Source organism: Oncorhynchus nerka, linkage group LG3 (genome assembly GCF_034236695.1).
Source record: "Oncorhynchus nerka isolate Pitt River linkage group LG3, Oner_Uvic_2.0, whole genome shotgun sequence".
In the NCBI taxonomy this organism is placed as follows: domain Eukaryota; kingdom Metazoa; phylum Chordata; class Actinopteri; order Salmoniformes; family Salmonidae; genus Oncorhynchus; species Oncorhynchus nerka.
This window is the reverse complement of record NC_088398.1, coordinates 50266245-50400648: the sequence shown is the minus strand read 5'-3', so window position 1 is coordinate 50400648 and position 134404 is coordinate 50266245. Positions and strand designations below refer to the sequence as shown.

The following is a 134404-nucleotide window of genomic DNA, read 5'->3' as shown; positions in this document are numbered from 1 at the left end:
GAAACTCTTCTATTCAAGGGCAGTTTAAATTAATTTGGGATGTGAAGCGAGGCTTCCTCTGCTGTCCTCGTTCTGCAGTGCTAAAGTGGCGGATGAGCTATCCTTGGTGCTGAAACTTCGTTCGAAGGACTGACCCGAAAGTTGGCATGGGCGCTATAAATGCAGGAAATAATCTCTGTCTTTAGCCGAGTGGAGAAAAAATGTCCGATGTCATACCAGGACAAAATCATTTAAACACTAAATAGGCCTACTCTGCCAATATATTTGAAATCACATTCATATGTGACCAAGACAGGTTGTACTTTGCAAGCTGTGGAGTTCAACAATAACATGACCGCTTCCATTGATATTACTCACCATACCACTGTTAATGGAGGCACGAACAACCGCTGGAAATAATACAAGCAGACTGTAATCAGAAGCTACGCACGTGTGTGTGTGCATCACACTAAACCATCCTTTCCTTATAGAAGATAGAAGCAGCATGTGCTCAACTAGTATTGGCATGGTGCCTTCCGAGCATCCAATTATCAATGCTAATTAAAATATAACACTTGATGTCGTCCTCTCTACTAGTTCCTCCAGATACACAGGTCACATCCCGAATGTAACCATATTCCCTCTATAGTGCACTACTTTTGACTAGAGCCTTACGGGCCCTGGTAAAGTGCACTATAAAGGGAATAGTGTGTCATTTTAGACATTGCCAATGTACAGAGCAGGAAGTCGGCAACTTATCTATGAACTGGGTATGAAGCAGGATCAAAAAAGTGAAACATCAATAATTGCACAATAAAACTCACAGACTCTGTCGATGCTGCCACCAAAGTGTGTGAGAGAGGGTGTTCTATTTGATTTTGTTCCCTTCCATCTGATGGTAAAATAACAGAATAAACTTGGCCTGAACTCCACATATGTTGTCTCCAAGATGTGTATCAGCCTAGCATGTGAATGAATCCACAAACATCCGTTCCCCCGAAGCATCAGTTCCCCTACAGCTCTAATCATCAATTATCTCAACTCAATTAACTCCCAATGCAACTACAGTGTGGAATAACTTTTGAGTGGTGCATCACTTCATGTCATATTCTGGACAATATACGTAAATACAATTGTAATCCCAATATTGTAATATTTCATTATTTCTGTCCTGGGCCGATTGAATTGAATTGCTCACTCTGAGGCTTGTCGGATCAGAAACCCCCGTTGGATTGAATTGAGCTCACCTCAACACATTTGTAGGGTACTAGGGGGTAACTAGCCCCCCCTAATAACAATGTTTAATTGCTGACACAAAAAAAGCAATGTTTGGAGAAAAACAATTGGTATGTAGACGAAGGTCATGCTTAGGCAAATAAACTCTAAAGGGGAAAAAATTGTTATTGTTTACATTTTTCAGTTTACATTTCATGAAATGTTGGTTTTAGAGAAGGGGCGCTTTTTTAAAGTACCAGGGTTAAAGTATCCCCCATTTAATCAGTTTTATTTAGAAATGATTTAGTAAGTAATACTTAAAAGCTAAGTTTAGTTGTCTTATTTTAAATATTTAAATAAAATATGGGGGGAAATGGTGTTCAACATGTCACAATTAATATCCGCACTATGAGGAGATTGTCACGACTTCCGCCGAAGTCGGCTCCTCTCCTTGTTCGGCGATCGACGTCACCGGCTTTCTAGCCATCGCCGCTCCATTTCTCATTTATCCATTTGTTTTGTCTGTTTCATACACACCTAGTTTTCATTCCATAATCACACTACATGTATTTAGTCCTCCGTTCCCCTCCATGTCTTTGTGTGTGATTGTTTATTGTTAATGGTGTATGTTCACACGCTATACTTTTGTTTATTGGTCCGTATAATTTGGGCACTTAGATGTCATTTTGTGCCTATTTGTTGATCGGAATAAAAGTGTGCCTGTTTACTCTACTCTGCTCTCCTACACCTGACTTCGCCTCCCTTACACAGCCTTAATAACAGATATTTGATCTAAAGTCCCTCTTTTTAACTCACCTGCACATTCATCTTCTTTGTTATTTCATTGTTGTTCCTTTTCCTTACAATCCATTATGTACAATTGCACTACATTTTATTGGAATAATGCAAGATTTTACAATCCCACCAGTCTTTAAAATGACATTCAAGAGCAAAAGGTTTTCAATAGCTGTTTTTAATTCATAAAAATGCATTGGTATATAATATTGGAATGGAATATAATTAATAACATTGAGAAATAACTTAATAACAATACATTATTACTGAACTAATTGTGTTGCAACAACCTTATTTGAGACAACCTTTTTTGGAAGAACCTGCTTCGTTTTCTTACTCTCTCTTTTCTTCTTGTTGATGTTTCTGTCTAGCATTTTCCTCCAGCATCCTTTTGTAAGGTGAGGCTTTCGGTACAGCCGCAGACTCTGTATTCCTCTTCCTTGGTCCTACCTCCTGGATCCTCGGCTTTGGGGACAACTCCAATAGAACTGCCGCAGCTGCATCTGTTGGTTGTTGGTTTAAACAAAAACAAGAACACATGAGTATTGGTACAATAAACACTTCTAATCACTATATGCAAATATAGATGGTACGGTCTAACGGCTGCAGCGTGTGGCTGCAGTGGGGTGGCAGAGTGATGTGAATCACTCCATGGTGTCACACCCTGACCATAGTTTGCTTTGTATGTTTCTATGTTTTGTTTGGTCATGGTGTGATCTGAGTGGGCATTCTATGTTGTGTGTCTAGTTTGTCTGTTTCTGTGTTTGGCCTGATATGGTTCTCAATCAGAGGCAGGTGTTAGTCATTGTCTCTGATTGGGAACCATATTTAGGTAGCCTGTTTGGTGTTGGGTGTTGTGGGTGATTGTTCCTGTCTCAGTATTTGTTCCACACGGGACTGTTTCGGGTTTACACGGTTGTTGTTGTTTTTGTAGTTTATTCATGTATAGTTTTCTTATTAAAAACAAACATGAATTTCAACCACGCTGCATTTTGGTCCTCCTCTCCTTCGACGGAAGAATCCCGTTACACATGGCCTCTTGCTGTCAGAACAGCCTCCAGGGTCTTATGGGTGTGGTGCCCATCGAGGATGAGGATGTGGGGTTCCTCAGGGGTACAACCAACACTGTGGGCGAAGTGGTGGAGCCAGCAGACAAATATGGTACTTTCCACCTAGCCTGAGTCACTCACCCTTCCAATGGACCCTGGAGGTGCTCCAACCAGCAGGTGTTTGTTCATCGCCTTCTTGACAAGGTAACTTTCCTACATGGAAGAGAAGACTGGCACTCTGCGCATTTGGCTGATTCCTGGGGTTTTCACCTCCTTTCCACTGTAGACCGTAGGGTTCTTGGTGGAATGTTGAACACCCTGGTAGCCCCCTTTAAGTTCTGCGCATTTTGTACTGCCTTCAGGGCATGCTGTATCATCTCAGAGACATAGCTTCCACAGTCTGTTTTCTTCTTGTATATTCTCATCTGAAAATAAAAACATGAAATTATATTAGGAACTGTAAGGAACTGACCATTAACCTAAACCCTGACCCCTAATCTAACAGATGGCCCCTAACCCTTACCCAAAACCCTCCCTAACCCTAACCGCTAATCTAATAGATGGCCCCTAACCCTATTAACCTGCAGGGGGAAAAGGTGCCAATTTAAAAGCTCTCTTTTAAAAATGTAGCTAGCTGTCCTCCCGAGTGGTGCAGCCTGTCTAAGGCACTGCAATGCAGATCCGGGTTTGATCCCAGGCTGTGTTGCAGCTGGGTATGACCGGGAGACCTATGTGGTGATGCACATTTGGTTAGGGGAGGGTTTGGCTGGCATGCCCTTGTCCCATTGCACTCTAGCAACTCCTGTGGCGGGCCGGGCACATGCACGCTGACATGGTCACAAGATGGACAGTGTTTCTTCTGACACATTGGTGCGGCTGGCTTCCAGGATAAGCGAGCAGTGTGTCAAGAAGAATTGCGGCTTGTCAGGGTCGTGTTTTGGAAGATGCATGGCTCTTGACCTTCGCCTCTCCTGAGTCTGTACGGGAGTTGCAGCGATGGGACAAGACTGTAACTACCAATTGGGGAGAAAAAGGGGGTACATTTTTTTAAAAATGAAAATAACCAACAAAACAATAATAAAAATACAATTAAAATAAACACATAGCTAGCTATAAAGCTATATGTAATAAACTGCTGTGTAAAATAGCTAAAAGGCTATAAAGTAAGATTAACTGTAAAGCTATCAGTCACTAGTGGAAACATTTTCAACTGCAATTAAGTTGTGTTATGTTATCTTTTTTAATACATTTTACCACAGACGATCGCTAGCACTGCTAGCATCTTATGTTAACTAGCATTTACTGCTAGTGTGGTTGCTGAGTGGTGCAGTGGTATATGACACTGCATCTCAATACAAGAGGGATCACTGCAGTATCTGGTTCAAATCCAGGCTGCATCACATCCAGCTGTGATTGGGAGTCCCATAGGGCGGCGCACAATTGGCCCCGTGTAGTCTGGGTTGGGCTGGGGTAGGCTGTCATTGTAAATAAGAATTTGGTCTTAACTGACTTGTCTAGTTAAATAAAGGTTAAATATAAAAAATAAAAATGCTACCTAGAAGCTTAACATAAACTAGCACACACTAAATGTCTAAATGACAGGTAGAAATACATTCATAACCATAAAGGGGTAACAAGCCCCCAGGGGTCAGTTACCCCTAGCAGGGGGGACGACTTACCTCCAATACACTCATCCAACATATTACTACTTTACAAAAAAATTATCTACATTTTTCTCTCTAAACAAGTGGATTATTTATCTTATTTATCTCCTTCTATATATATATATATATATATATATCTAACTTCATTGGAATATAGCTACAACTTTTTCACTATTACATTTAAAACATTTTGGACATTTTTGGTTGAGCAACAGCAGTGTCAACCAGGGAAAGTGTTGGGGAAATAATTTGGTGACATCTTGTGGTCCTTTAATGTGAATTCCAGGGGGGGGGGGGGTCAGTTACCCCCTAATACCCTACCATGTGTTCTACCTTTCTCCTGTTGCTCACTGTACAATACAGTTGTGGCAGGCAGCTATAATTAAACTTAAAGTATCTTAGAGACTGTTTGCCTTATTGTCCACCTATGGTCAATTAAGCTTACAAGAGATTACTACTGTAGGATACACAGTATATATGCAGTATTATAATTATGTCCTGTGTTCCTTGTGAGTATGCTTGCTATATACAGCGCATACGGAAAGTATTCAGACTCATTGACTTTTCAACATTTCGTTACTTTACAGCCCTGTTCTAAAATTGATTAAATTGTTTTTTTTCTTCGTCAATCTACACAAAATACCCCATAATGACAAAGCAAAAAGTTATTTTTTTGCTAATTTATTACAAATAAAAACTTCAATATCACATTTACATAAGTATTCAGACCCTTTACTCTGTACTTTGTTGAAGCACCTTTGACAGCGATTACAGTCTTAAGTCTTCTTGGGTATGAGGCTACAAGCTCGGCACACCTGTATTTTGGGAGTTTCTCCCATTCTCCTCTGCAAATCCTCTCAAGCTATGTCAGTTTGGATGGGGAGTGTCTCTGCATTCAGAGACTTGTCCCGAAACCACTCCTGTGTTGTCTTGGCTGTGTGCTTAGGGTTATTGGCCTATTCAAAGGTGAACCGTTGCCCCAGTCTGAGGTCCTGAGAGCTCTGGAGCATGTTTTCATCAAGGATCTCTCTGTACTTTGCTCTGTCCATCTTTCCCTTGACCCTGACTAGTCTCCCAGTCCCTGCCGCTGAAAACCATCCCTACAGCATGATGCTGCCACCTCCATGCTTCACCGTAGGGATGGTGCAAGGTTTCCTCCAGACTTGGCGCTTGGCATTCAGGCCAAAGAGTTCAATCTTGGTTTCAGCAGACCAGAGAATCTTGTTTCTCATGGTCTGAGAGTCCTTTAGGTGCATTTTGCCAAACTCCAAGTGGGCTGTCATGTGCCTTTTACTGAGGAATAGCTTCCGTCTGGCCACTCTATCATAAAGGTCTGATTGGTGGAGTGCTGCAGAGATGGTTGTCCTTCTGGAGCTCTGGAGCTCTGTCAGAGTGCCCATCGGGTTCTTGGTCATCTCCCTGGCCCTTCTCCCACGATTGCTCTGTTTGGCCGGAAAGCCAACTCTCAGAAGAGTCTTGTTGGTTCCAAACTTCTTCCATTGAAGAATGAGGGAGGCCACTGTGTTCTTGGGGACCTTCAATGCTGCAGAAATTGTTGGTACCCTTCCTTAGATCTGTGCCTCGACACAATCCTGTCTCTGAGCGCCACAGACAATTCCTTCGATCTCATGGATTGGTTTTTGCTCTGACATGTACTGTTAACTGTGGGACATTATATAGGCAGATGTGTGCCTTTCCAAATCATGTCCAATCAAATGAATTTACCACAGGTGGTATCCAATCAAGTTGTAGAAACATGTCAAGGAGGATAAATGGAAACAGGATGCACCTGAGCTTAATTTTAAGTTTCATAGCAAAGGGTCTGAATACTTAAGTAAATAAGGTAGTTCTGTTTTTTATTTTCAATAAATGTGCCAAAATTTTAAAAATCCTGTTTTCGCTTTGTCATTATATGGTATTGTGTGTAGATTGATGAAGAAGAAAAAATAATTGCATCCATTTTAGAATAAGGCTGTAATGTAACAAAATGTGGAAAAGGGAAAGGGGTCTGAATACTTTAGCTCTAATACCAGATTGTTACTGTAAGGCTACAGTATATGCATTTCAGTATGTCCAACTTTCCTGTCCAATGTTCCTGGGTTAGATCAAAGTCTAAAAAGGGAAGCTATAGGGTACTAGAAGAAAATGATCTGGCATTGTCACATCCATATGGTACACTGTGTAAGACACATCAACTGAGTTACGTACATAACTTCACAATACCCAGTAGAGTCACCGGAACATCTTCTTCGGGATAGGGTCTATTTTTCTCCACTTCCTGTCTGACTGACATGCCCAAAGTAAACGGCCTGTTACTCAGGCCCAGAAGCCAGGATATGCATATAATTGGTAGCATTGGATAGAAAACACTTTGAAGTTTGGAGAAATGTTGCATGAGACTATAAAACAATTGATGTGGTAAGAGAAAATCCAAAGATTTCTTTTGAGATCCCATGCTCTTACATTACAACGTATAGGGACAATGTTAACTCCGGCTCCCAGATTGCAATTCCTATGGCTTCCAAGAGATGTCAACAGTCTTTGTTCAAGTTTTCAGGCTTGTTTCTTCCCAAACAAGGAAGAGTTTTGAGGTTTGGCACCGGGAGTCACAGTTGGAAATCAGTCTGCGGGCGCGAGATGAGGAGGATGCACACTTGCTAATTTTACTTTTCTTTTGAACATACCAAATACCACCAAGTACTGGAAAATATCCATTGTTACCACATAGTTGGTACCATGTAACAACATGAAGCATTATCATCTTCCTCAAACAACCAGTACACAAATAGGTGATGACGTAATGGCAACCTGTTTTGCCAGCTGGGCACAATTTCCTCACTTCTGTTTGCATTCTTGGGTAAACAGTTGTGCACTCAAGTCCACAATCCACATACTGTGGCTTTGTGTGAGTACGCATAGTAGTATCCTTGAAATGTAGGTGAATGACTGACAACAGCCTTCAACATTGGTTATTACTAGTATGGTAATTATAATTCATTGTTTCATAACAGAGAGCCCTATAATCCTAAGAATCTCTTCTGATTGGTTTACTACTCATTGTGTTCCAACAATACCAGTACTCAAATAACATAAAAAAACAAAAAAGACTTGAATCTTTTTTAAGAGCTTTCTGCTCACCAGTTAGCAACAGCTTTGACTCTTCCTTGCCTAAAACTGCTCATGGTATTTTAGTCCTCAAAGACGCAATTAAACAAACAGAAGTCTCAAAATGGCTATCAATAATATACAAAAAAGTAGCACCACTGAACATTTGCATACCTCAAGAGAGATCTTGTCATACCCAGATTGGTTTCACCTGTCCATGTGCTTGTCTCCACCCCCTCCAGGCGCTCATCATCCCGGTGTATTTATTCCTGTGTTTTCTGTCTTTCTGTGCCAGTTCATATTGTTTGCCAAGTCAAACAGCGTTTATCTCCTAGCTCCTATTTTTCCCAGTCTCTGTTTTTCCTAGTCCTCCTAGTTTTGACCCTTGCCTGTCCTGACACCGATCCCACCTGCCTGGCCATTCATCCTGCCCTGACCTTGAGCCTGCCTAACACCTTGTACTGTTTGGACTTGGACCTGGTTACTGAACCCCTGCCTGTCCTGACCTCTAGACTGTCTAATGCCCTGGACTGTTTGGACTCTGACCTGGTTTATGAACTCTCGTCTGTACCCGACCTGCCTTTTGCCTACCCCGTGTTTTATAATAAATATTGGAGCTCAACCATCTGCCTCCTGTGTCTGCATATGGGTTTCGCCTTATAGCTCTAGCATATGGAGCTGAGAAACTGAAATATGTGACAATTTGCCAAATTGAAAGGTAAGCTCCTTATATCCAATGATACATTTTTTTTGTCTAGACACAACAAGTGACAAGTCTATGAATAAATTACCCACTTTTAATTCTTTAGATTTCAATGAAATGTTTTTATTTTTTTTACACAGCAGTGTTTTTGTGGCTTGCATATAATTACACAGCATGTTCATTTGTGGAATAGTCTCTAGTAGTTTCTACTCTGTATTTAGGCTCATTGTAAACATATCCTACCGATGCCCTTATCCCACCCCCTGAGCTAAATGCAAATATGCTGTGGAGGTAGAGTACAGGACCCCAAGCAGAAACCATTTGGGCTGTTTCCAACACTGACATGTTCTTGTTGGTTCTTTTGTCAAAAGTAGACGTAAACAGATTTGAAACACAAACTGAAGTACACACACACTCCCTAAAGCACTCTCTCGCTCAACCGCACAGAATGCATGCACGCATGCACACACACGGATGCACGCACGTTGAGAAAAGGCCAACTCAATTCTTATTGGACCAAGATAAGCTTTGGTATTTGGTGTTTGCTTTCTGGTTTCCCTGTGGTATGCTGCATGATGAGATGGTGTGAACCTGGGTATGACCCTCTAGTCTAGTCAGTGTTACTACTTTCGTCTTCCCACCCAGTAGGTGATGTAGTGCACTCCATATCCTCCGCAGCCCAAACCCACAGGATAATTGCCGTCTAAGGGCTCTATTCAATCTGTAGATCTGCTTTATAGCGCGATTGACCAGTAAAGGCAACGTTCCCGTGTCACAGAGACTGCCTTCACAGTAAACGCTACATAAGTCGGACCAATCAAAAATTACCTTTACATTTTAATGCGCATCTTCCTCCATCAATTCGGCTTGAATCCAACCCTTAAGAAAAGATCAGCCAGTCCCGCCTACACCCGCCTGGGCAAACTGCTCTGCCAGAGTTCTGTAATAAGGGCTCCCACATAGAATATGTTGTTCTTCATCAAGTTGGGGCTGCTTTGCTTTCACTAGTTTAATTTTGCTATCCACCAAATCTAGTATAATTTAACTATCCACTAAATCTATGCTCAAGCTTATTAGCTTTCTAAATGGATTTTCCTTTCACAGCGTGTACAAATGTTTATTTCTTATGTTTATTTCTGTGTCCAGTAGTCTAGTCAGCTGCCAGTACAGCCTTGTGATGCTGTCACAGCCTTATTCCCAGTATACACAAATATATTTATAGTCACTTGAGAAAAGCAAATGTACTGTGAAGTTTCACACCACAACAGTGAAAAAACAGAACCGTTACACCGTAGGTTGGCAATACTTGTATTGTAACAGTCAGTGTGGTAACTGGCAAGGCATGCTTCTTTAATCATTTGATTGATGTTCCACTTTCAAAGACTAATTAATCCTCGCTTTCATTCATTTGTGCAGTACACCTGGCAAAAATGACCTCATTATTACTTTTCAAACTGTATCTGTGACACACTGTAATCGTGGTAAGAGAGAAAGCGAGAGAGAATGAAAGCAAGTGTGTGTGAGAGAGAGAGCGAGTTTGAGGGAGAGCAAAGAGTATGCTATGGTGCTCAAATATTAACTCCATGTGGCCTATCTTTGAAGGGGTCATGAAAACATAGTTGATTCCTTTCACCTGTAGCTAGTGGGTCAGGAGCCATGATCCCACCATGATACCATGACATTAAAGACAGTGACGGATCATAGATACGGCCACTACAAAATAAATACAACTGCTTGTAACGCTCGTCTGAAGAAGATGAACCAAAGCGCAGCGTGGTATGTGTTCATGATTATTTATTCAAACTGAACACCGAAACAAAATAACATAGTGGAACAAAACGAAACAGTTCTGCCTGGTGCAAACAAAACAGAAAAAACTACCCACAAAACACAGGTGGGAAAAAGCTGCCTAAGTATGATTTTCAATCAGAGACAATGATAGACAGCTGCCTCTGATTGAGAACCACACCAGGCCAAACAAAGAAATAGAAAACATAGAAATAAAGAAACTAGAATGCCCACCCTAGTCACACCCTGGCCTAACCAAAATAGAGAATAAAACCCACTCTATGGCCAGGGCTTGACAGTACACCCCCCCCCCCCCCCCAAAGGTGTGGACTCCGGCCGCAAAACCTGACTCTAAAGGGGAAGGTCCGGGTGGGCCTCCTTTACGGCAGCGGCTCTGTTGCGTGACGTGGACGCCCCTCCGCCTCTGGCTCCCCCCACTTTGGTGGCACCTCTGGTGCGGGAACCCTCGCCTCTGACCCCGGACTGGGCACCCTCGTTGCTGGAAGCTCCGGACTGGGCACCCTCGTTGCTGGAGGCTCCGGACTGGGCACCCTCGTTGCTGGAGGCTCCGGACTGGGCACCCTCGTTGCTGGAGGCTCCGGACTGGGCACCCTCGTTGCTGGAGGCTCCGGACTGGAGGCCGTTGTTGGAGGCTTCGTGCCATGACTCCTCGTTGGAGGCTTCGTGCCATGACTCCTCGTTGGAGGCTTCGTGCCATGACTCCTCGTTGGAGGCTTCGTGCCATGACTCCTCGTTGGAGGCTTCGTGCCATGACTCCTCGTTGGAGGCTTCGTGCCATGACTCCTCGTTGGAGGCTTCGTGCCATGACTCCTCGTTGGAGGCTTCGTGCCATGACTCCTCGTTGGAGGCTTCGTGCCATGGATCGTCGGAGGCTTCGTGCCATGGATCGTCACCGGAGGCTTCGTGCCATGGATCGTCACCGGAGGCTTCGTGCCATGGATCGTCACCGGAGGCTTCGTGCCATGGATCGTCACCGGAGGCTTCGTGCCATGGATCGTCACCGGAGGCTTCGTGCCATGGATCGTCACCGGAGGCTTCGTGCCATGGATCGTCACCGGAGGCTTCGTGCCATGGATCGTCACCGGAGGCTTCGTGCCATGGATCATCACTGGAGGGAGGAGACGCATGGGCAGTCTGGTACATGGAGCTGCCACAGGGTTCACCAGGCTGGGGAGACATACAGGAGGCCCTGTCCTTGGCAGAGGCACCGGATACACTGGGCCGTGGAGGCGCACTGGAGGTCTCGAGCTAAGAGTCTGCACAACCCATCCTGGCTGGATGGGGACTTTGGCCCGGCACGTGCGGGGTGCAGGCACAGGACGCACTGGGCTTTGCAGATGCACTGGAGACAAAGTGCGCAGAGCCTGCGCAGGATATCCTGGGCTGTAGAGACGTACTGGAGGTCTGGAGAGCAGGGCTGGCACAATCCGTCCTGGCTAGATGCTCACCCTAGCCCGGCAGATGCGGGGAGCTGGGATGTAGCGCACCGGGCTAAGAACGCGTACTGGAGACACCGTGCGCTCCACCGCATAACACGGTGCCTGACCAGTACGACGCCCACCACGGTAAGCACGGGGAGTTGGCTCAGGTCTCCAACCTGGCTCAGCCAATCTCCCCGTGTGCCCTCCAAACATTTTTTGGGGGAGTGGCCTCCTGGTCTTTAGTGCCAGCCTTGTCCCTGTGTAATCCTTGGCCCTTTTCCTAGCTGCCTCCGCCTTCCTTGCTGCTTCGACCTGCTCCCATGGAAGGCGATCTTTTCCGGCCAGGATCTCCTCCCACGTGTAGGATCCTTTGCCGTCCAGGATGTCCTCCCATGTCCAGTCCTCCTTACCACGCTGCTTGGTCCTTTGGTTATGGGTAGTTCTGTAACGCTCATCTGAAGAAGAGGACCAAAGCGCAGAGTGGTACATGTTCATGATTATTTATTCAAACTGAACACTGAAACAAAATAGTACAAAACGAGACAGTTCTGTCTGGTGCAAACACAAAACAGAAAACAACTACCCACAAAACACAGGTGGGAAAAAGCTGCCTAAGTATGATTCTCAATCAGAGACAACGATAGACAGCTGCCTCTGATTGAGAACCACACCCGGCTAAAGACAAAGAAATAGAAAACATAGAAATAAAGAAACTAGAATGCCCACCCTAGTCACACCCTGGCCTAACCAAAATAGAGAATAAAACCCTCTTTGGCCAGGGCGTGACACTGCTGACATTCTTCTGATGTCGGATCTTAATTTGAGACCGTTTGCTACAGTCGGAAAATAATCCTGCAGCAACAGGAAATTAGAATTATTATGTGGATTATAATTCATGTACATTTTTGTAAGGTTTGATACATTTTTCGAAAAGGGAAAATGGAAATTACAAAACTTCAGAAGCCTTTTTAAACCTCAAATACACTGCACGTTTTACAACTAAGATCCTACATCTGTACGTCAAGAAAGCCGTTGCAGGATGATCATATCTTCATCCAAAGAGAATTATAATATCTTTGTCTTAGGGGAATTGTTTCATCTTTGTCCAATAATATTCTTATAATGCAATAGGATTTCACCAACCTCTCAGGGGAATGTTTTTTTCCAACAGGTGTCTTAAAAATAACCAACATTTTGAAACCTTGAGGGACACGTGTGTGCTGTTTTATCATGTGGCTTTGTGCACCAGAGATCAATGAAGAGTAAGAAAGAGCAACAAATGCCATTAAAGGAAAAGAACCATAGGGGCTTCATTGAATGGCTTTGAATTCTATTATTTGTGATTGACAGTTATGTCAAAGGTTGTTCGGTAGGAGCTAATTTCCCAATCATGCTATTTTAAAACCCCTAGACTAGCAATTTGCGTTCTCTGCACCCTGCTACAGACTTTGCCTTCCCTACATTATGTATATGAGCTGGTTCAAACATACGAGTCGTTGAACATTGACTTTCTGATCCTGATTTTTCCCAATGGGAAGGGGACACTGTCACTATCACGCTTTCCATCAAAGAAGCATGAATTAAGGAGTAATCTGAAGTGAAGAGGAACAAAAATCTGATGAAGGTTAAGGGCCAAAACGTGTTGGTTTTACTTTTAACTATAAAGAAGCACTGTCCAAGTGTGGATTCATTTCCTCTTCTCTCCTGATTTTCCCAATTGCATGGAGGGAGAGTCACGCCCTGACCTTAGTTATCTTAGTTTTCTTTATTATTTTGGTTAGGTCAGGGTATGACAAGGGTAGTTGGCTTAGTTCTTGTATTGTCTAGGTGATTTTGTCCTGTCTAGGGTTTTGTATATCTATGGGGTTTTAGTATGTCTAGGTATATGTAGGTCTATGGTGAACTGAATTGGTTCCCAATCAGAGACAGCTGTTTATCGTTGTCTCTGATTGGGGATCCTATTTAGGTTGCCATTTCCCGTTTTGGTTTTGTGAGTTATTGTCTGTGTAGTTGCATGTCAGCACTCGTATTAGCGTCACGGTCGTTTTTGTTAGTTTGTTTAGTGGTCTTTGTTAATTAAAGAAGAGGTATTCATATCATGCTGCGTCTTGGTCTCCTCACTATGACGAACGTGACAGAGAGGACAACCGTTTAATGCAAGGATGGTACTATATCCTTATTGCAATATGAAAAGTTTGGTTACTCTAACTTTGTCACTCAAGTCCAGTAAATTTAGTTTTTTTGTTCTAATAAGAGCTCAATAACTGAATAGAGTTGAGTCACCACTGAGTGGCATCGATTCAAACAATTATGATTTGTTTATACAATGGATGGGTCTAATCCTGAATGCTGATTGGTTAAAACTGCATTCCAGCCGGTGTCTATTCCACAAGTTACCACCAGCTAAATCTGATGTTAAAATGCCTATTTACTCCATTCCATATGGCAGTTTTTTTGTTATGATAAGAGATCAATTACTGTGATTGGAGCTGATTCACCACTGAGTGGCATTGATTCAAACAATTATAATTTGAATAAACACAATCCATTGGCTGCCACAGTCCAGCAAGTGTAATCTCTAATCACTCAAATAGGAAAATTACAGTTGTCTTACTTCAACACAGGGATTTCAGCAACCCAAAACATGTAGCCTCCGATTCCACAAAGTGACACGCTTTAAGAATTCCAAGTTTCACCCAATCAATTGAAGGGTATCTGAAGGGAAAAAAGTACACATGGAATGTTTCAGGGAATCTGAACATCCATAGGTACTCTTGGAATAGGGGAATCTAAGTAGGAAAAAGGGGAAATTACATCTACAGTATGCATCCACGAAAGGTATTCAAGTACAAAAGATGGCACCGAAGAACATGGCTGACATGTTCCATTCTCCCAACTAATTGTGCTATTTTGTTATATTTTTTGCATTTTGTGTAACTTATTTTTGTACATATGTACATTCTGTTATGGCCGAAAATAACTTATGGACATCAGAACAGCGAATACTCTGGAAGAAACCTTTTCCTTTAATAACGATTCCGACGAGAAGGATATGCTGCTTCACTGGAACAGGCCCAGATCCCCGTCATTTGCTTGAAGAAAATATACAGGAAAAGGGGCCGCAGATCGGGCTGCCTTCTGGGAATCCATAGGAGAGCGAATAAACTACCACTGCCATCCGTTCTTCTTGCTAACGTGCAAACATTGGAAAATGTAATTGTTGACCTACGATTAAGATTATCCTACCAACGGGACATTAGAAACTATTATCTTATGTTTCACTGAGACGTGGCTGAACGACGATTCGGATAATATAGAGCTGGTGGGATTTTCCATGCACCGACAGAACAGAGAAGCTACGTCTCGTAAGACGAAGGGTGGGGGTGTCTATTTGTCAATATCTGGTGCGCAATGTCTAATATTAAAGAAGTCTCAAGGTATTGCTCGACTGAGGTAGAGTACCTTATGATAAGCTGTAAACCACACTATCTACCAAGAGAGTTCTCATCTATGTTATTGATAGCCACCTATTTACCACCACATAATGAATATGGCACTAAGACAGCTCTAAACCAACTCTATAGGCCATAAGCAAAGAAGAAAATGCTCACCCAGAAGCGGCACTCCTAGTGGCTGGGGACTTTAATGCAGAAACACTTAAATCAGTTTTACAACATTTTTACCAGCATGTCACATCTGCAACCAGAGGAAAAATAATCCTAGACCACATTTACTCCACACACAGAGATGCAGACAAAGCTCTCCCCCGCCCTCCATTTGGCAAATCTGACCATAATCTACCCTCCTGAATCCTGCTTACAAGCAAAAACTAAAGCAGGAAGTACCAGTGACTCGCTCAATACGGAAGTGGCCAGACGACACAGATGCTACACTACAGGACTGTTTTGCTAGCACAGACTGGGATATGTTAGGGATTCATCCAATGGCATTGAGGAGTACACCACCTTGATCATTGGCTTCATCAATAAGTGCATCGACAACGTCATCCCCACAGTGACCGTACATACATATCCCAAACAGAAGCCATGGATTATAGGCAAAATCCGCATCGCGCTAAAGGCTAGAGCTGCCGCTTTCAAGGAGCGGGAGACTAATCCGGACACTTATAGGAAATCCCACTATGCCCTCAGACGAACCATAAAACAAGCAAGGTGTCAATGCAGGATTAAGATTGAATCCTACTACACCGGCTCTGACGATCGTCGGATGTGGCAGGGCTTGAAAACTATTACGGACTACAAAGGGAAACCCAGACGCGAACTTCCCAGACCAGCTAAATGCCTTTTATGCTCGCTTCGAGGCAATCAACAATGAAGCATGCACGAGAGCAACAGCTGTTCTGGATGACTGTGTGATAAAGCTCTCGGTAGCCGATGTGAACAAAACCTTTAAACAGGTCAACATTCACAAAGCCGCTGGGCCAGATGGATTACCAGGACATGTACTCAAAGCATGCACGGACCAACTTTCAAGTGACTTCACTGACTTTTTCAACCTCTCCCTGACCGAGTCTGTAATACCTACATGTTTCATATACCGCCCCAACAGATCCACAGATGACTCCATCTCAGTCACACTCCACACTGCCCTTTACCACCTGGACAAAGGCAACACCTATGTGAGAATGCTATTCCTTGACTGCAGCTCAGCATTCAACACCATAGTGCCCACGAAAGACTCTGGGACTAAACACATCCCTCTGCAATTGGATCCTGGACTTCCTGACGGGCCGCGACCAGCTGCTAAGAGTTGGCAACATGTCTGCCATGCTAATCCTTAACACTGGGGCCCCTCAGGGGTGTGTACTTAGTCCCCTCCTGTACTCCCTGTTCACCCACGACTGTGTGGCAAAACATGACTTCAACACCATCATTAAGTTTGCTGATCACCGACAACGATGAGATGGCATATAGGGAGGAGGACTGAGAACTGGCAGTGTGGTGCCAGGACAACAACCTCTCCCTCAAAGTGAGCAAGACAAAGGAGCTGATCGTGGACTACAGGAAAAGGCAGACCGAACAGGCCCCCATTCTCATCGACTGGGCTGTGGTGGAGCGGGTCGAGAGTTAAGTACCTTGGTGTCCACATCACCAACGAACTATCATGGTCCAAACATACCAAGACAGTCGTGAAGAGGGCATGACAAAACCTCAAGAGACTGAAACGATGAGTCTGCAGATCCTCAAAAGATTCTACAGCTGCACCATCGAGAGCATCATGACCGGTTGCATCACCGCCTGGTATGGCAACTGCTCGGCATCTGACCGTAAGGCGCTACAGAGGGTAGTGCGTACGGCCCAGTACATCACTGGGGCCAAGCTTCCTGCCATCCATGACCTATTATATAGGTCATGGATGTCAGAGGAAAGTCCATAAAATTGTCAGAGACTCCAGTTACCCAAGTCATAGGCTGTTTCCTCTGCTACGGCACTGCAAGCGGTACCGGAGCGTGAATTCTAGGACCAAAAGGCACCTTAACAGCTTCTACCCCAAGCCATAAGACAGCTGAACAATTAATAAAATTGCCACAGGACTATTTACATTGACCCCCCCGCCCCCCTCTCTCGCCCCCCTCCCCCTCTTTTGTACACTGCTGCTACTCACTGTTTATTTTCTATGCACAGTCACTTCACCCCTACCTACAAATGACAAATGACCTCAACTAACCGGTACCCCCTATATATAGCCTTGTTATTGTGGTACTTACTTTTCATTATTATTATTATTGTTATTATTATTGGGGTGGCAGGGTAGCCTAGTGGTTAGAGCGTTGGCCTAGTAACCGGAAGGTTGCAAGTTCAAACCCCCGAGCTGACAAGGTACACATCTGTCGTTCTGAACAGGCAGTTATCCCACTGTTCCTAGGCCGTCATTGAAAATAAGAATTTGGTCTTAACTGACTTGCCTAGTTAAATAAAGGTAAAAATGAAATACAATTATTTTTTACTTTAGTGTATTTGGTTAAAATAATCTTAACTCTTCTTGAACTGCACTGTTGGTTAAGGGCTTGTCGGTAAGCATTTCACGGTCAGCTCTACACTTGTTGTTTGCGGCGCATGTGACAAATAAAGTTTGATTGTAATATATAATATATACGAATCTGTGTTCAGAAAGTCGACACTGAGTAATGACAAACCAAAGACTCCTAGATAAGTCATTTCATCACAGTTCCAACAGCTCAAACAACTTCACCACATTCCTCGCCAATTTGTTCACTGTGTGGAGAGCGCTGCTTTCCAATGATATATTGGTTGGTACCATCTTTAACCCATAACTGAGGTGTGATCAGTGGATTTGACAGGCTCCTATTAAAATGCACATGCCGTGGGGAAACATCATGATAATCACATGGGCAATTAGATAAGCGGCAGGCGATTGTAGTGTACTTGGTCCAATGGACAATTGAAGCACAGTACATTTGGCAAAATGCACGTATGGGTTACTAAATCTCCAGCCTTCTCTGGGTGATGTAACCACGTGAAAAAATACAACAGTTTACTATAGAATACTACAGTACTTACTATATAATTCTATAATAAACTGAAGTATACTGTAGATGTCACGACTTCCGCCAAAGTCGGCTCCTCTCCTTGTTCAGGTGGCGATCGACATCACCGGCTTTCTAGCCATCGCTGCTCCACAACCGGGGTTGTCTCCACCCATTCCATCCGGAGAGAATTCCGGAGGAATGTGTCTCTCCCTTCCCAGGGAGAATGATGGAACGGCAGCACAGTGCCAGGGATTCTTGCTACAACTGGACCTCTACCTGGCCACTGTGCACCCAGCACCCTCGGGAGGGGAGAGAGTGGCCGCTCTCGTCTCCTGCCTCACAGGAAGAGCGCTGGAGTAGTCAAACGCCAGTTGGAGAGAAGGAGACACGGCTTCAGACCACTTCGAGGATTTAACCCGTCGTTTCAGGGCCGTCTTCGACCATCCACCTGAGGGCAGAGCGGCGGGGAGAGGCTTTTCCATTTGAGGCAGGGGACGAGGAGCGCCCAGGACTTCGCCCTTGAATTCCGAACCTTGGCCCCTGGAGCAGGCTGGAATGACAGAGCTCTCATCGACCACTATAGATGCAGCCTAGGAGAGGATGTCCAATGTGAGCTGGTCTATCTTCCGGTAGTCCAACGCTCTAACCAATAGGCTACCCTGCCGCCCATATGCATACAGTCAAATCAGGATTTGCTCAACAAAAAACATTTTTTTACAGTATCAATACATTGACATGCATGATAAGTGCAGCTTTGACTGAATTGCAGCTGTCCGTAGTGTCAGTTTATATTTATATGTCATTATAAAATGTGATGGGAACTCAGTCTTGATAAACTGCAAGCTGCAAAGATTTGTTTGTTAATCATCTCCTACATGTCAGTCAGAGAGGTACTGGCTCTACGTTCACATCCCTTAGCCTCCCTCCCCTGTCTACAGATGTAGGATCTTAGTTTGAGCCAGTTTGCTACAGCAGGAAAATAATCCTGCAGCAACAGGAAATGTGAATTATTATGTGGATTGTAATTCATGTAAATTTTTGTAGGGGTCTGAAATTCAAAGTGGAAATTACAAACTTCAGAAGCCTTTTTTAAACCTCAAAACACTACAAATGTTAAATTGGGTGATCAAATTAAGATACTACATATATAAACCCTTGGATCTATCTTTAGAGAGCAATGATTCAGGCCATGATAACTAAATACACAGGTCTGAACATAGTGATCCAGCTCAGTGCACCACAGAAGTTGTGCGTCCAAAATGCCCCCATATTTCCTATATAGTACACTACTTTTGACCAGAGCTCTGGTAGTGCACTATATAGGGAATAGGGTGCCATTTGGGATGCACAGCAGTCTTCAGCTATCAGCTTCAACCAAACACATATTGTACAGCTAAGCTTCTTATCAGCAAGAGCTGACGGAAAGACACAATAGAGATCTATAAGTCCCATCTGGAGGACAGCTCACACCTGGATAATGGGAAACAAAATCTTCACACTTGTAAAGAATTGTTCTACACTGTCATCTTGGAATCCCTTTGTGCTGCATAATCGTCTTGTCCCTTAATTAAAGAAGTGGTTTCCAACCTTGTTCTGTTACTGTACCACCAACTGAATTTTGCTCTGCTCTGAGTACCCCTAAAGTACCCCCTGCATTTTAACAGCAGGTCTGTTGTCTCATGAGTCATCTCAAGTAAAGCCTGTTGATAGGCCAAGTACCCCCAGGGGTCCTAGTTCAACCCCTAGTTGGGAAGCACTGCCTTAAAGGACAAACTGTAACGTTAATGTTTCAATACCCCGTTTGTCTCGCCTTCAATGAACATAAAGAATAAGTGATTGTCAGTTTGTTATTTTCTTGAGCACCGGCTTCGATGCTGAGGGAACTAGCGATCAGCCGTGCTGCAATTTGTCTGCCATATATACAGTGCATATTTTCTCTTTGTTCCCGAAGTTCATACTGAAGCAAGTCAAGAAGATGCAGAAAAATTGCTGACAAAAAAAAGGGATGGGAGTCTTCAAAGGAAGTTTGTGTGGAGGAAAGTTGAGCTGCTTTGTGAGAAACAGACCTGTCAGGAAAAGCGGAAGCTGAACAAGACAACAGGGTTTAACATTCTGCCTCAAGATAAATAAGGTTTTCCCACACACAAACATGAAAATACACAGTGTCCGTAAAACGTATATGGGTTAAGAACTTGTGAAAGAGCACAGTTTGAAAGATATAGCAAATATAAATCAAACCGGATGGACATCAGAAAAACGGGGGGTAGGGGAAGGACAGGAGTAAAAGGAGTAAAAAACAAAATAGAACTATTGTGAAATAGACTGTGTCCATAAAATGTATATAGTAGAATCCTATGTGTTTTTGTTCACTAGTTTAATCCAATTAGGAGAGGGGTGGTAGGGTTAGAAAGTAAAATGAAGGAAAAATGATATGTATGTATGTATGTATGTGTGTATGTGTGTATGTGTGTCTGTGTGTCTGTGTGTGTGTGTGTGTGTGTGTGTGTGTGTGTGTGTGTGTGTGTGTGTGTGTGTGTGTGTGTGTGTGTGTACAGTGGGGCAAAAAGTATTTAGTCAGCCACCAATTGTGCAAGTTCTCCCATTTTTGAAAATAAATTCATTAAAAATCCTACAATGTGATTTTCTGGATTTTTTTCTCATTTTGTCTGTCATAGTTGAAGTGTACCTATGATGAAAATTACAGGCCTGTCTCATCTTTTTAACTTGCACAATTGGTGGCTGACTAAATACTTTTTTCCCCCATTGTATATATATATATAAACATTTGCAAAAAATATATATGGGGGATTGGAAGTGATGCAGACAATTACATTGATGGAAGCTACAATCTAGTTGCACTATTAAAGATGATCTACCCCACCACCCCACCAGTAAATTTTAAGCCATTAATATCAAGCAAAACCTCTGAAGTCGAGGACAAAGTTCATAGTATTGCAAACAAAAAAAAAGATAATTGAAGCAAAACAAACCCAAAAGTATTGATAGCAAAACAAAAAAAGGTGAGAACAAATGAATTGTAAATGGATGCAAAACATTTTTATTCAGCATTTTATTTTATCATAGCATGGTTAAATAAAACTCCTTCCTCTTTCCTGCAATTTTCCGCAGCTTTTTTTCCAGTTGCAAGTTGTGGTACTGTAACGCTCGTCTGTGGTGGAAGAATAGGAGGACCAATGCGCAGCGTGGTAAGTGTTCATATCTTTTAATAAAGTAATCGAACACTAAACAAAACAATAAATGACAAACAAACAGTCCCATAAGGTGAATGACAAGCACTAATCAGGAAATATAATCACCCACCACTCAAGGGTGAAAACAGGCTGCCTAAGTATGATTCTCAGTCAGGGACAATGATTGACAGCTGCCTCTGATTGAGAACCATACCAGGCCAAACACAGAAATACCAAATCATAGAAAAAATAACATAGACCTCCCACCCAACCCTGACCATACTAAAACAAAGACATCACAAAGGAACTAAGGTCAGAACGTGACCGGTACAAATAAATTCCAGCGATATAACACCCTGCATACCACTGCTGGTTTGCCTATAAAGCTAAGCATGGTCGGTACTTGTCAGTTCCTGGAAGGGAGACCAGATGTAACTGGAAGTGGTGAAAAATAAAACCTGTGGGAAAACAAATTTGCATGTGAAACTTCACACGTCTGAATGTGAAGATTTTTTACATGATTTGTTTACACGTTCCCGAAAACTGTTTTCTTCAAATATATATATATTTTTATATATGATTGTTTTGAAAGAGCACACACACATGCATACATGCACCAGCACACATACTCACACGTATATGCGCACACACCCATCTTGCCGAACCCGCTCAAAACCTCCAATTTGTGAAACATCATCCTGGAGTCCTTGAATTCGTGCTAAGGTAAAAGCCTTCACCAAAGCATGTCTTAGATCTAATCTTTTCTCTCCAGGTGCAATCTCCAGGTGCTCTCTCCCACTTTGATGGAATTGCATTGACGTAAGTGGAATGCATCCCTCAACAACAGAGCTATCCTTATTTTGGAGTCATCCTGGGTCTGTGGCGTAAAAGCTCTCACCAACCATAACTTTAATGGGATTGCACTGATGTAAGGCACAGCCCTCGAAGTCAACAGAGTCCATTCAATTCAGAGTCTCTCATCACATGGTTTTACCACCTAAGGAGACCCAGCCTCTGTCGAGTGGCTCTTAACCCACTAAAGTCGATGTCCAGGACCCCACGGAAATCCAATTAGCATAATAATAAAAAATCCCCTTAAAAATTGGATGAACCAGACTTGTGGAGGTCTACAATTTTTTTCTGAGGTCTTGGCTGATTTCTTTTGATTTTCTCATGATGTCAAGCACTGAGTTTGAAGGAAGGCCTTGAAATACATCCACAGGTACACCGCCAATTGACTCAAATGATGTCAATTAAGCTTCTAAAGTCATGACATCAGTTTCTGGGATTTTCCAAGCTGTTTAAAGGCACAGTCAAATTAGTGTATGTAAACTTCTTACCCACTGGAATTGTGATACAGTGAATTATAAGGGAAATAATCTGTCTGTAAACAATTGTTGGGAAAATGACTTGTGTCATGCACAAAGTAGATGTCCTAACCGACTTGCCAAAACTATAGTTTGTTAACAAGACATTTGTGGACTGGTTGAAAAACCAGTTTTAATGACTCCAACCTAAGTGTATGTAAACTTCTGACTTCAACTGTACATATAGAGGGCTATGTGTCTCACCACTTGGTTATTGCAAGGCTAACCCTCAGGGAAATCATGACTTGGCAGCAACAGATAAACACAGCCATTTTCACTGGACTATGTGGTGTAAATCTGAAAATTAGCAGCTGACATCTTAAGGTTTTTTAATTGAATGCATGAGAGACAGGTTCCATGTACAACAAGACAGGCAGATATGGAGAAATAGAACAAAGAACAGTTTAATTACCTCTGGTTATGGACACTTTTGCCAACAATAAAGCTTCCACGACCTGTTCCTCAGACAATAAATGTCTGGCAATATCTACATTTTCGACCCCTTGGTCAGCTCGCTCTGAGAGTAAAGAACAGCTTATTTTTTATAGATACGAAAACAATAACTGTCCTGTCCCCTTTTCAGAAAAGCAACCCCAAAGAGTGATGTTTCCACCTCCATGCTTCACGGTTGGGATGGTGTTCTTGGGGTTGTACTCATCCTTCTTCTTCCTCCAAACACGGTGAGCAGAGTTTGAACCAAAAAGTTGTTTTTTTTGCCACGGTGTTCAATCTAAAGCAGCAGATGTCATTTTTAGGATACGTCAATACAGCCCAGTGCTGCTTACCTGAGATGCCGTCTTCGTAGGTGTCAGATTTGACTTCCTTTGTCGGAAAAAAAGTTGCTTTCAGAACAATTATTTTTGATTGAAAATAAAAAGGTTTTGCTCTCGACAAAAAGACACAAATGTACCTCTATAGCATATAACAATTTGCCTGTGAATAACCACACCTTCATACAAACGTGCTACTGTATGCAGAATTGTTGACGCACAACCGAAGATGCTGCCATATCCTGCCAGCACGCCCACAAGCGAGCCACTCAGGAGCAGAATGACGCATGGAAGGGGGAAATCAATGAGAAGGGAAAAGCAATTTATTGCAAGTTGGGGAGGAGGGCTAATAGCTGAATAGACTATTCAACCTTTACTAAAGAATAGTCTAATAGCTGAGCTAGGTGTGAACCCCTGCCCCCCTCCTATCACAGACCAGATTTGCCCTAACTACCAAGGGGTAGCTTGCAACTCAATGTAAGAACTTTTCTAATAAGTTAACTTATACGTTATGTTGGCTGACAATTTGTTAACTACGCTGTCCTTACGAACCACATAGCATATCAATACAGCAGTATGTACCGGTATGTTAGCTAGCTACCTAGCGTTAGTAGTTATACATCAAACTTTCCAATATGTTAACTATAGGTTAACTACCCAACGTTTATTGACTTGATTATTCTCATCATTCTTAGCTTGGCTAAATGGTATAGTTGCTGTGCTTTCTCAATGGACATTTGGGTGCTTTCGTAAATTACCTCTGGCTATCTATAGGCTGGACAATAGAACTAGTCAAAATTCACCCAAGGCTGAAAAACTACTTAAGAACATTGGCTAAACTGGAATACTAGCGTGAGCCCTTAGAAAATTAATGGAGCCTATTTTGACTGGAGTGATGCTTAGAATTCCATTAAAAATGTATCCCTTTTTATTTTACCACTACAATCTGTCGGACAAAACTGGAAGAAAACTTGTGTAGGAAGTGAACATCCGCAACTCGATGCTGTCAACTGTGCTTATGTCTGCGTAATGAAAAAGTAGGGAAAAAATAAAAACGGACTATTTCTGGTCTAGTAATTGATGACAAACGAGCTCGCTGCCCAAACTTACATAATTACAAAGAGGAGATTCTCCTGATTAAAATGGTGCCCTTGTAACAGTTTTTCCTCCATCCCTCTCCTCACCCCTACCTGGGCTTGAACCAGGGACCCTCTGCACACAGACAACAGCCACCCTCGAAGTATTATTACCCATCACTCCACAAAAGCCACGGCCATTGCAAAGCAAGGGGAACAACTACTTCAAGGTCTAAGAGCGAGTGACGCCCCCAACTGAATCGCTATTACTGTGCACCCTACTAACTAGCTAGCCATTTCACACCGGTTACACCCGATTTAAAAAAAAAAAATCTAAATATACAAATTGCGAGATATTTGGCGAAATAGACTGCCTATATTTCCCCCATAGGAAACAATGGAAAGACCGCAGTCCAATATTATTTTAGTTTTTTGCATTTTGTTTTTTACCTTTTAACTATAACAACTATGTGAGCAGGTCTCATTGCCAACAATAGCAAAGCAGGCATTGTGACATTGAACAATACGCTGGGAATAGAACGGTCGGAAGGCGTGTTGGTGCCACGGTGCTCAATAGAACTAATAGGAGCTGGCAGGGTGAAAAATGCACTAAAATAAGGCCTGTTTTTACATGATTACTTCAAAACGACAGCAAGAAGCTGGGAAATATGGTCATATTATGAAACTGGGCTCCACGGCGCATGCAATGAACTAGTTTTTAATCAGAAAAGAACGTTGTTAAAATTTTTATGTGTCCAGCCTATGATCTACACGGATTTCAGAGCACTCTCGTCTGAGTGTACCAGAGTACAGAATAATTACTTTACGAGCGCCCAACACCGGTTGAATATGGCTGGTGTCAGTAAATGTCAGAAAAAAAAGCGTACTTAAATTGTTTCCAGGAGCACATTTGCAGTCACCAACGCTCTGGTTAACACGAAAACTGTCAGTTCTGCTAGGATGAGTAAAATGGTCAGAGTGGTCTCATTTTGTCTGGAAGTAGCTAGCCAACGTTAGCTTGGGTGCTTGACTGCCATTGAAAGGCCAGGACGCTCAAATCAAACCTACTCCTCGGACCGAACATCCAGTGTGCGCTCCAAGAGTGAAACGGTCTATAAAATGCTTCTCAAAGATGCCCTCTGGTGGTCAACTTGCAGTAACAGAAGAAATGGCTGAGAATTAAATGACTTGCCACAGAATGCTGCAGCAGCACGCAGGGTGTGCCGCAGTATGACGTAACTTTTAAAGGAGGAACTACTGTACATTCTTCCATATGTTTGGGGAGTCTCCCACATGCTTTTGGCGAACTCCGAACACCAAAATGTTTTTCTTTAAGCAATGGCATTTTTTTCTGGCCACTCCTCCGTAAAGCCCAGCTCTGTGGAGTGTACAGCTTAAAGTGATTCTATGGACAGATACTCCAATCTCCGCTGTGGAGCTTTGCAGCTCCTTTAGGGATGATCAGTGAGATACACCTGCTGGAGCGCGTGCTACGGATGGGTGTTGCCATCGTGACCAGTGAACTGAGATAAGGCGGAGCTTTACCTAGCATGGACTTGTAGATGACCTGGAGCCAGTGGGTCTGGCGACGAATATGTAGCGAGGGCCAGCCGACTAGAGCGTACAAGTCGCAGTGGTGGGTGGTATAAGGTGCTTTAGTGACAAAACGGATGGCACTGTGATAAACTGCATCCAGTTTGCTGAGTAGAGTGTTGGAAGCAATTTTGTAGATGACATCGCCGAAGTCGAGGATCGGTAGGATAGTCAGTTTTACTAGGGTGAGTTTGGCGGCGTGAGTGAAGGAGGCTTTGTTGCGGAATAGAAAGCCGGTTCTTGATTTGATTTTCGATTGGAGATGTTTGATATGAGTCTGGAAGGAGAGTTTACAGTCTAGCCAGACACCTAGGTACTTATAGATGTCCACATATTCAAGGTTGGAACCATCCAGGGTGGTGATGCTGGTCAGGCGTGCGGGTGCAGGCAGCGAACGGTTGAAAAGCATGCATTTGGTTTTACTAGCGTTTAAGAGCAGTTGGAGGCCACGGAAGGAGTGTTGTATGGCATTGAAGCTCATTTGGAGGTTAGATAGCACAGTGTCCAAGGACGGGCCGGAAGTATATAGAATGGTGTCGTCTGCGTAGAGGTGGATCAGGGAATCGCCCGCAGCAAGAGCAACATCATTGATATATACAGAAAAAAGAGTCGGCCCGAGAATTGAACCCTGTGGCACCCCCATAGAGACGTCCAGAGGACCGGACAGCATGCCCTCCGATTTGACACACTGAACTCTGTCTGCAAAGTAATTGGTGAACCAGGCAAGGCAGTCATCGGAAAAACCGAGGCTGCTGAGTCTGCCGATAAGAATATGGTGATTGACCGAGTCGAAAGCCTTGGCAAGGTCGATGAAGACGGCTGCACAGTACTGTCTTTTATCGATGGCAGTTATGATATCGTTTAGTACCTTGAGCGTGGCTGAGGTGCACCCGTGACCGGCTCGGAAACCAGATTGCACAGCGGAGAAGGTACGGTGGGATTCGAGATGGTCAGTGACCTGTTTGTTGACTTGGCTTTCGAAGACCTTAGATAGGCAGGGCAGGATGGATATAGGTCTGTAACAGTTTGGGTCCAGGGTGTCTCCCCCTTTGAAGAGGGGAATGACTGCGGCAGCTTTCCAGTCCTTGGGGATCTCAGACGATATGAAAGAGAGGTTGAACAGGCTGGTAATAGGGGTTGCGACAATGGCGGCGGATAGTTTCAGAAATAAAGGGTCCAGATTGTCAAGCCCAGCTGATTTGTACGGGTCCAGGTTTTGCAGCTCTTTCAGAACATCTGCTATCTGGATTTGGGTAAAGGAGAACCTGGAGAGGCTTGGGCGAGTAGCTGCGGGGGGGGCGGAGCTGTTGGCCGAGGTTGGAGTAGCCAGGCGGAAGGCATGGCCAGCCGTTGAGAAATGCTTGTTGAAGTTTTCGATAATCATGGATTTATCGGTGGTGACCGTGTTACCTAGCCTCAGTGCAGTGCGCAGCTGGGAGGAGGTGCTCTTGTTCTCCATGGACTTCACAGTGTCCCAGAACTTTTTGGAGTTGGAGCTACAGGATGCAAACTTCTGCCTGAAGAAGCTGGCCTTTGCTTTCCTGACTGACTGCGTGTATTGGTTCCTGACTTCCCTGAACAGTTGCATATCGCGGGGACTGTTCGATGCTATTGCAGTCCGCCACAGGATGTTTTTGTGCTGGTCGAGGGCAGTCAGGTCTGGAGTGAACCAAGGGCTATATCTGTTCTTGGTTCTGCATTTTTGAACGGAGCATGCTTATCTAAAATGGTGAGGAAGTTACTTTTAAAGAATGACCAGGCATGTTCAACTGATGGGATGAGTATGAGGATTCTATTGGGGGGATTTAGGTAGCACACATGAGAACATTTTTCTCTGTTGAGATAATTTCCTTATTCATTTCTAGCCAGATGTAAAATGTTCCTGTTTTGGCATACCCCCCTGAGTCTCTTCCCTGTTTCACACCTGGTAGTTTGGTGGATGGGACTACCAGCCCTCTGTAACCTAGAGGGCAACCAGTGGGTCCATCTCCTTTATATAATGTTCTTGTAGAATGACAATGTCTGTATTTCCAATTTCTTTGATGAAATCTGGGTTCCTGCTCTATAGGCCAAAGTCAGGTGACCTCAGATCTTGTATATTCCAGGATGAGATAGTAAAAGCTTTTTGTTCCATAGTGTCTAGTGTTCTCTCTCTCTATCTCTCTCTCTCTCTCTCTCCATCTTACAGTGCCTTCAAAAAGTATTCACAGATTTTCCAGTGCCTCGCATTAAAAAAAACTCAAGGGGTGTGAGTACTTTATGAAGGCACTGTACATCTCTCTTGGTTCCAACTCAATTTTTTAACCAATTAACATTTTGTGGCTTTGTCAAGTATACAGTAGGTATGGCAGACCACCAGTTTCGGTAATTAAGTGATTTGCACACAGTATGTTTTAAATGATTGTTGTTCGATATCAAAATGTTTTCCTTTGGGTAATAACTTGAATGAGTCAGAGATTCCAGGTGATTTATTCAAGCGTTTAGGAAGGTAAGTAAGACCATAGACTTCGACATAAAAAAAAAGGATATGGAATGGCCAGATTTGCGTGGTCAAAAGTAACACACTCACTCTTAAAGTACTGTGCACTGTATCCAACTTTAATCATTAAGTGGTATCTGCTAAACTTTAAACAAAGTTTTAATGGCTTTACTGGTTTTGAACTGTATGGCAAGAATCATTGGTTTCCATGAGAACACTGTGTCAACATTGTGTGATGATGTGTTGGTTGTGAAGCCGAGTCACACCATCGTATCTGCGGGTTTGGATTTGAATGTAATGCAGAACAGCAATTAAGGTAGAGCAATGAGGCTGTTCACAATATGAATGTATTCTGGCTTTGTGTGAATAATTGGGTCTGGGGAGATACACTGCTCATCATAAGTATTCACCCCCCATTGGATTCTTTCACATTTTGTTGTGTTACAAAGTGGTATTGAAATGGATTTAATTGTGATTTTTTTGTGTGTGTCACTGATCTATACAAAATACTCCATAATGTCAATGTAAAAAATAATGTAAAAAGTATTTTTACAAATGAATAACAAATAAGTAACTAAAATATATTGGTTGCATAAGTATTGACCCCTTTGTTATGGCAAGTTCAGGAGTAAATGTTTACTTAACAAATCACATAATAAGTTGCATGGATTCACTCTGTGTGCAATAAAGGTTGTCCTAACAGCAAACATTTCGGTAATGAGACAACTATCTTTGTAATGGTAAGTAAGTTAATACCACAATATTTTAACATTTCAATATTATCACTTTATTACACGTCATATTAATGGTTTTATAATCAAATAAAGAAGGCCGATATGGGAACTATATGCCGAGCAAAATTTGGTGAAGATTTTGTGCCTTCATGGGTGCAGTTCTCATCAGTATATCGAAAGCTAACAGCTAAAACCTCACTGTAGTAGTTATACTATCCTTTCTGATATTCCAAAGAAATTAGGATTCAAGGTATTCATTCTGTGACTTCTGACTGTCCAGCTTTTTTTTGCATACAACTCGATTACATAAATACCATCTCTGATTCAGCGGGGTTGGGTTAAATGCGGAAGACACATTTCAGTTGAATACATTCAGTTGGACAGCTGATTATATATCTCCTTTCCCTTTCCCTTTCCAATGAACTGTGTGTCTTAGGCAGTGGCCAACCTGTTTCAAGCTAACGTGTGCTGGCCTATGCTCCCACCTAGTGGTTAGAAGTTGGAGACACAAAAACATATTTGCATTAACCACCCTAACTCGGTCCTCCTTGAGTTTTTGCCCTAGCACTACACAACCTTCTCCCAGTCAATCATGATCCAGTTACGCATCAATCATGGAGTCCATCCTCAATCATAGAGTCCATCCTCACCTCTCCCATTACCGTCTGGTTCGAAATGCGTCTGCCGGCTCCAAGGGAAATTTGCAACGCATTGTCTGGTGTGCGGAGAGGGTCATCGGCTGTCACCTGCCCTCCATCAAGGACCTGTATGATTCCAGGGCAAGGAAGTGTGCAGGGAAAATACCCCCTCTCCCTAAAACTCTCCTCTGGCAAACGGTTCAGGTCAATGAAGACCAAAATCACCTGCCACTAGAACAGTTTCTTTCCCCCGTGCTGTGAGCATCACCAACCAGCCACCTGGACCAGAGACATTAAGAGACTATGCAGGCTATGCTGCACACAGATTGAAGCCATCTTTGAACTGTACGCACACTGCTATATACACAACATTAAGAGACTATGCAGGCTATGCTGCACACTGATTGAAGCCATCTTTGAACTGTACGCACACTGATATACACAACATTAAGAGCACCTGCTCTTTCCATGATACAGACTGACCAGATGGATCCAGGTCAAAACTATGATCCCTTATTGATGTCACTTGTTAAATCCACTTCAAATAGAGTAGATAAAGGGGAGGAGAGGTTAATGAAGGATTTTTAAGCCTTGAGACAATTGAGACAAATTGCGTACAGTATGTGTGCCTTTCAGAGGGTGAATGGACAAGACAACATATTGAAATGCCTTTGAACGGGGTATGCTAGTAGGGGCCAGTCGCACCGGTTTGTGTCAAGAACTGCAACGCTGCTGGGTTTTTCACGATCAACATTTTCCTGTGTGTATCAAGAATGGTCCGCCACCCAAAGGACATCCAGCAGACTTAGCACAACTGTGAACAGGCGGGCCACAAACAGACAAATAACACCACAGTACAACAGTAGTGGGCAGAACGGCATCTCGGAACGGACAACTTGTCGATCCTTGTCACGGATGGGCTATTGCAATAGATCAGGCAAGAAGATTAGTGGGCACGCAGTCACCAACAATGGACAATTGAGGAGTGGAAAAACATTGCCTGGAACATGGCACAGAGAGCTCAGTATACTTGAGTGGCCTGAGCAGGGCCCAGACATCAACCCAAAAGAGCATCTTTGGGATGAGATGGAACGGCTGTTCACAAAATGAATGTACCACTGTCCTGTCTGCAGCAACATGTGTGATGTCATCGCATCAGCATGGACCAACATCCCTGTGGAACATTTCCAACACCTTGTAGAATGCTCCGGAAATTCAGGCTGTTCTGGAGGCAAAGGGTGTCCGACCCGGTACTAGGTGGGTGTACCTAAAAACTGTCCAGTGAGTGTAGATATTACTATATTTATACTGTACATTTGTATATCCACTGTAAATTTGCTCATTCTCTTACTGCTCTATGTTCACTATATCTATTTTGTATATAATCTACCCTAAGCCTAACCATAACCCTAACACGAACCTAGCTTTGTGTCAGAGGAGGCTGGTGGGGGGAGCTGTAGGAGGGGCTCATTGTTAAGACTGGAATGGAATAAATATAATGGTATCAAACACATCAGACATATGGAAACCAAACGTTTGACTCTGTTCCATTTATTCCATTCCAGCCATTACAATACGCCTTTCCTCATATACCTCCTCCCACCAGCCTTCTCTGCTACATGTCCACAACCCGGTTCAACCCTAACCCTCAACCACAGCCCTAGACCTAACTTCATGTCCACACCCTGGTTCAACCGTAACCCGAGCCTCAACCCTAACATTAGCTTTATGTCCACACCCAGGCTAAACCCTAACTCCAGCCATAACTCAAATTTGATCCATAACCCCAACCCTAACTTCAAGAAAAAAAGCTAATCTACAAAAGCTGCTTTTAGAAGACTTGCAGCCCAATAATTGTATCAGCTTGTCTCTGCTGCCCCCTGTGTGGTTTACAATGGAAGTACAGGCAGCACAAACTCAACTGCATTTAAAAAAATATATATATATTTCACCTTTATTTAACCAGGTAGGCTAGTTGAGAACAAGTTCTCATTTGCAACTGCGACCTGGCCAAGATAAAGCATAGCAGTGTGAACAGACAACACAGAGTTACACATGTTACACATGGAGTAAACAATTAACAAGTCAATAACACAGTAGGAAAAAAATGGGCAGTCTATATACAATGTGTGCAAAAGGCATGAGGAGGTAGGCGAATAATACAATTTTGCAGATTAACACTGGAGTGATAAATGATCAGATGGTCATGTACAGGTAGAGATATTGGTGTGCAAAAGAGCAGAAAAGTAAATAAATAAAAAATAAAAAAAACAGTATAAAAACAGTATGGGAATGAGGTAGGTGAAAATGGGTGGGCTATTTACCAATAGACTATGTACAGCTGCAGCGATCGGTTAGCTGCTCGGATAGCTGATGTTTGAAGTTGGTGAGGGAGATAAGTCTCCAACTTCAGCGATTTTTGCAGTTCGTTCCAGTCACAGGCAGCAGAGTACTGGAACGAAAGGCGGCCAAATGAGGTGTTGGCTTTAGGGATGATCAGTGAGATACACCTGCTGGAGCGCGTGCTACGGATGGGTGTTGCCATCGTGACCAGTGAACTGAGATAAGGCGGAGCTTTACCTAGCATGGACTTGTAGATGACCTGGAGCCAGTGGGTCTGGCGACGAATCCACGAATCCATGACCTCATTGCCCGGAGTCTTCTCACTTGTCCATGGGGAGAAGAATTTGTATTATTATTATTATTATACTCCAGGTAATGCTTTAGCTTTTCTAACACCGGAGAGAATTTCCATATTTGTTTTGTATTATTTAATTATTTGTATATGTATTTATCATTTCATTTGTTTTATTGTATTATTTAATTAAAATGTAAAGTATGCAAAGGTAGGAAGAAAGGAGTGACTCAACATTTTTAATGAATGAGCAGGATAAAACTTTATTTTTCAATAAAACGTTTCCTCTGTGACAGAGGTCCACATTGTCATATATATAATGTATGTGTCCTACATAAATATACATAGTGTTTACATCATATGTAATACCATTGAAATATTTACAATCAGACACATAATTCTACCCTCAAACTCTTCACAGGCGTATTTTGCATTAAGATGTGTCAAGAAGAGAGAGAGAGAGTGAGAGAGAGAGAGAGAGAGAGCGAGAGTGTGTGAGTGTGTGTGTGTGTGTGTATGTGTGTGTGTGTGTGTGTGTGTGTGTGTGTGTGTGCATCTTAGAAAAGCTGAAAAGCATGTTACTTTTAAAGATGAGGTTTGTGTCAGTCCAAGCAAAGCTAAGCAGTGGCTTGTATTGCTATAGTATAATATAACTTCATTAAATGATTAGTAGAAGGCATCACTATGATTGCACACTGTCTGTGAGACTGTGCTTTTGTGTTTGTGTCTGCTTCCCCACCTTCCCAGTGTGTTTATTTGTATACCTGTGTCTGTCTTATTATGAAGTCAAACGCATGGGCCAATTCATTCAAAGAGAATTGCTGCCATTTACATCCTTAAACACATATCTAGAAATGATTTCACAGCTTTGAATCGGGACTTACTGTAACAGAGATGATTAGCAAGAATTCAGCTTTACGAGACATCATCTGGCAACATTTAGGAGAATACACATCCATACAGTGAAGTCAATACAAAATCAATATTGCTCCTATAGCATCAGTCAATCTATCACATCTACAGTATGTTCACCTTACAATATACACAGCACAACTCAGTTGTATGACATCATACACTGGAATTAATACACTGACTGGCATGAGAGTATACGTACCATTTTGATTTTCCAATCCTTTTCACCATCTATAAATTCAGCTGATGAGACAGTTTGTCAGTGTTATTGTGAGTGTTATACTACACTTCTAAGCAGTAAACACGGACAAAATGTAACAATGTAAGACCAGGAATGATACTAGTAGTATTATTATACATTATCAGAGCACAATCTAGTAAGTACACAATTTCTTTGTCTATTACAAATAATACGAAACACCTATTTATGTGCTTATTTGGATGGTCTGTGCTTTTGTCATTTTGAGTCATTAAAGACTTATGAGACTGTCATCTTGTGGGGGAAGGGACCATACAAATGCCTGTGCTGTTGGTGAGTTGAAAAGATGAGCTGTGAACAGATCACTCTCAATCCTTGATATACAGTACCAGTCAAAAGTTTGGACACACCTACTCAATCAAGGGTTTTTCTTAATTTTTACTATTTTCTACATTGTAGAATAATTGTGAAGACATCAAAACTATGAAATAGCACATATGGAATCATGTAGTAACCAAAAAAAGTGTTAAACAAATCAAAAATATATTTTATATTTGAGATTCTTCAAACTAGCCACCCTTTGCGTTGATAACAGCTTTGGCATTCTCTCAAACAGCTTCACGAGGTAGTCATTTCAATTAACAGGTGCGCCTTGTTCAAAGTTAATTTGTGGAATTTCTTTCCATCTTAATGGGTTTGACCCAATCAGTTATGTTGTGACAGGTTAGGGGTGGTATTCAGAAGATGGCCCTACTTAGTAAAATACCATATTATGGCAAGAACAGCTCAAATAAGCAAAGAGAAAAGAATTGTCCATCATTACTTTAAGACACGAAGGTCAGTCAAGCCGCAAAATTTGAAGAACTTTGAACATTTCTTCAAGTGCAGTCGCAAAAATCATCAAGCGCTATGGTGAAACTGGCTCTAAAGAGGACCACCACAGGAAAGGAAGACCCAGAGGTAAAAAAAAAGGCAAGTCAGTTAAGACCAAATTCCTATTTACAATGACGGCCTACCCCGGCCAAACCCTGGCGATGCTGGGTCAATTGTGCGCCGCCCTATGGGATTCCCAATCATGGCCCGATGTGTCTTTGTGAGACGTAGAGTAGGTGAACGGATGATCCCCGCATTTGTGTTTCCCACCGAGAAGCATGGAGGAGGAGGTGGGATGGTGTGGGGGTGCTTTGCTGGTGACACTGTCAGTGATTTATTTAGAATTCAAGGCACACTTAACCAGCATGGCTACCACAGCATTTTGCTGCGATACGCCATCCCATCTGGTTTGCGCTTAGTGGGACTACCATTTGTTTTTCAACAAGACAATGACCCAACACACCTCCAGGCTGTGTAAGAGCTATTTTACCAAGAAGGAGAGTGATAGAGGGCTGCATCAGATGACCTGGCCTCCACAATCACCCGACCTCAAACCAATAGAGATGGTTTGGGATGTGTTGGACCACAGAGTGAAGGAAAAGCAGCCAACAAGTGCTCAGCATATGTGGGAACCTTTTTGATTACAACATGATTCCATGTGTTATTTCATAGTTTTGATGTCTTCACTATTATTCCACAATGTAGAAAATAGTTTAAATAAATAAATAAAATGGAATTAGTAGGTGTGTCCAAATTTTTGAATGGTACTGTAGACATAAAGAAAATTATCACCTTACAAGTTTACAGTGTATCAACTCAAAGCGGAGCAGAATTACAGTGTAAATATAATCTAATAATAATATACCATTTAGAAAAGAACAAATAGCACTAGAACCATTCATCTGTCAAGTCTGGCTATTCCTATTGGTTTGCTACAGCTAGAAGCCTCTATCTAAATAGTGTATTAAACATTTGTACACATTTCATGTTTTGTATTTACAATCATTTACGTACAGTATACACGAAACGTGCTGGCATTACTGCTATGAGGTTTAAGCGAAGGTAAACAGTAAGAGAAAAGACATTGCCTTTAATGATGATCCAATATGCTGTGAAGCAGATCACTGGTGTGTATAAAGATCTATGGCGTCACATAATATTGAATCTCTATGTTGGTAATTGTCCATACTGTCAGGACAGGCAGATGAAGTGGGGATGTTTACATTTTTGCAAAAGAACTCGAATGTATCCCCATAGAATTAAGTGTAATTGTAAAACATGGCACATAATCACATCTATTGGCTACCACATGACATTAACGTTAATAATTCTAATTTTGCTTAAAAAATTATGAGTACAATTTTGCAATTCAGTATTCACTACATACGTACACTACACTACCTGAACCAGTTACTTCTGTCTCACAAATAAGAGAAAACACCTTGCCCTCAGTCTTTCTCTCAACTTCTACCGACAGATAAATCTATAATTGTAAACACAAATATGGCATGCCAAGCAAATAAGCTGGCTAATAATGTTGTCTTAGTTTAGGAATCTGAGCATGTATGGCACTGAAACATATGACTATCAATTATATCGTCATGGTCATCCCAGACAAGGTAGTGGGGGGGATATAGTCATTATTATGACAAGATTGAACACTGTTAGAACAAAACAGTGTGGTAAGCCTATCTGGGACAAGCGTTATCACTGTAGCTTCCTAACCATTCTCTAGTTTAGATCACAGTGGAACAATAATTAGTGCTCCCATCTGGATAGTGATTGAAAAACATGTGCGCTTTGTTTTCAGCTTTTCAGTGTGACACTGTAATGTCATATATTTTTTTTTTACTGACACTGTACCAACAGTTTGCTTTTTGCACTCAACCCTGAAGTCAGCCTTGATTGTGAACTAGTCACTCCCTTGCATGACAGTCAAGGTCTGGTCTGCTCTGGTGTGCTTTGCTTTGTGCATGTACAATACAGTACTCTCTATCTTACCACTGCTCTATGGGCAGCCACACTTCTCCAGATACTGGCCTGGCCCTGCTGTTTGGGCCTCTCTCTCCTTTGTTTCTCTGTCAAGCCAGAGAGTGGATGACTGCAGGGGACTGACTAGACATAGTCCTCTACCATAGGGATAGATACATGTGTGATTTATCTCTGTGCCCTCTACTCCCACTTGGGTCGTGTCAGTGGAGAAGCAAGGAGAAGCACTGCAGAGGGCACATTCATTTACAATATATGACTCCAGCTGTGTGACCTGCTCACAGACCTACCTAGACTTCCACTCTGTATATCTTGCTTATGTACTATAGCTACATACAGTTGAAGTCTGAAGTTTACATACACCTTAGCAAATACATTTAAACTCAGTTTTTCACAATTCCTGACATTTAATTCTAGTAAAAATTCCCTGTTTTATGTCAGATAGGATCACCACTTTATTTTAAGAAAGTGAAATGTCGGAGAATTATTTATTACAGCTTTTATTTCTTTCATCACATTCCCAGTGGGTCAGAAGTTTACATACACTCAAATAGTATTTGGTAGCATTGCCTTCAAATGTTTTACTTGGGTCAAACATTTCGGGTAGCCTTCCAGAAGCTTCCCACAATAAGTTGGGTGAATTTTGGCCCATTCCTCCTGACAGAGCTGGTGTAACTGAGTCAGGTTTGTAAGCCTCCTTGCTCGCACCTGCTTTTCAGTTCTACCCACACATTTTTAATGGGATTGAGGATCAGGGCTTTGTGATGGCCACTCCAATACCTTGACTTTGTTGTCCTTAAGCCATTTTGCCACAAATTTGGAATTATACTTGTTGTCATTGTCCATTTGGAAGACCCATTTGCGACCTAGCATGAACTTCCTTACTGATGTCTTGAGATGTTGCTTCAATATATCCACATAATTGTCCCCACAACATGATGCTGCCACCCTCTTGCTTCACGGTCGGGATGGTGTTCTTCAGCCTGCAAGCTTCCCCCTTTTTCCAAACATAACGACGGTCATTATGGCCAAACGGTTCTATTTTTGTTTCATCAGACCAGAGGACATTTCTCCAAAAAGTATGATCTTTGTCCTCATGTGCAGTTGCAAACCGTAGTCTGGCTTTTTTATGGAGGTTTTGGAGCAGTGGCTTCTTTCTTGCTGAGCGGCCTTTCAGGTTATGTCGATATAGGACTCGTTTTTCTGTGGATATAGATACTTTTGTACCTGTTTCCTCCAGCATCTTCACAAGGTTCTTTGCTGTAGTTCTGGGATTGATTTGCACTTTTCACACCAAAGTACGTTCATCTCTAAAAGACAGACCATGTCTCCTTCCTGAGCGGTATGACGGCTGCGTGGTCCCATGGTGTTTTTACTTGCACACTATTGTTTGTACAGATGAATGTGGTACCTTCATGCTTTTGGAAATTGCTCCCAAGGATGAACCAGACTTGTGGAGGTGTACAGTTTTTTTTTCTGAGGTCTTGGCTGATTTATTTTGATTTTCCCATGATGTCAAGCAAAGAGGCACTGGGTTTGAAGGTAGGCCTTGAAATACATCCACAGGTACACCTCCAATTGACTCAAATGATGTCAATTAGCCTATCAGAAGCATCTAAAGTCATGACATTATTTTCTGGAATTTTCCAAGCTGTTTAAAGGCACAATCAACTTAGTGTATGTACATTTCTGACCCACTGGAATTGTGATACAGTGAATTATAAGTGAAAAAATCTGTCTGTAAACAATTGTTTGAAAAATTACTTGTGTCATGCACAAAGTAGATGTCCTAACCGATTTGCCAAAACTATAGTTTGTTAGCAAGAAATTTGTGGAGTGGTTGAAAAACGAGTTTTAATGACTCCAACCTAAGTGTATGTAAATTTAGGACTTCAACTGTAGCTTCTAATCTCAAAGAGCAATGGAGACTCACACACAGAACCATAGAGATCTGTGAAAACAGACAAGGGCAGAAAGTAGTGGCATGATTCCACCATTATAAATTATTCAGATTCTAACAATGCATAGGGATTTTGAAAGTCACAGAAGTTTATACTAATCAGGGTTGGAACATAAAAAAGGTTTGGGCAATATGAAAAGGATCTTGTGCCTCTCAAAATGCCAGGGGTTCTAGGTCGCTTAGCAACAGCAGTGGGTTCAGATACACATGGCAAACAAATGCTGATCTCTCTGGACCAGCCGTTAATGCCAGCCTCTTCGTAATCCTTTTTCTCACCTCTTCATTCCCTCTTTCTGGATAGTAATAATGATGGACAGGAGGTAAAGACAAATAGTTAGAAGGGGGTGGCTAGGTGGGAAAACCTTGATTGAGAGGTTGGCCAACACGCCAACAACATCATAATGTCTTTTACTATTTTGCCCTCAGAGTCTCTCCAGGCTAGGGCCTGTGTGTGTGTGTGTGTGTGTGTGTGTGTGTGTGTGTGTGTGTGTGTGTGTGTGTGTGTGTGTGTGTGTGTGTGTGTGTGTGTGTGTGTGTGTGTGTGCGTGCTTATGTGTGCGTGTGTGTGTGTGTGTGCGTGCTTATGTGTGCGTGCTTATGTGTGTGTGTGTGTGTGTGCTTATGTGTGTGTGTGTGTGTGTGTGTGTGTGTGTGTGTGTGTGTGTGTGTGTGTGTGTGTGTGAGATAGAAAGAGAGGAGGGGCGGGGAGGGGAAGGGGGTGCATCAGGTGTAACCCTGGTCCTAGGAGCGTTCACTCAAAGCGTTCGTAGTTCCTGGTTTGTCTCACCCGGGGTACCATGTCCAGGAGCAGTCTGAAGGGAGAGAAGACAGATATATTGTGGGATACAAGAGCAGACAAGATGTGTCATAAGACATTAGATGATTGACTGTGTATAATGTAAGATAAGATAAATACTTTATTTTCCCCATGGGGGAATGTGTGTGCATATGTGCACGTGTCAATATGTGTTCCTATTTATGGCTAATCAAATCAAATGTTATTGGTCATGTACACGTGTTTAGCAGATGTTATTGCGGGTGTCGCAAAATGCTTGTGTTTCTAGCTCCGACAGTGCAGTAATATCTAACAATTTCACAACAATACACACAATACACACACATTTAAGTAAAGGAATGGAATTAAGAATATATACAAATATGGATGAGCAATGTCAGTGTGGCATAGACTAAGATACAGTAGAATAGAATAGAATACAGTTTAAAATGAATAGAATAGAATACAGTATATAACGGGTATATAATAGAATAGAATAGAATACAGTTTATAATGGGTATATAACAGAATATAATAAAATACAGTATATAATGGATATATAATATAATAGAATACAGTATATAATGGGTATATAATAGAATAGAATACAGTATATAATGGGTATATAATAGAATATAATAGAATACAGTATATAATGGGTATATAATAGAATATAATAGAATACAGTATATAATAGAATATAATAGAATACAGTATATAATGGGTATATAATAGAATAGAATAGAATACAGTATATGATGGGTATATAATAGAATATAATAGAATACAGTTTTTAATGGGTATATAATAGAATAGAATAGAATACAGTATATAATGGGTATATAATGTAATAGAATAGAATACAGTATATAATGGGTATATAATGTAATATAATAGAATACAGTATATGATGGGTATATAATAGAATATAATAGAATACAGTTTTTAATGGGTATATAATAGAATAGAATAGAATAGAGTATATAATGGATATACAATAGAATATAATAGAATACAGTATATAATGGGTATGTGGGTGTCTGTGCATAATATGAGTGTGTGTACAGGTATGTCATGTGACTGTCTGACATGTGATTGTCTGTTTACATTTGTGAGCGTGTCTGTGCGTCTGTTTGCATTTGTATGTGTGTGTGTTTGTAGGCTACATGTCTCTTACTTGACACCGTAAGCGAGGATGATGAGTCCGATGATGACGCCGATGGATCCATCCAGGTACCAGACGTCAGGGTGGTGTCTGAACACCTCAGCACTGATGAGGATGGAGAAACCCATGATGCCCCCCACCATGGAGTTAAAAGCTACAGCCACAGAGAAGAACCACACCAATAACCACAAGAGGGAAAATGGAACATGTTGATTAGGCAAAGTAAAGGAGATGGGCTATAATAAATAACAACATCTACCTTTTCACATCTGATAAAACAAACCAGGTGTGTTCTCATTCAGCAGTCTGAGTTTATGTGCATGTGCATTTACCTGGCTATCATACAAATCTGTACAATGACGTTCCCTTTTCTTTCACTCTTTTAGAACTAAAATATATGAAGCTACTCTATTCTGAATATCTGACATGCAAAGCCAGTCAGTCAGAGTCAAAACTCTTTGATTATTCCAATGCCTGTGGTAACAGTGCAGGTGAGCTCCCCTGCACCCCCGAAACAGAGTGAAAGACAGGGACCCTTTCCTAACCAGTCAGTCATGTGCTTCGATCTAGCACCTGCCTCCATATTTGTCTAGTGGGAGATAAGTGGACGGTCTGAAAGCAGAACAGCAACATCAGGTTTATTGGATTGTTGCTGTGTGTGTTGTGAAGCCTGCCGGAGAGACAGGGTGGAGAGCATGAGACAGAGACAGAGACAAAAAACAATAAAGAGAGATAAAGAGAGGAAGGAGTCTAGAAGGGGAGGGGGAGGGAGGGAAGGGGCGGAGCGTCTACAGCTGAACCACGTACACCAGTCGCCTCCAGCTCTTATTTATTACCATCATTTGTTTTTCCGCCTCTCTTCCATTTCTCTCACCTCTCTGGCACCAGGCCTTATATCTCTACTTTAATTGGCTTCAGTTCAACAAGGCATGCTGTGCAAGCCCTCAGTATTTGTGAGTGCAAGTGTGTGTGTGTGTGTGTGTGTGTGTGTGTGTGTGTGTGTGTGTGTGTGTGTGTGTGTGTGTGTGTGCGCGCGCGCGCATGTGTGTTTGGAATTTGGACATGTGAGTCAGTCTTTCCCAGCCTACCGTCAGTGATGAGGGCTCTACTGGTCAGCACTCTCCCCAGCAGGAACTTGAACACAGCCAGGATGATACATACAATCCCACTGACAATAGACACACTGAAGAGGAAGTCATCCTGAGAGAGAGAAAGTGAGAGAGGGGAGAGAGAGGGGAGAGAATAAAAAGGGGAAAAAGTAGTAAATATAGAGTGATGAGTCAAAGGGTGCTCTTGTCCTCAGCAGTATCATTAATATTGCACAGCCAGGATCAGAGGCCTGATCAGGTGCCTCTCCTCTCCACAAGATCATTACATTTGTGAGGAGCCTGGTAGTAACACACTGCTTTACAAACACATGATACAGTATTAGAGTATTAGTAAAACAAAGAGATGACAATCAGCTTAGTGTAGACATGTTGTCTTGATGCAATATGCCACATATCTTGTTACTGTTAATAGGATGGTCAATTTCAGTGCCTTGTACATGGAGTAGGATTTCTTTTTTATTAGATATAAATGTTTATTCTCTGTAAAACTCAATAGTGTCAATCTTGTTTTTTAGATCCTTGTTTTGTCAATGCGTCATTCTTTACATCACAAGCCTTTACAGTATTGTTCAGTCTGGCATCAAAACTGAACAACACGTATTTTTGTTCCTCCCTCTAATGTGTAGATATCTTGTCTTCCCTTGACGTGTTCAGACTTAAACACCTACTGGCTGCGAGACTGTTGGGTGTGTGTGTGTGTGAGAGAGAGGGGGGGAGGGGGAAAGAGAGAGGGAGGGAAAGAGAGAGGGAGGGAAAGAGAAAGAGAGACAGAGAGGGAGATAGAGAAAGAAAGAGGGCAGGACAGAGAGAGAGAGGGAGAGATTGAGAGAGAAATGGAGAGCGAGACAGTGAGAGAGAAAGGGAGAAAGAGAGAAAGAGAGAGAGAGGGAGAGAGAGAGAGAGAGAGAGAGAGAGAGAGAAAGGGATAGAGAGAGAGAGAGAGAGAGGAAATACAGAAGGTGTCTTTCGTTCTCTTTCTTTCTGTTGTTTTCCCCTGGTTCAAATTAAAGGTCCTCTCCCACACAGCAGCTGGGAAACCAATATCCCTCCTCCATTTTTAATGAGGCTTCAAACTCACTGGGCACTCTGAGGGAGCAGTAGGGTGGACATGATAGGAATCACATCCATACACTGCTACACTGCAACACACACACACACACACACACACACACACACACACACACACACACACACACACACACACACACACATATATATATATATACACACCAAATGAGGCCATCTGCCTGATCACTCTCTACCCCCCAGTCCTCCCCAGTCTGAATTGGGAGCAATGGCCACCATACTTGGTGTCTAACTAGGACCCAGGCCAGTTAATCCTGTCCGGTTGATGGATAACCTCTCATTTCTTACAAAATTCAGGCGTACGTGGAGATTGTAGGATTTGCATGTGCCAAATTATTAGGATTTATCAAACTGTCAACATATATGCATGTTTTCATTGATAAACAAGAGCCATGTTACAACCCCGCCTGGGATTTTAACCTCGCCTGGGATTAAATAGTCTATAATGTCGCGCTCCGATCACCCAGCAATACTGTAGACTACACATACTGTCATAGGCTACCGGTCTATTTACTTTCAGGCATGGTTGGCTATTGAATGAACAATGGATAAATGGTAGCCTAATATTTATTATGTAGCAGAGGAGAGACATGACCTGCAATATGATCATGATTTAGGCCCATATAATAAAAGTAAAATAAATATATTAGTCAACATGCTGCTATGTGATCTTCTTACCAAAGGCAAATGCATCTGTTTTATCATTAGGCCTACATTTTAATGTTTTTATTAGCCTACCATCATTATATAATTCCTGTGCATCAAACATATCTATTTCCCCCAAAATAACTATATTTGCTTGATCAACCACTGGAAGTTGTATGTACGCATGGTCTGAGATTTGCGTGGAGATGCACACACTTTCTCTTCAAGTTCAAGATGTATAAATACCAACCTTTAGAGTTTAGGTTTAGAGTCTTTTTTGTGCACATGCCCCTTTGATAAATGAGGCGCCAAGGCAGATGTGTGTGTGTGGCTTAATGGAGACCCCAGGTGTAGGTTTGATTTGGCAACAGGCCCTGGTATAGTATAGTATAGTATAGTACAGTATTGATGAGCCTACTGAGGAGAGACATTGAAGACATTGAATGAATCGAAGCTTGTTAAACTCGCTCCCATCACACTCATCCATGTTTAGAGTCAATTGAAGGAGGATGGAGAGGGATATCAACACATAGACATAGACAGAGAGAGAGAGAGAGAGAGAGAGAGAGAGAGAGAGAGGGAGAGAGAGAGAGAGAGAGAGAGGGAGATGGAGAGAGATCTTTAAAAAGAGTTGGTGTGAGGGTGGATGTCTGTGTAAAGACAGATCTTTTGGATCAGTTCAGTCACTAAATTGTATTATACAGCACCAAATTAACTCACATTATTTCTTCTACTTCTCTTAAACTCTGCCGGAAGCTATGCCCTGAGTAACACATCTAACCAGACAGCTGAGGCTTACAAAGCTTAGACCACACAGGCCCTCTTCTACTGAAACAACCAGCCTACCAGCAGCTACCTAAACAGGAAGCAAGAGTATTCTGGGACCTTTATGGTTGTGAGGTCTGGGGTCCACTCCCAAACCAAGACTTCACAAAACGTGAAAAACACCTAATTGAGACTGCACGCAGAATTCGGCAAAAGTATCTTCAGTTTACAACCCAAAACCCCAAATAATGCATGCAGAGCAGTTAGGCTGATACCCGCTAATTAACCAAATCCAGAAAAGAGACGTTAAATTCTTCAACCACCTAAAAAGAAGCGATTCCCAAACCTTCCAAAACCAAGCAATCACCTACAGATAGATAAACCTGCAGAAGAGTCCCCTAAGCAAGCTGGTCCTGGGGCTCTGTTCACAAACACAAAATGACCCTGCAGAGCCCCAGGACAGCAACACAATTAGACCCAACCAAATCATGAGAAAACACATAAATAATTACTTGACACATTGCAAAGCATTAACAAAAAAACAGAGCACACTAGAATGCGATTTGGCCCTAAACATAGAGTACACAGTGGCAGAACACCTGACCACTGTGACGGACCCAAAATTAAGGAAATCTTTGACTATGTACAGACTCAGTGTGTCACGTCCTGACCATATTTATTCTCTATGTTGGTTAGGTCAGGGTGTGACTAGGGTGGGTAATCTAGGTTGTTTTATGTCTATGTTGGCCTGGTATGGTTCCCAATCAGAGGCAGCTGTTTATCGTTGTCTCTGATTGGGGATTATTTTTAGGCAGCCATTTCTCTACTGTTTTCTTGTTTTTGAGTCAGTGCATGTTGCACCTCAGTATGGTCGTTGTTTGCTTCTTGTTTTGAGTTTCACATAATAAAGATTTGGAACTCCATTCACGCTGCGCCTTGGTCCGAGTATGCTTCAAAAAATCGTGACACAGTGAGCATAGCCTTGCTATTGAGAGAGGACGCCGTAGGCAAACCTGGCCCTCAAGAGAAGACAGGCTATCTGCACACTGCCCACAAAATTAGGTGGAAACTGAGTTGCACTTCCTAACATCCTGACAATTTGTATAAATTCCCATGTCTATTTGGTGAAATACCACAGTGTGCCATCACAGCAGCAAGATTTGTGACCTGTTGCCACAAGAAAATGGCAACCAGTGAAGAAGAAACACCATTGTAAATACAACCCATATTTATGTTTAATTATTTTCCTTTTTGTACTTTAACTATTTGCACATTGTTACAACACTGTATATAGCCATAATATGACATTTGAAATGTCTCTATTCCTTTGGAACTTAGTGAGTGTAATGTTTACTCTTCATTCTTTATTGTTTGTTTCAATTTTGTGTATCTATTTAAAAATATATTTATATTTAATTTTATTTCGCCTTTATTTAACCAGGTAGGTCAGTTGAGAACAAGTTCTCATTTATAACTGCGACCTGGCCAAGATAAAGCAAAGCAGCGCGACAAAAACAACACAGCGTTACACATGGGATAAACAAACAGTCAATAACACAATAGAACAATCTGTATACAGTGTGTGCAAATGAAGTAAGGAGGTAAGGCAATAAATCAGCCAATAGTGGCAAAGTAATTACAATTTAACAATTGGCACTGGAGTGATATATGTGCAGATGAGGATGTGCAAGTAGAAATACTGGTGTGCAAAAAAAATATATATATATGGGGATGAGGTAGGTAGTTGGTTGGATGGGCTTTTTACAGATGTGCTGTGAACAGCTGCAGCGATCGGTAAGCTGCTCTGACAGCTGACACTTAAAGTTAGTGAGGGAGATATAAGTCTCCAACTTCAGTGATTTTTGCAATTCGTTCCAGTCATTGACAGCAGGGAACTGGAAGGAAAAGCGGCCAAAGGAGGTGTTGGCTTTGGGGATGACCAGTGAAATATACCTGCTGGAGCGTGTACTATGGGTGGGTGTTGCTATGGTGACCAGCGAGCTGAGATAAGGCGGAGCTTTACTTAGCAAAGACGTAAGGATGACCTGGAGCCAGTGGGTTTGGCGACGAATATGTAGCGAGGACCAGCCAACGGGAGCATATAGGTCACAGTGGTGGGTAGAATATTGGGCTTTGGTGACTAAACGGATGGCACTGTGATAGACTGCATCCAATTTGCTGAGTAGAATGTTGGAGGCTATTTTGTAAATGACATCGCCAAAGTCAAGGATCGGTAAGATAGTCAGTTTTATGAGGGTATGTTTGGCAGCATGAGTGAAGGAGGCTTTGTTGCGAAATAGGAAGGCAATTCTAGATTTAACTTTGGAGATGCTTAATGTGAGTCTGGAGGGAGAGTGAGTCTGGAGGGAGAGTTTACAGTCTAACCAGACATCGGTGTTCGCCTTAGCAATCTCACTAGGATAAAGACCTCCTCCATTCCTGCCATTATTGAAAGAGATCGTGATACCTCACATCTCAAAATAGGGCTACTTAATGCTAGATCCCTTACTTCAAAGGCAGTTATAGTCAATGAACTAATCACTGATCATAATCTTGATGTAATTGGCCTGACTGAAACATGGCTTAAGCCTGATGAATTTACTGTGTTAAATGAGGCCTCATCTCCTGGTTACACTAGTGACCATATCCCCCGTGCATCCCGCAAAGGCAGCGGTGTTGCTAACATTTACAATAGCAAATTTCAATTTACAAAAAAAGAGATGTTTTCGTCTTTTGAGCTTCTAGTCATGAAATCTATGCAGCCTACTCAATCACTTTTTATAGCTACTGTTTAAAGGCCTCCTGGGCCATATACAGCGTTCCTCATTGAGTTCCCTAAATTCCTATCGGACCTTGTAGTCATAGCAGATAATATTCACATTTTTGGTGACTTTAATATTCACATGGAAAAGTCCACAGACAAACTCCAAAAGGCTTTCGGAGCCATCATCGACTCAGTGGGTTTGGTCCAACATGTCTCCGGACCTACTCACTGTCACAGTCATACTCTGGACCTAGTTTTGTCCCATGCAATAAATGTTGTGGATCTTAATTCTACTTCCGGGTTGGAGCGAGCCGGTCGCATCCGCGCTTCGGTCTGCAGGTTGTATAACTTTTTCATTACATTTCATTATAGTACAACGGTCTGATTTGTCTAATCTTAGCAATTTCTTCTTAGCTAGCTACATAGTCGTCGTTGTATCAAAGATAATTGCGTAATTATCGTATTTCGTCGTCTCCTATCTGCCCAACACGTTCACCGTCTACCGTAGCACTGTAGTAACTATCACACTCAACTGAACGACTTGATTAGTGTAGTGTTAGCTAGCTACATAGTTGTCTTTGCTGTTTTCGTATCCAAGATAATTGTGTAGTTTAGAGTGTGGAGTCTTAGAGTGATAATTGCGTTATTATCGTATTTCGTCGTCCTCCTATCTGCCTAGCAGCTAGCCAGCTAGCATACGTTCACCGGCTACCGTAGCACTGTAGTAACTATCACACTCAACTGAACGACTTGATTAGTGTAGTATTAGCTAGCTACATAGTTGTCTTTGCTGTCTTCGTATCCAAGATAATTGTGTAGTCTTAGAGTGATTATCTTAATTCACCGAGGTTAGCTAGCCAGCTATTTTGTCGTCCTTAACGTAGGAGACACTCCTAGCTAGCCAATAGCCAGCCAACGTCTACTGAATAGAACTTTCGCATTCCGGTCGCATTCCGCTTCGCTCCACAGGTAGTATCACATTTTCATTTCATTTCATTACAGTCCCAACGGTGTGATTTGTTTGATCGTAGCTAGCTACATAGCTAGCTACATAGCCGTCTTTGTTTCAAAGATAATTGTGTAGTCTAGAGCGATTTTCTAGGTTAGCTAGCCAGCTATTGTCGTTCTCCTAACGCAACGTAACGTAACCAACACTGCTAGCTAGCCAGCTAGCTCCCGAAAAGCAGCATTGTAGAAACTTCACACTCAACGGTACGACTTGATTAGGGTAGTGTCAACAACGCAGCTAGCCTACCCCAGCAGTACTGTATCATTTTAATCATTTTAGTCAATTAGATTCTTGCTACGTAAGCTTAACTTTCTGAACATTCGAGACGTGTAGTCCACTTGTCATTCCAATCTCCTCTGCATTAGCGTAGCCTCTTCTCTAGCCTGTCAACTATGTGTCTGTCTATCCCTGTTCTCTCCTCTCTGCACAGACCATACAAACGCTCCACACCGCATGGCCGCGGCCACCCTAATCTGGTGGTCCCAGCGCGCACGACCCACGTGGAGTTCCAGGTCTCCGGTAGCCTCTGGAACTGCCGATCTGCGGCCAACAAGGCAGAGTTCATCTCAGCCTATGCCTCCCTCCAGTCCCTCGACTTCTTGGCTCTGACGGAAACATGGATCACCACAGACAACACCGCTACTCCTACTGCTCTCTCTTCGTCCGCCCACGTGCTCTCGCACACCCCGAGAGCTTCTGGTCAGCGGGGTGGTGGCACCGGGATCCTCATCTCTCCCAAGTGGTCATTCTCTCTTTCTCCCCTTACCCATCTGTCTATCGCCTCCTTTGAATTCCATGCTGTCACAGTTACCAGCCCTTTCAAGCTTAACATCCTTATCATTTATCGCCCTCCAGGTTCCCTCGGAGAGTTCATCAATGAGCTTGATGCCTTGATAAGCTCCTTTCCTGAGGACGGCTCACCTCTCACAGTTCTGGGCGACTTTAACCTCCCCACGTCTACCTTTGACTCATTCCTCTCTGCCTCCTTCTTTCCACTCCTCTCCTCTTTTGACCTCACCCTCTCACCTTCCCCCCCTACTCACAAGGCAGGCAATACGCTCGACCTCATCTTTACTAGATGCTGTTCCTCCACTAACCTCATTGCAACTGAGACTGCTCTTCTCTGTATCACAGAGGCGCTCCGCACTGCTAAAGCTAACTCTCTCTCCTCTGCTCTCATCCTTCTAGACCTATCGGCTGCCTTCGATACTGTGAACCATCAGATCCTCCTCTCCACCCTCTCCGAGTTGGGCATCTCCGGCGCGGCCCACGCTTGGATTGCGTCCTACCTGACAGGTCGCTCCTACCAGGTGGCGTGGCGAGAATCCGTCTCCTCACCACGTGCTCTCACCACTGGTGTCCCCCAGGGCTCTGTTCTAGGCCCTCTCCTATTCTCGCTATACACCAAGTCACTTGGCTCTGTCATAACCTCACATGGTCTCTCCTATCATTGCTATGCAGACGACACACAATTAATCTTCTCCTTTCCCCCTTCTGACGACCAGGTGGCGAATCGCATCTCTGCATGTCTGGCAGACATATCAGTGTGGATGACGGATCATCACCTCAAGCTGAACCTCGGCAAGACGGAGCTGCTCTTCCTCCCGGGAAGGACTGCCTGTTCCATGATCTCGCCATCACAGTTGACAACTCCATTGTGTCCTCGTCCCAGAGCGCTAAGAACCTTGGCGTGATCCTGGACAACACCCTGTCGTTCTCAAATAACATCAAGGCGGTGGCCCGTTCCTGTAGGTTCATGCTCTACAACATCCGCAGAGTACGACCCTGCCTCACACAGGAAGCGGCGCAGGTCCTAATCCAGGCACTTGTCATCTCCCGTCTGGATTACTGCAACTCGCTGTTGGCTGGGCTCCCTGCCTGTGCCATTAAACCCCTACAACTCATCCAGAACGCCGCAGCCCGTCTGGTGTTCAACCTTCCCAAGTTCTCTCACGTCACCCCGCTCCTCCGCTCTCTCCACTGGCTTCCAGTTGAAGCTCGCATCCGCTACAAGACCATGGTGCTTGCCTACGGAGCTGTGAGGGAACGGCACCTCAGTACCTCCAGGCTCTGATCAGGCCCTACACCCAAACAAGGGCACTGCGTTCATCCACCTCTGCCCTGCTCGCCTCCCTACCACTGAGGAAGTACAGTTCCCGCTCAGCCCAGTCAAAACTGTTCGCTGCGCTGGCCCCCCAATGGTGGAACAAACTCCCTCACGACGCCAGGACAGCGGAGTCAATCACCACCTTCCGGAGACACCTGAAACCCCACCTCTTTAAGGAATACCTAGGATAGGATAAAGTAATCCTTCTCCCCCCCCTTAAAAGACCTAGATGCACTATTGTAAAGTGGCTGTTCCACTGGATGTCATAAGGTGAAAGCACCAATTTGTAAGTCGCTCTGGATAAGAGCGTCTGCTAAATGACTTAAATGTAAATGTAAATGTTAATGTTTTTCCTCATAATCCTGGACTATCGGACCACCATTTTATTACATTTGCAATTGCTACAAATAATCTGCTCAGGCCCCAACCAAGGAGCATCAAAAGTTGTGCTATAAATTCCTAGACAACACAAAGATTCCTTGATGCCCTTCCAGACTCCCTCTGCCTACCCAAGGACGTCAGAAGACAAAAATCAGTTAACCTCTTGGTGTTAGGGGGCAGTATTGTCATTTTGGAAAAAAAACGTTCCCGTTTTAAACAGGATATTTTGTCAGGAAAAGATGCTAGAATATGCATATAATTGACAGCTTTGGATAGAAAACACTAACGTTTCCAAAACTGTAAAGATATTGTCTGTGAGTATAACAGAACTGATGTTGCAGGCGAAAGCCTGAGAAAAATCCAATCCGGAAGTGCCCCAGGTTTTGAAAGTGCTGCGTTCCAATGACTCCCTATTCAGCTGTGAATGTACCATCAACGAGCTTACACTTTCTACGTATTCCCCAAGATGTCTACAGCATTGTGACGTAGTTTTACGCATTTCTGTTGAAGAATAGCCGTAGGCAGCCACATTGCGTAAGTGGTCACATGGTAGCTCCGAGAGAGATTCTCGCGTAAAATACAGAGGTAGCCATTACTCCAATCGTTCCTAGTGAAAAACTAATTGTCCCGACGGATATATTATCGAATAGATATTAGAAAAACACCTTGAGGATGGATTCTAAACAACGTTTGCCATGTTTCTGTCGATACTATGAAGATAATTTGGAATATATTTCGGCGTTGTGGTGACCGCAATTTCCGGGCGATTTCTCAGCCAAACGTGAAGAACAAATGGAGCTATTTCGCCTACAAAAATAATCTTTTGGGAAAAAATGAACTTTGGCTGTCTACCTAGGAGTCTCGTGAGTGAAAACATCTGAAGTTCATCAAAGGTAAACGATTTAATTTGATTGCTTTTCTGATTTCCGTGACAAGGTTGCCTGCTGCTAGCAAGGCATAATGCTATGCTAGGCTATGATAAACTTACACAAATGCTTGTCTAGCGTTGGCTGTAAAGCATATTTTGAAAATCTGAGATGACAGGGTGATTAACAAAAGGCTAAGCTGTGTTCCAATATATTTCACTTGTGATTTTCATGAATAGGAAGATTTTCTAGGAAGATTTATGTCCGTTGCGTTATGCTAATTAGTGTCAGATGATGACAATGGTCCCGTTCACGGGATGGGGTGTCACTACAGGTTAAAAACTAAAAACATTTCTCATAAGAAACTAGCTCCCTGGTATACAGAAAATACCCGAGCCCTGAAGCAAGCTTCCAGAAAATTGAAACGGAAATGGCGCCACACCAAACTGGAAGTTTTCCGACTAGCTTGGAAAGACAGTACGTGCAGTATCGAAGAGCCCTCACTGCTGCTTGATCATCCTATTTTTCCAATTTAATTGAGGAAAATAAGAACAATCTGACATTTATTTTTGATACTGTCGCAAAGCTAACTAAAAAGCAGCATTCCCCAAGTGAGGATGGCTTTTACTTCAGCAGTAATAAATTCATGAACTTCTTTGAGTAAAAGATCATGATTATTAGAAAGCAAATTACGGACTCCTCTTTCAATCTGCGTATTCCATCAAAGCTCAGTTGTCCTGAGTCTGCACAACTCTGCCAGGACCTAGGATCAAGAGAGACCGTCAAGTGTTTTAGTACTATATCTCTTGACACAGATGAAAATAATCATGGCTTCTAAACCTTCAAGCTGGAAACTGGATCCTATTCCAACTAAACTACTGAAAGAGCTGCTTCCTGTGCTTGGCCCTCCTATGTTGAACATAATAAACGCCTCTCTTTCCACCGGATGTGTACCAAACTCACTAAAAGTGGCAGTAATAAAGCCTCTCTTGAAAAAGCCAAACCTTGACCCAGAAAACATAAAAAACTATCGGCCTATATTGAATCTTCCATTCCTCTCAAAATTTTTACAAAAAGCTGTTGCGCAGCAACTCACTGCCTTCTTGAAGACAAACAATGTATACAAAATGCTTCTGTCTGGTTTTAGACCCCATCATAGCATTGAGACTGCACTTGTAAAGGTGGTCAATTACCTTTTAATGGCATCAGACCGAGGCTCTGCATCTGTCCTCGTGTTCCTAGACCTTAGTGCTGCTTTTGATACCATCAATCACCACATTCTTTTGGAGAGATTGGAAACCCAAATTGGTCTACACGGACAGGTTCTGGCCTGGTTTAGATCTTATCTGTCGGAAAGACATCAGTTTGTCTCTGTGAATGGTTTGTCCTCTGACAAATCAACTGTCAATTTCGGTGTTCCCCAAGGTTCCGTTTTAGGACCACTATTGTTTTCACTATATATTTTACCTCTTGGGGATGTCATTCGAAAACATAATGTTAACTTTCACTGCTATGCGGATGACACACAGCTGTAAATTTCAATGAAACATGGTGAAGCCCCAAAATTGCCCTCGCTAGAAGCCTGTGTTTCAGACATAAGGAAGTGGATAGCTGCAAACATTCTACTTTTAAACTCGGACAAAACAGAGATGCTTGTTCTAGGTCCCAAGAAACAAAGAGATATTCTGTTGAATCTGACAATTAATCTTAATGGTTGTACAGTCGTCTCAAATAAAACTGTGAAGGACCTCGGCGTTACTCTGGACCGTGATCTCTCTTTTGACGAACATATCAAGACTGTTTCAAGGACAGCTTTTTCCCATCTACGTAACATTGCAAAAATCTGAAACTTTCTGTCCAAAAATGATGCAGAAAAATTAATCCATGCTTTTGTTACTTCTAGGTTAGACTACTGCAATGCTCTACTTTCCGGCTACCCGGATAAAGCACTAAATAAACTTCAGTTAGTGCTAAATATGGCTGCTAGAATCCTGACTAGAACCAAAAAAAATTATCATATTACTCCAGTGCTAGCCTCCCTACACTGGCTTCCTGTTAAGGCAAGGACTGATTTCAAGGTTTTACTGCTAACCTACAAAGCATTACATGGGATTGCTCCTAACTATTTCTCTGATTTGGTCCTGCCGTACATACCTACACGTACGTTAGGGTCACAAGACGCAGGCCTCCTAATTGTCCCTAGAATTTCTAAGCAAACAGCTGGAGGCAGGGCTTTCTCCTATAGAGCTCAATTTTTATGGTATGGTCTGCCTACCCATGTGAGAGACACAGATTCGGTCTCAACCTTTAAGTCTTTACTGAAGACTCATCTCTTCAGTAGGTCATATGATTGAGTGTATTCTGGCCCAGGAGTGTGAAGGTGAACGGAAAGGCTCTGGAGCAACGAACCGCCCTTGCTGTCTCTGCCTGGCCGGTTCCCCTCTTTCCACTGGGTTTCTCTGCCTCTAACCCTATTACAGGGGCTGAGTCACTGGCTTACTGGTGCTCTTTCATGCCGTCCCTAGGAGGGGTGCATCACTTGAGTGGGTTGAGTTACTGATGTGATCTTCCAGTCTTGGTTGGCGCCCCCCCCCCCCCCCCCTTGGGTTGTGCCGTGGCGGAGATGTTTGTGGGCTATACTCGGCCTTGTCTCAGGATGGTAAGTTGGTGGTTGAAAATATCCCTCTAGTGGTGTGGGGGCTGTGCTTTGGCAAAGTGGGTGGGGTTATATCCTTCCTGCTTGGCCCTGTCCGGGGATATCATCGGATGGGGCCACAGTGTCTCCTGACCCCTCCTTTCTCAGCCTCCAGTATTTATGCTGCAGTAGTTTATGTGTTGGGTGGCTAGGGTCAGTTTGTTATATGTGGAGTACTTCTCCTGTCTTATCCGGTGTCCTGTGTGAATTTAAGTATGCTCTCTCTAATTCTCTCTTTCTCTCTTTCTTTCTCTCTCTCGGAGGACCTGAGCCCTAGGACCATGCCTCAGGACTACCTGGCATGATGACTCCTTGTTGTCCCCAGTCCACCTGGCCGTGCTGCTGCTCCAGTTTCAACTGTTCTGCCTGCGGCTATGGAATCCTGACCTGTTCACGGGACATGCTACCTGTCCCAGACCTGCTGTTTTCAAATCTCTAGAGACAGCAGGAGTGGTAGAGATACTCTTAATGATCGGCTATGAAAAGCCAACCGACATTTACTCCTGAGGTGCTGACTTGCTGCACCCTCGACAACTACTGTGATTATTATTATTTGACCATGCTGGTCATTTATGAACATTTGAACATCTTGGCCATGTTCTGTTATAATCTCCACCTGGCACAGCCAGAAGAGGACTGGCCACCCCTCATAGCCTGGTTCCTCTCTAGGTTTCTTCCTAGGTTTTGGCCTTTCTAGGGAGTTTTTCCTAGCCACCGTGCTTCTACAACTGCATTGCTTGCTGTTTGTGGTTTTAGGCTGGGTTTCTGTACAGCACTTTGAGATATCAGCTGATGTACGAAGGGCTATATAAATACATTTGATTTGATTTGATCTAAGTATTTATAGTTGTCAACATATTTTAAGAACCGTCCAGAGTAGAGATGCTAGTCGGGCAGGCGGGTGCGGGCAGTGATCGGTTGAAGAGCATGCATTTCATTTTACTATTATTTAAGAGCAGTTGGAGGCCACGGAAGGAATGTTGTATGGCGTTGAAGCTTGTTTGGAGGTTTGTTAACGCATTGTCCAAAGAAGGGCCAGAATGAACAGGATAGGTGTGCAGTTGATATTTCACTTGCTTTGGCAATGTCAAAACGTATGTGTTTCCCTTGCCAATAAAGCCAATTGAATTTAATTGAATTGAATTAGAGAGAGAGAGAGAGAGAGAGAGAGAGAGAGAGAGAGAGAGAGACAGAGAGACAGAGAGACAGAGAGAGAGAGAGAGAGAGAGAGAGAGAGAGATGAAATACTGCAGATATTTTTAGATTGTGCTTGCATGCGCCAGAAGAAGAGCCAGTGATGGGCCCTCCCCGGACTTGCATATCCTCCTGAGCACAAGACTCACTGGCTTGATTAACATAGCAGAGCTGCTGGTTCAAACAGATATCCCCTCACAGGCACTCATCTCAAACTATCACTCCTCCCCTCGCTCTGATTCTGTCTCTCTCTACCTCTCATTTTCTCGCTCCTTCTCACTGCTTCCCTACCCCCCCTTCGCACACGATTTCCTCTATTCCCCAATTCACTCTCCCTCCCTCTATTCCCATCCACCCACTCTCTCTCGACCCATTTCCCTCTCTCCATCTCTGTCCTTACAACAGAGATCAAGGCTAGGCTGGGCTGTAGGTCTGTACTACCTGACGTGGTAATGTGCAGCTAATTGGTCATTTTCAGACCAGTGGGTACATCGCACAGCAGCTGTTGGCACTTTGTTGCCATGGAGCAGACTTAAAAGACTTATCAGTCCTTCTGCTCCACTGATTACAGGTGTCGGCTCCAAATCAGAGAGAGAAACCACTAATTTACAAACCAATACAGCAAATAAGGAAAAGAGAGAGAGAGTGGAAGTATATTTGCATTCATTCAAACATTGCAGTAACACATAGGATATGTGCAAATTGTGGACTTAATATATAAAGAAAGAAATTGTAAGAGCTAAATCTGAAAAAGTGCTAATTCTGCTCTCATATCTGCTAGTGCATAGTGTATCTAGTTGTCTACCTAGAATGGAAATCTCTGAACAGTTGTTTTGATTCGGTAACTTTAGTCCTGTTGATGTTTTTTATGTTTACTGCAGCATCAATCTACGGAGGTGTAGGAAAGGTTGCATTGCCTGGCAACAGCGAAATGAGACTATTCCGGGATTAGTGTCATAAACTAGTCACTATTTTCACTGCTTCCTTTTCCTCGCCTTAACTTCAGCAGCTCTTGCACTCCATTACATGGGCAGGAGAAACAGAGAGAGACAGAGGAACCGGCGGCATTCGTTGACGTCACAGGCACAAACTGGGGCTATAAAAAGCCACCTGCCAGTACATACAGTCTAAAACACGGGGAAGACTTTGAGAAAAGCTTCTGAAAATACAGGTTATGTATCGCCCTATGATTGTGTGTGTGTGTGTGTGTGTGTGTGTGTGTGTGTGTGTGTGTGTGTGTGTGTGTGTGTGTGTGTGTGTGTGTGTGTGTGTGTGTGTGTGTGTGTGTGTGTGTGTGTGTGTGTGTGTGTGTGTGTGTGTGCTTGCTTGCTTGCGTGCACATCTGTGTATGTGAGGGGGAGTCTCTCACCACTTCTGGAAGCAGCTTGGTGGCCAGGTCATGGATTGCTTTTCCTAGAATACACAGGGAGGACAAGATGAAGACCACCCCAAGGACCACGCACGCTCTGCGGACAGACAGAAATCAAGTCTTAGGGCTTCTTCCATTGTCATCCTCCAGTAAAATTGGAAGCAAAAATATTCACAAAAACATATTTTTAAGGTCTTTTTTTTTTTTTTGCTGCACCTCACCGTGGTACACTTAAATCCTGTAGATTATTGGTTCTCCAGGGAGCCATAACTGATTGTGAATGCTACTTTAACACAGGTGTAATCAGGCATAGAGAGGCAGAGGAGATCTGTTCCAATTAAATAAAAGTGAAACGCGTCTGTTCTCTGGGTTCCTGGCTACGGTTACAGCAGCAGCTTCACAGCTCAGTACTTTGGCGCCAGAGAAAGATGTTTGCTTCCTCTGCCATTTCTTCCCCATTTATCTCTCATTTTGACACTTCCACAAAGGAGGAATGAGAATGTCTCCATCCATCCCTCCCTCCCTCCACCTCCATCCCCCCTTACAGCAGGCGGGCATAAGATGGATGGTAGATGGGCGGCATTGTCCTTTATCATTGTAGCGCCTGCAGTGCTGAGGAAGTAGCTGTGACATGCCAGAACAAGGCCGTCAACCAGGAACAGGATGTAAACTGGGACGAACCCCTGTATTACTGTGGAAGATGTCCTGTATCATTGTACACTGGGAGAGATATACTGTGCCTGGATGTGGCTGCCTGGACTAGAAATACATTTAATGTCTCAACAGCTCAATAATGTAACGTATGAGACACACTGATATAGAGCCGAGCCAAAGGCAAAGTACAAGGCAGGTTTCTGAAGATAATAACCCAGTAGGCTACTAGAGGAGGGAGAACTGTTGCTACGGTGGTGTACATGGAATGTTCTAATAGGGAACACCATGCAACCTGTATGTTCAATGAGATGAATATGAATGTTGCGCCCGTTTCACTCACATGTACTCCCTATGGGCGGAGTGGACAGCTGCGGCATTGCTATAGCGCCACAGCACGATAATTGAAGATAGCACGTCCAACGTGGCGTCAAACTGCAAAGACAGACAACCTGCGATTAGGCCTCCAGTGAGGATACATCAAATAACAAAATATATAGTACATTCAGGAAAACACTCAACTAGCCTAGTCCCACCTCCCATTCCCCCCTATTTAAACTCCATATGCTCTACTAATAGACTAGGCTGGTTACTGGACAGTAGGATACAAATCCCCATTAAAATCTGTCAATTTAAAATAGAGATATCTGCCTCAAATAAACCCATCCGCCGATGTCGCACTTCCACACCTGTGGTGAAAAGTGACAGAGCTAGAGTGGTGTATGTCAGACCATGAGACAAGCAGAAAATCGGTCTTCTCACAAAATTGTCCGGAGTGTCCGAACGGTTTGGCCTACAAACTATTATGACCCCTCTATAGACATGGCCTTAACAGCTCCTCATTATCCTCCATCATCCAGCTCCTCATTATCATCCATTATCATCCATGTCTAATATGCAGACTCTCTCTAGTAACCTGTTCTCGTTTACCTGACATGACATGATAGCTTCTTTTATAGCATCCTAGAGCTTCCCACAGTATCTGTGGGGATATTTCTGTTATCACACAGTGTTCTGATGTGCTGTTACCAAGGAAACAATGGCAGACAACTTGCATCTGATCTCCACCAGAGTTAATAAATTAACACCATGACTTTATGACTAATTAATAAGTATAAATGGAACTCACTGCAAATCCAAATGCTGATGCGCTGTGTCTCATGAACGAAACAGCTAGAGAGAAGAGAGAGAGAGAGAGAGAGAGAGAGAGAGAGAGAGAGAGAGAGAGAGAGAGAGAGAGAGAGAATAAATGAATGCCTGAGGAACAAAATACAAAGGATTCTAACAGCAAAAGTAATGATAACAGCAACATCCGTGTAAATATTGCTATTTCAAACACAGACAAACACACACACACACACACACACACACACACACGCACACAGACACACACAGACACACATAAATCATTTTTGTTATGTAATAGTTTAGGATTTTTCAGGTTCAAAGATCAAAACACTGATAACCTATTCTGTTTGTCCATAATTCATTTTATCAGCACACCTTTTAAAGTGTAGCTTGAATTTGAGGAGAATTATTCCGAGATTAGCACTATACTGTAATAATCTCTGAGCAAAAATGGTATGGATTTAAACATGTCACGCCCTGGTCTAAGTATTTTGTGTTTTTCTTCATGTATTGGGTCAGGCCAGGGTGTGGCATGGAGTTTTTGTATTGTGGTGTGTTTTGTCTTGGGGTTTTGGTGTGTAGGTTAGTGGGATTGTAGCTTAGTGGGGTGTTCTAGGAAAGTCTATGGCTGTCTGAAGTGGTTCTCAATCAGAGGCAGGTGTTTATCGTTGTCTCTGATTGGGAACCATATTTAGGCAGCCATATTCTTTGGTTGGATTGTGGGTGATTGTCCTTAGAGTCTTGATGTCCTTGGTCCTGTCTAGGTTAGGTTACACCAGTATAGGCTGTTTCGGTTTTCATTTACGTTTATTGTTTTTTTGTAGATATTGTATTTAGATTCGTGTTACGTTTGTTTATTAAAACATGGATCGTAATATACACGCTGCATTTTGGTCCGACTCTCCTTCACCATTAGAAAACCGTTACAAAACAGCTATAATCCTACACAGGGAAGGTTTGAAAGGCATAGAGGATAAAGATCTGTTAACACGTTCCATTTGATTTCTCCTCAATACTGGATTGTTAGAGTTGAGAATGTAACAGAAGATTATCCATCAAAGCATCTTATACATTTGTAGCATTTGACTCATCAGGCACTTAATGGTTATAATAACAAGCTTGATTCATCTGATTCTGGCCCAAATTCTCCATATTCTCTCCATCCGTTTCTGTTCATTCCGTCCTTGTGAAGCTGGGGGCTTTTAAGTTTCCTGTGTGATGCGTTCCTTTTCAGGGCGGTAACAGTCCCACGGGGCGCCCTGTCGCTAGGCAGATCACCATGGAGACGAGCAATCTGAGTGCGAGCTGAGCTGGAGGAGAGTTTCAACAGGGCTTTTATCTCAGTTTCTCTATCTTTGATCCACCAATCAATGGCTGCCATGGAGGCTATGGTGTGACCTCTCTGGTCTAGGTCTTAAAAGGCTTAAAAAGGGTCTGTGGCGTAGGGGACCATGGTGACAGACAGACCCATGACGCGTGATGCTAAGATGCTCTGGCAGACTGGCACCATATTAGAACTACCAACTTCCTCTTATCCCCTCAGTCAACACCGTAGGCCGGGTCGATGCAAATAACACAAACAAAAAAGGGATCTGCAGGACAGTATGACAGTCCAACAGTCAAGTGAGAGAGAGGAACAAACAGGCTCACTCCTGGTGACAGCTGGTCTGCTAGCTGCGGCAGCAGTACAGCGTGAAGCAGGATGAGTGGATCTGCTGGCCGTACTGTCAGCATCCAGTCCTGTACAGGGAGCCCTTAGGTTCTTCCCAAGCCGTCTAGAGGCTGGATCAAGGCACCAGGACGACAGCCAACACAGCCTGCCAAGGGCTGCCAAAGCTCCGCATTCTCTTCTCCCAGACCAGGGATGCATCCCAAATGGCACCCTATTCCCTACATAGTGCCCAGAATGTTAGTCTGCCCTGCAAGCACAGCACCCACACTAACAGACAGACTCACTACTATTGGCACTGAACCATGCAGCCACATACATAAATGCACTCATTCAGAGTGAGTGCAGATACAGAACCCAGAACAAGACAAGCAATACAGCAGGTCACTACAGTGATGCTTATCATTAGCCTGGGCACTGACCAGCACAGTAGTTAGCCTATAACAAAAGCAAGAGTATATTTGTTTCAGCACAAAGTGGGATCATTAATCCATGCATTCATTTCCACAGAGAACACACTGTGTGGGGTAATGAGGAGGGGCAACAGGGATACAGAGACAAGAGTCGCTTCCATGCTGGTGAAATGGGTCAGGGACCAGGGTAAGCCTGGAAATGTGACTGTCTAGATTCCATTGCAATGACCACGGGTGAGGGAGGGATGGGGCTAGTGTGTTGGGTGATGGGGCGAAAAAGTATTGAATCACGCTAATAAGTGTAGCCTTTTATCCAGCCAAGGAGTCAAAGAAAAATACCTCAGTATTTATTGCGAAGTATAAGCAAAAACTTGAGCTGGATAAAAGGCAAAAAAAGTCTCACTTGACAGACTCATGAAAACACAAGGTAGATAGATCTCTGTTGTTGGTATTAATGCTAGTGATTAGTTTACCCAGCTTTGCTTTCAGAGGCGATTGGTGTGTCTGAAAATGTACCCGTTCCGTGTCAAAACAAAGAGAGACGGCAGTGCTACAAAGCTTTGGTGAAGAAGATCTCTTTGTGATTTATGAAAGGAGGCGCATGGAGGAGCACTCAGCACTCAGCTGATACCACACATTTATCAGGGAGCCAAACATGCCTGACAAGCAGCACTTTAGCTGGGGAGAACATAGATAGTATACAGACACAGATTAAGATGTTGTTATTGAAGATATAGGATGCTTCCGTTGTTGGCTTGACAACTGACATATTCACATCTGATGAACTACTCTTACACACAATACAGTATATAATCTTCTGTGGAAAACAGAATATGATGTACTGTATACAGGGTTTTGCATCTCATTTGCTCTTTTGTTCTGTTCTATGAATCTTGTAACAACAGTATTTTAACAGGGCTATGTTTAATTGGACTGTGACTCCTCACCTTAATGTCCCTTTCTTCTCCGTCTCCTCAGCATCAACTGTCCCCTCTCTAACTCACGGACAGCCTTCTCGTCTCTCTCTCTATCTTCATCACTGATCATAAAAGTGAGACTGGGTATTTCCATAAGTAAGACAAATCGCAGCGGAGCTCTGTGGCAACTAAACACATCTCATTTTTCTACCTCATTTCTCAACATGTCAGACACACATACAGTAATGTGCCATAACTAGAAATCTGGTGATATACCGCACACACACCCACACACACACACAGCGCATACTCAAGAATCAGTCAGCTTTTTCAGATATATTACTGCATATCGAGTCTCATTTTAGTACTGAAATGACAACCTTCGCTAAGAAATTGATTTGGGACCCTAAACACCTGCAAAGATCCTAAATTATCTGAGGTAGAGATACTAATGAACTTGGCAGGGTTTTAACTACAGCAGTAATGTCCTAATGCTGAGCCTGTTATATAAGGACTGGGTGAACGCCAAAGCAAAGTAGGGTCGTTTAGTTGGCAGGAGTGGCACTGCTGAGCCCAGGGTCGCAAGATGCTACACTACACTACAGCAACTGATCTCACATCAGTCCCCACCTCTTACTTCAAGACATTAAAGCAGGGAGAGGAGCTGTAGAGCTGAAAAGAAGTAGCTTGGTAGAAAGATGCCCTCATAAAGGCAGCTTGCTGTCAAATGTATTGTATCTGAGCAATATAGTGTGTAGCTCTCCTCTTTCTTTCTTGGAGGAAAGATAACCATGCTCCTCCTATTAGGAGCTGGTTGGGCTCCCAAGTGGCCCAACCACAGGATCTAAGGAACATCTCAGTGCTAGAGGCGTCACTACAGACCCTCAGTTCGATTCCAGGCTGTATCACAACAGGCCGTGATTGGGAGTCCCATATGGCGGCGCACAATTGGCCCAGCGTCATCCGGGTAAGGGTTTGGCTGGTGTAGGCCGTCATTGTAAATAGAATTTGTTCTTAACTGACTAATTAAATAAAGGTTCAATAAATAAAAAATAAAATAAAATAAAAATTGGCAGTGCTCTGCTTTCTAGAGAGTGTTTCTGGTTTGGAACCCAGTCCTAGTACTTTAAATTAACCCCAGATTCTGGCTAAATCCCTTCAGAGGATCAATACAAAATCTACTAGAACAAAATAAATTGCTGTCAGCCTTGTCCCAGGGGACAAGCATCACACCTCGCCATGAACTGTGATTCACGCCCCTTTAAACCCCAACTCCACTCCTCTTCATTAAAAAACCCATCATTCACCCTGCTATGACAAATAGCTCTGACAGACTCGCAGGAATCGTTGGCGGCTAACGAGAAATGTAATTATGTTCCCTCTTCCCTCTTCTTAGGGGCGAGACCCAGATTCTGGGTGTAGTCAATGATCTTGGGAGAATCCAAATGAATTGGGGAGGGTCATCTGCAATCATATAGCATCTCTTATATTAGATGGATGCAGTGTTAACCATTCAAATAAAATAATCTGCTTGGCAAAAACCTCTGTGCCAGTGATATTACACGGGTGAACACGAGCACTGCTTCCATGAATTCCTTCACTTTGCCATGCAGAGACTGTTAGCTAGCATGGTTGTTCCATCACTCAGACTAATGATGATGCTCTGAGGCTGATTACTATAGTATAGTCCTATTACACTGTATCTCACTGATGAGATACAGTGTACATCACTTTAATCTAGTTTAAATGGTCCATAGGTTGCTATTGATTAACTATGGAAATTCAAGGAATTTGAAGCCAGTCCTCTTAGTGATTAAGAGAAAACGTTCAAAGGAGACTGGATATTAGAGTTATACCACTCAGAATGTAACAAGCTTCACCACCGTGAGTGCAATTCTGATCCCAGGAAAACTCAGTGCGTTACCTGTCCTTTGAAATAATAAGAAGGGGAAACAGACTATCATCTTCTTCAGAGGCAGACTTTCAAACCTTCGTGGAAATGGGATGCTCTAGAAATCACTGGCAGATCACTGCAGGGTGTGTGTGTGCGTGTGTGTGTGCGTGTGTGTGTGTGTGAGTGTGCGTGTGCCTGTGCGTGTGTGTGTGTGTGTGTGTGTGTGTGTATGTGTGTGTGTGTGTGTGTGTGTGTGTGTCTGCATGTACTGTACATACTGTAAGAGTGAAGTTGAGAACAGTGTTGTTGAGAGAGGTTAGAAATGGTTTAGTACTTTATCTTGGTCCGTTAGCTAATTGTCTCTCAGCCCTTGGCTCCCGGATCTTTTCTTCTTAATTAACAGGCGCTTATACAATAAGACCTCTGAGGGGCTTCAGCCTCCCCTGCAAGACCACTCAGACCTCTCCCTTTCCTCCCAAATCACCCCCCTCTGTCCTCCGCTTCCTCCCAAAACACCCCCCTATGTCCTTCACAGAGCCTCAGAGCAGCGGCCCAGTTGAAAAGTAGACACATCCGACATGGCTTTCCCCCGCTGCTCAGCTGCAATATGTTGTGTTTAATAATTCAGGACCTACAGCACTGGCCCGCTCCACTCTGGCTGAGAGGACGGCTCCAGTCCACAGCTCCCCTGCAGAGCCAGGGGAGGAACCCACATCCCTCTCTCCCCCTTCCTCCCCCTCCCTCTCGCTCCAGTCCACACTGGCTCCCCCAGCCTCCCCTTTGTCTGCAGCACCTCTCAGGCCCTCTCCCAAATTGATTTCAATGCAAACGATCGATTCCTTCAGTAAGGGAAGTGCCACCTGGGATTCGGCTGCCTGCCTGCCACTGAGGCTTCTGTTGTTATGATGAGAGTTTGTGTCAAAAAAAGTGTGGTGCAGGCGCCTGGACTAAAGCATGGCACAAATACACATTACAGGAGAAAGTCCTCAGTGGTATCAACATTGACCCACAACAACAAAATAGACATGGAAAGTGTTAAAAATGTTATATTTTGAGGAAAAACGGTCTCCAGTGTGTCAGTATATTCATGTTCTTCACAGCTCTGAGACACATCGTGCTGTGTGCTGCTGAAGGACATCTCAGCACATTCTCTCACAAAACACCAGCTGAGTGTGAAAACACAGCATAGTAGCACCAAACAACAGCATCACTTTTCAAGGTCCACCAGGATGTTTGTTCACTAACTGTCTGCAAAGGCTTACTGCACCAAAATGACAATACATTTAAAAAACACTCGCCCGTTGATATTAAATCCTGTGGTACTGCATCTGCCAACTGTAGTCTACTGCATATACTACGTACATTTTACAGTATTACATTTAATTCTGGCTAACTGAAAATAACTGCTTTGTTTTCTCTTATTGCAAATCCATGGAGTAAGCTGGCAAATTACAATTATACACCTTTGAAAAGCATATTTGCACTACTGATGATTTGCTGGTGAAGAACTGAGGCCACTCTACAGAATCTGACTGATCTGATTTACGTTGAGCCGTGGGAGGGTGCAGCGAGAAGCCAACAGAGGAACAGCTTAATTGGGAGAATTCAGGACAAATATAATGGAGATAAATAATGTATGTGTGTTTTCTCAGACTGGTTTTAACATGTTGTGCTCGACCCACCAATTTTCCACCACAAAACACCAGAAATGTCCAAAATAGTAGAACCAGCTCACCTGCTATGATTTGACAATTAGATGTGCAATGTTTCCTTAAACAATATCTATACAATACCAGTCAAAAGTTTGGACACACCTACTCATTCAAGGGTTTTTCTTTATTTTTTTTACTATATGCTACATTGTAGAAGACATCAAAACTGTGAAATAACACATATGGAATCATGTAGTAACCAAAAAAGTGATAAAAAATGTGTCAAAGTAACCACACTTTGCCTTGATGACAGCTTTGCATACTTGTGGCATTCTCTCAACCAGCTTCAGGAGGTAGTCACCTGGAATGCATTTCAATTAACAGGTGTGACTTGTTAAAAGTTCATTTGTGGAATTTCTTTCCTTCTTAATGTGTTTGACCCAATCAGTTGTGTTGTAATTAGGTAAGGGTGGTATACAGAATATAGCCTTATATGGTAAAAAAAACAAGTCCATATTATGGCAAGAACAGCTCAAATAAGCAAAGAGAAATGACAGTCCATCATTACTTTAACACATGAAGGTCAGTCAATGCGGAAACGTTCAAGAACTTTCAAAGTTTCTTCAAGTGCAGTTGCAAAAACCATCAAGCGCTATGAAGAAACTGGAAAGTAAGACCCAGAGTTACCTCTGCTACAGAGGATAAATTCGTTAGAGATACCAGCCTCAGAAATCGGCAATTAACTGCACCTCAGATTGCAAAGACATATCTCAACATCAACTGTTCAGAGGAGACTGTATGAATCAGGCCTTTGTGGTCGAATTTCTGCAAAGAAACCACTACTAACGGACACCGATAAGAAGAAGAGACTTGCTTGGGCCAAGAAACGCAAGCAGTGAACATTAGACCGGTGGAAATCTGTCTTTTGGTGTGATAAATCCAAATTTGAGATTTTTGGTTTATGAGACGCAGAGTAGGTGAACGGATGATCTCTGACATCTCTGACATTTAAGACATTTAAACGTGTTAACCCTCGCAAGGCTGCAGGCCCAGACGGCATCCCCAGCCGCGCCCTCAGAGCATGCGCAGACCAGCTGGCCGGTGTGTTTACGGAAGTATTCAATCAATCCCTATACCAGTCTGCTGTTCCCACATGCTTCAAGAGGGCCACCATTGTTCCTGTTCCCAAGAAAGCTAAGGTAACTGAGCTAAACGACTACCGCCCCGTAGCACTCACTTCCGTCATCATGAAGTGCTTTGAGAGACTAGTCAAGGACCATATCACCTCCACCCTACCTGACACCCTAGACCCACTCCAATTTGCTTACCGCCCAAATAGGTCCACAGACGATGCAATCTCAACCACACTGCACACTGCCCTAACCCATCTGGACAAGAGGAATACCTATGTGAGAATGCTGTTCATCGACTACAGCTCGGCATTCAACACCATAGTACCCTCCAAGCTCGTCATCAAGCTCGAGACCCTGGGTCTCGACCCCGCCCTGTGCAACTGGGTACTGGACTTCCTGATGGGCCGCCCCCAGGTGGTGAGGGTAGGCAACAACATCTCCTCCCGCTGATCCTCAACATGGGGCCCCACAAGGGTGCGTTCTGAGCCCTCTCCTGTACTCCCTGTTCACCCACGACTGCGTGGCCACGCACGCTCCAACTCAATCATCAAGTTTGCGGACGACACAACAGTGGTAGGCTTGATTACCAACAACGACGAGACGGCCTACAGGGGAGGAGGTGAGGGCCCTCGGAGTGTGGTGTCAGGAAAATAACCTCACACTCAACGTCAACAAAACTAAAGAGATGATTGTGGACTTCAGGAAACAGCAGAGGGAACACCCCTATCCACATCGATGGAACAGTAGTGGAGAGGGTAGCAAGTTTTAAGTTCCTCGGCATACACATCACAGACAAACTGAATTGGTCCACTCACACAGACAGCATCGTGAAGAAGGCGCAGCAGCGCCTCTTCAACCTCAGGAGGCTGAAGAAATTCGGCTTGTCACCAAAAGCACTCACAAACTTCTACAGATGCACAATCGAGAGCATCCTGGCGGGCTGTATCACCGCCTGGTACGGCAACTGCTCCGCCCTCAACCGTAAGGCTCTCCAGAGGGTAGTGAGGTCTGCACAACGCATCACCGGGGGCAAACTACCTGCCCTCCAGGACACCTACACCACCCGATGTTACAGGAAGGCCATAAAGATCATCAAGGACATCAACCACCCGAGCCACTGCCTGTTCACCCCGCTATCATCCAGAAGGCGAGGTCAGTACAGGTGCATCAAAGCTGGGACCGAGAGACTGAAAAACAGCTTCTATCTCAAGGCCATCAGACTGTTAAACAGCCACCACTAACATTGAGTGGCTGCTGCCAACACACTGACATTGACACTGACTCAACTCCAGCCACTTTAATAATGGGAATTGGTGGGAAATTATGTAAATATATCACTAGCCACTTTAAACAATGCTACCTTATATAATGTTACTTACCCTACATTATTCATCTCATATGCATACGTATATACTGTACTCTATATCATCGACTGCATCCTTATGTAATACATGTATCACTAGCCACTTTAACTATGCCACTTTGTTTAATTTGTTTACATACTCATCTCATATGTATATACTGTACTCGATACCATCTACTGTATGCTGCCCTGTACCATCACTCATTCATATATCCTTATGTACATATTCTTTATCGACTTACACTGTGTATAAGACAGTAGTTTTGGAATTGTTAGTTAGATTACTTGTTGGTTATTACTGCATTGTCGGAACTAGAAGCACAAGCATTTCGCTACACTCGCATTAACATCTGCTAACCATGTGTATGTGACAAATAAAATTTGATTTGATGATTTTGATTTGATTTGCATGTGTGGTTCCCACCATGAAGCACTGAGGAGGAGGTGTGATGGTGTGGGGGTGCTTTGCTGGTGAGACTGTCAGTGATTTATTTAGAATTCAAGGCACACTTAACCAGCATGGCTACCACAGCATTCTGCAGCGATATACCATCCCATCTGGTTTGCGCTTCGTGGGACTATAATTTGTTTTTCAACAGGACAATGATCTAGAACACACCTCCAGGGTGTGCAAGGGCTATTTGACCAAGAAGGAGAGTGATGGAGTGCTGCATCAGATGACCTGGCCTCAACAATCACCCGACCTCAACCCAATTGAGATGGTTTGGGATTAGTTGGACCACAGAGTGAAGGAAAAGCAATCAACAAGTGCTCAGCATATGTGGGAATTCCTTCAAGAAATTCAACCATGAAGGCCTGATTCACATAGTCTCCTCTGAACAGTTGATGTGTCTGTTACTTGAACTCTATGAAGCATTTATTGGACAGCAATTTCGGAGACTGGTAACTCTAATGAACTTATCCTCTGTAGCAGAGGGAACTCTAGGTCTTCCATTCCTGTGGCGGTCCTCATGAGAGCCAATTTCATCATAGTGCTTGATGGTTTTTGCAACTGCACTTGAATAAACTGCACTTGACTGCACTTGAAGTTCTTGAAATGTTCCTGATTGACTGACCTTCATGTCTTAAAGTAATGATGGACTGTCATTTCTCTTTGCTCATTTGAGCTGCTCTTGCCATAATATGGACTTGGTCTTTTACCAAATACCCCCCCCCCCCCTCCCCACAACACAACTGATTGGCTCAAACGCATTAAGAAGGAAAGAAATTCCATGAATGAACTTTTAAGAAGGCACACCTGTTAATTGAAATGCATTCCAGGTGGCAAAGGGAGGCTACTTGAAGAATCTCAAATATAAAATATATTTAGATTTGTTTAACAGTTTTTTGGTTACTACATAATTCCATGTGTTATTTATTTCAAAATGTTGATGTCTTCACTATTATTCTACAATATAGAAAATAGTAAAAATAAAGAAAAACCCTTGAATGAGTAGGTGTTCTAAAACTTTTAGACCGGTAGTGTATATTCATATTTAAAGGAATACTTTCGCCATATTAAAATGAAGCAACGTCAGCACAAGAACTGTTCATCGGGAGCTTCATGCAATGGCTTTCCATGTCCGAGCATCTGGGTTTGGCAGATGCCAGGAGAACGCTACCTGTCTCCAATGCATACTGCCAACTGTAAAGTTGAATGGTGGAAGAATAATGGTCTGGGGCTGTTTTTAATGGTTTGGGCTAGGTCCCTTAGTTCCAGTGAAGGGAAATATTAACGCTACAGCATACAATGACGTTCTAGACAATTCTGTGCTTCCAATTTTGTGGAAAAAGTATGGGGAAGGCCCTTTTTCTTTTTCAGCATGACAATACCCCGTGCATAAAGTGAGGTCCATACAGAAATGGTCTGTCGAGATCGGTGTGGAAGAACTTGACTGGCTTGCACAGAGCCCTGACCTCAACCCCATCGTACACCTTTAGGATGAATTGGAACACCAACTGCGAGCCAGGCCTAGTCGCCTAACATCAGTACCCAACCTCACTAATGCTGTTGTGGCTGAATGGAAGCAAGTTTCCGCAGTAATGTTCCAACATCTTATGGAAAGGCTTCCCAGAAGAGTGGAGGCTGTTATAGCAGCAAAGGGAGGACCAACTCTATATTAATGCCCATGATTTTGGAATGAGAGCTTTGTCGAGCATACTTTTGGTCGTCTAGTGTATTTGTGCCCAAAGCATTAATTGGAGAGAAAAAAACACTTCAAACACCCCACCTCGAACTTTGATCTCCAACAGAACATTCTTGTTATTTCCTCATAGAGGAGGAGCTGGCCAATCAGCAGTCTACTCTCCTGAATATTTTTAATGGCCCGTATATACCCACAATATTCTGTTGTTGAGGTACGCCCATATCATCAAGGGAAACTATTTTACTCGCACTGTAAATAATTAGGTCCTATTTTATACAAAACTTGAAAAATTGGACGGTTTGTTAAAGTGATTTGTAGAGGCTTACAGAGCCATAGAAAGTCTATGATGTAATTTAGAGTAATTTCACGTGCACACACACACACACACACACACACACACACACACACACACACAAAACACATTTCTCTTGGGGCTAACTCAACTTACCCACCAACACATTAGAGGCCAAACAACATGTATACAATAAACATTAGTGTTTAATAAATCAATTCATTATCAGCTTTCAAATCCTTAAGGACTCTTATTCGCCAGTGGCAAGAATTGACACTGCCACAGCCTGATCTTAAACAGCTTATGATTCATTATCCTGGATAACTGTAGGGTAATTAAACATTATGGAGATAGATAGAGAAAAGCATGAGTGATGTTCACCTCTGAAGACTAGACAGTGTGAGAACAGGCTATATCTGTTTGGTTCCTATGTTGAGGCCATTGAGTGCAGAGTCTGGCAGCTGCCTGGTGCCTGCCTTGTTGTGGCTGATATGAAAAGGTACACTTTGTATCCAGTGCTACCTTGGCATGTCTAATCTGGGTTGATCTATTGAGGTCACTACAGCAGCCTAATGTTGTCTACTCCCAGCTCCGTGAAGGTTCCATGGTTCCACAGTGCCTCTTGAGACCAGGCTAACTAACTAGGACTGGCTGTGGATTCACCTGAACTCCTTTTTCATGAACAACATGATTCATCTAGGCTCTGATTACACACCAGGGCCAGCAGTAGTCCTCCACACTGCACCTGCTCCATCCTAACCCTCCCTTTACAGCCACACAAACAAACACACACACACACACACAGTCACACACACACACAAACGCACACACACATACACAAATGCAAACAGAAACTAACACCAATTTCCCTCTCAGCTCAGCTTCAGATGCATTAGGGCTACTAGCTAACTGGCAATAGGCTGTTTATTTAATTAGGTAATGAATCTGATGGAGAAAGATCTGTTTGTAACCAGTATCACTCTAAGCCTCTTTCTTACAGGGTTTTTCAGTCTCAAATTGATGACTGTCAGCAGTGCCACGGTTCTGGTCTCAGTCATCTTTCACCTTCTGCTGGGTTTGACACCTCTCTTTCCCTCACCCACTGGAGGGTCAATAGCAGCCCCTGGTTACCGGCTGGCTGACTGCCGCTGGCAGTTACATGGAGGGCAGCGGCCCTTGAAGAAGTTTAGACAGTTACTGTCTGCCAGCTCTCTGCAGTAGGGCTCCCCTTCACACAGAGACTTTCTAGTGAGTTTATTATTTATATAACAACACATGTAGGTTGTGGAACATCTCACAGAGAGCCCAGTGTGTGCTGTTCTCTCTCTCTCTCTCTCTCTCTCTCTCTCTAATGGCCTGATAACCAGGGCTGTGCACACCTGTCTTTTAATCTGATCCGGCTTGATTTGACTGGGTCTGTGTGTGAGTAGGAATCAAAGGCCGTGTCAGATACATGCAGTGCCTTTCGGAAAGTATTAGTATAATAAGAAGACTATCTAAATCATCACCAAGCAGCAGTACTTGGTCAGTCCTGAATTGATAGAGATGCATCCTGCCTGCCAGACAGGCTATGAACAAGATTTCTATAGCCTCATCCAGCTCGCTACATTCCGCAAAGTGTTTATTGACACAGCAAATTCTCTGTCTGGACTCTGTCCAAGTCCCTAGAATGTCCTGCGCGCCAATGGTGCTTTGCAATCCATCACCCTGGACAACTGAATAGCAGAAAGCTGCTTACAATTTCTTTCCTGGGGGCGATTAGGGAGATATGAGCAGTCAGTCCAACCCGTTGGGGATAGGAAGGGTGGGGGAAGAGGAGTGTTATTGATTTGCTGAAGAACAGAATCTTTTTGACAGGACACAGTCAGACTGACTGGTCCATGGTTTTAAAATGTTTTATTTAACCTTTATTTAACCTTCTTGGCAAGTCAGTTAAAAACCAATTCTTATTTAGAATGATGGCCTACCCTGGCCAAACCCTAACGACACTGGGCCAATTGAGCGCCGCCCTATGGGACTCCCAATCACAGCCAGTTGTGATACAGCCTGGAATTGAACCAGGGTCTGTAGTGACATCTCTAGCACTGAGATGCAGTGCCTTAGACCGCTGCGCCACTCGGGAGCCCAGAAGTAGATTCCCAAAGTGACTGTGTACTGATCAAACCAAGGTTCTAAAGTGATAGTTCACTCCAAGATCAAGGATTAGCAGATATTGGCAGACATTTTCGATTTTAAAAAGAAGATAACTATTGGTAATCCTGAATAGTCCCCAGACAACGTAATGAATCTCTCAGTAGAAACAATGTTTCGGGTCAATAGACCTTTTTCAGCATGCCAGTGTCGTTCCAGCCCCGGGAGCAGACAGTGCTGAGCCTCTCCTGAGAAGGGCTGTGTCTGGGTTGGTTGAGAAGCAGAGGAAAGCTGGACTGGTCCAAACTCGCTGGTCTACATCATCCTTTTATTTTTAGACTGAGGGGCTGCTGCTCTGGCTTTTAGTGGCAAGAAGCAGCGTTGGGAATACATTAAAGTGGTCAGTCATTGTGTTTCCATAGCAGCTAACCCAGCAGTGTTTCTCTACTGACGTGCATCAGGGCCTCGTTCTAAGGTGTAGCCTAAAATGGCCGCCGACATGTCTCTTGTTACCCCACAACCAGCGTTTTGAGGGAATATTGACGTAACATACATAGCTAAATCAACCGTATTTGATATATTGAGGTGTGTCATTTATTCAAAAGAGAGACACATGTCTAAGGGTGAGAAAAGTAAACTGTATTAGGAGGTATGATTCTAAACTGTATGAGGATTGATTGATTAATCGATAATAGAATGGCGGCCATCGTTGGAACTCCATAGCACACATTATCTTTCTACAGCCACCATCAAACCTCATTAATATCACATGTAGCAAAGTATGTTTAATGGATATCCTTGGTGGACATGTCTTAAAAGGTAACCAGACAAAAGGAGACTTCTTAAATGGTGAGGTACTTACAACCCACTGGACACACACTGGTTGAATCAACGTTGTTTCCACGTAATTTCAATGAGAAAATCAACATGGAACCAACGTGGAATAGATGTTAAATTGACGTCTATGCCCAGTTAGAGTGAGTCTCTCATAGAATGATTGGAATCATACAAAGTGGGGGCCTCATTGTTGTTGTCTTGCATTCTGATCGAGTCCAGCCAACCTTGTAGAGATGCTGATTCAGAATTACACTGGGTAAAATATGGGATTATAACTTCCTGTGTAAATTGAAGGTGGAGATCTGCATTTTGTTTTGGGTTTCACTTTAAATCAATTCACACACACACATAACACACACACATCTCAAAGAGGCTGAATCGATCAGCTTTGTAAGCAATGTGAAATTTTGACAACAAATGAGGTTTCAGTTAGTCTAATGCGTAACGAAATCGAAACACAGAATTAAAGTTGTTGAGATACATAGAATATATTTCAAGCAACTGTTTCAAGGACATAAACCTATGTTTTTATTTCCATTTACTGAGGTAAACATACACTGAGGTTACCAAGCATTAAAATTGAGTTGCACCCCTCCTTTTTTGCTCTCAGAACAGCCTCAATTTCTCAGGAAATTGACTCCACAATCTGTTGAAGTCGTTCCACAGGGATGCTAGCCCCTGTTGACTCCAATGCTGGCGAACAACACTTGTTTAGGGTTGCAAGGGGTCAGAAATATCCGGTAAATTTCTGACATTTTCAATGGGAAGTTAAGCCCGGGAATTTGGGGAATTTTGCTTAAATTCATCAAAAAATGCAGCTTATAACAGTGAACTTTTTTGTGGGATACACATCAGGCATAAGGTTAAACTATCCCCAATTCAATGGAATTGCAACCCTCTGCATGCACAATGCACTCTTCCATCACAAGTACAGCTTATTCTCAAGATCTTGCACACTAATGAGATGCTATTGAGCCCACACTACTACACCGTCTGAGCCAAGGACTACATGCTTTCTGGTAAGATTTGATTACAATACTGGGTAGGGTGAATATATTCTTTTGACACATGATTTGTTGTTAACTAGTAAATAGCAACCTATAGCAAAGTGTGTTTCAATCATTTCTAACGTGTTAACCATTTCTGCTAGTTAGTTTTTGTTACCATGTGGGTTTTAGCTTGCTTGAGCCTGCTAACTGAGGAGTATTAATTCACCTGTTTCCAGACATGTTTCATTTTTTTTTTTAATCTTACAAAGGAGTTGTTTAATCTAACTGCTTAACTATTTATCTGTGCATGTAACGGTTGTCATCGGGAGAAAGAGAGGACCAAGGTGCAGCGTGGTAAGTGTTCATCTTATTTAATGAAAAAACTGAACACTGAATAACAAACAACTAAGATCAGAACGTGACAGTACCCCCCACCCCAAAGGTGCGGACTCCGGCCCTCGCCGCCGACCTTGGACTGGAACCCTAGCAATGGGTCCCGAATGGACGGGAGATTCTGGCAGCACCGGACAGGCGGGAGACTCCGGCAGCGCCAGACAGGCGGGAGACTCCGGCAGCTCCTGGCGGACTGACGGCTCAGGACAGACTGGTGGCTCTGGCAGCTCAGGACAGACGGGAGACTCTGGCAGCTCAGGACAGACAGGAGACTCTGGCAGGTCAGGACAGACGGGAGACTCTGGCAGCGCTCGGCAGGAGGAAGGCTCTGGCAGCGCTGGACAGGCGGGAGCACCTGTAGGGAGGAGACTGAGAGACAGCCTGGTGCGGGGGGCTGCCACCGGAGGGCTGGTGCGTGGAGGTGGCACCGGATACACCGGACCCTGAAGGCGCACTGGAGCTCTTGAGCACCGAACCTGCCCAACCCTACCTGGCTGAATGCTCCCCGTAGCCAGGCCAGTGTGGCGAGGTGGAATAGCCCGGACTAGGCTGTGCTGGCGAACCCGAGACACCATGCGTAGGGCTGGTGCCATGTACACCGGCCCAAGGAGATGCACTGGAGACCAGATGCGCTGAGCCGGCTTTATGGCACCTGGCTCGATGCCCACTCTAGCCCGGCCTATACGAGGCGCTGCAATGTACTGCACCGGGCTATGCACACGCACCAGGGACACTGTGCACCTCACGGCATAACACGGTGCCTGCCCGGTCCCTCTCTCTCCACGGTAAGCATGGGGAGTTGGCTCAGGTCTCCTACCTGACTTAGCCACACTCCCCGTGTGCCCCCCCCAATACATTTTTGAGGCAGCCTCTCGGGCTTCCAGCCGCGCTGCCGTTTTTTCTCAAGGAAAAGCTGCGTACTTTTGCAAATACTGTGAAAAATCATTTGTGAAGAATGCAACGAAGATGCAGAATCATCTGGCCAAGTGCATAAAGTTCCCTCAGTGCTCACAACAAGCAACCTTGACAAACGTCCCTCTACTTATATTCGAGGTGAAAATTATGAATCAGATACCTTATCGATAGCAACAGCTCATAGTCCTCCTGGAATCAGAAGTTTTTTTGACTCAATGGATGAACATAGTCAGAGAAATGCTGATGACTGTCTTGCTCGAGCTGTGTATGCAACTGGTTCACCTCTGATGCTCACAAACAATGTGTATTGGAAGAGATTTCTGAATGTTCTTCGCCCAGCATACACCCCTCCAACCAGACATGCTTTATCTACTCATTTGCTGAATGCAGAGTTACACAGAGTTCAAGTGAAGGTAAAGCAAATCATAGAGAAAGCAGACTGTATTGCAATCCTCTCTGATGGATGGTCAAATGTCCGTGGGCAAGAAATAATTAACTACATCTCCACCCCTCAACCAGTATTCTGCAAGAGCACAGACACAAGGGACAACAGACACGCTGGTCTCTACATTGCAGATGAGCTGAAGGCAGTCATCAATGACCTTGGACCACAGAAGGTATTTGCACTGGTGACAGACAATGCTGTGATTATGAAGTGCTGCTTGGTCTAAAGTCGAGGAGTCCTACCCTCACATCACACCCATTGGCTGTGCTGCTCATGCATTGAATCTGCTACTCAAGGACATCATGGCACTGAAAACAATGGATACACTCTACAAGAGAGCCAATAAAATGTTTAGGTATGTGAAGGGTCATCAAGCTATAGCAGCAATCTACCTCACCAAGCAAAGTGAGAAGAATAAGCTTACCACATTGAAGCTGCCCAGCAACACCCGTTGGGGTGGTGTTGTCATCATGTTTGACAGTCTCCTGGAGGGGAAGGAGTCTCTCCGAGAACTGGCCATATCTTAGTCTGCCGATATGGACAGCCCCATCAAGAGGATCATCCTGGATGATGTATTTTGGGAGAGACTGGTATGCAGCCTGAAACCTATAGCAGTAGTCATTGCACGGATTGAGGGAGACAATGCCATCCTGTCTGATGTTCAGAGTCAGACTCTGCTTGCAGATGTAAGAAATCTGTACTGCCCTGCCCACTTCACTGTTAATCCAAGCAGAGGAAACTGCAGTTCTGATATACATGAAAAAGCATGAAGACATCTGCCTGAAGCCCATACAAGCCTCAGCGTACATGTTGGACCCCAAGTATGCTGGCAAGAGCATCCTGTCTGGTGCAGATATCAACAAGGCCTATGGTGTCATCACTACCGTGTCTCACCACATTGGCCTGGATGAGGGCAAGGTTCTTGGCAGTCTGGCGAAGTCCACCATTAGCCGCCTCAGAGCGCAACTGGTCCGTTTGGGAACACACACATCAAAGTTCGCAACAGGCTGACCAATACAAGGGTTTAATTTTTTTTTTAAATGTATTTAAAAATATATATATATATATATCACCTTTATTTAACCAGGTAGGCCAGTTGAGAACAAGTTCTCATTTACAACTGCGACCTGGCCAAAATAAAGCAAAGCAGAGTGACAAAAACAACAACACAGAGTTACACATGGGATAAACAAACATACAGTCAATAACACAATATAAAAATCTATGTACAGTGTGTGCAACTGTAGTAAGATTAGGAAGGTAAGGATTTAAATAGGCCATAGAGGCAAAATAATTACAATTTAGCATTAACACTGGATTGATAGATGTGCAGATGATGAACGTGCAAGTAGAGATACTGGGGTGCAGAAGAGCAAAAAAAATTGGTGATGACGTAGTTGGGTGTGCTATTTACAGATGGGCTGTGTACAGGCACAGCTATCACAACTGATGCTTAAAGTTAGAGAAGGAGATATAAGTCCCCAGCTTCAGTGATTTTTACCATTTGTTCCAGCTCGTTGGCAGCAGAGAACTGGAAAGAGGTGTTGGCTTTGTTGATGAACAGTGAAATATACCTGCTGGAACGCGTGCTACGGGTCGGTGTTGCTATGGTGACCAGTGAGCTGAGATAAGGCGAGGCTTTACCTAGCGAAGACTTAAGGATGACCTTATAGATGGTTTTGGCAACGAATATGAAGCGATGGCCAGCCAACGAGAGCATACAGGTCGCAGTGGTGGGTAGTATATGGGGCTTTGGTGACAAAAAGTATGGCACCGTGATAGACTACATCTAATTTGCTGAGTAGAGTGTTGGAGGCTATTTTGTAAATGACATCGCCGAAGTCAAGGATCGGTAGGATAGTCAGTTTTACGAGGGTATGTTTGGCAGCATGTGTGAAGGAGGCTTTGTTGCGAAATAGGAAGCCAATTCTAGATTTAATTTTGGATTGGAGATGCTTAATGTGCGTCTGGAAGGAGAGTTTACAGTCTAACCAGACACCTAGGTATTTGTTGTTGTCCACATATTCTAAGTCAGAACCATCCAGAGTAGTGATGCTAGTCAGGCGGGCGGGTGCGGGCAGCAATCGGTTGAAGAACATGCATTTAGTTTTACTAGCATTTAAAAGCAGTTGGAGGCCATGGAGGAGTGTTATATGATATTGAAGCTTGTTTGGAGGTTTGTTAACACAGTGTTCAAAGAAGGGCCAGATGTATACAGAATGGTGTCGTCTGCGTAGAGGTGGATCAGAGAATCACCAGCAGCAAGAGCGACATCAATGATGTATACAGAGAAAAGAGTCGGCCTGATAATTTAACCCTGTGGCACCCCCATAGAGACTGCCAGAGGTCCAGACAACAGGCCCTCTGATTTGACACACTGAACTCTATCTGAGAAGTAGTTGGTGAACCTGGTGAGGCAGTCATTTGAGAAACCAAGGCTATTGAGTCTGCTGGTAAGAATGCAGTGATTGACAGAGTCGAAAGCCTTGGCCAGGTCGAATGAAGACGGCTGCACAGTACTGTCTTTTATTGATGTGGGTTATGATATCGTTTAGGACCATGAGCATGGCTGAGGTGCACCCATGACCAGCTCAGAAACTAGATTGCATAGTGGAGAAGGTACAGTAGGATTCAAAATGGTCGGTGATCTGTTTGTCAACTTGGCTTTCGAAGATTTTAGAAAGGCAGGGCAGGATGGATAAAGGTCTATAACAGTTTGGGTCTAGAGTGTCTGATGACAGGGGCAGCTTTCCAATCTTTGGGGATCTCAGACGATACAAAAGATAGGTTGAACATGCTAGTAACAGGGGTTGCAACAATTTCGGTGGATCATTTTTAGAAAGAGAGGGTCCAGATTGTTAAGCCCAGCTGATTTGTAGGGATCCAGATTTTGCAGCTCTTTAAGAACATCAGCTGTCTGGATTTGGGTGAAGGATAAACAGGGGGTTGCTGTGGGGGGTGCAGTGCTGTTGACCGGGGTAGGGGTAGCCAGGTGCAAAGCATGGCCAGCCGTAGAAAAAGGCTTATTGAAATGTTAGTTTATCGTAGATTTATCGACTGTGACAGTGTTTCCTAGCCTCAGTGCAGTGGGCAGCTGGGAGGAGGTGCTCTTGTTCTCCATGGACTTTACAGTGTACCAAAACCTTTTGCAATTAGTGCTACAGGATGCAAATGTCTGTTTGAAAAAGCTAGCCTTAGCTTTCCTAACTGACTGTGTATTTTGGTCCCTGACTTCCCTGAAAAGCTGCATATCGCGGGGGCTATTCGATGCTAATGCAGTATGCCACAGGATGTTTTTGTGCTGGTCAAGGGCAGTCAAATCTGGTGTGAACCAAGGGCTATATCTATTTTTAGTTCTACATTTTTTGAATGGGGCATGCTTATTTAAGATGGTGAGGAAAGCACTTTTAAAGAGCAACCAGGCATCCTCTACTGACGGGATGAGGTCAATACCCTTCCAGGATACCCGGGCCAGGTCGATTAGAAAGGCCTGCTCGCTGAAGTGTTTTAGGGGGCGTTTGACAGTGATGAGGGGTTGTTTGTTTGACCGCGGACCCATTACAGACGCAGGCAATGAGGCAGTGATCACTGAGATCCTGGTTGAAGACATCAAAGGTGTATTTAGAGGGCAAGTTGGTCAGGATGATATCTATGAGGGTGCCCATGGTTACGGATTTAGAGTTGGTGGCGTTCCACCAAAGGTAAGTGAATATTTATGGTGCACACTGCCCTATCCCTTCTGGACAAGATGACTACAGCTCAGCCTTCAACACCATAATGATGAGCTTATAGGGCACTACGCTCAGAGCCCTGGGTCTGAACCCACCCCTGTGCAACTGGGTGCTGGACTTCCTGACAGGCCGACCCCAGGTGGAGAATGTAGGCAACAACACCTCCGGCACGCTGATCCTCAATGCAGGGAGCCACACAAAAGGGGTGTGCTCAGCCCCCTCCTGTACTCCCTGTTCACCCATGACTGCGTGGCCATGCAAGTCTCCAACTCAATCATCAAGTTTGCTGACGTCACAACAGTGAGAACAGGCCTGCAACTCAGGCCCAGAAGCTAGGATATGCATATATAAAACACTCTAAAGTTTCTTAAACTGTTAAAATAATGTCTGTGAGTAGGCCTGATTACTAACAACAACGAGACAGGGCTCTAACTCCTCTAGCTCCACAATGAAATCGGGTGCAGGCCAGGCAGCAGGCTGATAGCCAGCCTGCCAGCTTAGTGGAGTTTGCCACTAGCACAGTCAGTGTAGTCAGCTCAACTATCCCCATTGAGATTGTCTGTGCCTCGACCTAGGTTGGGCAAAACTAAACATGGCGGTGTTCGCCTTAGCAATCTCACTAGGATAAAGACCTCCTCCATTCCTGCCATTATTGAAAGAGACCGTGATACCTCACATCTCAAAATAGGGTTACTTAATGTTAGATCCCTCACTTCAAAGGCAGTTATAGTCAATGAACTAATCACTGATCATAATCTTGATGTGCTTGGCCTGACTGAAGCCTGATGAATTTACTGTGTTAAATGAGGCATCACCTCCTATTTACACTAGTGACCATATCCCCCCGTGCATCCCACAAAGGCAGTGTTGCTAACATTTTCAATTTACAAAAGAAAAATTACGTTTTCGTCTTTTGAGCTTCTAGTCATGAAATCTATGCAGCCTAGTCAATCACTTTTTATAGCTACTGTTTACAGGCCTCCTGGGACATATACAGTGTTCCTCACTGAGTCCCTGAATTCCTATCGGACCTTGTAGTCGTAGCAGATAATATACTAATTTTTGATGATTTTAATATTCACATGGAAAAGTCCACAGACCCACTCTAAAAGGCTTTCGGAGCCATCATCGACTCAGTGGGTTTGGTCCAACATGTCTCCGGACCTACTCACTGCCACAGTCATACTCTGGACCTAGTTTTGTCCCATGGAATAAATGTTGTGGATCTTAATGTTTTTCCTCATAATCCTGGACTATCGGACCACCATTTTATTACGTTTGCAATTGCAACAAATAATCTGCTCAGAACCCAAACAAGGAGCATCAAAAGTCGTGCTATACATTCTCAGACAACCCAACGATTCCTTGATGCCCTTCCAGACTCCCTCTACCTACCCAAGGACGTCAGAGGACAAAAATCAGTTAACCACCTAACTGAGGAACTCAATTTAACCTTGCGCAATACCCTAGATGCAGTTGCACCCCTAAAAACTAAAAACATTCGTCATAAGAAACTAGCTCCCTGGTATACAGAAAAAACCCGAGCTCTGAAGCAAGCTTCCAGAAAATTGGAACGGAAATGGCGCCACACCAAACGGGTAAATAAATACTTATTTTCCACCACAATTTGCAAATAATTTCAAAAAAATCCTACAATGTGATTTTCATGGATTTTTTTTTCTCATTTTGTCTGTCATAGTTGAAGTGTACCTATGATGAACATTATAGGCCTCTCTCATCTTTTTAAGTGGGAGAACTTGCACAATTTGCCCCACTGTACATATCGAAATAAAATAAAATATCTCAAATGAGTATGCAACCATTTAAACAACTACATTAGCATGAGAAGCAAAAAAATATTTTAAGGGAAAGGAAAGGGATCTAGGATATTTTCCTTCCAAAAAAATGTATTCCGTGCTGGAATCAAAACTGCGCTCACTCAGAGTCCTCATCCATTCGTTCAATGTCACTGTCCCGGTCAATTTCTGCAATACTCTCATCCAAATGTGTATACTTGGACTTAGATTTCGTTTTTACACTCTTAGTGGCTATGTTTTACTTTTTCAGTTTTGAGAAGAGTTTGTAAAAGAGAACGAAACGATGCGTAATGTAAACCACTGTGCGTCCTGTTTGCTTTCCCCTTGAGAATGAATACTGTTGCACACAGCTCTAGCATGATGGCTGTTTGCCGTACAAAGGGCATTCACATACTACTGTAAAGCCCATCTCATTGGCTATCTAGCTAGCTATGTTTCAAAATTATAGGTTTTCATTGGACCAAGACACTGACAATCAAGTGAACACTGCTCGTCTCATTGTGCGTAATGGCTGACCTTCATCGGCTAATTGTAGTGTTGTGTAGCCAAAACGTAATGTAGAATGACGAAACAAGTTTGGTTGCCTTCTAGAGCATCTGAGGATTGCACAGAAACCGAACTTGACCGGGTTAAACAAAGTTTTGCTAATTAGATTTCATAAATTGTTTTGTTGCAAGTTGAAAGAGTCGGAATTCATGCAAAATGCTGTAAACAACATGGAACGTGTTAGGATATAAAAATGTATTTTAACAAACAAAACTACGCTACATTTTATCTCCGGGACCCTCAGAATGACAAATCAGAACAAGATTACTGAATGTAGGGTTAGTTCATTACTTACCGTCAGAGGTGAATGTATCGAGCCAGTTGTCTTGATAAAAGTGTTTTGCTGTTGTGCACTATCCTCAAACAATAGCATGGTATTTTTTTGCTGTAATAGCAACTGTAAATTGGACACTGCATTTAGATTAACAATCATTTTACCTTTCTGACGATATAAGACATGTCTATGTCCCAGAAAGTTGGCTGTTGTTTACAATGACATTCTTGTCAAATATATTTTTTTTTTTTATTTTTTTTTTCACCTTTATTTAACCAGGTAGGCTAGTTGAGAACAGGTTCTCATTTGCAACTGCGACCTGGCCAAGATAAAGCATAGCAGAGTGAACAGACAACACAGAGTTACACATGGAGTAAACAATTAACAAGTCAATAACACAGTAGAGAAAAAAAAGGGGAGTCTATATACAATGTGTGCAAAAGGCATGAGGAGGTAGGCGAATAATTACAATATTGCAGATTAACACTGGAGTGATAAATGATCAGATGATCATGTACAGGTAGAGATATTTGTGTGCAAAAGAGCAGAAAGGTAAATAAATAAAAACTGTGGGGATGAGGTAGGTGAAAATGGGTGGGCTATTTACCAATAGATTATGTACAGCTGCAGCGATCGGTTAGCTGCTCAGATAGCTGATGTTTGAAGTTGGTGAGGGAGATAAAAGTCTCCAACTTCAGCGATTTTTGCAAATCGTTCCAGTCACAGGCAGCAGAGTACTGGAACGAAAGGCGGCCGAATGAGGTGTTGGCTTTGGGGATGCTCAATGAGATACACCTGCTGGAGCGCGTGCTACGGATGGGTGTTGCCATCGTGACCAGTGAGCTGAGATAAGGCGGAGCTTTGCCTAGCATGGCCTTGTAGATGACCTGGAGCCAGTGGGTCTGGCGACGAATATGTAGCGAGGGCCAGCCGACTAGAGCATACAAGTCGCAGTGGTGGGTAGTATAAGGTGCTTTAGTGACAAAACGGATGGCACTGTGATAAACTGCATCCAGTTTGCTGAGAAGAGTGTTGGAAGCCATTTTGTAGATGACATCGCCGAAGTCGAGGATCGGTAGGATAGTCAGTTTTACTAGGGTAAGCTTGGCAGCGTGAGTGAAGGAGGCTTTGTTGCGGAATAGAAAGCCGACTCTTGATTTGATTTTCGATTGGAGATGTTTGATATGGGTCTGGAAGGAGAGTTTGCAGTCTAGCCAGACACCTAGGTACTTATAGGTGTCCACATATTCAAGGTCGGAACCATCCAGTGTGGTGATGCTAGTCGGGCAAGCGGGTGCAGGCAGCGATCGGTTGAAAAGCATGCATTTGGTTTTACTAGCGTTTAAGAGCAGTTGGAGGCCACGGAAGGAGTGTTGTATGGCATTGAAGCTCGATTGGAGGTTAGATAGCACAGTGTCCAATGACGGGCCGAAAGTGTATAGAATGGTGTCGTCTGCGTAGAGGTGGATCAGGGACTCGCCCGCAGCAAGAGCAACATCATTGATATACACAGAGAAAAGAGTCGGCCCGAGAATTGAACCCTGTGGCACCCCCATAGAGACTGCCAGAGGACCGGACAACATGCCCTCCGATTTGACACACTGAACTCTGTCTGCAAAGTAATTGGTGAACCAGGCAAGGCAGTCATCCGAGAAGCCGAGGCTACTGAGTCTGCCGATAAGAATATGGTGATTGACAGAGTCGAAAGCCTTGGCAAGGTCGATGAAGACGGCTGCACAGTACTGTCTTTTATCGATGGCGGTTATGATGTCGTTTAGTACCTTGAGTGTGGCTGAGGTGCACCCGTGACCGGCTCGGAAACCAGATTGCATAGATGAGAAGGTACGGTGGGATTCGAGATGGTCAGTGACCTGTTTGTTGACTTGGCTTTCGAAGACCTTAGATAGGCAGGGCAGAATGGATATAGGTCTGTAACAGTTTGGGTCCAGGGTGTCTCCCCCTTTGAAGAGGGGGATGACTGCGGCAGCTTTCCAATCCTTGGGGATCTCAGACGATATGAAAGAGAGGTTGAACAGGCTGGTAATAGGGGTTGCGACAATGGCGGCGGATAGTTTCAGAAATAAAGGGTCCAGATTGTCAAGCCCAGCTGATTTATACGGGTCCAGGTTTTGCAGCTCTTTCAGAACATCTGCTATCTGGATTTGGGTAAAGGAGAACCTGGAGAGGCTTGGGCGAGGAGCTGCGGGGGGCCGGAGCTGTTGGCCGAGGTAGGAGTAGCCAGGCGGAAGGCATGGCCAGCCGTTGAGAAATGCTTGTTGAAGTTTTCGATAATCATGGATTTGTCGGTGGTGACCGTGTTCCCTAGCCTCAGTGCAGTGGGCAGCTGGGAGGAGGTGCTCTTGTTCTCCATGGACTTCACAGTGTCCCAGAACTTTTTGGAGTTGGAGCTACAGGATGCAAACTTCTGCCTGAAGAAGCTGGCCTTAGCTTTCCTGACTGACTGCGTGTATTGGTTCCTGACTTCCCTGAACAGTTGCATATCGCGGGGACTGTTCGATGCTATTGCAGTCCGCCACAGGATGTTTTTGTGCTGGTCGAGGGCAGGCAGGTCTGGAGTGAACCAAGGGCTGTATCTGTTCTTAGTTCTGCATTTTTTGAACGGAGCATGCTTATCTAATATGGTGAGGAAGTTACTCTTAAAGAATGACCAGGCATCCTCAACTGACGGGATGAGGTCAATGTCCTTCCAGGATACCCGGGCCAGGTCGATTAGAAAGGCCTGCTCACAGAAGTGTTTTAGGGAGCGTTTGACAGTGATGAGGGGTGGTCGTTTGACTGCGGCACCGTAGCGGATACAGGCAATGAGGCAGTGGTCGCTGAGATCCTGGTTGAAGACAGCGGAGGTGTATTTGGAGGGCCAGTTGGTCAGGATGACGTCTATGAGGGTGCCCTTGCTTACAGAGTTAGGGTTGTACCTGGTGGGTTCCTTGATGATTTGTGTGAGATTGAGGGCATCTAGCTTAGATTGTAGGACTGCCGGGGTGTTAAGCATATCCCAGTTTAGGTCACCTAACAGAACAAACTCAGAAGCTAGATGGGGGCAATCAATTCACAAATGGTGTCCAGGGCACAGCTGGGAGCTGAGGGGGTAGGTAGCAGGCGGCAACAGTGAGAGACTTATTTCTGGAGAGAGTAATTTTCAGAATTAGTAGTTCGAACTGTTTGGGTATGGACCTGGAAAGTATGACATTACTTTGCAGGCTATCTCTGCAGTAGACTGCGACTCCTCCCCCTTTGGCAGTTCTATCTTGACGGAAGATGTTATAGTTGGGTATGGAAATCTCTGAATTTTTGGTGGCCTTCCTGAGCCAGGATTCAGACACGGCAAGGACATCAGGGTTAGCAGAGTGTGCTAAAGCAGTGAGTAAAACAAACTTAGGGAGGAGGCTTCTAATGTTGACATGCATGAAACCAAGGCTTTTTCGATCACAGAAGTCAACAAATGAGGGTGCCTGGGGACATGCAGGGCCCGGGTTTGCCTCCACATCACCCGCGGAACAGAGAAGGAGTAGTATGAGGGTGCGGCTAAGGGCTATCAAAACTGGTCGCCTAGAGCGTTGGGGACAGAGAATAAGAGGAGCAGGTTTCTGGGCATGGTGCGAGTACGGCGGAGGTAAGCCCAGGCACTGGGTGATGATGAGAGAGGTTTTATCTCTGGACATGCTGGTTGTAATGGGTGAGGTCACCGCATATGTGGGAGGTGGGACAAAGGAGGTATCAGGGGTGTGAGGAATAGGACTAGGGGCTCCATTGTGAACTAAAACAATGATAACTAACCTGAGCAATAGTATACAAGGCATATTGACATTTGAGAGAGACATACAGCGATGCATACAGTGAACACAGGTGTTGAATTGGGAAAGCTAGCTAAAACAGTGGGTGAGACAACAGCTAATCAGCTAGCATAACAACAGCAGGTGAGATGGCATTGACTAGGCAACTCGGCCGACAGATAAAACAAACAAGCAGAATGGAGTACCGTGATTTATGGACAGTCCAGCGTGCATCAGCTATGTAGCCAAGTGATCAGAGTCCAGGGGGCAGCGGTGGATGGGGCAGGGGGCTGGGCTGGCGAGTGTTATCCAGGTTAAGAAAACTAACAATGACTAAATAGCTTGTAGCTAGCTAGCTGGTTAGCTTCTGGAGGTTCTTGAGTGTGTTCTAAAAATAAAGATAATAGCGATTCCGTATCACATTGGGTGAGGCAAGTTTCCGGAAGGTATAAACATTTTTATTTTTTTTAATCGGGAAGAGAGAGTACATATGGGCCACTGCGTTTTTGGGACGCGGCGGGACGGTTAGCAGGCCTGTGCTAACAAGCTAACAGATTAGCAGGCCGGGGTAAACAAGGTAGTAGTTAGCGGACCTGGGCTAAACAAGCTAGCAGTTAGCGTGCCGAACTAGCAAGCAAGGAGATAGCGAGGGCTAGAGAGTTAGCCTTTGGAGGACGTCGCGATGGGGTGAGTCTGTTTATTCCTCTTCATGCAGTGATATCGATAGACCGGTCGTAGTCAAGGTATTGTAGCTCAGGAGTATGCTAGGAGCTCTGGCCGGGCTAGCTTCAAGCTACGTGGGTGGAAACGCTAGCCAGGAGTAATCAACCAGGGTTGCTGTTTCGCTCGATAGCTAGTTGCGAGGATCCAGCTGAAGAATGTTCCGTTTGTGGTGGGAATCCGGGGGTAAAAAAAATTAATTAGGTCCGTTATGCTCTGGTTAGTTGATGACCGCTAGCATAGCTGGTAGTTAGCTGGCTAGCTTCAGTTGAGAGGGTCCGGTTACGAAGTAAATATAACTACTTTAGGAAAGTAGCTACATTGGCGGGTTGCAGAAGAGTATTTGGAAGCTTAGGTTTAGCAAAATGTTTTTAAGGATATGCGAAGAAAAAAATATCTAAAAAATATCTAAAACGAAAAAGAGACGATATTTACAGAGAGACGATACGACAGGACAACTACTGCTACGCCATCTTGGATATTGAGCAACAAATTTCCTGATTTCGGGACACTGATCCAGTATTATTAACGCAAGATGAAATAGTGCCAGCCTCAAATCAGGGCTAAATTCAAGGCTAAACCACTATTTATTGCTTTAGAGTGTACCAGGCAGACAGAGGCTCATTGGTTGAGCAGACACAGACAACATGGCTGTGTCCCAAATGGCACCCTATTCCCTATACACTGAGTGTACAAAACATAAAGAACACCTTCCTAATATTCGGGACGCAGACCATATTTCTACAGTGATATTATTAATGACTTGTATTGTACAACAGTAAGTGATCAAGTATATCTCAATGTTATGAAGCACAGCACAAATAAGGCAGGAGATGTGATTAATCAGAGGTAATGTTGTGACGTCAATGCAACTGTGACTCATACAGTAACAGTACATCACACGCACACACATCACAACATCGCTGTCTAAATGTCCTCCTACTGTTTGAAATGACAATTTAATATCCCTTTGGATGATAGTACCAGTAATTCTATAACACACCTATTTATCACTTAGTAAAGAACACACACAGGGAGTAGATAAATTAATATACTGTCATGAAATACTTTTCAGTCTCTTAAATCCAACGCTGAGGACAGGCTATGAAAATGCTAATATGCACATGACTAAGCGATAAGCGATGTTTGGTTGTTTCCCTGGCATTGCACATATCATATAGCCTGTCAAGAGAGTTACATTGAGTCCAAATTTCTTCCTCATATAGTTCTAGCTGTAATTAGATGGTCTAAATATCAGATCTGCAATATACCATATGTGATCCAGTCATGTTAGAGAGCATAAAAGAGTCTGATATCCTAAATGGCTGAGTCTGAACTATTCATTTTTCTGCCGCCAAAAACAACTGGACTGAAGTGGTGAAAGTGAAAGATTATTGCAGTGGAGGATGGAGGATGGGACTTCCATTTTGATACCAGAGCCACACCTATCCTGTCAGCCCAGGGCAGTTTCATTATCTCCCTAAGCAACACTGATTGGCTGTTCAACTAAATCACAGGTGTAAAGCAGCCATGTTTTTTTTATCACAAAGCCTTGTGTTCCACACACACATAAGGCTTTAATACAAACCTCTCACGAATAAACATTCAGTTGCACATTCATCACTGAACAATGCATGATGTCTAACTCATCATGAATTCTATTGTCACTTTTCAATACTCTACCCTTCATTTTGGGTGGGTTGAAAACTGAGAGACAGAGTGAATGAAAGTAGCCTTTGCCATTTCTTGTCTCTGCTGACTGGCAGTCTCTGTCTGATCTCAGATCTGAACAAGGCCCAGACAAGGAGGGAGGGATGAGAGCGAGATTCAGAGAGAAAGAGAAGACAGGGTCAGAGAAGTAAAATAAATAACAAATCAACATTGTCAAATATCATCAACACAAGCCCTGCATTTCAAAGAAGCTCAGTCAACAGCATGTGGTGAGCCATGGAGTAATCAGTAAGTATGGTTATTTAAAATGAACTGAAACCACAGGGCAGATAAATCACACCACAACAATGTCCTCATAACAACAGACAGCCACATGATCGTCTGCCTAGTCATGGTCTAATGTTGATCTGAAATCCATCTGATCATGGGCTTGTTATGATCTACATACGTCACTAAAAATATAGAGCTCAACTAATGCTATTTTCTGGAAAGGCTCTCTATGTAACATGCAAACACAGTGGTTGACCCCATATGCCCATGATGAGAGTCAAGAAAGTATTCACACCCCTTGACTTATTAAGCATTTTGTTGTGTTACAGCCTGAATTCAAAATGGATTAAATAGGGTTTTTTTTCACCCATCTACACACAATACCCCATAATGATAAAGTGAAAACATGTTTTCTGAAATTGTTGCAAATGTATTAAAAATGAAATACAGAAATATCTCATTTGCATGAGTATTCACACCCCTATGTCAGTATAGGTTAGAATCACCTCTGGGTAAGTCTCTAAAGGTGTCCACATGCTTCCCAGCCGAAACAGTTCGGAAGAGTTCATACATACATTTTGGACTTTGGTTTTATTTCGGCTGTTTTGGGGACACAACCTTTCTTATGGAGGAAAGCCGAAGTTCTAAAGTCTACACCCCCTCGTCGGTGATTGGTCAACAATAGGGGTTTTATTTAATAAAGTCTTTGTTATCATTCAACAAGAGACGACTAGTTTTCATGACATTTTTTGGGGGGAGAAATACTGCACCAAATATCTTAGTTAGATGTAAAAGTCAAAACGTCAATATTAATGACAGATTTCTTGAGATATGTTAGATTAATTCTGACTATTTTGAGGTGTATACTGGCTATGGCGTCTCAAAATGGGCCAATAGTACTATTGGCGCTTTTTACTCATTTTTCAATGGAGTATGTGAGCACACTCATTCGGTTCGGCTAGCCAAGTTCGGCTAGGTGGCAGCAGAACTGAAGCAAGCTGACTTCTTTAGAGCTTTGTACACCTGAATTGTACAATATTTGCTCATTACTATTTTTTTAATTCATCAAGCTCTGTCAAATTGGTTGTTCGCCATTGCTAGATAGCCATTTTCAAGTCTTGCCTATAGATTTTCAAGCCAATTTAAGATTCAATGTAATCTTGGTAAGCAACTCCAGTGTATATTTAGCCTTGTGTTTTTGCTTATTGTCCTGCTGAAAGGTGAATGTATCTCCCAGTGTCTGTTGGAAAGCAGAATAAACTGGGTTTTCCTCTAGGATTTTGCCTGTACTTAGCTCTATTATGTTTATTTTTACTTTAATGCCTTATTGCAAACAGGATGCATGTTTTGGAATATGTTTTATTCTTTATAGGCCTTCTTCTTTTCACTGTGTCATTTAGGTTAGTATTGTGGAGTAACTACAATGTTGATGACCCATCCTCAGTTTTCTCCTATCACAGCCATTAAACTCTGTAACTGTTTTAAAATCACCATTGACCTCATGGTGAAATCTCTGAGCGGTGTCCTTCCTCTCCGGCAACTGAGTTAGGAAGGACGCCTGTATCCTTGTATTGACTGGATGTATTGATAAGTTTAATTAATAACTTCACCATGCTCAAAGGGATATGCAATGTCTGCTATTTCAATAGGTACCCTTCTTTGCGAGGGATTGGAAAACCGCCCCTGGTCTTTGTGGCTGAATCTGTTATTGAAATTCACATAATTGTATGTGTGGGGTACATAGATGAGGTAGTCATAACAAACAAAATCATGTTAAACACTATTACTGCACACAGAATGTGTCCATGCAACTTATTATGTGACTTGTTTAGCACATTTTTACTCCTGAACATATTTAGGCTTGCCATAACAAAGGGGTTAAATACTTATTGAGACATTTCAGTTGTTCACTTTTTATTAATTGGTTAAAATGTCTAAAATCATAATTCCAATTTGACATTATGGATTATAGTGTGTAGGCCAGTGACACAAAATCTCAATTTCATCCATTTTAAATTCAGGCTGTCACACACGACAAAATGTGGAAAAAGTCAAGGGGTGTGAATAAGGCATTGTATCTATGCTTATTGTTTGTGTACATGCACAGAATATATCCACTTCCTTTGTGTAAAAAGCAAGACAGGGAGGTATCTGTCACAGCCCTGGTTGAAGGATTGAAGGACCCTTCACTCTATCTGGGAGAGAGGTGCCCAGTGATTGCCTTCAAATTGAGTGTAAATTACTCTGCTGTCTCGAGAGCAGTCTGTCTGTATGTCAGAGAAGGCCAGCGTCTCAAGGATTCAGACAGTGATCCTTTGTAGCTGAGTTGTTAGAGCATGGTGCTTGTAACACCAGGGTGGTGAGTTTGATTCCCAGGACCAAGGACAAGGATTCAGACAGTGATCCTTTGTAGCTGAGTTGTTAGAGCATGGTGCTTGTAACACCAGGGTGGTGAGTTTGATTCCCAGGACCAAGGACAAGGATTCAGACAGTGATCCTTTGTAGCTGAGTTGTTAGAGCATAGTGCTTGTAACACCAGGGTGGTGAGTTTGATTCCCAGGACCAAGGACAAGGATTCAGACAGTGATCCTTTGTAGCTGAGTTGTTAGAGCATGGTGCTTGTAACACCAGGGTGGTGAGTTTGATTCCCAGGACCACCTATATATAACATTTATTTAAGCATGACTGCAAGTTGCTTTGGATAGAAGCGTTTGATAAATGGCATATTTTATATTAGTTCTGAAAAACATTTGATTCCATTCTCTCACCTTGGATCTAGTTTCTACATAGCACTGAACTCTTCTTAATTATCTCAACCCATAGCAGGACACTTTTCTGAAAATGACATTTCCAAGCCACAAAATAACCAACTATAAGAATATAGCAGCTTAATTGATATTCTGGGCGCAATGTTTCCCAACCGTGGTCCTCGAGTACCTCCAACAGTACACATTTCTATTGTAACCCTGGACAAGCACCCTGATTCAACTTGTCAACTAATCATCAGGCCATCAATGAGTTGAATGAGGTGTGGTTGTCCAGGGCTACAATGAAAATGTGTACTGTAGGGGGTACACGAGGACCTGGGTACACAAGGACCTGGGTTGGGAAACACAGTGCTAGGGGACACTGAGTAAAGGACAGTAACCCAGCTTGGATGACCAACGATACCCCCGAAACCACCTTCCATTTGTACAGGAATTAATCCATCCTGTCAAGAAACTTGTCTCAAATCAGCCTTTGTCTTTTCATCCCAATATCACACATCGGAGCTTGAGAAATAGACAAGCAACTCCATGGCTCTTGAGGCAGGCTGGAAACTAAGGCACTGTTCAGCTTTTGAAGAAAGACTCCTGTCAAGACACCTTTCCTCACAAGCTTTCTCACAGACTGGCACCAAACAGAACTGAGAACGTGGTATAAAATAGATGCATCTATGCTTAAGGCCATCTCATGTGAGAATATATTTTTGTTCTGAAAAAGATGGCAGTATGTGGGAATCATTATGAAGTCAAGATATACCTTACCCCTGGCTGCCTGGTTTCTGTTTTCCATTACCTCCGCTATAGAACTGTGGGACTGTGGAAAGCAATTATATAGGAGGGTATATAACATACATACATTAAAGACAGCTAGGGAACAGTTTACTCCGGATGCCAAATTGGAGTACAGCTAAATGCGATTGCAGGTAACAAATAACCCTCTAATAAAAGGCCTGAAGCAGGCCTTTGGTAATGGATAACATATGCTGCTCACTTCCCTTTGATCATGATGCAAAGAAAGATAGCTCTATGCACTCTCAGCTTCTTCCCATAGGGAGCTCAAATATGCTTCATATTTACCACTTGATGAGATGCTTTAAGAGCAGGGGATGAGGGACATTTCATATGTGTGTAAAGAAAATGAGGACATTTATTATTGAAAAGTGTCACAAAGTGTGTCTGTGTAAAGGTGTTTCAGTGAGCTATATCTGTCCTCTGGGTTTGATTTAGTAGCACGGGCTTGTCTCGTACTGATATCATGATGCACGAGGTGGCTGCGGAGTTGAAAGGTGAGCCATGTCAAACAGAACATACTGTCATGATTGTTTGTAGAATTAACGGACCAAGTCCCAGCGTGCGTAGAGTTCCACATGTTTAATAAATGAAACTCACCAAAACAATACAGAACAAATGCAGTGCGAAGTAAATGCAGTGCTCAACAGCAACTACACAAAAACAAGATCCCACAAAACACCGTGGTGAAATGGTTGCCTAAATATGATCCCCAATCAGAGACAACAATAAACAGCTGCCTCTGATTGGGAACCATACCAGGCCAACATAGAAATAAATGCACTAGATCACCCACCCTAGTCACACCCCGACCTAACCAAAATAGAGAATAAAAAGGCTCTCTATGGTCAGGGCGTGACACATACGTAGCATCTGCTCACTGAATGACAGCAGCACGGATTAACTTGACAGGTTTGGAGTTGGAGAGGTGAGAGGGTCATAGCTCTAGCCCTAGTAATCGAGACAGCTAAAGTGGGTGTGAAATTCTGCACCTCCTCTTCGGGTTCGTGGGCCATCACAACCACGCTTAAAGGCCTCACTAGCCCCCCTTACCATTCCCTATGCCAGATCTCTTTCCTCACACCATGAAGTCTCACTTTCTCCTTTCAGACAGCAGAGGAGTGGTATACCGTATATATAGACTGTGGAAGATAGGAGGAAAATATGCTATGCTGATCCTATAATGTGTTAGACACATTATAACACTATTTATTATTACCTCCATTAGGTGCACTACCAAAAACATGGCAAAACTAGACTTTCCATCACCCATTAAATTGGTCTCAGAAGGTATAGGTCTTATGGTGGTCTCTATAGAACAGGGTTCCCCAACCAACTGCGGCGGGCCAAATCTGGCAATATTATTTGGCACCCCAAAATTAATTATGAATATTTTTTATTTGTTTTAAAATCTTATTTTCTAGCCCGCCGATTATTAGCTCATAAAAAAATTGCCCGAGGCCAAACCTAGTTTACCAAACCCGCTACAGAAGAAGGAACTCCACTAAACAGGGAATTCTATAAGTGACAGTGACTGATGCTGCTGTTGTAAGAGTACTGCTTTTTCTGTTGATGGAGCATTACTAGGGCCTAGTGGGGTCGCAGAGCTCGCCACTCATAAAACCTAATTGGGCGGAACAAACAACATGCCAGATCAGAGGTAAATCTGGTGTAATGCTCAAACAGCTTCCATCCACTCAGACAGGAGAGAGACAAGGCCAATTCCTGATGCTGAGGGATAGACAGCTTATCATCTCCTTGACAACTCCCTTTAAGCCCCGACTGCCCCTGCAGCTGCTATCAGAACAGGATGACCAGAGTACTCATCGAGAGAGAGAAAAGAGAGAGAGAGAGAGAGAGAGAGAGAGAGAGAGAGAGAGAGAGAGAGAGAGAGAGAGAGAGAGAGAGAGAGAGAGAGAGAGAGAAAGAGAGAGAGAGAGAGAGAGAGAGAAAGAGAGAGAGAGAGAGAGAGAGAAAGAGAGAGAGAGAGAGAGAGAGAAAAGAGAGAGAGAGAGAGAGAGAGAAAGAGAGAGAGAGAGAGAGAGAAAGAGGAGAGAGAGAGAGAGAGAGAGAGAGAGAGAGAGAGAGAGAGAAAGAGAGAGAGAGAGAGAGAGAGAGAGAGAGAGAGAGAGAGAGAGAGAGAAAGAGAGAGAGAGAGAGAGTATATCAGGATAGCCAGAATCCTGGACCAACTCACCTCACAGCAGCTGCCTGTACCTGTGATGTAAGAGGGGTTGGTCAACGACATGTACACCTGTGCCTTTGACTAAATGTACAGAACACACACTCCAAGCGGTCATACACAGATTAACTGGCATTAGCACACCAGCGAATATACCTTGTGTATGAACTACTGACTACATGGGGCACGGACAGACAGTTACATGTTGTAGGCCTATCTGAGGGAAATACAAGTGAACATTTATGCACTGATAACGACTTTGTCGTTTTGACAAGCCGAGAGAGAATACATCTATTTGTATCTGCTTTAAACTCTGAATAAAACATATATCAAGGTGTTATTTTTAGTGCCATGGGGAGATTAGCATTAGTTGGCAGGCTAGGCGGTCATAAAGAGGCACATTTTAGGCCTTTTGGCTGGCTGGGTTGGTCACTGGGCCTGTATGGATGTTTTCCCTTGGCACAACAGCCTGGCTGGATTAGTCGGATTTGTGGTGGGATTTTACACACAGTCCCATGAGAAGTGTCTGTGATCAGGGTGTGGCAGTGAGCACTATGTGACCCTAATCTCTCTCTTTGAGGGATGTTTACCTTGCACTTGGAAACATTTGTGCAAGCTATACACACTATGGTGCAACACATCAGCGTTTGTATCTAACCACAGTACAATAAGAATGTGACATATACTATACTGGTTATTTTATATACAGTATGTTGCATATTAATGCACAGTGTGAATAGGGTCTTTTAGACTCTGTGGTCAGACTGGTAAACAGAAAATCCCCCTTTCGTTCTTACATCCCTTTGGACTGGGATCAGTGAAGCACATATTGAAGCACACATCCCCTTTACATCCCCTTTGCATCCCATAAACAGCTAATGGCCTCAAGCCCATAAACAAACTGCTGTATCTAACCGGCACACTCAGTCCACTCAGTTGCCATGAGTGACTTTGGACTGCAGTGCGACATACATGCTTCAGTAGGCAGATTGGGTCAAACTATGAGTTATATGACTTACAGAAACTATAGGATTCATACAGATTCACCTGACCTGAACTTTACACTCCCATTACTTAGCCCACTGTCTGTCTCTATGAGCTGGCAGGTCCTATCAGAATGAAATCAAACATTTACTCCACATTTCAATTAATAGTAATAGACATTTACTGACGGAATTGTCAAAAGGTAAGCAGAAACAGACCCTCTGCCACTGTCTCTATGAGCTGGTACCCTAATAATTCCATGTAGCACTACAGTGAGCAGATGCTCTGTGTTGTATATATGACACCAGTAATGTCTATGTCCTGATGTCATCCTATGGAGGACATTTTGGTTGTGCCCTAGGGAAAGGACCAATAACTGGAAGTGTTGTTTTGTATTTATTTTCTGTAATTCTCTCTGAATTTGGCTCTAATCAATTGCATGGAATATTTTCTAACACTGCTTTCTATTCAATGAAACTGCACAAGGTATCAACATAAATCAAATTTCTGCTGAAAACGCTATCTTTTAGTCTGGGTTTGGCATAAATCGAAGCTCATTGAACAACGTCTAACTGTGAACTGTTGCAGCAGAATGACTGTGAATTATAAAGGCCAAATGCTTCATTAACTATATGTTGAAAGTGCCAAGGGCGACGAAGAGAAACAAAAACGGTGCAGTTTGAGGCCATGTAGCAGAGAGTGATGCGGGCGCTGGAGACGGGGGTGTGAGCAGGTGGGTCTGGGCAGGGGTAATGTTGACGATGTTGGTGTGCGTTTGTGTGTTGTTGTTTGTATGTGGATGTTTTATAATAAATAATAATGACTGAATTATAAAACCGATAATGAATAATCAGCGATTATTCATTGTGACTGTAGTGAGTGCATACTGGCGGCAGAGAAGCACGGACTGTGTTACAACGGCGCAGTTTAATAATAAAAATCACCGTGAACAAAAACAATAAATATATACAATGGGACAAAAACCCTTCGTACGCCAGACATAACGTGCACAAACACTTACAATAAACACTTCTGGACAAGGACATGGGGGAAACAGAGAGTTAAATACACAACATGTAATTCTGGAATTGGAACCAGGTGTGTGGGAAGACAAGACAAAACAAATGGAAAATGAAAGGTGGATCGGCAATGGCTAGAAGGAGAGGGACCGACTTCGGCGGAAATCGTGACAGTGACATTTCCATGGCTTTATAAAATATTTAATAACCACAGCTGAAGCAAAATTATCATAACCTCTCATAATATCCATAAAGAACACATTTCATAAATACATCACATGATAGGTACAAACACATATTTTGAGGGTAAGGAATATTTAGCAAAGAAAAAAATGTAAAAGAGGAGAATACCTCTGTGTTTGTGTTATCTAGAATCAGAAGGAGAGAGTCACAAGTCGACCACAACATTGTGTCATTAGGCGTGAAGAGAGGAAAGGGGGAACTGTGAAATGTTACATCTGGCATGTGACTTAAGAACTTCCTGTTGGAGGGCTCAGTCACTGCTGTGCAATGATGACCAGTTGAGAGGGAGTCTGTCTGTCTAATAATGATACAGCATTCTCCTATAGCCTGGTTAAACCAGACTGCTCATTCATGACATAGCATACCCCAAGAATCAGTCCTGGATTGTTGAGCTTCTAACAAGATTATTATACCATACCTCGTTTGATTAACAGAGTTTAGCTATAGGTTTAATTAATACAAACTTACTTACTACTTACTTACAAACCATTGCTGAGCTATTTGACCTATTAGGTTGCACTTTATCACTTTATTTTACGGTACTGTTTCCATTGATATTTACTAAGAAATGTTGTGGTATCAAATGGGTGCTTCCTGTTACTTACTTCAACTAATTCAACATAATTGGGTTACCATACCTTGTTTGATTAACAGACCGACTCCCTATCCGTTTACTTACAACAGGCATTGTAAACGTTTACAATGCAGGCCTAATGGGAGCAAATATACATGCCAAGGAATGTATCAGGAGACAGGGCATGTTGTGTCATTAATTCCCTGATGATTGAAAAAGCTGTATTCAGCATAGTTGGATGAACCTCACGGCACACAATAGATTCCCAATTCAATGTAAATCTCAACCATGTACATACCACCCCTCACATGAGATACTGTGCTTGTGTACTAAGTCATGCAGAAGCCAGAATCCAAGGCATTCAACACACCATAACCATTACATCAATGATTAAAAACAGCTCCAGCTGATCTGCCCATAGCCCGGTCATCTAGACACACGTAACAAAGATTTATTCATACCACCAGACCTCGGGAGACAGCGGAGAGGCACATTGCTACTTTTATTACAAAAATATTCTCTACCCTGTGGCAAGTGGCGGCCCTGATAATAAACAAGACAAATAGTCAGTGATACATCCCTACATACACACGTCCCACGCAAAACACAACACACACACGCACGCACGCACGCACGCACGCACGCACGCACGCACGCACGCACGCACGCACGCACACACACACACACACACACACACACACACACACACTATTGCTGCCACCATGGTGCCTGTGATACAAAGGCATTGTCCTAACAGATAATAAAGTATCTATCATCACACACAAACACTTCCCTGTGAGATCTTTCAGTCCACCACCCCAGTGTCTCTATCTCTCCACCTGATTACCTGCCGCAGTAAAGAGAGACTCCGAGAGATGCAGTCCACTCCAATGACTCCAATGCAAGAGATGGGTCGAAATCAGGCAGCGTTTATGTCTCACATCCAGTGAGTGGTTGTGACCATGTAGTCATGTGGGCAGCCTTGGTGAAAAAATACAATGTTATAACACAAGTCACTAGAATATCCTCTTAAGGATCGGACCCTTTTTTTCAATTTTCGCCTAAAATGACATACCCAAATCTAACCTCCTGTAGCTCAGGACCTGAAGCAAGGATATACATATTCTTGTTATCATTTGAAATGAAACACTTTGAAGTTTGTGGAAAGGTGATTCATGTAGGTTCAATTAATGTAGGAGAATATAACACATTAGTTCTGGTTAGAGATAATACAAAAAAAACATGCGTTTTCAAATGTTTTAAATGTAAGAGAAAGGCCATAATATAATATTGCAGTTTAGGTGCAATTCTGATTTTGCAGTGTGTGTGCAACGTTTCAGATTGATCCAGTGAAGCTGTCACACCCTGATCTGTTTCACCTGTCTTTGTGCTTGTCTCCACCCCCCTCCAGGTGTTGCCCATCTCCATATCCCCTGTGTATTTATACCTGTGTTCTTTGTTTGTCTGGGGCCAGTTTGTTTTGTTTCGTAGAACCTACTAGCGTTTTGTTTCCCTGCGCCCGCCTACTCCTTGCTCCTGTTTTCTAGTTTCCAGGTTCTGACCTTTCTGCCTGTCCTGAGCCTGCCTGTCATCCTGTACCTTTGGCCCACTACTCTGGATTACTGACCTCTGCCTGACCTGACCCTGAGCCCGCCTGCTGTTCTGGTGCCTTACACCCTCTCTGAATTATTGACCCCTGCATGCCTTGACCTGTTGTTTGCCTGCCCCTGTTTAAAAAAAATAACTTTTGTTTCTTCAACACTGTCTGCACCTGGATCATTCCTTAAAGCGTGATAGAAGCATTGCAATACGGAACAGTATTTTGTATCAAGTCTGCCCAAATGTGCGGAATTGGTCAATTGATACATTTTCAAGTACATACAGTAACTATAGAGAAAATACAAAAATGATATGGTAACAAAACATTTAAGTTTACACAGTCCCAGGAATGTCATACATGATGGATCATTAGCTTATACACTAACTTTCACACATCTAGATGGATGGGTGGGGTGGGTGTGGAGCCAGAGACAGTAGGGGTTCAAACTGTAAAACCCAGTTCCCTACATTTGAATATAAAAATTGATTTTATCAAACAAAACTATGCTACATTTTATCTCTGGGGCCCTCAGAATGACAAATCAGAGCAAGATTACTGAATGTAAGTACATAATTTACCTTCAGAGGTGAATGTATCAAACCAGTTGCTGTTATAAAAGTTTGTTGTTATGCACTTTCCTCAAACAATAGCATGGTCTTTTTTCACTGTGATAGCTAATGTGAATTGGACAGTGCAGTTAGATTAACAATAATTTGAGTGTTCTGCCCATATAAGACATGTCTATGTCCTGGAAGGTTTGTTGTTACTTACAACGTCATTCTAGTCACGTTAGTGCAAGTTAGCATCAACCATCCCGGTATAGGGACACCGATCCCGTAGACCAGAGGATATAAAAGCTGTGCAGCCTTGAACTCACTGGTCCTTGCTTTCCAGTAACACATTATTTTCCTATAGCAGTTCATACAAACAACACATTCCATAGATCACTGCTTTACTAAGTGTTTTAATCAATGTACTGTACCTGACAGTATATTGCCTTTATGTGGAGGAGGAAAACACAATTACATTGAAGAAAAATCTGTAAATGTCCCACAGTAAATGGGTCATTCTATAGTCTATTTCTTATAGTGGACCAACTGTTTGGAACTGTTACAAAGTCCTTCATAATAATTCACCTTTTTTAACGTTAATACATTAAGATATAAAGGGAGGAGGAACATAAATACACTCAATATAATTCATGAGTTGAATCAAAACCTAATGTTTTGATTTGGCAAAAATCATGTGACATAAAACACTACCTTTCTTTTCTTACATTTATGATGTTGCTGTTTGTCCTAATATCATACTAAGCATTTCACAATTTAATTACACAATGAGTTTGATCCTGTAAAATGTGTGGATATTGCTGTCCAGTAGGGGTGCCTTGGTAAAATCACTGGGGTGTCACACCATGATCTGTTTCACCTGTCCTTGTGATTATCTCCACCCCCTCCAGGTGTCGCTTATTTTCCCTGGTGTATTTATCCCTGTGTTTCCTGTCTCTCTGTGCCAGTTCGTCTTGTATGCCTTTCAAGTCAACCAGCGTGTTTTCCCGTACTCCTGCTTCTACTCTCTTTTTGCTAGTCCTCACGATTTTGACCCTTGCCTGTTTTCTGGACTAAGGTACACGCCTGCCTGAGCATTCTGCCTGCCCTGACCTCGAGCCTGCCTGCCACTCTGTACCTCCTGGACTCTGAACTGGTTTTGAACTTTTGCCTGTCCACAACCATTCTCTTGTCTGCCCCTTTTTGGATTGATTAATAAATATCAAAGATTCAAACCATCTGCCTCCCGTGTCTGCATCTGGGTCTCGCCTTGTGCCCTTATATGGGAAAGCGAAGCCAGGAAATAAAGCCATATTACAACCCACTGTATGTGTTGTGATAACTGTATTGTTTGCGCTATAACCTATTAGTTCATATGCCTTGCCACCACGATATATAGGCCTAAGGCCGAGACAATAAGAAGACACAGTGGCAGAATGAATTCAACCACACATGTGTTTCATCACAAAACCGGAGAGCAACATCTATCTAGTGAAGTCCACAAAGCATAGTGCACTTAACAAACAGTTACAAAACCTACAGAACAGTCAAGCAAGTCAATGTTTCCAACATATCCGGGCTACTAAACAACTAACATTGTTGATTTAAAACCACGGAGAGTTAGGCTACCTACCGCAAGTCACAAAGAAAACCGAAGCTGCCTGCACTATTCTAGCACCATTTCAACTTTAACATTTCAACATCATCAAATCACCTATGCTTAGTCTAACACAGTGACAAATAAAAGATACCAAAAACAATTTAGTCCAATCAACGTCAGCTGATGTGATATGTGTGATATGATGTGGCTGTCCATGGAACTGATTTCTGTGTCTGTGCGTGTGTGTGTGTGTGCTTTTAATTAGAACAAACATGTTGACTCACTCACCCTACTTGTAAAGAAATGACAATGCCATCCTCCTCTCTTTCATTTTGCTGAAATGGTCTATGACACTGTCATACAGTACATGCTAGGGTTGCCAACGTTCTCCCTACCAAATAAGGGACAAAAGGTTGCGTGCCAGTGCATTGTGCCACGGCGGTATGGTGTTGTGTGAATGAATATACAGTGTATATTCATATTCTTATTCAATTGGAAAGTAAAAACATTTGTATATTCCACTTAGTCTATAGCTTTACTAAAACTGTATCATTATGTAAACTTATGTGAATAAACCTCAAAATAAATTATCAAAGAAATCACAATTTGGACCTTTACAGCAAAAAAACTACTTTTCAAATGCAAAAGAGGAAAAGGGGAGCATGAGTCACTCACCAAGTCTACTTGTTTTTTTGCTGCTCTTGACTGATTCAAGCAGTCCTTTCTCCTTTTGCATAGCCAGAGAGAAGTCATTACATGACAAGTCACAGTTCACAGATATTTGAAGTTCATTTTTGATCAGCTCTGTGATGCATCTGTTTCTTGAGTCTGACCATTTAATGGTCATCAGAGAGAAAATCCTCTCTACGAAGGCATTTTAGTCTGGCACACTGAGGACAAATTAGAAAATCCTGAACATGTTGACCAAGTTGGCTTTCCCTAGGTTTTGGAAAACTGCCACCTACTTCTCATTGGTAGATTTTGTGGTATCCTGTCTGGCTTTCTGTATTTCCCCCCGGCTAGCACAAAACTCTTCATAGAGTTGGTCCATACTGACTGTCTCTGTCATTTTGAGGGCAACCACCACCTGCTCCAGGTCAGTGAAGGAGAGCTCCTCATAGAGTTGGTCCATACTGACTGCCTCTGTCATTTTGAGGGCAACCACCACCTGCTCCAGGTCAGTGAAGGAGAGCTCCTCATAGAGGCAGATCAGTTTCACCATTACATGTTCTGGTGAGGAATCAAACCACTTGTCAATGTATGTAATGACAGTGTCATACAACTTCACAAAGTCCTGTTGCTGCTTGGACCTTTGTGCTGACAATTGTTTGTCCATCAGCTGCTTGGTCTGGTATCGGGGAAAAAAACTGTCCTGTTTCAGCTGAAGCATCTTCATTTTGAACTTTTGGACTTCCTGGTAAACATCTGTGACGCAGAGCGTTGTTTCCTCCAGCTTTTTTACGAGTTGGTCAAAAACACATCCACTTTGTGGAAAAATCACATAAATCTCAGCAGCTTCCATTTTTTCTTCATACTCAAAAATACTCTTCAGTGCCACAGGACAGGTCTCCCCAAGGGACCTTTGCTGGAGACGATCGACAGCTGGATGAAGAGAGAGCCATCATGTGCAAACATGTCGCAGAATTTCACGCCACTCAATGTCAACAAAGGCAAAAAAATGCTGGCAATTCCTCTCTTCGGGAAGCAGATACTGATAAGTGGCTGTAGATCTGTAAAACAATTGGCTCAATATCCACTGACAGCTGATCGCAGGCGTGCTTGCAGGCATTATGAGCTATGTGGGCTGGGCAATTAGATTTCAGAATGCGATTGTTGGCACTGCTCAATAACTGGTAAACGGAGGTGTTTTCCAATTTTGTCAGTTTCTGCAGTAGACGTCACGAAGAATGCACCGATATTGCTAGAACCTTTAGCTAGCGTGGATTTGTGCCTTTCTGTGGATGCATGCTGAGTTAGGTCATTCTCCCCTTCATGGCCAATTGAGAATTCCCGATGAATAAAGTACTGACAGCTTTCGTTGAGTCACCACTGACGGGCTTAACCCACGTCTTTTTGCTTCACATTGTTTGTTGTAGCTGCACAGTGTTTTCTTTTTTGCATGTTTATCCATATTTCCTTGATATGCCAAACCGACCGAACATTAACAGAAATTACTTTGCAGGAATTGGCGAGTTTACTCTATACTGTGGTTAGATGAATATGCGGGAAAATGGAGGTCCCGTATGGGACAAACCAATTTAGCCCAATATAAGGGCATCCCGGCTAATACGGGACAGTTGGCAACCCTAGTACATGCTTTTTAGCTTGCTGGCTATCCTACCTTCCTTTCATTGGCAACAATGAGTCAGCTAGTTAACATTAGCCTAATACAGCTAGCTACATATTGAACTTTCATCCTTTCAGGCAAGGGGCATCATTGGCTAGTTCGGGGAATTAAGTGAAACTATATATAAATAATATATGGGGGATGGGAAATGATGCAGACAATTACATTGACAGAAGCCACAATCTATCTGCAATATTAAAGCTGATCTACCTCCCCCCAAAAAAATGTTTTAACAAAAAATGGCTAATTTAGGAAAGGGACACTGGAGTACAACACTACAAGATGCAACAATTCAAGTTTTTCTGTCAATGACATTTGGCTTTTGATGTGATGTGATTGGTGTAAAGTCAAATTGGCTTCCCTTGACGCTTTTTTTTGTGTGCCAGGACCATTCACAGTTGAGCTCGCTCAGTTTAGCTCAACGCTAACTGGCTATTATTTTATACATTTTTTATCACGGGAGGCCAAATGCTCGCTGGCTTCCCTTGCATTCAATGCTACGGGCGGCAACAATATCTTACTCTTTTTGACCAGACAGTATCAGATAGATGGGCTACACATACAGAGACAGAGGGGCGCTCGGATGCCATCTCAGGTGAGATGCATTCAACCTCTTGCGAATTGAAGAAAAATAAACACAGAGACGAAAGATAAAACATTTTTGGGGGGTGCCTGGTTTCCCTTGGCATCAATGAATGAATGCCAATGTTGCTGTCAGACTCTTTATTTCTATGGAGATCTCGGAAGAGCACTGTAACCTACTAACATTTCGTATCTCTCTATGTTAGTGTGACAATAGTTTTCATGGGCACACATATCCAAAATAATGTACGGCTTGCAAAATTGAATGTTTCTAACAGAAAGAGTAAGTTTAACAAGATGAATTAAACAAAAATCGATAGGGTCATTAATGGGGTTCTTCAATAATTGTGCGTAATAGTTGTTTGATGCGCATTTGATCTAGCTGTTTAGTTACGTGGGGAAATTAACGCGCAACATCAGCTAATTCAGGAAAGGATTTTCTGAATGACAGTCAAGTGATAAAGAGTGGGTGTAATACTGCACGCAATTGAACAACAGCCAAAGTGCGGGAATTAATGTTGATCTGGAGAATTGACAGAACATTTGTGTCTATGTTGTTATGGCGGTCAAGATAATTAGCCATGAACAACATTATGTCAAGATTCCTGAGGTAAGATTGTGGTCTGTGTACGTTTTGATTGTTTGTAAATACAGTGCATTCGGAAGGTATTCAGACTCCTTGACTTTTTCCCCCAAAGAAAACGTTTAAAGCCTTATTCTAAAATGGATTAAAAATGTTTTTTTCCCTCATCAATCTACACTCCATACAATACCCCATAATGACAAAGCAAAAACAGGTTTCTAGACATTTTTGCCGATTTATTTAAAAAACTTCTGAAATATCACATTTACATTTACTCAGTACTTTGTTGAAGCACCTTTAGCAGCGATTACAGCCTCGAGTCTTCTTGGGTATGAAGCTACAAGCTTGGCACACCTGCGTTTGGGGAGTTTCTCCCATTCATCTCTACATATCTTCTCAAGCTCTGTCAGGTTGTAAGGGGAGCGTCACTGCATAGCTATTTGCAGGTCTCTTCAGTGATGTTCCATCGGGTTCAAGTCCGGGCTCTGGCTGGGCCACTCAAGGACATTCAAAGACCTGTCCCGAAGCCACTCATGCGTAGGGTCATTTTCCTGTTGGAAGGTGAATCTTTGCCCCAGTCTGAGGTCCTGATCGCTCTGGAGCAGGTTATCATCAAGGATCTCTCTGTACTTTTCTCCATTCATCTTTCCCTCAATCCTGACTAGTCTCACAGTCCCTGCCGCTGAAAAACATCCCCACAGCATGATGCTGCCACCAAAATGTTCCACCGTAGGGATGGTGCCTGGTTTCCTCCAGACGTGACACTTGTCATTCAGGCCAAATAGATCAATCTTGGTTTCATCAGACCAGAGAATCTTGTTTCTCATGGTCTGAGAGTCCTTTAAGTGCCTTTTTTCAAACTCCAACCGGGTTGTCATGTGCCTTTTACTGAGGAGATGCTTCTGTCTGGCCACTCTACCATAAAGGCCTGATTGGTGGAGTGCTGCAGAGATGGTTGTCCTTCTGGAACGTCATGACGTCACAATGTGATCTGATTATAAAACACCAATGACTGTTCATCTGGGTAAGTGGGTAGGCTCTCTAGAACTCCTATCAGCAAATCAGGGCTGTGTATGTAAATATCTTCAAATTTGTTTCATAACACCCACACGATCAGACTGAGCATTTCAAGAGCCCAATATTTTGGAGGGATTTATTAGACATACAGTGATGATTTCTAAATACAATTAGAAATACTGCATGGGGGCTTTAATAGCTGTCAAATACTTACTTCCTCTGTGCTTGGTATAATGTTTTATTGTATTTCCCTGATTCGTCACATCCTCTTTCCTCAAAACTGATTGGATGAGAATGTTAGAGGTCCTTCCCCTCTCACCTTCTTATCCAATGGATTTTGAGAAGGAGGCGAGGAGAGAGGATGTAAGGCAGCAAGGAAATGCAATTGAGATTCTCCCCCTTTTTTCACCATTCCCCTCATCCCTCTCAAAGCACTTTGGGGGTGAGGAGTGAAGGTCCTTCTCCTCAGGCTACAATGCATTTTCAAGGAGAGACAAGGAGTGGAGGAAGGACAGAGGAAGAAATCATTTGATGGCTAGTTTTCAGACAGACTCACACACACACAATGCTTGAAGAGTTAACTTATTATAATGATTTCATTATTGGTTATAAGTGTTAATGATTTTGTTGACAAAACCCATTGTATTATATAATTGTATTATATTCCATTATTATATAATCTATTAAAACATATAGAAATAGTGTTATTTATCTTTTTCATTATTCAGGAATGTTTAGCATGGCTATAAATTATAGAGAAGTTTACTAAAGCACAGAATGACCTGGCAACTAGGCATGACAAGGAAACATGTTTCTTGTGACATTTTGAATGACATGTAGATGTTGTTGCTAGGTGGATTTATGGTCTCATTGTGCCTACCTAGAATTGTATTCATGTAACTGCACATGTGAAGCTGCAAGAAAATCATATTTAAATGTATATCAAACCATTTTGAAATGTTAACCCTGATGTCACACATTGATTGGCCCCTCTAATTATAGACACAAATGGATTCCATTTTTATTCACCATGCCTTGTTGTCCATCTCTCCTTGTTGTTTTGACATTTACCAACAGGAAAGAAAAACAAATGAATAAATAATCGTGTTTTCCACCAAGCAAAAGGCGACAAGATGAATGTCTGAGCCGGTGAGAATGTTTTCCTTTGCTGGGTGTTTTCAAAGCTACAAATTATTTATTGTATTCCCTCCAGACTCCTGTACATCTGTCTGTCTCTCTAAAAAAAATATTTTGAGTGAGTCCCAATAGGGACCCTATTCCCTACATGTATATAGTGCACTATTTTTGACCAGAGCCATATAGGAAAAGGGTACCATTTAGGACACAGATATTCACCAACAGTTTAGCAGAGCTTTCAGACGGAATGGGGGTGGACTGCCATCCATTGTAATGTGGCTTTTCCACCCATCTGTCATGTTCAGCTGCCCAGCAACTATAGTGAAGCTTTCCTTCCAAGTGTCACTCACATCCCAACGCCTTGTCCCAGATCTCTCTGTGCTGTTTTACCAACTCCTATGGTATTTGGCATGGAATCTGGGACCAGTCATTGTCAAATTCCTGAATACTGTGTGAGTAATGACCTCAGGTACATTTATGTTCAAACAAGGTTTAATCTTTTCACAACACCACATTGTAATTTCACCATGGAATGTACAGCTTTATTGTTGGAAACAAACCTAAATAACATTAGATTAAAACATACAGGACCTTCAGAAAGCATTCACACCCCTCAACTTTTTTCACATTTTGTTGAGTTACAGCCTGAATTTCAAATGGATTAAATTTAACTCTTGTGTCAGAGTGTGGATTGAGAGAAAAAGTGGGAGAGGGAGAGAGGGTGGTTGATTGAGAGAGAGTGTGATAGAGAGAGAGAGAGGGAGAGAGAGAGAGAGAGAAAGTGTGTGTGTGTGTGATTGAGAGAGAGAGAGAGAGAGAGAGAGAGAGAGAGAGAGAGACACACAATACCCCATCATGTCAAATGTTTTACATATTAATAAAAAATGAAAAGCTGAAGTGTCTTGAGTCAATAAGTATTCAAACTCTTTGTTATGGAAAACAAGTTCAGGAGTAAAAGTGTTGAGAACAAGTCACATAATAAGTTGCATGGACTAGCTCTGTGTGCAAAAATCATTTAACATGATTTTTGAATGACTACCTCATCTCTGTACTCCAGACATATAATTATATGTAAGGTCCCTCAGTCGAGCAGTGAATTTCAAACACAGATACAATCACAAAGACCAGGGAGGTTTTCCAATGCCTCGCAAAGAAGGGAACCAATTGGTATATGGGTAAAACAATTAAATCAGACATTAAATATGCCTTTGAACATAGTAAAGTTATTAATTACACTTTGGGTGGTGTATCAATATAGTCACTACAAAAATACAAGCGTCCTCCCTAACTCAGTTTCCAGAGAGGAAGGACACCACTCAGGGATTTCACCATGAGGTGAAAGGTGACCTTAAAACAGTTACAGAGTTTAATGGCTGTGATAGGAGAAACCTGATGATGGATCAACAACATTGTAGTTACTCCACAATACTAACATAAATAACAGAGTGAAAAGAAGGACGCCTGTACAGAATAAAAATATTCCAAAACATGTATCCTGTTTGCAACAAGGCACTAAAGTAATACTGCAAAAAATATGGCAAAGCAATTAACCTTTTCTCCTGAATACCAAGTGTTATGTTTGGGGCAAAACCAATACAACACATTACTGAGTACCACTCTCCATATTTTCAAGCATAGTGGTTGCTGCATCATGTTATTGTAATCAGGATAAAAAAGAAACGGAATGGAGTTAAGCACATACATTTTTATACAAATGTTAGATTTTTTCTTCCACTTTGACATGACAGAGTACTTTGTGTAGATTGTTCACAAAAAAATGACAATTAAATCCATTTTAATTCCACTTTGTAACACAACAAAATGTGGAAAAAGTCAAGGGGTGTGAATACTTTCTGAAGGCACTGTATGCCTCATCCACTTCAAAGAACAGAATATTATATGACAATATCATTTTATACGAATGGAATATGAACAGTATCTTCTAAAGATGTGAATGTATTCATTCCCTTATACTCCTGTGCTCTAAAAGCAATTTTGATGCTGCACTTTGGCTGAAATGATTAGATTTGAAGTTGATTCGAAAACAGAGGGAACGGAGAAGGAGGAAGCGAAGTGTACTAAGCCACAGCGGTTTGTGAAAGCCAGCTAATGTTTTATTTAAAACCAAGGGGAAAGCTGTAGGTCTAGGGGCAACATAGGAAAACACAGCACCAAGTCGAAGGCCAATGATTCTAGTTAAAGGGCTACCTCGACATAAGTGGTCTCAAATAAGATAATTAATTCTTCAGATCTGATGTCCAGTACACAATATATAGGTTCCTGTGAACATTTGCCTGCACTAGCTACCACATTTAACTGTTTTAGTACCTGCAAGATAATGTTATCTTAAAGACATGCTGGTATTTGGGGACTACTAAGTATTTTTTAAACCACTTTGGGGTGAATGTCTCAATGTGTAGTTCATACATGCATAATCTATGAGCAGAATTACTGTCTTACCTCAATTAGCCAAGACATCCCTAGTTTGAAAGCAACTGTTTTCTGGAAGAGGTGCTGCACCATTTCCCCTACATTTCCCCCTACATGGGCCAGCCCCCTAGCAATTCAAGTTCCAACCAAGAATCACACACGACAGAGGGAGAGAGAGAGCAATGACTTGGTGCACATTATTTGCACATATGTGATGTAGTACGCAATTTTAGGAGACCACTTTTGGCTTATGGGCACTACTTTCAGAACTACTGGCTAAAAAGTATATAAAAGTACCGGAGAATCTGTTTAATGTGAACTGGATAGCCAATTTAATTCAAACCTTACTTTACCAGGTATATTGACTGAGAAAACATTCATATTTACAGCAACGACCTGAGGAATAGTTCCAGGGGAGAGGAGGGGGGATGAATGAGCCAATTGGAAGCTGGGGATGATTAGGTGGCCATGATGATATGAGGGACAGATGGGGAATTTAGCCAGGACACCGGAGTTAACACCCCTACTCTTATGACAATTGTCATGGGATCTTTAGTGACCACAGAGAGTCAGAACAACCGTCTAACGTGGGACACCCTCTGTCCCCAATCACTGCCCAGGGGCATTGGGATATTTCTTTAGACCAGAGGAAAGTGTACTTCCTACTGGCTCTCCAACACCACTTCCAGCAGCATCTGGTATCCCATCCAGGGGCCGACCAGGACCATCCTTGCTTAGCTTCAGAGGAAAGTCAGCAGTGGGATGCAGGGTGGTATGATGCTGGCCCGATTCAATAGCCAGAATCATTGAGTGTTTATTTTTAACTTGTGTTCAGACTATAACTGGGTTAAAACCAAGCCAATTACTGCTGTGAGAGACGGTTAAGAGGAGGGAGCGACTGTTTTCTCAGCCAAATTAGCTCGCTCCACATTCAGATGGGAATAATTTGGACCACCCATAACAGAGATTGCCTGATGTGCTTTATTCATCCTCCTCTCTCTCTCTCCCCATCTCTCCCGCTTTCTCTCCCTCTATCCATCTCTCTCCATCCCTCCTCACATAGCATCAAATGGAACCAGACAGAGGGACAGATTAATCGAGCAGCACACCATTTGTCACCATCCAGAATCTTCAGACAATCCCTAACAGGGCTGTAGGCTTTCTGAAATCAGCTTGTTGTGAAGAAACACGTCTTTGAATATGAAGCAGCTTTGCTATTATACAGTGCTCTCTCAGCAGGCAGGCAGAACAGTAATACACCGTATTTAACCTTCGAAGACATTGACTACTGTAGATAGAGCAGGCACAATAATTAAAACACATTCAGGCATCAGGCATCACACAATCCCACAGAGATATGGTTATATACACTGAACAAAAATATAAACAAAAATATACATGCAACATGTAAAGTGTTGGTCCCATGTTTCATGAGCTAAAATAAAAGATTCCTTAGTTCTCCAAAATGTTGTGCACAAATCTGGTTACATCCCAGTTAGTGAGCATTTCTCCTTTGCCAAGATAATCCATCCACCTGACAAGTGTGGCATATCAAGAAGCTGATTAAACAGCATGATCATTAAACAGATGCACCTTGTTCTGGGAAAGCGGTTTGCTGATGTCAATGTTGTGAACAGAGTGCCCCATGGTGGCGGTGGGGTTATGGTATGGGCAGGAATAAACTACGGACAAAGAACACAGAGATACCGTGACGAGATCCTGAGGCCCTTTGTCGTGCCATTCATCCACCGCCATCACCTCATGTTTCAGCATGATAATGCACAGCCCCATGTCACAAGGATCTGTATACAATTCCTGGAAGCTGAAAATGTCCCAGTTCTTCCATGGCATGCATACTCAGCAGACATTTTAGCCATTGAGCATGTTTGGGGTGCTCTGGATCGATGTGTACAACAGCGTGTTCCAGTTCCTGCCAATATCCAACAACTTGGCAAAGCCATTGAAGAGGAGTGGAACAACATTCCCATAAGCTTTATGTGAAGAAGATGTGTCGTGCTGCATGAGGCAAATGGCCACACCAGATACTGACTGGTTTTGTGATCCACACCCCTACCTTTTTTTTGTAAAGATATCTGTGACTAACAGATGCATATCTGTATTCCCAGTCATGTGAAATCCATAGATTAGAGCCTAAAAAAATATTTCAATTGACTGATTTCCTTATATGAACTGTAACAGAGTAAAATCTTTGAAATTGTTGCATTTTTGTTCAGTATAAAACATGCCATTTAGCAGACACGTTTTTCCAAAGCGACTTACAGTTATGCGTGCATACAGTTCATATACAGGTGGTCCCTGGAACTGAAAGCCACTATCCTGGCATTGCAAGTGCCGTGCTCTACCAACTGAGGTACAGAGGACCACTACTACTAACAACCACAAATTGTCTAACAGATGAGACATTGCCTCATTTACATGTAATTGTCAAGTGTCATTCTGTTAACAAACCTCCAAACGAACTTCAATGCCATATAACATTCCTTCCATGGCCTCCAACAGTTCTTAAATTCTAGTAAAACTAAATGCATGCTCTTCACTGCCCGCACCTGCCCGCCCGACTAGCATCACTACTCTGGACGGTTCTGACTTAGAATATGTGGACAACTATAAATACCTAGGTGTCTGGGTAGACTGTAAACTGTCCCTCCAGACTCACAATAAGCATCTCCAATCCAAAATTAAATCTAGAATCGTCTTCCTATTTCGTAACAAAGTCTCCTTCACTCATGCTGCCAAACATACCCTCGTAAAACGAACTATCCTACCGATCCTTGACTTCGGCGATATAGCCTCCAACACTCTACTCAGCAAATTGGATGCAGTCACAGTGCCATCCGTTTTGTCACCAAAGCCCCATATACTACCCACCACTGCGACCTGTATGCTCTTGTTGGCTGATCCTCGCTACATATTCGTCGCAAAACCCACTGGCTCCAGGTCATCTATAAATCTTTGCTAGGTAAAGCGCCACCTTATCTCAGTTCACTGGGCACCATAGCAACACCCACCCATAGCATGCGCTCCAGCAGGTATATTTCACTGGTCATCCCCAAAGCCAACACACCCTTTGGCCGCCTTTCCTTCCAGTTTTCTGCTGCCAATGACTGGAACGAATTGCAAAAATCACTGAAGTTGGAGACTTATATCTCCCTCACTAACTTTAGGCATCAGCTGTCAGAGCAGCTTACCGATCGCTGCAACTCTCCACAGCTCATCTGTAAATAGCCCACGCACCTACCTACCTCATCCGCATAGTTCTTTTGGTTTTTCTGCTCTTTTGCACACCAGTATTTTCTGTGTTAATTGCTCAATTGTAATTACTTCGCCACTATTGACCTATTTATTGCCTTACCTCCTTACTTCATTTGGACACACTGTATACAGATTCTTCTATTGTGTTATTGACTGTTTATCCAATGTGTAACGCTGTGTTGTTGTTTTTGTCGCACTGCTTTGCGTTTATCTTGGCCAGGTCGCAGTTATAAATGAGAACTTTTTCTCAACTGGCCTACCTGGTTAAATGAAATAAAGGTGAAATAAAAATAAATAAATAAATAAAACAAACGCCACTATTCTGGAAGGTGCAACATTAGAATATACATTAAGTTTATTCCACTGTAGATACTCATTACCATGTGGACAATCAAGCTATTTGGATAGATCTGAATTTCCTATTAGAGTGAAGGGCCTTGCTCAAGGGCACATCGTCTGCTGTCCCCACTTACTTCAAGATGTCCACAATTGTTCCTGTACACAAGAAAGCAAAGGTAACTGAACTAAATGACTATCGCTCCGTAGCACTCACTTCTGTCATCATTAAGTGCTGCTGACCTATATACATAGACATGGAATCCCGGGTCACTTTAATAATGGCACACTAGTCGCTTTAATAATGTTTACATACTGCTTTACTAATTTCATATGTATATACTGTATTCTATTCTGAAGTATTTTAGTCCATGCAACTCCGACATTGATCATCCTAATATTTATATATTACTTTTATTTTATCTTTATTTAACTAGGCAAGGCAGGCTACCCTGCCGCCCCACTTAATACCAATCTTTTACTTTTAGATTGGTGTGTATTGTTGGGAATGACACTACTTCACTGTTGGAGCTAGGTACACAAGCATTTCGCAACACCCACAACATCTGCTAAATATGTGTATGTGACCAATACAATTTGATTTGATTTTGTCTACTCCAAACCTCCAACGCTTTATATTCTATTTTTCTGTTGAGTTTGCAGACAGATATGACTGAGCCAGTTTAAAGATGCTCCACTTTGTGCAACTACTTCGTACAATCAAAAGCTGGTTTATGAAAGGAAACTAAATGTTGATTCTGAGCCACAGCTGTTCGCAGCTAGCAACAGTAAGCTGTACTTTGAGTCACGCAAGGCCATTTAAGGCACTGCAACTGTAATTTAAAACACTGAGGTGAGAGACAGTTACACCTGAAAGAGGACAAAAGACATCCTCCTGGGATGAAAGCTTGAAAAGGTTACATGATGACACCGCTGCCTTTCACAGAGACATTTAAAAGTCAAACCTGCCAAGTGAATGCACCACACCATAAAGACAATCCTGGCCCCTTTTCATGGTGTCAAAGGTCACAGGAAAGTTCAAGGGCCCTAGAGTGACTTGTAACAGGGAGTTGGAATGGAATTCCCTAGTGTGCTTTGAACCTGAAGAGACAATCTCTCTCTTCTTTATCTCTTGAATTTAAACACCAAAAGACACCAAACGGAATGAGTCATCATGAAGTGAACTTTTTGACATGATGCGACTAGCAATTAATGGCAACATTGCAAGAGTATCTTCCCGAATTGTAGTTCATAGGTCTGCTTTCTTTTTTCACAGTGCATTGTGAAGGCTTCAAAATAATTATGTTCTACAATATTTATGAACAAGAGTTAGATTTGGTCTTCTGTTCTGTCTGATATCTGTCTGATATGTACTCACTGAAGGCTGCCACTGCCAGGATGAGTGTCACCACGATGGAGATCCAAGACACCCACAATGCCTTCTTCCTGTAGTTTTGAGCCTCGTGGGGCTTTAGTCGCATGCTGCTTTCCAGCAGGCCTGTAGAGAGGTGAGAAACTGGTGGTTAATGGCTGCACCCATGCACGTCAAACCAAAGGCAGGAGAAGAATACACTACAACAAGAGCTAATTAACACTGCTTCAAATCACAATTGAGTAGTTCTCCCTCTCCTCCTTTCCCAGCTAGCAAAGAAAGCACTGGGTCAGTGAATATGTAATTTGCTGGGTGTTGTAGGGAGGTAAAGGATGCATGACTCACTGAGAGCAAGGTACAACACAGCTACATTTAATTAGCTTGACTAAATTGTTTCTCAGGACACGGCAGGGCTCAATAATTTGTTGCTCTTTTTGATAAAGGATGAATTAAGTTAGCTGTTGCGAAGTTAAATATAGTGTGCTGACAAGTTGTGGTGTGATCATGGACCCATGAAGACAGACTCCTGAAAAGAAAAGGCACAGAGAGAGAGAATTACTAGATATTGGGATTGTGAATCTGGCATGTCTTCCTTCTCCATTGTCATGTGGCTTCGTGTGAATGAGCACTAAGACTTAACATTTTATACACACTGACTGATAGGAGATTGCAAAGTCATGTAGTGACATCAAAAGGGTGGAAAACAACATGGGAACCCCTCCTCTCATTTTATTCTGATCCTAACAGTCCCATGCTAGAGAACAAGGGCACTCTCTCTGAGAAATTGCCTGGGAAGACAATAGTGATAGAATATTCACAGAATATTCACAGCTCTTCTCCCAGTCCCTTCATTCATTGATTTGTATTCAGTGGGAGGCAGGAATAATGGCGCCGGAGGAGATGGCTGCCATTTTACGGATTTATTGTGTCTGTTTTTTAGCGTTATTTGTAACTTATTTTGCACATAATGTTTCTGCCACCGTCTCTTATGACCGAAAAGCGCTTCTAGATATCAGGACAGAGATTACTCACCCCGTACTGGGGTTTGACGAGTTGGATGTAAAGGATTTACTTCAGCCACCCGACAAGGAACCTCATCCCCGTCATTCGCAGGAGAAAGAGATGGAGATATCGGGGATGTAGGTCTGGGTGCTTTGTAAGGAACCGACGGCGAGTGTGTAATCTGCCTTTACCATCGGTCCTATTAGCCAACGTACAATGATTGGATAATAAAACAGATGAACTACGAGCACGTATATCCTACCAACTGAATATTAAAAAACGGTAATATCTTATGTTTCACCGAGTCATGGCTGAACGACAACATGAATAACATACAGCTGGCGGGTTTTAAGCTTTTTCGGCAGGATAGAACAGCTGCCTCTGGTAAGACAAGGGTGTAAGACAAGGGGTGGCGGTCTGTATATATTTGTAAACAACAGCTGGTGCACGAAATCCAAGGGAGTCTCGAGGTTTTGCTAGCCTGAGGTAGAGTAGACCACACTATTTACCAATCTATATTCTTCCTAGCTGTCTATTTACCACCACAAACTGATGCTGGCACTAGGACCACATTAAATGAGCTGTATACTGCCATAAGAAAACAGGAAAACGCTCACCCAGAGGTGGCACTCCTAGTGGCCAGGGACATTAATACACGGAAACTTAAATCAGTTCTACCTCATTTCTACCAGCATGTTAAATGTGCAACCAGAGGGAAGAAACCTCAAGACCAACTTTACACCACACACAGAGACGCGTACAAATCTCTCCCTCGCCCTCCATTTGGCAAATCTGACCATAATTCTATCCTCCTGATTCCTACTTACAAGCAAAAACGAAAACAGGAAGCACCAGTGACTAGGTCAATAAAAAAGTGGTCAGATGCTAAGCTATAGGACTATTTTTCTAGCACAGCCTGGAATAAGTTCCGGGATTCTTCTGATGGCATTGAGGAGTACACCACATTAGTCACTGGCTTTTTCAATAAGTGCATCAATGACGTCGTCCCCACAGTGACTGTACGTACATAACCCAACCAGAAGCCATGGATTACAGGCAACATCCGCATGGTGCTAAAGGGTAGAGCTGACACTTTCAAGGAGCGGGACTCTAAACCGGAAGCTTATAAGAAATCCCGGTATGACCTACGACGAACCATCAAACAGGCAAAGCGTCAATACAGGACTAATATTGAATCGTACTACACCGGCTCCGACGCTTGTCGGATGTGACAGGGCCTGCACACTATTACAGACTACAAAGGAAACACAGCCGCGAGCTGCCCAGTGACACAAGACTACCAGACAAGCTAAATTACTTCTATGCTCGCCTCGAGGAAAGTAACACTGAAACATACATGAGAGCCTCAGCTGTTCCGGACGACTGTGTGATCATGCTCTCCGCAGTCGATGTGAGTAAGACCTTTAAACAGGTCAACATTCACAAGGCCAGATTACCAGGAGGTACTTGCGCTGACCAACTGGCAAGTGTCTTCACTGACATTTTCAACCTGTCCCTGACCGAGTCTGTAATACCAACATGTTTCAAGCAGACCACCAGAGTCCCTGTGCCCAAGAACACTAAGGTAACCTGCCTAAATGACTACCGACCCGTAGCACTCACGTCTGTAGCCGTGCTTTGAAAGTGCTTTGAAAGGCTGGTCATAGCTCACAGCAACACCATCCCAGAAACCCTAGTCCCACTCCAATTTGCATACTGCCCCAACAGATCCACAGATGATCCAATCCCTATTGCACTCCACACTACCTTTTCCCACCTGAACAAAATAAACACCTATGTGAGAACGCTATTCATTGACTACAGCTCAACACCACAGTGCCCTCAAAGCTCATAAATAAGCTAAGGACCCTGGGACTAAACACCTCCCTCTGCAACTGGATCCTGGACTTCCTGACGGACTGCCCTCAGGTGGTAAGGGTAGGTAACAACACATCCGCCATTCTGATCCTCAACACGGGGGCCCCTCATGGGTGCGTGATCAGTCCCCTCCTGTACTCCCTGTTCACTCATGACTAGATGGCCAGGCATGACTCCCAACGCCATCATTAAGTTTGCCGATGACACAACAGTGGTAGGCCTGATCCGTGACAACGATGAGACAGCCTATATGGAAGAGGTCAGAGACCTGGCAGTGTGGTGCCAGGACAACACCCTCTCCCTCAATGTGATCAAGACAAAGGAGATGATTGTGGACTACAGGAAAAGGAGGACCAAGCACGCCCCCATTCTCATCGACAGGGCTGTAGTGGAGCAGGTTGAGGGCTTCAAGTTCCTTAGTGTCTACATCACCAACAAACTATCATGGTCCAAACACACCAAGACAGTTGTGAAGAGGGCACGACAAAGCCTATTCCCCCTCAGGAGACTGAAAAGAATTTGGCATGGGTCCTTAGCTCCTCAAAAAATTATACTGCTGCACCATCAAGAGCATGGTTGCATCACTGCCTGGTATGGCAACTGCTCGGCCTCCAACCACAAGGCACTAGAGAGGGTAGTGCATACGTCCCACTGGGGCCAAGCTTCCTGTCATCCAGGATCTCTATACCAGGCGATGTCAGAGAAAGGCCCTAAAAATTGTCAAAGACTCCAGCCACCCTAGCCATAGACTGTTCTCGCTGCTACCGCACGGCAAACGGTATTGGAGTGCCAAGTCTAGGTCCAAAAGGCTTCTTAAAACCTGTTAAGGATGTTGCGAATTTTCGCAGCTTTTTGTTAAAAATCGCGCAACATTTCAGCGCCCTGCTATTCATGCCAGGAATATAGTATATGCATATGATTAGTATGTGTGGATAGAAAACACTCAGACGTTTCCAAAACTGTTTAAATCACGGATGTGGCATTAGCAGAACGGGCGTTTCATCGAAAAGTGCATGGAAATCTGTTCACTGAAAATGGAAAAATATATCCTTCCGCGACTACAGGCCATTGTTCAAAGTGAACCGAATTAAATAGAGCCGACTTTACATTGCCTACAGCTTCCACAGGGTGTCTAGAGTCATGTCATTTGATTCGCAATTGATTCTTGGTCTAACCCAAACAAGGGAACTCCTTCCCTGCTGTCTCCGCCCGGATTTTTGGTCGACCTCTTTTCAGACATCTTTTTCTACACGGACAAGCTAAAGATTTAACATCGTCTCCTGATCAATTTTATCGCTTATTAACGTGTACTAAGACCTAAAGTTGCATTACAAAAGTATTTCGAAGTGTTTTGTGAAAGTTTATCTTCGACTTTTTGAATGTTAAAAAATGACGTTACGTTATGAAACGCTATTTTTTTCGTTAATCACACAGTATTCTTAGATCGATATCTAGGCTATATATGGACCGATTTAATCGAAAAAAGACCCTAAATGATGTTTATGGGACATCTAGGAGTGCCAAGAAAGAAGCTCGTCAAAGGTAATGAATGTTTTATATTTTATTTCAGCGTTTTGGTTTGCTACGGCTAACGCAAAATCTGTCGTTAGGTGACGTTGCAGTATTTTTGAGGGTGCATGGTATCAGATAATAGCTTCTCATGCTTTCACCGAAAAGCATTTTACAAATCTGACTTGGTGGATAGATTCACAACGAGTGTAGCTTTAATTCAGTATATTGTATGTCAATTTTAATGAAAGTTTGAGGTTTATCAACCTCTATAGGTGGCGCTCTTGAACATTTCCGCTGATTGTGGTCCCCACTTCGGTACCACGTCCTTAAGACTCCTGAACAGCTAATCAACTGGCTATCCAGACTATGTGCATTGCCCCCCCCCTCTTTTACGCTGCTGCTACACTCTGTTTATTATCCATGCATAGTCACCTTAACTCTACCTAACTGTACATATTACCTCAATTACCTCGACTAACACATTGCCTCTGCACCTTGAGGCGGTACTGGTATCCCCTGTATATAGCCTCGCTATTGTTATTTTACTGCTACTCTTGAATTATTTGTTACTTTTATTCATTTAATTTGTATCTATTTTTTAGTTAACACTTATTTTTCTTCAAACTGCATTGTTAGCTAAGGGCTTGTAAGTAACCATTTCACTGTAAGGTGTTGTATTCGGTGCATGTGACAAATATGATTTGACTTGATTTGATTTGAATGTCATCAGGACCCAACAGATCTTATCACTTGTTGAGCACTGACCTGCAATCAGCTGTGTGTGTGTGTGTTTAATGAGTGAGAGAGCAGCAGGGAAGGATGCAGCCTCGTTCAACTCACATGATCCACATCTAGGATCAGCAGTGGAAGCATGTGCCCAACAAACCCCTCTGTAGACACATGCACGCACAAACACACACACACACACACACACACACACACACACACACACACACACACACACACACATACACACACACATACACACACACACACACACACTACATTTGCCGTCATGATGATAAACAGCATACATTGGATGATTCACACTTTCCCTTTCCCAGAACTACGGAGGGTAAAGATCACTGTAGTGGCTAGTGTTTAATTCATCCCAGAGAAATACATAGATTTTCCATCCATGTTGGTTTTGTGGATTAAATAGATTCAGAATGTTCAACATACTCATATTGGCAGTAATTTAAAAAAAATCCCTCTAATGAATAGGTCATTAGATTCCCATGACACTCTAGGCTATGATTATAATCTCTCATAGAATGTTAATAAATTATATGAATAAAACCCATGGAATCCTCCCTTTCAAAAGGTAGATCCAACAGAATGTCAATTCACTCTGACATTCCACTCCTCCCCACAGTCTCCCATATTGCCAGCTGTCAATTAAAAACACTCATAAATGATTCAACGCACTGAATTGATTGGTTGGGGTGATTCCAAGTAACATATGATGGGGGTCTGAAGACTCTGAAACCTCAGCTTCAATCTATGAGGAGCAGAAAGGCACAGTAGTAGACACACAGACACAGATATGTTACATCTAACATGTACACTACCATTCAAAAGTTTGGGGCCACTTAGAAATGTCAATGTTTTTGAAAGAAAAGCACATTTTTTGTGCATTAAAATAACATCAAATTGATCCGAAATACAGTGTAGACATTGTTAATGTTGTAGATGACTATTGTAGCTGGAAACAGCATATTTGTTATGGAATATATATATAGGCGTACAGCGGCCCATTATCAGCAACCATCACTCCTTTGTTCCAATGGCATGTTATGTTAGCTAATCCAAGAAATCATTTTAAAAGGCTAACTGATCATTAGAAAACCCTTTTGCAATTATGTTAGCACATCTGAAAACTGTTGTACTGATTAAAGAAACAATAAAACTGGCCTTCTTTAGACTAGTTGAGTATCTGGAGCATCAACATTTGTGGGTTCGAATACAGGCTCAAAATGGTCAGAAACAAAGACCTTTCTTCTGACACTCTTCAGTCTATTCTTGTTCTGGGAAATGAAGGCTATTCCATGAGAGAAATTGCCAAGAAACTGAAGATCTCATGCAACGCTGTGTCCTACTCCCTTCACAGAACAGAGCAAACTGGCTCTAACCAGAATAGAAAGAGTGGGAGGCTCTGGTGCACAACTGAGCAAGAAGACAAGTACATTAGCGTGTCTAGTTTGAGAAACAGATGCCTCAAAAGTCCTCAACTGGCAGCTTCATTAAATAATACCCGCAAAACACCAGTCTCAATGTCAACAGTGAAGAGGTGACTCTGGGATGCTGGCCTTGTACTGTAGCACTAAGATCATCTTTCATCTATTTAGTTTAAATGGAATTTAGAGTATTTTAGAGCTACAATGCTTTTGGGAAACCCAGCCCTGGCCAGCCAGAGCTTCAGCACCGACAGTACTTCTATCTCTACATGGAGTCTCTTTAGGACTTTTTCAAATACTGGTTTCGATGTATCACTATGGGGTTCGCTAAGGACCACCTACTCTTAGAAGTACCTTTAAAAATCATCTGTTGGAGACAGACAGGTAGAGCGGTATATGTCGTGGCTGAATCAGAATTAGTTAGGTAACAAAGATAAATAAGATGTTTTATCTTATTTTTGTCATTAGAATGTCTTCTTTTGGATAATACTGTTGGCAGTTGCATTTTCCTCTCTCTTCTCCAGGGAAAAGTCACTTGGGGCCCAGAGAGGGGAGAGGTCAGGATTGTCTTCATATGTGAGGGTATCTGTTAAACCATGTGAAGGGCTCCACAATGTCTGTACACCAGTCACTCCCTACTTTTCCCATTGGGGGGGAGGAGTATGGCAGTGTCTGGAACCATTGTATGTCCCCTCTGAGGTTGCCCTTATCTTGACCTAGTATATGACCTAAGAGGCTCACTGTCTTTTCTGATCTTGTCCAGGAGGGGGTGAATTTGAGATGGGAGTATCTAGAATTGACAATTGATATATGCCATTTGATGAGGTAATGTTTTGGTCCTAAGTGGTACCAAGAAGGGCATTAGAATCTTGTCTAAAGAGACCAAACTGAACAATAATTTAAAGCTAATGCTGTCTGGCTAGGAGATACTCCTCTCTCTCTCAATTAATAGTCTTCCTTTGTAATGTTCCTAAGATCTGTTATTCGTCATGTGAGTTGAGAGGGGTGTGTCTTGGCTATAAATGATATTAAGAATTGTTTTGTAAGCACTCTCAGAGAATTCATTTATAGACACTGAATTGATCTGAGAGTCACAGAGCTATGGTGAAGCTCATATATAATTAAAGATGGACTTTATAATATAACTCTGACTTGTGTGTGGTTTGCTCTCTCAATGTTTAGTAATACAGGAAATTACCACGACATCCTTAAAGAGTGCCTGTCCCTAAAAAGCAACTTCTCATTTTGAAAATGGTCTATGTGTCACGCCCTGACCTTAGATATCCTTTTTATTCTCTATTTTGGTTAGGTCAAGGTGTGACTAGGGTGGGTAGTCTAGTTTTTAATTTCTATGTTGGCCTGGTATGGTTCCCAATCAGAGGCAGCTGTCTATCGTTGTCTCTTATTGGGGATCATATTTAGGCAGCCTTTTCCCACTGGGTTTTTGTGGGATCTTGTCTATGTATAGTTGCCTGCGAGCGCCTTGGTCCATTAATTCAACCAACGCTCGTGACACTATGCAGCATCGATATGAGCCAAAAACATTAATATAGTTTCAAAATGTTGCACAATATTAAACATATTGCTTCGTTTTACAACAGGAGTATAGCCTACTGGCATGAAATTGAAAGCGTCCTCCATTCGCTATTTTTGTGCAATCGCTATTTAGCATATGTAAAGACAAGATTAAATTAAGAATAGTTTGATGGAAGACAATATTAGCCTATCACTTGTGAATGATGCCCAGCGTGTGCAATACGGCAAGAAACAGAGCATTACTTTTTTGGGGGGCTTTTTCAAATCTCAGTCGCACAACTCATGTAGCCTAGACCATAGGCCTATATGTTTTGATAAGGTTTGTATCACAACTGACGTTGCCAAATAACTTCTTATAATTAAGCACGTTAATCTGCTTTACAACCGATGTAGAGCTGAACTCAGTCAGGTGAACAGTGTTTCCTCTGAAACATTGGTGCGGCTGACTTCCAGGTTAAGCGGGCGGGTGTTAAGAAGCGTGGTATGGCAGGTCATGTTTCAGAGGACACATGACTCGACCTTTGCTTCCCAAGACGGTTGGGGAGTTGCAGAAACGAAACAAGATCGAGAAAGGGGGTAAAAAAAACAATGCGAGTGGTTGTATTCATTTGGGATCTATCGCAGAGTTTGAAATATATATTTATTTCACAGAAGGACAAGTTCACCAATATAATACATCAACTTTGGGGGATAGTAGATTGGAATACAGACTGGAATATGTTCCGGGATTCCTCCGATGGCATTGAAGAGTACACCACATCAGTCACTTGCTTTATCAATAAGTGCATTGAGGACCTCGTCCCGACAGTGACTGTACGTACATACCCCAACCAGAAGCCATGGATTACAGGCAACATTCACACTGCCGCTTTCAAGGAGCAGGACTCTAGCCCGGAAGCTTATAAGAAATCGCGCTATGACCTCCGACGAACCATCAAACAGGCAAAGGGTCAATACAGGACTAAGATTGTATCGTACTACACCGGCTCCGATTCTCGTCGGATGTGGCAGGGCTTGCAAACCATTACAGACTACAAAGGGAAGCACAGCCGAGAGCTGCCCAGTGACACGAGTCTACCAGACAAGCTGAATAACTTCTATGCTCGCTTCGAGGCATATAACACTGAAGAATGCATGAGAGCATCAGCTGTTCCAGACGACTGTGTGATCATGCTCTAAGCAGCCGATGTGAGTAAGACCTTTAAACAGGTTAACATTCACAAGGACGCAGAGCCCAATTACCAGGTGCTGACCAACTGACAAGTGTCTTCACTGACATTTTCAACCTCTCCCTGTCCGAGTCTGTAATACCAACATGTTTTAAGCAGACCACCATAGTCTCTGTGCCCAAGAACACTAAGGTGGTCTGCCTAAGAACACTAAGGTAACCTCATGGCTGTAGCCATGAAGTGCTTTGAAAGGCTGGTCATGGCTCATATCAACACCACATCAAACCCTAGACCCACTCTAATTTGCATACCGCCCTAACAGATCCACAGATGATGCAATCTCTATTGCACTCCACACTGCCCTTTCCCACCTGGACAAAAGGAACACCTATGTAAGAATGCTATTCATTGGATACAGCGCAGCATTTAACACCACAGTGCCCTCAAAGCTCATCAATAATCTAAGGACCCTGGGACTAAACACCTCACTCTGCAACTGGATCCTGGACATCCTGATGAGCCGTCCCCAGGTGGTAAGGGTAGGTAACAACACATCAGCCACGCTGATCCTCAACACAGGGGACCCTCAGGGGTGTATGCTCAGTCCCTTCCTGTCCTCCCTGTTCACTCATGACTGCACAACCAGGCACGACTACAACACCATCATTAAGTTTGCCGATGACACAGTGGTAGGCTGCTACCACACGACAAGTGGTACCAGAGCGCCAAGTCTAGGTCTAAGAGGCTTTTAAATAGCTTCTACCCCCAAGCCATAAGACTCCTGAACATCTAATCAAATGGCTACCCAGACTATTTGCATTGCCCCCACCCCCCTCCGCCCTCGTTTACACTGCTGCTACTCTCTGTTGTTATCATCTATGCATAGTCACTTTAATAACTCTACCTACGTGTACATATTACCTCAATTACCTCGACTAACCGGTGCCCCCGCACATTGACTCTGTACCGGTACATCCCTGTATATAGTGTCGCTATTGTTATTTCACTGCTGTTCTTTAATTACTTGTTACTTTTATTTCTTATTCATATTTTTATTTTTTTAACTGCATTGTTGGTTAGAGGCTCGTAAGTAAGCATTTCACTGTAACGTCTACACCTGTTGTATTTGGTGCATGTGACTAATAAAGTTTGATTTCATTTGAAAGCGGCAGTTAGAAAATGTGTCATTGGCTTTGATATTCTGATTTGTTAGAGACAATCCAATCGCTGATGACTTTGTTTTGTACAACACCACCCGTGCCCCTCGTCACCATAAATGACTTCAATAGTGCCAGTCTCAGACTAAAGTATTTAGCAAGCAATAGAGCAGTGGAAGAGTTTAGTATAAGTCGTCAGGCTAGGACACTTTAGCCTTCGGGGATAGCCGATGAGAGAAAAAAAAGGGGGGAGTAGGAAAAGAGCCAGGCCCAAGACTCTTGGAAAAGAGTGCCAGCCCCTTATGCACGCTCTGTTTTACAGTTGTTACATTTTTTGTGGAGAAGTGGTGTGACTATACAGATTGTTCCTTCCTACACTCTGTTTTCCATGGTCCTATACTCCCTGTGGGATCTTTTGGATGGAGAGAAGGTTCATCTTTCTCTGCCTGCCAAGGTCTCGACAGTTATAGTTCATCCATAACTGTTGTGTCGTCTCTAAGGGGGGCATGTTGCTTACGCCCAGTCGCTAAGCTTTTAGCTCGTCCTGGGACATGTCTATTGTGCTTAAGCTTGGAGATATAATATTCCTCCAACTTTTGCTTTACTACTGCCCTAAGCGTATGTCTGGACTGTGCTCTACCAGCCACTGTTCGCGCCTGCAGTCTGCCCAGAGGTTTTTCAGGTTAATATACCTAACCCCATCTTTGGCTCAGGTCAATTGTTTTCTTCTCCCATTGTTGCACCTTAGGAGACTATGGCTTTTCACCTGTCACCTTCCCTAGAAAGGTGTCCATGTCGTTGTCCAGTACGTGCGGTTCGCATCTACTTGGATTGTAAGAGAGCTTGGGCAACCACCCTCAGAAGAGGGTGGACCCTTCTCTCTTGGGACAATATTCTGATGAGTTTACCTATTTGGAACTGTTTTGGAACATATCTCAGTTGGTATTTGGTATTTTATTAGGATCCCCATTTGCAAAAGCAACAGCAGCTACTCTTCCTGGGGTCCACACAAAACATGAAACATAATACAGAATGACATAATACAGAACATCAATTGGCAAGGACAGAACAACTCACAAACTATCTAGGTCAAATAGGGGAGAGGCGTTGTGTCGCGAGGTGTTGTGTCGCGAGGTGTTGCTTTATCTGTTTTTTTCAATCCAGGTTTGCTGTTTATTTGAGCAATATGAGAAGTTCCATGCAATAAGGGCTCTATATAATACTGTACGCTTTATTGAATTTGTTCTGGATGTGGGGACTGTGAAAAGACCCCTGGTGGCATGTCAGGTGGGGTAAGTGTGTGTGTCAGAGCTGTGTGTAAGTTGACAATGCAAACAATTAGGGATTTTCAACACATTAATGTTTCTTATAAAAAGAAGAAGTGATTAAGTCAGTCTCTACTCAACTCTTAGCCAAGAAAGACTCCATAGACATCCATAGTATTTATATCAGCTCTCTGATTACAATTAAGAGCTAAATGCACCGCTCTGTTCTGGGCCAGCTTAACTAGGTCTTTCCTTGCAGCACTGGACCACACGACTGAACAATAATCAAGATTAGACAAAACTAGAGCCTGCAGAACTTGCTTTTTGAAGTGTGGTATCAAAAAAATGTTTTTAAATAATTGGCAACATCAAATGGTTTTGTGATGAATAAGCCATCTGATTTGATGAAAGATGGATTTGAATTTGTCTTTCCCATAATTTCATTTAAAGTACTCAAAAAAAAATCATTATTTTACATCATTGATCTTGGCTTCATAATAAAGTTTATTCTTCTTTTTGTTGAGTTTAGTCACATAATTTCTCAATTTGCAGTAAGTCAGCCAGTCAGATGTGCAGCCAGACTTATTAGCCTCTCCTTTTGCCCCATCTCTTCCAACCATACAGTTTTTCAATTCCTCATCAATCCATGGTGCTTTAACAGTTCTAACAGTCAGTTTCTTGACAGGTGCATGTTTATCAATAATTGGAAGAAGCAATTGCATAAATTGTGTAAAGTGCAGCATCTGGATGCTCCTCATTAATCACATCAGACCAACACATATTTTTAACATCATCCACCTAAGAGTAACAACAAAATCTTTTGTATGATCTCTTATACACTATTTTAGGCCAAGCTGTTGGAACTTTGGCTTTCCTGGATATAGCCACTATATTGTGATCATTGCATCCAATGGGTACGGATACAGCTTTAGAACAAAGTTCTACAGCATTAGTAAAAATGTGATTGATACATGTAGATGATCTCGTTCCTGTAGTGTTTGTAAACACCCTGGTAGGTTGATTAATAACCCGAACAAAATTAAATGCACAGCTTGATGAAAACCAGTCAATATTCAGGTCCGCAAGAAAGTAGACCTCTCTGTTTACATCACATACACTATTAAGCATTTCACACATATTATTTAGATACTGACTGTTAGCACTTGGTGGCCTATAGCAATAACCTAAAAGAAAAGGCTTTAGATGTGCCAAGTGAACCTGCAACCACAACACTTCAATAACACTTGACATAAGATCTTATCTAAGCATTACAGGGATATGGCTCTGAATATATACAGCAACACCTCCCCAAAAATAATTTCTGTCTTCTATAGATGTTATATCCTTGTATTGCTACTGATGTATCACCAAATTAATTATCTAAGTGAGTCTCGTAAATGGCTAATATATGAATGTTATCTGATGTTAACAAGTTATGGATTTCATGAACCTTATTTCTAAGGCTACATATATTAATATGGGCTATTTTTAGCACTTTCCTGTGTAGCTTATCAGAGATAGACATAAAACTGAAAAGAGCAAACAAAGCAAGAGATAAACATACACCTTCAGCTGTCCATTAATCAATTGGTGTGTGTGTGTGTGTGTGTGTGTGTGTGTGTGTGTGTGTGTGTGTGTGTGTGTGTGTGTGTGTGTGTGTGTGTGTGTGTGTGTGTGTGTGTGTGTGTGCTGCAGGGCTGAAGCTCCAAAACCATAGGCTTGGCTCTCTCACCCCTTCCAGGCTTCTGGGAGGGAGGGTGGATAATGAGCCTGTCATAACAGATGCAAGCAATGTCTCCATGCACTCTGGCAGCTTTCATGGCTGGGATTAGTTCTTTCCTCTTCTGGCGCACAGCTTCAGGATAGTCCTCGTTGAGGAAGATATATGTTCCTCTCAAGTTCTTTGCTCTTTCCAGAACAGCTACCTTGTCCTTGAACCTCAGGAACTTGACCACTATCGGCCTGGGCCTATCACGGTGGTGGGTTTTCCAGTCCTGTGGGCGTGCTCCACCTCAATCTTCCTGTGGTCCATCTTCAATTTCTCAGAGATCATTTCCCTCACTTTGTCCTCAGAATCCATCCAGGTCTCATGTAGAGATTCTGCAATTCCGTCCACAACCATGTTGTTCCGCCTTGATTGTTCATTGCTATCATGGATTCATACACAGAACTGATGTCCTTTATCAATGACTTACAGATTGCTGTCTTCTTGCCGTTCTCCTGTTCCAACTCATCGAGCTGACCCTGAGAAAACGCAAACTGTTCTTCAGGTCCTGGATCTCTCTGGTCAGGTCGTCCATTCTTTTAGAACTAGAATCCATAAGTATTTGGACAAAACACTTGAAGCTATTTTCTTGTTGAGGCTGTATGCACCTTGTATTGGGCTTCCCCTCACTTTGTTATGAGGTTTTTCCTTAATGGGTTGTCTCTGCACCTTTTTGGGGCAGTACTCCCTTAGTTTCGGGACCTCTGAGGGTTGCTGATGTTGGGACTTCCCTGGCTTCGGGGAGTATGTTTTGCAATTCAGATGTTGGCCATATCCCCATAGTGATGCAGTGAAATTGGGGTGGCAGGTAGCCTAGCGTTTAGAGCATTGGGCAAGAAACACAAAGGTCGTTGGTTTGAATACATGCGCAAACAAGGTGAAAAATCTGTCGATGTGCACTTGAGCAAGGAATTTAACATTAATTTGCTCCAGGGGTGGCGTACTACTATGGCTGACCCTGTAAAAAACATTTTACTACACCTATCTGGTTTATGTGACTATATATATAAAAAATATTTTTTTAATTGTCAAGTATTTGAAAGAGAACTTAAGGTTACTTGCTTAACTCTTGTTCTCTAATAATATGAGTGAGATCTATCATCATATTCCTCTGCTTGCAAGACTGTGAGGAAGAGAAGCATGCTTGAGAATAACCAGAGGACAGGTGAGTGGCTCCTTTTAAGGAAGTTAGGGTTTCACCTCCTTCACCACTTTACCTGTCTGTCTTCAACAGACGCTTTTGATAGGTACTTACAGTACTAGAGTAGGCGGTCCTTGGCGGGGGGAGGGGGATAAATCAGCTATGAAATAAGCAGATAGAATTTAAATCTATCAAGTAACATTACTTGCATAATTTCCAATCCCCTTTTTTAAATATATACTGTATTGTTTTATTTATTATGCCGATACCCCCCTCTCCCCTGGTTGGAGGACTTAATGGAAAACATAAAAATGAAATTTAAGTTTATTTCCCAATTGCACTGGAATCCATGCACATCTGCCAATAAACCAATCACTCCCATCTTAATTCCAACCCTCAGATGTCCACAGACTAACCCATCTTTCCCAGTTCACTACCATTGTATTGTTTATTTTTGCAATACATCCTTCTATTTTACTGTGATGTTTTATGAGGGTCTTGAACCTCTCTATTTGTAAAATTTCTACTGAGATTGCCCTAAAAATAAATACTATAATTTTTGGGGCGTTTATATTACCACCTCATTACAACAGCTCTGGTCATCATATGGCCCAATTGGTAATGGATTTCCATTAAGCATAAATATAAATATTACAGCATAAAGCACAAAAAAAAGTGTTCATAATTTGGCATGGAAAGGGCCACCATGTCTAGTCTCACACTATTACAAAGATGAATGCCAAGTGGGGGTGGGAGTTATGATAAGCATAATTGGGGCCTTGGTCATATCCTTGGTCATATCCATGTCACGTTGGTATAAAGAGATTCGGGAGACAGACGCAGGAATGTGTAATAGGGGTATTTATTGCACCCAAATTACGGCATGCCGTGTAAAGGCACGGGGACGAAGACCAAACAAACACCATACAAAAACACAGAGTTGAAACCCAAACAAAAGAGAGAGGAGTACCTCGAATAAATCACACACTCTCACAATGATTAACACACGGGACAAGACCCGTAATCATCTGTGCAATCCACAAGGGCACGAAAACCCAAAACACACAGCACACAGGTACTCGCACGCACCAACGGACCTAGTAACAATAATCAACCCCACCATGGTGAACAAAGGGCACATATACACAAATACAATCAGTGAGAATAGGGGCCAGGTGTGCGCAATGAAAGTTCCAGAGGGATCCGTTACAATCCAGTAATATTTTTTACAATTTTCAAGTCTCCATGTGGATAACAAAGGGATTAAGATCAAACTTGTGAAAGAGATCATGTAAAGGATAATCAACGAGGGGCTATGCGTTCTATGGAAAATAATGAATGATGAATAATTAAGCAATAAGGCCCGAGGTGGTGTGGTATATGGCCAATATAACACGGCTAAGGGTTGTTCTTATGCATGAAGCAACGTGGTTGTCTCGTTCACTCTATGTATGGTACTACAGAAATAGAAATTCAAAAGTGAAACATTGTTTCCGAGGCTGGACAGGGTTATATTAATCACCGCTGTACCAAACTAAATACTAGGCTGGAAGCAAGGGGAAATAATGTGTGAGTTAGCATAAATACAAGATAAATACAAGAGATGATTCCAGTGGTATAGTGGTGTCTGGAGAAGTGGGTATACTGAAATTATTATTTTTTTTAATTCAAAACACATGAAGGAAAGGCGCCCTATGTGAAAAATTCTATGAGAAACAGTGACATACACTCTGAATTCCCTAAAATGATAAATCCCATATTGGTTTTTCACAGTCAGGCCAACCCAAGCTGTACTGTGCAAGTAGGCTACTAGTAATCCTACCATTGAAACAGATACTTGTAAAAATCAAAATCACAGGTTTCAGATTTTTGCACATTTTGTTCAGGTTTTCACTCTCAAAGTCACACGTTTTTTAAACAGAAACAAACAGAAAATGGAATGTTCTAAGTCAGTGTTTCCCAAATCTGGTCCTGGGGTACCTCCAACAGTACACTTTTTTGTGACCCTGGACAAGTACACCTGATTCAACTTGTCAACTAATCATCAAGCCCTCAACGAGTTGTATGAGGTGTGGTTTCCAGGGCTACAACAAAAATGTGTGCTGCTAGGCGTACACAAGGGCCAGGGTTGGAAAACACAGTTCTAAGTCCATAACCATGCCTAAACTACATCCGGAGACCACTTTTGAGGTCTTGGAAAAATCTAAGAAATGTATATTTTTAAGTGTAGTTACCCTTAATTAAAGTGTAGAAGCACCTAGCACTGTTGTTTGATTGGCAGTGTTTCTGTACCACATGAGTTGGAGTTTGCAAAAGAAATGGCTATTGGTTTGACGTAAATAATCATGATATTATTCTGACAGGTATACTACTTTGTAGCTACTGTAGTTAACATTTAATATAGAAGGTTTTGGGAAAGCTTTTCCATCTACCAGAAGATGGTTAGGCCTACCATTAGCATCGCTAGAAAACACATTCCTTATTTGTTTGAAACTTGGACGTTTTACTTCATATTATGAGGCATGTTTTAGGCCTACCATACTTGAAAGTAGCGCATAGCCAAAATCCCACGATAGAAACGTGGAGGCAATTATTTGTATGACTTACTCATATGCTTTCTAATGTTCTATTCATTTTCTTTCAACTGTCTTTCATTGTCTAGCAGCCAAAGGCATTATCCTAGTCATATTAGCAACCCACGATAATTGTCGCATGTTTAAATCCCCCTCTCTCTAAATTTCTAACGGATATGTCTATCTCTGTCAATGAATCCGCTCGCATGTGCGGTGCACGTTATTGAACGTTGTTTTCCAGCAAATTGCATTTTGGAACATTTAAGCGAAGGCCTACCGCCGTCTGTACATTGTCGCGACTAAAAAGTGAAGAAATAATAGTTTATCAACATTTTAAGCTAAACATGCTGATCTTTTCCATCAGCCTTCTTAATTGAAACGGCGTATACCTCCACTACACTACTTTGGTACATATCAATGGGGATTAAGAAGTGAGTATAGGGAACACCCACGGGAAAATAAGTGGGTATACCACTACACCACTGGATGATTCGGACAGCAACAATGAACACAGTAGTGATCATTTTCAGATGGAACTGTTAGCAGGCATAGGTGTGTCTGTGACTGCCAATACAGCACGGCTTGGAACGCTGCTTGTCCAATCAGCATCCAGGATCCAAACAAACAGTTTTATAAGTGTATATAAGTGTATAGAATTTATGTCAGTTATTGAGTTCAAATAAGTTATAGTAATCATGTATGACTATGTTGCATGTGACCATAAAGTAAAGATTAATGATGTACTCACCACCTTTCTGAGGACAATAGCACATTTTGTGGTTGTGAACACAATTCTTTCAAACAGGGACTTAAAACAAGAGTATGTGCTAACCAATTATTTCAAACGTGACTTAAAACAAGAGTATGTGCTAACCAATTATTTCAAACGGGACTTAAAACAAGAGTGTGTGTGTGTGTGTGTGTGTGTGTGTGTGTGTGTGTGTGTGTGTGTGAGTGAGTGAGTGAGTGAGTGAGTGACAAAACTTCTGAATATTGAGTGAATTTTCATAACCACTGCATCCCCAAAGACTCTCTTGCAGGACTGTTTTGTAAACTGTATCTTATTATCTCTGTTAAAATATATATATATGTGTTACAGACTGAGTTAAGGCTCAGAATGTACATTCATTGGTGTATTGTTTGATAACCTATACACATTCACATACGGGTTTATGTGATTCATCCAGAAAAAAATAGATGTCACACTCAATTAACACCTTGATAAATATAATGACAAGAAAAATGCTTGACTATTATTTGTCTCTCAAAGAAATGTGTGACATATTGCCATGTATTTGATAGGCTATTATGCACGTTGTAAATTATTAGAAGAACACATTAACAATTTACCAAATTCATAATTTATATATTTTAAAACCACTTTCAATAAAGTTTGTAATCCCTGCATTACTTACTACCTTGTCCCTCAACACTGTCCGTGATTTTCATCTCTTGGTCCCGGTCCATACTGAAAGGATCGCCCTGACTCGGTCTTTTGGATAGGTTCGCCTCCGGAGCGCATCCGCCGTTTCTTACAGCTGAAGGATCCACGATTGTGGGATCCGGGACCGGGAATGAATCTTGCGTCGTTGGGTCAGTCATGGTTTACTTATTGGTCAAAAATCGTCGGGAAAATAATCTCACAAAGGACTGCAAAGTGCAGCCATCTAGGGCGCGAATGCAGCCGGTGTTGACAAGCACGAAGTGAAGGCAGCGATGACTAGAAGAAAGATAAACGCAATATCCACACCACAGCATCAGCAGCAACAGACCCCAAACCCCTCCCTCTCAACTGACGTGAGCAGATTCCTAAATTAAGGTTTTGTTTCACTTGTGTAGGAGAGATCTGATTATCAGCACATGCATTTGCTAGACATAAGACTGTCATGTGATGCTCAATTGTCGATTTGAGACACAGCAACTTTTTCACCCCTCCCTCTAAATCCATGCACGCAACCATGCGCAAAATGCAAGAACCCCGCTCAAAAAAACAACTGTCAATATACAGTATCACTGGGTTTGGATTCCATACACTATTTCTCTAATTTCTTCCTGGAAAATAATAGCCTTTAGTGTTATCGATAGGCTACCTGGGGTTTGTAAATATATTTTCTAGTTTGATATTAATTATTTTAATAGGTTACTTTTCAACGTTGCCTACAGTTGATCTGGTTTTACAAGTAATAGATTAAACTTCAGTAATGGATTGAATGGTATGAGTGAATGCAACTCAATCAATAGTGGGGGTTTTCAGCAATTTGAAAGCATGAGTCCACAAGGTGGCGCAAACTGCACATAGCAGAAAACAGAACGCCGGATGCACCTGTTGTTTTATTATAATAAACAGTTATAAACATAAAGTATGTGTGTATTATAGCTTAATCTATGGTTCACATTACCAACCAAAACATAGTTTTAAGTTTTGCAACGTACACAATATATACAGTAGTATGTGGACTCCCCTTCAAATTAGTGGATTCGACTTTTTCAGCCACACTAGGCAATCTCTATAGACAAACATTGGCAGTAGAATAGCCTTACTGAAGAGCTCAGGGACTTTCAATGTGCCACTGTCTTAGGATGCCACCTTTCCAACAAGTCAGTTCGTCAAATTACTGCCCTGATAGAGCTGCCCCTGTCAACTGTAAGTGCTGTTATTTTGAAGTGGAAACAACTAAGAGCAGCAATGGCTAAGCAGTGAAGATCACAGAACTGGACTGCAGAGTGCTAAAGTGCGTAGCACGTAAAAATCGTCTATCCTCAGTTGCAACACTCACAATATAGTTCCAAACTGCCTCTGAAAACAACTTCAGCACAAGAACTGTTCATCGGGAGCTTCATGAAATGGGATTCCATAGCCGAGCAGCCTCACACAAGCCTAAGATCACCATGCACAATGCCAAGCGTCGGCTGGAGTGGTGTAAAGCTCGGCACCATTGGACTCTGGAGCAGTGGAAACGCATTCTCTGGAGTAATGAATCACGCTTCACCATCTGGCAGTCCGACGGACAAATCTGGGTTTGGCGGATGCCAGGAGATGCATAGTGCCAACTGTAAAGTTGGCAAGAATAATGGTCTGGGGCTGTTTTTCATGGTTCGGCCTAGGCCCCTTTGTTCCAGTGAAGTGAAATCTTAACGCTACAGCATGACATTCTATACAATTCTGGCAAAAGTTTGGGGAAGGCCCTTTCCTGTTTCAGCATGACAATGCCCCCGTGCATAAAGTGAGGTCCATACAGAAATGGTTTGTCGAGATCATTGTGGAAGAACTTGACTGGCCTGCACAGAGCCCTGACCTCAACCCCAACAAACACCATTGGGATGAATTGGAACGCCAACTGCGAGCCAGGCCTAATCGCCCAACATTAGTGGCCAACCTCACTAATGCTCTTGTGGCTGAATGGAAGCAAGTTCCTGCAGCAATGTTCCAGCATCTAGTGGAAAGCCTTCCCAGAAGAGT

At 42.8% G+C, this 134404-nt stretch overlaps 1 protein-coding gene across 2 annotated transcripts; it reads right to left on the bottom strand.

The window, feature by feature from the left end:
- Nucleotides 1–32970: 32970 nt before the first annotated feature.
- On the bottom strand, nucleotides 32971–132802 carry tmem163a (transmembrane protein 163a). Of its 2 annotated transcripts, none has more exons than XM_029644073.2 (8): nucleotides 132360–132802; nucleotides 113776–113895; nucleotides 58378–58421; nucleotides 57592–57683; nucleotides 56598–56694; nucleotides 41696–41807; nucleotides 40620–40761; nucleotides 32971–39479 (listed from the first exon to the last, which is right to left on the bottom strand). In XM_029644073.2, exons 1-8 carry the CDS (start codon nucleotides 132544–132546, stop codon nucleotides 39419–39421), a joined length of 855 nt encoding a protein of 284 aa, XP_029499933.1. In that variant the 5' UTR covers nucleotides 132547–132802; the 3' UTR covers nucleotides 32971–39418. The 2 variants fall into 2 exon arrangements, with proteins under 2 accessions (XP_029499933.1, XP_029499942.1); XM_029644082.2 differs by having other exon boundaries at nucleotides 132363–132802.
- Between the last annotated feature and the right edge of the window lie 1602 nt (nucleotides 132803–134404).

Bases quoted from the DNA above. Each gene is read 5' to 3' on its own strand.
- tmem163a (XM_029644073.2), bottom strand. From the start codon at position 132,546: ATGACTGACCCAACGACGCAAGATTCATTCCCGGTCCCGGATCCCACA. The intron at 58,422-113,775 runs GTGAGTACATAT...TCTTCTCTCTAG, and splicing joins CCTGGCAGTGGCAGCCTTCA to CTGTTTCGTTCATGAGACAC. The intron at 39,480-40,619 runs GTAAGAGACATG...CTCTCCCTTCAG, and splicing joins ATCCTCGCTTACGGTGTCAA to ACTGCTCCTGGACATGGTAC.